Source organism: Schistocerca cancellata, chromosome 6 (genome assembly GCF_023864275.1).
Source record: "Schistocerca cancellata isolate TAMUIC-IGC-003103 chromosome 6, iqSchCanc2.1, whole genome shotgun sequence".
Taxonomy (NCBI): domain Eukaryota; kingdom Metazoa; phylum Arthropoda; class Insecta; order Orthoptera; family Acrididae; genus Schistocerca; species Schistocerca cancellata.
Window position 1 is genome coordinate 27,755,602 of NC_064631.1, and position 144,179 is coordinate 27,899,780.

Below are 144,179 nucleotides of genomic sequence, written 5' to 3' on the forward strand. Positions count from 1 at the left end.
TAGATAAACTGATTCACAAGGAAGATTTGTGTACGTCAATACATATCGCAAAAAGTCGTCCTGCCGTAGATATTAGTGCTACCAGTGTCACGCCGTGCCGAGTCGCTAGTGTGATGTAAACGACGAATTTTACAGAATACTTACGTAAAACATCAAAATCGCGTAAATGAAAACTCCGCCCCCAAGCCCTGGAGGGCCAACCGCCCTGTCTTCCTCTGCTAATGGCATCATAGGACCCTGTACGGACTGTCGTGGGGTCACAGCAAACCCCTCTCCCGGACGTTGTCAGTTTTTTCGTCACCTAGACCAGCTACTACTCAGTCAAGTGGCTGCTCAGTTGTCATCATAAGGGCGAGTGCACCGTGTACCAGTCCTCCCGTCAAAGAAAAACCCATAGCGCTACTTGGAAACGAACCCCGTTTCACCACACGGCAATCAGACATGCTAACCAGTGAGCTACGGAGGTGTACAAATAAAACGTAAAGGTAACACAATTATTCTTACTGTCAACGTAGAATCCTGTTTTAATACTTCCTCCTGCTCAGTATTCTTCTTCTTCTGCACTTCAGAGATTAAGCACCTGACTGTTCCGGCCTTCAACTCCGTCCACCTTCTGTGCGGTCTGCTTACATTCAAGTTCCCCACAGGATTCCTCTGTATTACCTGTTCAAATACTCGAGTGCCATCTATTGGCTCAACATGTCTTTCCGCATTTCTCTATATTTTGCTGCAATTTATAGCTCCAAGAGTGTGTACTTAGCTCTTGTCTTGAGTTTTCACTCGTCAGTATACATAGAAGGTTTCAGAAGGAACTGGAAATGTTTTATACAGTAGTTGTACAGACTAATTCTAATAAAACTTTCCACTCAACAGGTATCCTAGTTCTATTCATTACAGAAATACAGCTGTTAGAACGTAGCCCAAACAAATACTTACAGAGGGAGTTAGGTATAGGCGGCTGATTAAGTTCAAATATAATTTCCATAAATTTCATCTCAGACTTCAGCGCACTTGCAAATTCAGTTGACACGTGGAGATCTTTTGATATCGTCTTAGCGTTCTTTTGTGGAGCTAGCGCTATCGTTAATACAAACTATCACTTCATCTCTTTTGTTTACATTTTCCTTGTATACTCGCTTTTCAACCATCTCTATGCAAAATCTAAGGTCTGGGGATCTTGATGGCAAGATCCATCTTCTAGGGAATGTTAGGTTTAGATGACGTGTCATCTAACGACTAGAATGTGCGGGGACCCTGGAAGGACATCCTCATTCCTGAAGCCAAAGGAACCTCTTTCAGTAATGCTGGGAGCTCGTTTTCAAGACTGTCTGGGTAACTGAGCCCCGTAAGAAGGCGCTGTAACACAACAGGCTTATCGATTGACTGTCTATCATAACCAAAGAAAGGATTTTCAGATGCAGCACCTTCACAAAAATAAGCTACTTTCACACAGACTGGTCAATATACGTATTTAAGGACAAGAAATGAAACAAAATAAGCACAGTTTGTTGCACCCTGTTGCACCTTTTAGTGTGACTACTACATTTAACTTCTATTCCACGCGCAAGTCTCTTTCTCCCATTTCAATCGGCGTGTTTAACAGATTAGGCTGCAGTGTTGGCGATTCATGTTTACCCGATGTGCATTTCAAATGTTGTAACTCTTGATCGTCATGATAGTCATCAACTGCAGTGATATTGTCATATACCCCGTTGTAATAACGTACTCGTGATGAACTCTGCTATGGCATAATACAAATTACTGACTGAATTAGATCAGTTACCAAATTTTAACAGCATAACGCCTTAGTTTTATGACCTTTATGATTGGCTATGAACACTGTATAGTTATGTAAAAAAAAAAAGATTTTAACCATTTGTTGAGCCGTCAAGATAATTACACAAATCAAGAATGTTTTTATGATCTGAAGATGACACGCGCGTAGCTGAAATTAGTAATCAAATAAAAAAAAGTATTTACGATCTTGACTTCGAGGATTTTCAACCTGTATTATAAAAATTGCGAGATGTCGCATTGTCTCCAACGTTAACAATTTCAACAAGCATGATTCCCATTAAGTTCTCCAGTATCTCTGTTAGACTTGGCTATGCTACCTGTTACGATCCTGACAGCGCGTCCACAAATTTTTCCGATGACTGTTGTCACGCGTACATAACAAGGACTATAACCGCTGGAACAATAGTCTAGAACTGGCCACATTAGCGTCTCGTGTGGGATTTTCTTTACAAATGAACTGCCTCTTACCCAGAACTCTTCGTCTTCCGTTCACCTTTTCTTATACCGGTTTTTGTTATACATAATAACCCCATTTCGCATTGCTTGCCAGTACTGCATCTTAACACCTACACAGGTTCAGCGACACGGTTGTCGTCTTATGTCAGAAAGCCTGATGCAGTTCTCCACGCTGTTCTATCCTGTGCAAGCCTATTCATCTCTGCATAGCGACTGCAAGCCGATGCACTTGAAACTGCTAACTATATTCAAGCCTCGATCTCCCTCTACAATATTTACAGCCCTCACTTCCATTACCAGATTCATGATACATTGATGCTACAGGACGTGTCCTACCAATCGATCCCCTCTTTTAGTCATGTTGTAACATGAAGCAATTGTCCTCGATTTCGATCTTCATTAGTTACTCGTTCTATCTACATAAACTTCAGTGTTGTTCAATAGCACGACATCCCGGTTTTGTCTGCGCTGTTTATCGTTCACGTTTCGCTTCCTGACATTTAAATTTACAATCTACATGAACAAATTTGACTCTTTCCTTACTACTGGTAGGTTACATTTTATACTCTGTCGACTTCGGCCACCACCATTCAGTTTGCTGCCCAGACAACAAACCCGAACTAATTTTTAGCGTCTCACATCCTAGTCTGCCGTGGAACACTGCTACTAGTCAAGCACAAACTACAGAGTTTCCTTACGAATACTGTGAGGGTTTTATGGCGTAAAAGATAGCACCGAGGGGGAGTTGTGCGACATAAATAGGTAGGCATGTTTCTACATCTGAGAGATGATGTCTATTCAAATGAAGCACCAGTCGCATAAGAGTGGCGCACCTAGCGCCACTCTCGGGATGCAAATTAGTTTTATTTTATACACACGCTTTAACGATCGTGGGCGTTAGTTACGTCTGATCTCGGACGTCGTGAGTTGATGTTGGTCAAAAATGCGTTGAAGGGGACAGAGTCGCCATTATCAACATCTCAATGAATCTGAATGATGTAGTGTAAAATTGCTGCGAGAAACTGGGTGTTCCTTCATCGATGGTGCAGAAAAATTTGCCAGGAATGTAGCCACTGAACATGATAGCTGGCAGCGGCAGTCACGACAATGTACGGTCGCAAGAAGACCGGTTTCTGGACGGGCACGTGGCACTACGGAGAGGTTGGTTGGTTTGGGGAAGGAGACCAGACAGCGTGGTCATCGGTGTCATCGGATTAGGGAAGGATTGGGAAGGAAGGCGGCCGTGCCCTTTCAGAGGAACCATCCCGGCATTTGCCTAGAGTGATTTAGGGAAATCACGGAAAACCTAAATCAGGATGGCCGGACGTGGGATTGAACCGTCGTCCTCCCGAATGCGAGTCCAGTGTCTAACCACTGCGCCACCCCGCTCGGTACTACGGAGAGGGAAGACCATCGTGTTCGACGTATGCCAGTGGCGCATCTCACTGCATCTGCAGCAGCAATTTGAGCAGCAGTTGGCACCACGGCGACACAACGAATTGCCACAAATCGGTTACTTCAAGGACGCCTCCGGGCCAGACGCCCTGTCGTGTGCCCTCACAGACATCAAAGCACCCCCACTTAACGATTTCAGTGGTGTCAAGCGAGAGTTCATAGGAAGGCAGGCTGGAGGTCTGTCGTGTTTCCTGACGAAAGCACGTTCTGCCTTGGAGCCAGTTGGTTATAAGGAGACCAAATGAGAGCCTGCAACAAATTTGTCGGCGTGCTACACACGCTGGATCTCGACCTGAAATTACGGTGTGGGGTACGATTTCGTATGACAGCAGAAGCGCTCCCGCGGCTATCTCACGCACCCTAAGTTGTACACCAATCTGGCTATTCGACGTGTGGTGCTGCCATTTGGTTCAAATGGCTCTAAGCACTATGAGACTCAACATTTGAGGTCATCAGCCCCTAGACTTAGAACTACTTAAGCGTAACTAACCTAAGGACATCACACACATCCATACCCCAGGCAGGATTCGAACCTGCGACCGAAGCAACAGCGTGGTTCCGGACTGAAGCGCTTAGAACCGCTCGACCAAAGCGGCTGGAGGTGTTGTCATTCATGAACAGCATTGCAGGGGGTGTTTTCCAACAGGATAAAGATCGTCCACATAGCGGTGTTGTACCCCAACATACTCTACAGAGTTTCGACACGTTGCGTCGGCGCCGGCCGTTGTGGCCGAGCTGTTCTAGGCGCTTCAGTTCGGAACCGCGCTACTGCTACGGTCGCAGGTTCGAATCCTGCCTCGAGCATGGATGTGTGTGATGTCCTTACGTTAGTTAGGTTTCAGTAGTTCTGAGTCTAGGGGACTGATGACCTCAGCCGGCCGCAGTGGCCGTGCGGTTATAGGCGCTACAGTCTGGAGCCGCGTGACCGCTACTGTCGCAAGTTCGAATCCTGCCTCGGGCTTGGATGTGTGTGATGTCCTTAGGTTAGTTAGCTTTAAGTAGTTCTAAGTTCTAGGGGACTGATGACCACAGTAGTTAAGTCCCATAGTGCTCAGAGCCATTTGCACCATTTTGATGACCTCAGATGTTAAGTCCCATAGTGTTTAGAGCCATTTTGGTGCCTCGGCCTATTCGATCACCAGATCTGTTTCCAGTCGAGCACATACTGGACATCGTCGGACGGCAACTCCAGCGTCATCCACAAACAGCATTAACGGTCCCTGTATTGACTAACCAAGTGCGACAGCCGTGGAACTCCATACAAAAACTGACGTCCGGCTTGTGTACAAGACAATGTGTGCACGTTTGGATGCTTGCAGCCAACATGATAGCGCTTACATTGGTTATTAATGTCTCATATTTGGAATGGCTTTTCTCGCGCTTATATTAGCCTGTGATCTTGCAATGTTAACGACTAGATATGTTACCTTACCATTACCTTCCATTACCAAAGAAAATGCCAGCAAAATCGTGTGCACAATACAGAACCCTCAGCCTAACATCACATGCATCAAAAATTTTGACGACCATCCTCCTCAGAAGAATTGAAGGGAACGTGGAATGCATGCTCACAGAAGACCAGTTTGGCTTTAGAAGAGGGAGAGGTACGCGAGAAGCCATTATGGCCCTAAGGCTCATAATAGAAAAAAGAATGGAAAAAGGAAAGGACACCTACATAGCATTTATTGACCTCGAAAAAGCATTTGATAAGGTTGAATGGAAAAAGCTATTCCAGATATTGAGGGAAACTGGAGCTAAGTATAAGGACAGCAGAACGATATGGAACATATACAAAGAAGAGTGAGATGTGAGATGTGGGGAACATCAACAACAAGCAAAAATTAAACAGGGTGTGAGACAGGGATGTGCACTCTCCCCTGTCCTCTTTAATATGTACATACAGAAAGCAATGGACGAGGTCAGAGAAAAGTTAGGACAAGCTAATGGAATCAGGATCCAGGGAAAAATAGTTGATATGCTGCGTTTTGCGGATGACATTGCTGTCCTAGCGGAAAATGAGGAAGAATTACAAGTAGTGTTGGAGGAAATGGAAAACACTCTTGCTACACGGTACAACATGAAAATTAATAAGTCAAAAACAAAAATCTTAGTTGCAAGCAAACAAAATAATCAAGCAATTACGAATATAAGGCTGAATGGAGAGAAGCTGAAAGAAATACAAGACTTTGTCTACTTGGAAAGCAGAATAACATCAGATGGTCGTAGTAGGAAAGATGTAATAAGTAGAATAAATCCGGCAAAGATTGCATTCTATAAAAGGAAAGGACTCCTCACATCAAATATGATAAGTCTGTCGTTAAGGAAGCGGTTAATAAAGACCTTTGTTGGGAGTGTGCTTCTCTACGGCAGCGAAACCTGGACACTTGGAGAGGACGAAAGAAGAAGGATTGAAGGATTCGAAATGTGGTGTCTGCGAAGGATGTTAAAAATTCCATGGACGGCCAGGATGACAAATGAAGAAGTCCTGCAGAGAGCGGAGGAAGTTCCAGTTCTTTGGAAGACGGTCAAGAAGACGGGAGATATATGGATGGGACACATTCTGAGACATGAAAGTCTTCTCCACACTATAACGGGAGGCCTTGTGGAGGGCAAAAGGGCAAGAGGCAGACCTAGAAGAAAGTACATAAGCCAGATAATGCAGGACCTAGGATGCGGAAGTTTCACGGAATTGAAGAGGCTGGCCGACAATCGCACTGAATGGAGAGCTGCTGCAAATCAATCTTAGGATTGGCAACTTAATAAGAGAAGAAGATGTTACCTAGACAAATATATTCCCAAACTTTCGTTAATCTGCTCTAATTACTAGGGTTGGAACTTAAATAGTGGCGACTATTTATTCACAACCGATACTAAGGAGTTAGATGTCTGCCCGTGTTATTGTCCTTCAAAGTAGTCACCAGCATTGCGTAGAATCCGTTGCAAGCGATGTGGGGGGCGTAGTATACCGTCAGCAGAGCCGGTTCTGTTGATGGTGCGAATGGAGCGGTCCACTGCCTGCCGAATCTCTGGAACAGTTATGAAGCGAATGCCACGAAGTTGTTCCTTCATCTTCGGAATCAAATCAAAGACACAAGTCCGGGTAGGATGGTACAGTACTTCCCAGTTCCCTCGAGCGAACAGAACAGCCACTGCTTGCGCTGTTTTCCCCCACGCATTGTCGTGTATATGGAAATTTGTTGTAACGACTATGGGACCAAACTACTGAGGTCATCGGTCCCTAGGCTTACGTACTACTTAACCTAACTTAAACTAACTTACGCTATGGACAACACACACACCCATGCCCGAGAAAGAACTCGAACCTCCGACGGGGGGAGACGCCCTAGACCGCACGGCTACCCAGCGCGGCATTATCGTGCAAAAAAAAAAAAAAAAAAAAAAAAAAAAAGGGTGGGTTGTGCAGAAAGCGTCGCTGCTTCTTTCGCAAAGCTGATCGCAGGTGATGCTCCAAAAACGAACAGTAATACTGTGCATTAGCGGTGTGCCGTGGAGGAACGTAATGCGTTAGGATAACACCATCACACTCGTACACGAGAATCACCGTAACTTTAGACCGCTCCCTTTGCAGCTTCAACAGAAGAGGCTCTACTAACGGTATACTACGCCTTCCACATCGCTGGCAACGGATTCTACAGAACGCTGGTGACTATTTTGAAGGACAGTAACAGGTGCAAACATGTAACTCTTTTGTATCGGTTGTGAATAAATAGTTGCCACTATTTAAGTTCGAACCTTCGTATATTTTTGGTGCTGCGATTTTTTTCCGTCAGTGTGATGATGATGATGTTTGGTTTGTGGGGCGCTCAACAGCGTGGTTATCAGCGCCCGTACAATTACCCAATCTTTGCTCAGTCCAATTGCGCCACTTTCCTGGATGATGATGAAATGATGAGGACAACACAAACACCCAGTCATCTCGAGGCAGGTGAAAATCCCTGACCCCGCCGGGAATCGAACCCGGGACCCCGTGCTCGGGAAGCGAGAACGCCACCGCGAGACCACGAGCGGCGGACTTCCGTCAGTGTAATTGTATCAGCTTCGTCTGATCTAATTTGACAACATTGCATTACTCGTGTTGTATTCTTGTTGATATTCATCTTGTACCCTGTTTTCAACACACTATTCATTCCGTTCAATTGCTCCTTCTCTGACAGACTCTGACAGAATTACCTGTCCCAGGCCAACATTACAGTTTTATCTCTTCTCACTGAAATTCGTTTCCGGTTTGAAATTTCTTTTTGCCTCCCTTTAACGATTGCTAAATGTTCAGACTCTCAACCGTCGCCGATCCTGTACTCTTATAAATGCAGTCTGTGGCCTATATTCTGTACAAATTGCAGACAACACTTCGGTCCCTGTGTTTTATCCCTGCTACTTTCAGAATCTGAAGTAGTGTAGTCCAGTCGAAATTCTCGAAAACTTCCCCTAAATCTATAAATGCTGCAAATGTATGTTTGCCATGCTTCAGTCCACCTTCTAAGATACACTACTGGCCATTAAAATGGCTACACCACGAAGATGACGTGCTACATACATGAAATTTAACTGACAGGAAGAAGATGCTGTGATATGCAAACGATTAGCTTACCAGAGCATTCACACAAGGTTGGCGCCGGTGACGACACCTACAACGTGCTGACTTAAGGAAAGGTTCCAGACGATTTCTCATACACAAACAGCAGTTGATCGGCGTTGCCTGGTGAAACGTTGTTGTGATGCCTCGTGTAAGGAGAAGAAATGCGTACCATCACGTTTCCCACTTTGATAAAGGTCGGATTGTAGCCTATCGCGATTGCGGTTTATCGTATCGCGGCATTGCTGCTCGCGTAGGTCGAGATTCAATGACAATTAGCGCAAAAAATTCAATCGGTGGGTTCAGGAGGGTAATACGGAACGCCGGGCTTGATCCCAACGTCATCGTATCACTAGCAGTCGAGATGACAGACATCTTATCCGCATGGGTGTAACGGATCGTGCAGCCACGTCTCGATCCCTGAGTGGGGCACGTTTCCAAGACAACAAGCATCTGCACGAACTGTTCGACGACGTTTGCAGCAGCATGGACTATCAGCTCGGAGACCGTGGCTGCGGTTACCCTCGACGCTGCATCACAGACACGAGCACCTGCGATGGTGTACTCGACGACGAACCTGGGTGCACGAATGGCAAAACGTCATTTTTTCGGATGAATGCAGGTTCTGTTTACAGCATCATGATGATCGCTTCCGTGTTTGGTGACATCGCGGTGAACGCACATTGGAAGCGTGTATTCGTCATCGCCATACTGGCGTATTACCCGGCGTGATGGTATGGGGTGCCATTGGTTACACGTCTCGGTCACCTCTTGTTCGCATTGACGGCACTTTGAACAGTGGACGTTACATTTCAGATGTGTTACGACCCGTGGCTCTACCCTTCATTCGATCCCTGCGAAACCCTACATTTGAGCAGGACCGCATGTTGCAGCTCGTGTATGGGCCTTTCTGGATACAGAAAATATTCGACTGCTGCCCTGGCCAGCACATTCTCCAGATCTCTCATCAACTGAAAACGTCTGCTTAATGGTGGCTCGTCACAATACGCCAGTCACTACTCTTGATGAACTGTGGTATCGTGTTGAAGCTGCATGTGCAGCTGTACCTGTACACGCCATCCAAGCTCTGTCTGACTCAATGTCCAGGCGTATCAAGGCCGTTATTACGGCCAGAGGTGGTTGTTCTGGGTACTGATTTCTCAGGATCTATGCACCCATATTGCGTGAAAATGTAATCACATGTCAGTTCTAGTATAATATATTTGTCCAATGAATACCCGTTTATCATCTGCATTTCGTCATGGTGTAGCAATTTTAATGGCCACTAGTGTAAATCGCAGTGTCAGTATTGCTTCGCTTGTTCCAGTACCCTGGATCATCTCGCGAGGTCAGCTTCTAGCAGTTTTTCAATTCTGTATATAGTTCGTGTCAGCATTTTGTGTAACCACAGTTCGGCAGTATTCACACGTTTCAGCTTCTGCTGCGTCTTCGGAATAGGAAATATTACACTGTTGTTGACGTCCAAGTGTACTCGAATGAGGAGGACCGTCGCGTCTGAACACCTGTGAACAATCTGGCTGTGAATAGACGTAGTCGTAGGTCTGGCTCGGACAGAGAGTTTCGCCGCACGGTGCCGCAGTTCGCAGGCCAGATTAACGGCCGAGGGAGGAGAGGCTGGGTTGCTTGCGGCGCCGCGCCGCTGCAGGGAGTCTGGGGGGAGGCGCGAGCCGGGGGCAGGGAGAACACCTTGTGGCAGGCGGCGGGCAGCGGGCGCGATCGATGCGCCTCCAGCCTGCCGCAACATGGCTGCCCGTGGCCAGGTCCGAGTTCCAGGCGCCGCTCCCTGTCCGGGGCGCCGCGCACGCCGCTCCAGGCAGAGCCGTCTTTGTATCTGCGCCACTTTTAAGTCCAACTTGCTTCAAGACGCTGTGGAAATCGAGTTCTTGAAATATGGCCCAACTGTGCTGTGAAAAATGCTGTCATGCTTCTTCAATAAACTTGTGAGGCATTTTACCATTTCAGAATAAATCCCGTTTACAACGAAGTAAACATAGATATTGTAATAAATATACAGGGTGAAAAGTACGAGGTGCATTCAAGTTCTAAGGCCTCCGGTTTTTTTTTTCTCTGGACTGGAAAGAGATAGAAACATGCGCATTGTTTCAAAATGAGGCCGCGTTCATTGTCAATACGACCCAGAGATGGCAGCACCGTACAGCAGATGGAATTTTACCGCCAGCGGCGAGAATGAGAACTGATTTAAATACTTAAAATGGCGACGTTTTCCTTACTTGAACAGCGTGCAATCATTCGTTTTCTGAATTTGCGTGGTGTGAAAACAATTGAAATTCATCGACAGTTGAAGGAGACATGTGGTGATGGAGTTATAGATGTGTCGAAAGTGCGTTCGTGGGTGCCACAGTTTAATGAAGGCAGAACATTGTGTGACAACAAACCGAAACAACCTCGGGCTTGCACAAGCCGGTCTGACAACATGATCGAGAAAAGTGGAGAGAATTGTTTTGGGGGATCGCCGAATGACTGTTGAACAGATCGCCTTCGGAGTTGGCATTTCTGTGGGTTCTGTGCACACAATCCTGCATGACGACCTGAAAATGCGAAAAGTGGCAGCCAGGTGGGTGCCACGAATGCTGACGGACGACCACACAGCTGCCCGTGTGGCATGTTGTCGAGCAATGTTGACGCGCAACGACAACATGAATGGTACTTTCTTTTCGTCGGTTGTGACAATGGATGAGACGTAGATGCCATTTTTCAATCCAGAAACAAAGCGCCAGTCAGTTCAATGGAAGCACACAGATTCACCACCATCAAAAAAATTTCGGGTAACCGCCAGTGCTGAAAAAATGATGGTGTCCGTGTTCTGGGACAGCGAGGGCGTAATCCTTACCCATTGCGTTCCAAAGGGCACTACGGTAACAGGTGCATCCAACGAAAATGTTTTGAAGAAGAAATTCCTTCCTCCACTGCAACAAAAACGTCCGGGAAGGGCTGCGTGTGTGCTGTTTCACCAAGACAATGCACCCGCACATCGAGCTAACGTTACGCAACAGTTTCTTCGTGATAACAACTTTGAAGTGATTCCTCATGCTCCCTACTCACCTGACCTGGCTCCTAGTGACTTTTGGCTTTTTCCAACAATGAAAGACACTCTCCGTGGCCGCACATTCACCAGCCGTGCTGCTATTGCCTCAGCGATTTTCCAGTGGTCAAAACAGACTCCTAAAGAAGCCTTCGCCACTGCCATGGAATCATGGCGTCAGCGTTGTGAAAAATGTGTACGTCTGACGGGCGATTACGTCGAGAAGTAACGCCAGTTTCATCGATTTCGAGTGAGTAGTTAATTAGAAAAAAAATCGGAGGCCTTAGAACTTGAATGCACCTCGTATTTAAACCGACAAACTCTGGGAGGTTGTAGGGGACATCAAAACAAACATTTTTCCCTAATGTCAATTTTTCCTATGAGGATTATTTAAACCGGTAGGGGCCGTATTACGATCTTCAGTTGTTAAAGGGCGTATTACGCTCTTCTGTTGTAGGCAACTATTGTCCACCAGTGTAGTAGTGCATTGTCTCTGTTTACTAATGAAGCGATACACCTGGAGTGAGTACAGTGCACAGCGGGTTTATCAGCAACAATATCCTAATCGCCGTATCCACCATCATACGACCTATGCTGCTGTGTACCAACGTCTGCGTGAGACCGGGTCGTTTGGCAGATTACCTGGACAGCGACGCCGTCGCACGGTAATAACGCTGCAATTTGAGGAATCTGCCTTGCAGCATGTGGAGAGGAATCCTTCAATCAGCACTCGTGAAATTGCACGTAACATGGGGACGAATCAGACGAATGTAAGAACAGTCCTTCGAGAACAATTGTTACGTCCATTTCACATACAGCGTGTCCGCAACCTGGAACCAGTTGATTATCCACCCAGAACACAGTTTTCGGAGTGGTACCTGGAACAGTGTGAAATGCATCCTACATTTCCATCATCTGTGTTGTTTACCGACGAAGCAACGTTCGGGCGTGATGGAGTCTTCAACATGCACAATTCGCATGTTTGGAGTGAGAATTACCCACATGCCACAGTTACTAGCGCTCATCGAGTGCGGTTCTTCGTTAATGTGTGGGTCGGTGTTGTTGGGGACTGTTTAATTGGGCCGTATCTGCTACCTAGGCCATTAAATGGCAGACACTATCACAATTGTCTCGCCAGAGCATTGCCAGAATTGCTGGAAGACGTCCCGCTCCCTACAAGACAACGCATGTGGTTCCAACATGACGTGGCGCCGGCACATTTCAGTCGTCGTATGCGTCGATTCCTGGGCCGACGGTTCCCAGAAACGTGGATTGGCAGAGGTGGTCCCGTACCATGGCCTGCTCGATCCTCAGATATGTCCTCTCTGGACTTTTTTGTGTGGAGAGAGATGCCCAACCTTGTTTAAGCAACTCCTGTTGCGTCAGAAGAGGATCTGATTGCCCAGATAGTAACAGCAGCAGGAACAATTCAGGATACTCCTGGAGTTTTTGCCCGTGTCAGAACATGATCCGACAGTGTAACATTTGTTTGCGTGTCAGTGGAGGCGTTTTTGAAAATCTACTGTAATTGAAATTTGGTCCTGTTAATGTGTTGTCTCTTGGCCATAAAAAAATGGAAGCGTGTTTGTTGGTTTAATTAATTTGTCACCAGAGAAGTCTTCCTCTACCGGTTTAAATACTCCTCATAAGAAAAAAACGACATTAGGGAAAAATATTTGTTTTAATGTCCCCTACAACCTCCCAGAGATTGTCGGTTTAAATACATTTCACCCTGTAGAGGCATCGATCAAGCAGCCCGACAGAAAGCTTCTACGGTTGGATTTTGAAAAACATAATCGAACTACAAATCGGAGACATCGAAAAACAGAGTGGATTTAGAACCTGAAGATCATGTACTGATAATACATTCTTCCTTTATATGGATGTCCATCTTATTGCATGGAGAGGGACTTCCGCTGATGGTATATATGAGAAAAAGTACCACCATGGCTGTATCTTGAGAATGTCTTTATTCTATCACACGACTAGCTTCGGCCGCACTTTAGCGTCATCCTCAGGTCAAACCACTACCAAAAGAGTACATGATTTCCTTGCATTGGAGGCAATACGGTGTCGCGTATAGACTCCTGATGAAAGATAGCTCATGTGTGCTAGTAACGAGGATCTCACAGTAAACGCGCCAAGGAAATCAAAGACTCTTTCGCCAGTGGTGGGGCCTGAGGATGGCGGTAATGTGCCGCCAAAACTACTTGTGTGATAGAATAAATCTCAGGACACAGATGTGGTGGTACTTTTTCTCATATATTACCATTACTTCAGTTGACAGGAAAAAGAAAAAAAATTCGAAATTCGTGGTACATTCTATGGGACCAAACTACTAAGGTCATCGCTCCCTTACACTCTGCTTAATCTGACTTAAACTAACTTACGCCAACGACAACACACACACCCATGCCCAGGGCCCAGGGGGGGACACAAACCTCCGACGGGGGAGCCGCGCGAACTATGGCAGGACGCCTCAGACCGCACGACTACCCCGCGCGACAGCAGGAAAAAGATCTGAAAGAAAGTTGGAAACATTTTTAGTATTCATAGATCTCTAAAAATCATGTCATACCCTCCCACTAACAAAGCTGTTCGAAGCACTGGAACTATATGGCACTGATATTATATTGCGAGGTGCCGGGGCTAGCTGTGTATTTAACACTAAATTCTTCTAGAATCTACATATGTAAATGATGCTCTAAGCCCCCCCCTATTCTAACTCCGACTTTTTCTGTTGCACAAGGATTAAAAAAAATACGCGAACTGACTGTAATCAACCCTGCCAGTGGAGTAGAAGAGAGTTTGGCACCTGCAATAATTTAATTTGATAAATAAGTTAAATAAACGAAGGTTTCATTAACATAGTGAGGAATGATGGGTTGCTCTACCGATTAACAGAATGAAAGTTCTGTCCAAAATAACAATATGATTTATTAAGACTAAACACAAAATAATAAACAAAAACACATGACACATTTACAATACATCAAATTGGCTCAAATTGGATACTCAGACAAACGCTGTGAATGTGAAGTTGTCCCTAAACTAGATTGTGAGGATTATGACGAAGTGGTATGTGGAGCCAATTCCTTGCAACTCAAATCTTAAGAGAAAACACATAGCCAACCCAACATTAATTGCTGCTACCCAAGACAGAACAAAGTTAGAAAAAGACGAACAGGCGCGCTCTGCTGAGCTCTGATTATCACCTAGAAAAATCCCTGTCTGCCGGTGCTGCGGACATACCTTACCAATCTGTCTTCTTAACAGCAAGAACACGATTTGGCGTACAGGAGGCGATGGCTGGTTGCTTCGACGTCCTCGACCGATAGGCGAGAGCCGACTACCCCGAGCACCCGTACAGGCCGAACACACAACATTCCCGCCCCCACGACAATGGCCGTGGTTAAACGTTCCAATCAGCAACTCGAAAACTGGCGGAAAATTCCACTCTATTGCCGGAGCACTACCATTCCACCAATGGAGATTCTTGGCGCCAATTTCTGCGCTGATTTTGCTACGTCACGGAGCTATGCCCAGAGCAAGCCAATCACAGTTACTATTTTGCAGAAAGCGCGGGAATTTTCCCGCCACAACTGCCTGGGTACACAAGTCCTTCCCACGCCTCGCTGGTATCCCGCCAGGAAGTGTTTTCGCTAAGTTTCTGCGAAGTAACGGAACCTCTAACCCAGCCGCTATTTCAGACCCCTCCCGGCATGTCTTTTGACAATGTCGGCGTCTGCAAAGCATTCACTCGGCTTCCTCACACCCGTCGGCTTAACGCTTTCCAGATCAGCAGAGCCCGCCTGTCACCGGACCACCCGGGTGACGAGAGACGCTGCGTGGGAAGTCCGCGTGTGAAGGAATAGCGACTTTTCACTGCATGCAATTAGAGAGGAAAATCGTAAGATAGAAAATGAGAGGGGGCTCATGCCACCTCTCAATATAAAAAGTATATATAACATGTATGGAAGTGTATATGTATAAAAGTATATACACACATCACAAAAAGGTTTGCGTCACCTCGGCTCCGAGAGTTCCGGAACCTGTACAGAATATTGGAATAGAGATCAACATAAACATCATTTCCGCCCTATTTATTGCTCATGAAGACCACACATCGCATGCTGTACCACCGTACAGCGAGACCTTCAGAGGTGGTGGTCCAGATTACTGTACACACCAGTACCTGCAATACCCAGGAGAAGGTCCTCTTGCATTGATGCATACCTGTATTCGTCGTGACGTACTATCCACAAATTCATCAAGGCACTGTTGGTTCAGATTGACCCACTCCTCAACGGCGATTCGGCGTAGATCCCTCAGAGTGGTTCATGGGTCACGTCGTGCATAAACAGTACTTTTCAATCTATCCAAGGCGTGATCGATAGGGTTCATGTATGGAGAACATGCTGGCCACTAGTCGAGCGATGTCGTTATCCTGAGGGAAGTCATTCAGAAGATGTGCGCGATGGGGCCGCGAATTGTCGTTCGTGAAGACGAATGCCTCGCCAATATCCTTCCGCTATGGTTGCACTATCGATCGGAGGATGGCATTAATGTCTCATACAACCGTTACGGCGCCTTCCATGACCACCAGCGGCGTACGTCGACCCACATAATGCCACCCTAAAATAGCAGGGAACCTTCACCTTACTGCACTCGCTGAACAGTGTGTCTAAGGCGTTCAGCCTGACCAGGTTGCCTCCAAACACGTCTCCGACGATTGTCTGGTTGAAGGCATATGCGACACTCATCGGTGATGCCAATCCTGAGCGGTCGATTCGGCATGTTGTTGGGTCCGTCTGTACCGCGCTCCATGGTGTGGTTGCAAAGACGGACCCCGCCATGGACGTCGGGAGTGTAGTTGCCCATCATGCAGCCTATTGCGCACAGTTTGAGTCGTAAAAAGACGTCCTGTGGCTGCACGAAAAGCATTATTCAAAATGGTGGCGTTGGTGTCAGGGTTTCTCCGAGCCATAATCCGTAGGTAGCGATCATCCACTGCAGTAGCATCCCGTGGGCGGCCTGAGCGAGGCATGGCATCTACAGTTCCTGTCTCTCTCTATGTTCTCCATGTCCGATCAACATCGCTTTGGTTCACTCCGAGAAGCCTGAACACCTCCCTTGTTGAGAGCCCTTCCTGGCACGAAGTAACAATCCAGATGTGATCGAACAGCGATACTGACCGTCTAGGCATGATTGAACTACAGACAACACGAGACGTGTACCTCCTTCCTGGTGGAGTGACTGGAACAGATCGGCTGTCGGACCCCCTCCGTCTAATAGGTGCTGCTCATGCATCATTGTTTATATCTTTGGTTGTGTTTAGTGACATTTCTGAACAGTCAAACGGACAATATCCATAGTCAACGTCTACCTCCAGGGGTTCTGGGAACTGGGGTGATGCAAAACTTTTTTTTGATGTATATATAACATCTGCGTGGAAGAATAAGTGCAGGATCTATTATATCTTACTCGTTTAAAGGAAATAAACGAATCAAACAAGGCAGTTGTGTTTCTGCAACATTATTCAAAATGTAGCCTTACAGAGCTGGACAAATAAACGCAGTAGAATGAGAATCCAGTATTATGATAACAATGTGTATGTGGAGATGATCAGTTGGTTGTTACGATGGACGAAGAAGATATCTCTTATTTTATGAGAAAAATCATAGAACAATCAATATATGGAAACAATTGTCGTCGTGTTGCAGAAGCACGGTGGAAGGCGCTGCACTCGCTCCACAGGCGGCCGCCAACCGAAGGTGAACATCCGCAGTGTTTACACGCTGTGCTTCCAGGGAAGCCACGGCGTTCAACATTGTTCTTGATGATCAAACTCCATGTTGTTCGTTCACGTAATGAGAACAGTTGTCAAAATGGACTGTACTGTGCAGGAATTACACTTCTAGTGATTGTCGTGCCACCTTAGGTTAAGCCGAAAGTATTACAAATTCGCAGTTGTAATGATAACTCAAATGGCGCTCCATGAATTGTGGGAAAAATAAAACGTAAATCAGTATGGGGTACTCCTCGTATCTAATGACATTTGGAAGGTTGTTCGTAAGCAACCCAAATCATAGATGTTGTGTCTAGACAAGACAGCCTAGACACAATGAGAGGAAGCCGAAAGGAACGCGCTTAAACTCACGCAGGCTGGCGTGAGGTCTGAAACAGGATACGTAATGAATGCTATAAAGAAAAGTACGTAGCTTCTGGAATACTTAACTTTAATCCACATTTGTAGAACATCGCTCTTGATGATACATTAATAGAATCTCAATATCAATTGAATACGGCGCCTTGCTAGGTCGTAGCAAATGTAGCTGAAGGCTATGCTAACTATCGTCTCGGCAAATGAGAGCGTAATTCTCAGTGAACCATGGCTAGTAACGTCGGCTGTACAACTGGGGCGAGTGCTAGTACGTCTCTCTAGACCTGCCGTGTGGTGGCGCTCGGTCTGCAATTACTGACAGTGGCGACACGCGGGTCCGACGTATACTAGCGGACCGCGGCCGATTTCAAAGGTACCACCTAGCAAGTGTGGTGTCTGGCGGTGACACCACAATGGAGGTGTTGGAAATGAATGTTGATTGTAGCTTTGAGACATGAAGTTGTGAAAGAAATCATTTGTCAAAATATATCGTATTCGAGGAAATATTTTCAAAAAACGAGAAACGAGAGTCTTGTTAACAACAGTAGCGACGAATTATTTACACATGGAGTTGTGTGTAGATGTGTCTTTTCCTTAGAAGTTCTCTTCTGAATGTTTATTCGTCTGTGCCACTTGCAATAAAAACCGTATTTTTCCATCGGATGAAATTCTATGACTGCAGACCTCACAAGAGCTTGAAAATAAAGCAAGCAATAGCCTTGAAGGTAAGTTGCGTTTAAAGCAGCGCTGTGGAGCGGCGTTTATATCTGTTTCTCCCTTCTTAGTTCCTCAACAGAGTAATCTAATCTCATAATGTATGATTGCCTCTAGTGATATCACATCCTGAAAGCTCACAGCAGCAGGCGCGTCGGTGCAGTCCCGTTAGCATAGAAGACTCTCAAATGGCAACAGACCGAGTGTAGTTTAGGTGTGAAGTGGCTGTAATACAACCTAACGTCGTTTGTTCTTTTTGAAACATACCACCAGTTTCGACACCACATAGTGTCATCTTCAGACCTCTGCATATGGAAACATACATATCATCACAGAACAGTATGAGAGCAACATAAATTATGACTAAGAAGAGTTGAATCACATCATGAAATTACATTATAAAAATATGGTATTGTTATCTACACAAAACAGAATTAGTATCTTACTTACATTGAAATTTTTTTATATGCCAATGAGTCATGGACTTGAGAGGTACCCACATGTACAAAGAGTTACATCAGCAAAGCGATCCCAGTAACATATATCCCTAACAGCGACCGCGAACATGTACCCATAGGGGTAAAAATAGCATATATGATATATTGTGTGGGGCCGTCCGAAGTGGCCGTGCGGTTAAAGACGCTGCAGTCTGGAACCGCAAGACCGCTACGGTCGCAGGTTCGAATCCTGCCTCGGGCATGGATGTGTGTGATGTCCTTAGGTTAGGTTTAACTAGTTCTAAGTTCTAGGGGACTAATGACCTCAGAAGTTGAGTCCCATAGTGCTCAGAGCCGTTTTATATTGTGTGGGACGTGAAATTGAAGCGTCCCCCATCCACCAGTGTCAGCCCAGTTTGCAGGTAAATATAAGTTTAATTTAGTTTTGTTTATGTATTTTTGTAATATTTGTAATGGTTGTGAATTGTCTAAGGTTTTTGTATTTATTTTTTATGTTCCATGTACGGAGAGGGCGGCGCAACGAACGGAGACAGCATCTTCGCTGCCGCGACCAGAGAGAAAATTGCTGGCCACTATACGTCGCGGGTCGACAGCCAAAGAGCAACAGAAGATCCTGGAACCGAGTTGTTGCGTCGTGCTTCTAAAAAATGAAAAAAAATATGAATTTGTAATGTTTGTACAACAATGACGTCATAGAAAGTTTAATCTTGTTGTAAATGTTCAGTCCTGTCTTGTCAAGGCTCAGGTTCACGTCTATATGTAGGAAGATAATAAACTAGTGGATGCTACAAAAGTTTAAATACGTGTTCCGAGGATTTATTTATGAAGAATTATGTGAATGAATTAATAATATATTTGACAAGATTATTAAATTTTGACAACGTTCATCGCGAGTTTGAATCTCGAAAGTTTATTCAATGTGGTTCTAATATTTATTAAATCAGATAACGTGCATTAATATAATTTCTGAGGAGAAACAAACGACATCTAAATTAAAAAAGTTTGCGCAAACCAATTGGACTGAGTGACATAATTCTGCGCATACGACTCAAATGATGTTTTACAGTTTCGTTCAAGAACCATTTAGAGACAATTTAAAAAGAACTTAAATAATTTTGAAGTGTGTTGTAACTGACGTAGGTGACGAAGTCTGCACATGGTCATATATCAAAAGAAAACCATTTGTACAAAACTTACGTCGTTACACTACACCGTGGCGACCTTAGAAACAGGACTTGTGTGCAACTAAGACACACAGGTACGAAACAATTAAAACGTCAAGAGTCCTTCGGAAGTCAACGAGAGTCTTCGTGGAGCCTTCACCAGCCAGCGGCGACTTCGCCGGTGTGGGCAGCTGACGGAGCGCAGCCAAGCAGTACGGTCACGCAGTTATTCCACGAGAAGGCGCATCTGTTGGGCAGCAGCTGAACTCTGCAAACCCCGACAACCTTTTTCTCCTGAACTAACAGGCCCAGTACGTCAGCTGCGGGGCGTTCCTCCGGCTGGTATTAGAGGTGTTGCTGAGGCCTTCGCCTGCCTACGGTGGGGCCGGGCCTGGTTGCAGCCCGTGACGTCTTCGGTGTTCAACTCAGCGTCGTGCCGGTTGCGGAAGCGGGGTCGCAGCATCTCAGCGGCTGCATCGATGGCTGTTACATTTGCAGCCCATAGCAGCACACTGATCATCGAGAACTACAATTATGTCGACGAACTACTGCCGAGATACATCTCATGTGGCAGAGCCACTATTTACATGAACAATAGGCTATAATGAGTAACCTAGAGAAAGTCAATCAGTAAAATCAGTAGCCACATGTGTAGTTTTGGACCACACACAAACGCCCATATGGAAACCCAGCAGAATAAAACCAAGAACATATAAGTATTAACAGACAAGAACAACGCAAATAACTCTGAAGATTCCATAATAACGGGAACCCAGGTAATAACTTACGCAAACGTGACAAACGTCGAGCGCATCCATATAAATCCCGACGAAACACGTAATTCATCTCTTGTACCTCTGCACACCTAAACTGGACTTTGGTAGCGGCACATCAGTGTAACCAAACTGTGCGCCCAAGACGTCCTTCGTGCAGAGAAATCAACACTGAGTCCACTCCCACTTACTAATGAACCAGACACAACGATACATTCAAAACAAAAATGAAAGTGGTAGTTGAAGTCATTCATAAAAACCTGAAGTGTTCGTTAAGCAGCCAGACCAACCGGTCCACACAACCATTCCAGGGCCACGCGCTGGAAAATTTGCAAGTACCACCCCCAGTAACCATACAACTGACCTCAGTAGCCACTTGGTAGTAACCATAAACAGAGTACATATGTTGCCCACCAAAAAGAACCTATTTAGATAGGCAGCACAGAAGCCCTAAAAACAAAAACATTAAAAACTATAAAACGAAATAGAAATTCGCACCGAGAATGGCAAGTCATTGGAAACACATACACGTACTAAAATCGTAGAACGACCAAACATTTGTATACCTGCACCGTAAGGAAGAGCACACATACAGTCACACAGAGCAACAGCACAATCGAACATGCGGAAAATATAGTGACACCACCTAGTGCGACGAACTACTCACAACACGATACTTCGTGACTCACCAGCAGTACCACCATCAGCCTAGAAGCGTTCGGAAATAAGAGGCCAGCAGGATGTTCCACGAACAGTTCCATGCAACAAAACAGGAAGCCACATGTGCCACACACACACATCTTCTAAGACTCAGGAAACACCAAGCTGCCTCAAGCAAAAACATATTACTCACCACTATTGGGACAACTGTAAAACACAGTAGAAGCGACAGCCATGAACGTACGGATAAACTGTGCAAAGTTAGTAAAGAGTTCTTTTGGTAGGGTGTTCCATTCCTCCAGCAGCGCGGTTGGAAAATAGTGAATGATCGCTGTTTGGTATGGACGTGCTGCAATGTCTCCCCAACGCGCCGCACACGTGCCCGAAGGGATTTAAGTCGGGGGAACGGGCGGGACAGTCCATTCGCCGAATCTCCTCTCGCTACAACCTGCGCTGTTCGATACGGTCGCGCATTGTCATCTATAAAAATGAAGTCACCCAGAATGCATCCCTGAGAAGACACGCTTGACGAAGCAGAACAGTGAAACGCCCTGCTAAACCCGCAGGACAGGACAGGAGCCAAAATAAGCGGCTGTCAGTTACACATGCAAACTTTTATTTGACCAAACACTACAATAGCCAAGAAAATTTAAAAAAAAGAACAACTTTAGTTTTGGATCTTAATTAGCGGCTGAATGCGCCGTACAACCTCATGCCTTAAGAACGGGACCACCTTAATTTAAAAATGGCTGAAAGCCAATAACTTAAAGCTCCACCAAAATCAGAAATCTAAAAGGCAAAGCCTTATCTTAAGACAGTTCCTTAATTACGCCGAAGGCCCAAAGAATCCGACACTTTAAGAGCAAACAACTTAAGTTCAAAATCGGCAGAAGGCCCAACATTTAAGACTCAATAACATTAATTTTAAAAATGCCAAAGGCTTTACGTAAAGCAGTTCTTAAATTAGGCTGAAGGCCCAAATCATCTGACGCCTTAAGGGCAAACAACCTTAATCTAAAAATGGGCTACAAGCCATACAAGTACAAACAATAATAACAGGCAAGCAAAGACAGAACACCCAACGGCGCTCAGAAGTTTCGAGGGTCGGCCTGGAATTCGAACACTAACGCTCGCTTAGATGAGACAGGCAGTTGGCCCAACCATTGTTGATCCGACTACAACCCAACGGGCAGAAAGTCAGTGGACCCACCGACAAGATAACCTCCGCTTCACCCGATCAGCACACAACAGGGAGTTCAATGGAACAACGTACAACGTATTGGTGCCCACAGCTAATTATACTTTGAGCTGTGAAACTACACACTGTGCTGGACAGCGACAACACGATGAGGAAAATACACTGCCCGAAATTACGTCAACAGCCAGGGCAGGTAATCGGAACGTTAACGGCCACAAGGCAAAAGATTCCGCTGGTGCACTTCAATTCAAATAACCAAGTACAGTTAATCTCCACCGGAGTGGGACTAAAATTTGCGAACTTGAAAACACACATTGTTGCTCGTGGAAGTATACCAACAGCCGACAACGAACGCCAAACGGCTCAATGTGAACAGTAGTGACTTGCTGGTAGATTAAGTCAAGACTCAACTTTCATGTCCAGGATCGGTGAGCCACGAACCTCGTAGCAATGGGAACAGCACCACATGCTCCAATAGCGCATAGAGGCCGCCATGGAGCCCGGCAAACGGCGCGCCGCAGGGATTTCCTCGCTGCTCCACGCCAACCGACCAACGGCCCGCGCACAGCCCGGCCGGAAACTATAAGCGTCAGGCCAAAGATAGTCCAAGGTGCGAATATCGATACACATAACTGCAGGAGACTAAACACAGAATAGCAACCAAGGTTTAATCCAAAGCATAGCATGAGCCAGCCACGGCTCATACAGTGTCACAATAACGTTGATCGGTGAGCGTTCTTTGTTCAAAGATATGGAGGTCAGTACGCCCATGCAACATTATGTCTTCCCTCATCCTTACACCTGGTTCACGTCCGACAATATTCCTGGGTGCATTACATGGTGATAGGTGGGAACATGTGTACTTACAAATACAGGGTTATTACAAATGATTGAAGCGATTTCACAGCTCTACAATAACTTTATTATTTGAGATATTTTCACAATCTTTGCACACACATACAAAAACTCAACAAGTTTTTTTAGGCATTCACAAATGTTCGATATGTGCCCCTTTAGTGATTCGGCAGACATCAAGCCGATAATCAAGTTCCTCCCACACTCGGCGCAGCATGTCCCCACCAATGAGTTCGAAAGCATCGTTGATGCGAGCTCGCAGTTCTGGCACGTTCCTTGGTAGAGGAGGTTTAAACACTGAATCTTTCACATAACCCCACAGAAAGAAATCGCATGGGGTTAAGTCGGGAGAGCGTGGAGGCCCTGACATGAATTGCTGATCATGATCTCCACCACGACCGATCCATCGGGTTTCCAATCTCCTGTTTAAGAAATGCCGAACATCATGATGGAAGTGCGGTGGAGCACCATCCTGTTGAAAGATGAAGTCGGCGCTGTCGGTCTCCAGTTCTGGCATGAGCCAATTTTCCGCGGGCTACGCGTGAAACTTGCCCGCACGCGTTCAACCATTTCTTCGCTCACTGCAGGCCGAGCCGTTGATTTCCCCTTACAGAGGCATCCAGAAGCCTTAAACTGCGCATACCATCGCCGAATGGAGTTAGGAGTTGGTGGATCTTTGTTGAACTTCGTCCTGAAGTGTCGTTGCACTGTTATGACTGACTGATGTGAGTGCATTTCAAGCACGACATACGCTTTCTCGGCTCCTATCGCCATTTTGTCTCACTGCGCTCTCGAGAGCTCTGACAGCAGAAACCTGAAGTGCGGCTTCAGCCGAACAAAACTTTATGAGTTTTTCTACGTATCTGTAGTGTGTTGTGACCATATGTCAATGAATGGAGCTACAGTGAATGTATGAAATCGCTTCAATCATTTGTAATAGCCCTGTACATCAAACTATATTTAGAAGGCTTTCCTTTATACTCTATATCCCATTTTTTTCTCATTAAGATTTTTTTGTAGTTAACACTTTTTGCTCATTGAAAAAACTTTCACTTAAACATGTTTATCTATTTACGTTCTTGTTTACTTATACTGTACGTAAAACATAAATACCTTCCTGCTTTCAGATATTTCTTCCGTCTCGCGGGAGAAGGCCAATGGCAAAATTTCCAGGCCCTATAGAAACCTTCGCAATGTGTCACGAAGTAAATAAAAAGGTTGCATCCTCCACTGGGCCAAACGGATGGAGGTGAAGGGGCGAGAAGCGGGCTGCAGGGAGGACGAGGGAGGACAGTCCGGTGAAGTTCTGTGAGCTCCTCTCGGGTGCGCAGATTTGCGTGACACCTCGTGTTGTCACGAGGGAGAAGTACGTTTGCATTTTTGTGGCGGCGGACACGCTGAACTCGTTTCTTCAGTTTCGTGAGGGTAGCATAGTACACTTCAGAGCTTATAGCAGGACCATGAGACAGGACATGAAACTGAGTACCCCTTTGAGAGTTCCAGAACACCGTCGCCATGACTTTACCGGCTGAAGTTGGGGCTCTGAACGTTTCTTTCATGGCCTGTGACGATGTTTGGTCGTCACGATCAGCCTCGTAACGCGCAAGCAATTCCGCACAGACGGTCCTTCGTTGCTGTTTATGGTCTTCCGTTAGACGGCGAGGTACCCAACGGGCAAACGTTTTTGAGTGTTGCGTAATACCTTAACAACTAGCTCCTAATATCACACCTTTTTATTTTTTTCTCGTTATTAATTTATATGAAAGTTTTCTTTTCCTCATTAGTAATAAGAAATTGCCGGAGGAGGCGGCAAAGATAGGCTTTTCAAATTATCTTTGTAACGGAAGAGCAATGGCGGGAGAATATTCAGTTTTTTTAACAACTTTTGTTTCAGTTTCGCTTGAGAGTACTTATGTTTAACATCTGACATAAGAAGAACGTATAATTTTCACTCGTGCGTTAACAATATGTGTAGTAAACGCTATGTGTGTATAAAAATGCAAGAAAATATATGTATTAAAAGTTATTATAGACGCAAGAATATTTTTATTTGTTGCTCCAGTATTCGTTCACAAGCATGACTTCTACCTGCAATCATAAGAAGAGGCTGTAATTTCTTCCATCCTGCAAGACATCTTAAAATATACATGTGCTAATCATCAAGATTTAGTGGATGGACTGTACGATCAGCAACCACAGAAAATTAGTGGTAAATTAATAGTAAACGTAACTTCTATTCAATATATTTATGTGAAAGAAATAAACTGACTTTTTGTCAAGTACCAAGTTTACTGCAAAATCAGACGGTCTAAAAATCTACGTCGACAAATTAAGAAAAATTGTCCTAGATACATTATTCATTTTTACGCCTTCAGTATTTGTACGTTGCATTGTATTTCTCTTACGTTGCTACGAAGACTGTTGATGGCACCAATTTAGTTTCAACACGAATCCACGCTTTAACTCCAGCACTGCAACTAGTAGTCACCCCTCATTACGTAAATTTCATGCCGATTCATACTCTTTGTGTTATCTGTTACGCTGCCCCCCAGCACAGTTATTCCAAAATCGATCAACAGGCTAACACACTATCCCAACTCGTCGACGAACGTGTCAGCTCAAACAACAGAGACGTCCAAGTTCAAAAGCGAGGTGCCTGTTTGTGATCTGTCGATCACCTTGAATGAGGTTTCCATACGTTCCAACATGGAGGAGTCGCAGCTGTGTGCGGCTGGTCGGCAAGCGGGAGATCGGTCACGTTTTCTCGACCTTGTTACGATGATGACAGACGGTTCGCCCAACGACCCATCGTTTTTCGCTGCCAAGTCTCCACAGACACTCTGCAAGTCCCTATGAATATCTGCGATGCTCTGGTTTTCCGCTAGAAGAAAATGACAGCTCTCTGATTGGAACGCACTTCCGGTACAAACATCATTTTGAAGTCAACGTATAGCGACGTCACCTATAGAACGTTCATAACACTACAGGGAATGAAGTGGAAACATTCCACAATGTCCCACAGCAAATTCTACGTACTTCAACCGGAAACGGCAGAGAAAAAAAAAGTGTTACATTACTTATTGACTGCTGGCCGGAGTGGCCGAGAGGTTCAGCCTGGAACCGCGCGACCGTTACGATCGCAGGTTGGAATCCTGCCTCGGTCATGGATGTGTGTGATGTCCTTAGGTTACTTAGGTTTAAGTAGTTCTAAGTTCTAGGAGACTGATAACCTCAGCAGTTAAGTCCCATAGTGCTCAGAGTCATTTGAACTTATTGACCGTCTCTAGTAGGGATTCTCTCCTTATGCTAATCCGAAATACAAGTATCTTGGTGTTAAGAGCTTGATCGGATCCTTACCCACACGGAACACTGTGTGTGTACAGAAACAAAGGTATACACTCGGTATAACACAATAAGGAAACCGACAAACAGCACATGAGAACCATAACCCACAATCCTTTGTAAGTCTACTTTATATTTCTTTGCCGTGGAGTATTTGACCCCTGTCGGGCGAAACTATTCGTGCAAACCCAGCAGATGTAACCCTGAACGGGACAGGACGAGCCGGCCACTGTGACCGAGTGGTTCTAGGTGCTTCAATCCGGAACCGCGCTGCTGCTGCGGTCGCACGTTCGAATCCTGATTCGGGCATGGATGTGTGTGATGTCCTTAGGTTAGTTAGGTTTATGTAGTTCTAAGTTTAGGGGACTGATTACCTCAGATGTTAACTTCCATAGAGCTTAGAGCCATTCGAACCATTTGAGACACGACGTATTATTATAGAATGTATTCACCCTACCCTCGTAAACCACATGTATCAGCTTACGGTCATGGCTTTCCCACAAGTAAGAAGAAAACGACTGCAGAGTTTGACAAACAAAAGCAAGGAACAGGTCCCAGAAACCCCGTGTGTGCACATACTCCTCAACCTGTGAGATGTACACCGAGAAAGACTTTACAGTTGACGAAAGCAACCCCATTATCAGCTAATGAATGCCGAGTAGAAGTTTAGCGGAACTCGTATCTGATAGGCCCATGAAACAACCAAAAGGAGGAAATTCCATGTGGGTTTCGAACTCACTAATACGACTTGGAAAGCTCTGTATCACTTATGGACGGTTGTATCTCCATGTAAGGAAAATCTGAAGAAATGGGGCTTTATTAGTAGTGACGAACACTGTGAATATGGCGAACTACAAGATGCACTCCACATGCTAACCAGCAGAAGGTTGGAAGAACCGCGCATCTTAGACACTTAATACATAAGAAGGTTGTTCAGGCTGTTATTGTCTGCACCATCATAGGAATTTGAACATCTGGAAACCTTAGTAGAGACCATTATCATTACCAAATGTTGTTATATAACATTACTCAATATATTTTTAATGTGTTGAGTCGGTTGTGCTAAGTAACTTTCTTTTAATCCGTATACTACAATTGTAATCAATAATTTTATTGTTCACATTGTCTGATGCCTCGGACAAGGATAGCGTGCCACAGGAACTACTGGGAGTGATCAACTGTTGAGGGTTTGTGTTAGGATTACTTCTTAATCAAATGTAATTAAATTAATAAGAGGAATAAATAAACCAAACCGGCCCCTGTAGCCCAGATAGTTAGTTAGTTATGTCATATTCCGTAGATCATTTTCCCGATTATTTTATCGACATGATGTGGAACAAGTCAGATTACAAGATATATAAACACACATGAATAGTGCTAATATTAATATTACTGAAATTTTTAGTTCTACACATGCAACTACAATTATATGTACTTTTTTTTACCATTTCTGAGACAGAATCTCGTGTATAGAGTAGAAGGAGTTGTCCAAAATAAATGATTTTAAGCTAGATTTAAAACTTGATCTGGTACCTGCCAGACACTTTATGTTGTTGGGCAAATGATCAAAGATTTTTGTTGCTGATTAATGTACTCCTTTTTGAGCAACTGACAGCTTCAATAACGGATGGGAAAGGTCATTTTTCCCTCTAGTGTCGTACGCATGAACATCACTGTTCTTCGCGAACTGAGATGGGTTATTTGTAACAAATTTCTTTAGCGACTATATGTACTCTGATGATGCAGTTAAAATACCCAACTTCTTGAAAAGGTGCCTACATGACGTCCTTGGGTGAACACCACAAACTATTCTTATTCTCTCTTTTGTGCAATCAATTCTTTGTGTCTAAGTGGTGGGTTACCCCAGAAAACTATTCCGTAAGACATTATTGAATGGAAATATGCAAAGTACGTTAGGAGGCTGATCTGTTTCTTACCAAGAGTAGTGATTATACGAAGAGCGAAAGAAGCTGAACTTAGTTGTTTGAGAAGCTCAGTAATATGCTTCTTCCAGTGTCATCAGTGAACAGCCAAAAATTTGGAGAAATCTACCCTGTTAACTGAGTCCTGTTCATATGCTACGTCAATTGTCGGTATGATTCTATTCGTTGTACAGAACAGGATATAGTGAGGCACGCCTCCGTGGTCGCATCTGGCTAGGAGGTAAACCATTTCGAATCCTGGTGGTGGATGAAATTTTCACAGTCAGTATTTGGCCAGCAAGGGGAGTGTCTCATAAAGTGAGACACTGTCGATGTTGATCTGGCGGACTGATTGGGACATTAAGCTCGGCGGCCCATTTGGTGCTTTTCGAGAGGAGTAGGCTGTGTGCTGGCACTGGGTTTCACCTTCTGCCTCCCCTTCATCCATCACGACACAAACCCAACACTACACTGTACAAGCACTCTGTAAGGGATCCGTAGGCCCTTACTATAAGTTTGCACTCGGCACAGGTGGATAGGGCTAACGATCGATTGTGTCGTGTTGAGAGAGCGAGTGTGAGTTGAGTGGGAGTCCCATGTTGCGGGCCGAGTTGTGTGGAGGCCAGTTGTTGTAATGCAAGGCTTTACCGACAAAGTGAGTGGCCATCGCCGCGGTTTAACCCCTTTGTGCTAGAATAATACTGGGAAGGTGAAGAAGTACAATTACGAGAGTGATCAGTGATATTTCTGTGCCGATATTTTGGTTTCGCGTCTACCGCGCCGGCATCATTTTGGATTGCAGTGTTGGATTGCAGTATTGGATTGCAGTGATTGGATTAGCGTGTGACGATAATGAATAACGAAGAAGCCTGTGCTGAGATTAGTCGTAATTAGATGTGTATGACGAAGGCAGTGGCTGTCTCTTTCTTTTTGTGTTTTTGAGACGAATATAGGTCCTTGATTAGTGATACTGTGTTGGTGTTTCTTCTTGTTACCAGACATTTCATTATTACAACATTTGAGAAGGACAAACTGGAAAGTAACAACTCCGTAGCAGTCAATTCCGATTGCCAGCCCCATTAGGTACACGGTCACATTAATTAATAATTATTGGGCTGCTATTCGGACAGATCAGATCAGGTCGAATATAATAATCGGAGGTGTTACAACTCGTCACAGTCACCCACACGACATAGACACACACCTGACACTTCATAACGGGTCTGAGAAAGACGATGACAAACAGTTTGCAGTAAGACTTCGACATGGGCGGCGGTACAAGATTCCTGTATCTGCATCCCCTACGCTCATTCCCTGAATATGGAACTGTTTACTGTATATAAGCAATCCAGAGCACATACAGAATAAACAATGACCAAATAACTCGGTGCTAAGAATGACAATATAAAATTATTAACAATTATAAACAAAGCAGAGCAAATTCAGAATGAGCCACGACCAAAGAACTCAGCGCTCAGAAAAACAAAATATACACTAAGACAAAACAGACGTCACACAACGTAGGAATTATCTGAATGGGAGGGAAATTGATATATGTGATATACATGCACAGACAAAGAAAATGATTAGATTTTCAAAAATTTGAATGATTTATTGAAGAGAAAGATCTTCTCCAAATGGTTCAAATGGCCCAGAGCACATCCCAAGCAGGATTCGAACCTGCGACCGTAGCAGTCTCGCGCTTCCGGACTGATGCGCCTAGAATCGCTCGGCCACCGCGGCCGGCGATCTTCTCCAACTGAACAAGTAAATAATGCGTCGGTCCGCCTGTGGCCCATATGCAAGCAGTTATTCGGCGTGCCATTGATTGACAGAGCTGTGGGATGTTCTCCTGAGGCATATCGTGACACATTCTGTCGAACTGGCGCGTTAGATCTTCGAAATCCTGGGCACGTTGGAGGGCCCCGCCTATAATGCTCCCAGATTTCTGAACTGGGGGAGATCCGGCGACGTTATTGGCCAAGGTAGGGCTTACAGAGCACGAAGACAAGTAGCAGAAACTCTCGTTGTGTACAGGTGGGCGTTATCTGCTGAAATGTAAGTCCTGGATGACTTGTCATGAAGCGCAACAAAATAGGACGTACAATGTCGTTCACATACCGCTGTGCTTTAAGAGTAACGCGGATGACTACCAGAGGGGTCTTGCTGTGGGATGAAACGGCACTCCAGACCACCACTCCTGGTTGTCGGGCTGTACGGCGGGCGTCAGTCAGGTTGGTATCCCTGAACTGTCTGGGGCATCTGTGGTGTCACCGCCAGACACCACACTTGCTAGGTGGTAGCTTAAATCGGCCGCGGTCCATTAGTACATGTCGGACCCGCGTGTCGCCACTGTCAGTACTTGCAGACCTAGCGCCACCACATGGCAGGTCTAGAGGCGGACTAGCACTCGCCCCAGTTGTACGACGACATTGCTAGCGACTACACTGACGAAGCATCGCTCATTAGCCGAGCAGATAGTTAGAATAGCCTTCAGCTAAGTCCATGGCTACGACCTAGCAAGGCGCCATTAGCCTTACATAGCAATTGATAATTATCGTCCAAAGCCTGTCTCAACAAGAACGATGTATACCACAAGGATAATAAAGTTAAGTAAACAGACATTACGTTCTTTTCTTATTAGCATTCATTGAGCGTCCTGTTTCAGACTTCACGCCCGTCTGCATTAGTTAGCGTGCCTTTCGGCTACCTCAGAGTGGCGTGGCTATCTTGCTACGCCACAACAGCATCTCCAGACAAGTCTTCGCTGGCCGTCGGGACTCTGTTCGAACTGATAACAATTCTGCTCCGATCAATGAGATTCCAAGCCAATGGTTACCAACCTGACTCTCGCCTATCATGCTGGTTGACCGTCAGGAGTGATGGTTTGGGGTGCCATTTCCTTTCATAGCCGGCGGAGTGGCTGTGCGGTTTTAGGTGCTACAGTTTGGAGCCGAGCGACCGCTACGGTCGCAGGTTCGAATCCTGCCTCGGGCATGGATTGTGTGATGTCCTTAGGTTAGTTAGGTTTAATTAGTTCTAGGTTCTAGGCGACTGATGACCTCAGAAGTTAAGTCGGATAGTGCTCAGAGTCATTTAAACCATCTTTTTCCTTTCATAACAAGACCCTTTTGGTTGTCATCAGCGGCGACGTTACAGTACAGCGGTACGTCGGCGATATTCTACGCCCCGTTTTGTTACTCTTCATGACAAGCCATCCTGAGCTTATATTACTGCAGATAATGTCTACCCGCATCGGGAGAGAGTTTTTACTGCTGGTCAAACCGTGCGTTGCCGAGCATAGTCGCCGGATGTCTCCCCATTAAGAATGTTAGAAGCATTATCGATAGAGCCCTCCAACCAGCTCCGGATTTCGACGATCTAACCCCCCAGCTGGACGGAATTCGGCATAATATCTATCAGGAACACATCCTATAATAACAGGAATCTGACAAAACCAGGAGACAATGGCGTCGACAGTAAATCACCGAAAACCACACAAAGACAACAAGAGCGATCGATGGACAACAAAGACAACATGGTTGAACGACGAGTCCGTAGTCTAAACCAAATGGAGAGCCTAGAAGTAGCAATGTCAGGAACAAAACAACGGTAAGTACGACAAATGAGAACGCAATGGGAACAAGACTGAGATCGGGGCCGCTGTGCTGCTAGCCTTATAGCGTGGCTGCGAGTCCCGATGGGCTGGCGTGGGTGGCTTGACCTGCGCATTAGTGAAACTGAACAGCTCAAATTTCCACGTTCAGGATCTTGTTCAAAGACTGAATACTGAAATTTTTACTATTCGAACGGTATCAGAAGTGAGTCATACTTCGACACGAAAATTAGTCTACCTTGCTTATTTTCATTCTCTATTGTCGTATGGTATTATATTTTGGGGTACCTCTTCTGATTCTAAAAGGATATTTTTGGCTCAGAAACGGGCGGTTCGGGCAATAAGTGGTGTGAGTTCACGAACCTCTTGTCGATCTCTGTTCACAAGTCTGGGTATTTTGACATTGGCCTCTCAATGTGTATATTCCTTATTGTCGTTTCTTGTTACCAATATTAGTTTATTTCGAAGAATAAGCAGCTTTCACTCGGTTAACACTCGGCAGAAATCAAACCCGCATTTGGATCGCACTTCCTTAACTCTTGTGCAAAAAGGTGTGCAGTATACTGCTGCATCCATTTTCAATAAGCTGCCACTCGAATTAAAAAATGTTAGCAGTAACCCACGCGCTTTCAAATCGAAACTGAAGAGTTTCCTCATGGGTCACTCCTTCTATTCTGTCGAGGAGTTCCTTGAAAAAATTAAGCTGATTTTTATTGTATTGCTGATAGCGTTTACTTAAACTTATGGACAGACTTTTTTAAGGTTCATGAACATTTATTTTTATCTGTTATTACGTTTATGTTGTAACCTCATGTACTGACACGTTCCATGACCTTGGAAATTTGCTCCTCAATTTGGTCCTACGGAACTTGACGTGTAAATACACTCCTGGAAATGGAAAAAAGAACACATTGACACCGGTGTGTCATACCCACCATACTTGCTCCGGACACTGCTAGAGGGCTGTACAAGCAATGATCACACGCACGGCACAGCGGACACACCAGGAACCGCGGTGTTGGCCGTCGAATGGCGCTAGCTGCGCAGCATTTGTGCACCGCCGCCGTCAGTGTCAGCCAGTTTGCCGTGGCATACGGAGCTCCATCGCAGTCTTTAACACTGGTAGCATGCCGCGACAGCGTGGACGTGAACCGTATGTGCAGTTGACGGACTTTGAGCGAGGGCGTATAGTGGGCATGCGGGAGGCCGGGTGGACGTACCGCCGAATTGCTCAACACGTGGGGCGTGAGGTCTCCACAGTACATCGATGTTGTCGCCAGTGGTCGGCGGAAGGTGCACGTGCCCGTCGACCTGGGACCGGACCGCAGCGACGCACGGATGCACGCCAAGACCGTAGGATCCTACGCAGTGCCGTAGGGGACCGCACCGCCACTTCCCAGCAAATTAGGGACACTGTTGCTCCTGGGGTATCGGCGAGGACCATTCGCAACCGTCTCCATGAAGCTGGGCTACGGTCCCGCACACCGTTAGGCCGTCTTCCGCTCACGCCCCAACATCGTGCAGCCCGCCTCCAGTGGTGTCGCGACAGGCGTGAATGGAGGGACGAATGGAGACGTGTCGTCTTCAGCGATGAGAGTCGCTTCTGCCTTGGTGCCAATGATGGTCGTATGCGTGTTTGGCGCCGTGCAGGTGAGCGCCACAATCAGGACTGCATACGACCGAGGCACACAGGGCCAACACCCGGCATCATGGTGTGGGGAGCGATCTCCTACACTGGCCGTACACCACTGGTGATCGTCGAGGGGACACTGAATAGTGCACGGTACATCCAAACCGTCATCGAACCCATCGTTCTACCATTCCTAGACCGGCAATGGAACTTGCTGTTCCAACAGGACAATGCACGTCCGCATGTATCCCGTGCCACCCAACGTGCTCTAGAAGGTGTAAGTCAACTACCCTGGCCAGCAAGATCTCCGGATCTGTCCCCCATTGAGCATGTTTGGGACTGGATGAAGCGTCGTCTCACGCGGTCTGCACGTCCAGCACGAACGCTGGTCCAACTGAGGCGCCAGGTGGAAATGGCATGGCAAGCCGTTCCACAGGACTACATCCAGCATCTCTACGACCGTCTCCATGGGAGAATAGCAGCCTGCATTGCTGCGAAAGGTGGATATACACTGTACTAGTGCCGACATTGTGCATGCTCTGTTGCCTGTGTCTATGTGCCTGTGGTTCTGTCAGTGTGATCATGTGATGTATCTGACCCCAGGAATGTGTCAATAAAGTTTCCCCTTCCTGGGACAATGAATTCACGGTGTTCTTATTTCAATTTCCAGGAGTGTATATGCAGTACAGCCAGCACTTGCCACAGCAGACACACACTCCTCTAATTGCTGTGCCTAAAAACACGCCGCAGCAACCAAAACCGGCTCTTTACTCCCAGCTGCACTGCATTCCCAGCACCATCCAATGCTCCATCTGGAACAACGCCCCATGACGACAGCAAACGCCCACCAGCCTCGGCCATCCATACACCTGGCTTCCTCACTGCTCTGTCACACATTTGTTGCTTATTCTCTCCAGGAAGCGATCCCTGCACTCGGAACTGCTAGTAGAGTTCCATTATCTGCCCAGGTCCAATCTGCTTGCGCTCTGCTGTGGCTGCTTGTAGAGACAGTGATAGGAGCGGACCATTCTCCATTCCATGGAACCACACTGACATGTGCATATACTGGGGCAGCCCCAATGATATCAAAACAAGCTCTGGCGTTGCGCCAATCCATGGCCCCTGGTGAAGCCCCATAGCTCATTTCCACTGCGACCTGGCAATTTTTCCCTTAAGATGTGATCAATTCTTTCTGGCCGTCAGACTGCCGCATAGCCATAGCTAACCTGAGTGCTGGATCTGCCAAATCTGCCAGTATGCGTGCTGACCGATGCTGCTGGAGTGCATGAGCCATTCTGGCACAAACAGCTGGGCAAGTTGGGTATTTAACTGTGGTGCGAATTACTAATCCACGCCACAATAAATAAATGTGGAAGTCAGTAGCCCTTAACCCTCGAACCGTCGCGCCTTTCTTGTAACGTGAGGCATCGCGTGGGGTCATGAGAGACCCCAAAAGGATCTTATAGCTGTTATAACATATATTTTGGGTATTATTCTGTAGGATTTAGTTACGTAATAGGACCGTAATGAAATAAAGACGTAATTCTAAGTTAATTATATATTTACATTATGTAAACATTGTCTTTTTCGAACAAGTTTATCACGATATTTGTTTCCTTATGAGAACCAAGCAATTTCTTTAAAACTTAAAATTATTTAAGTCCAACATAGACAGAAAACTAATAAAAACTATAAAGTAACATGAACTTTCACACATCTAATTGGGTCAAGTTTCTGTTCCGGATACAGCCTGTGCATACTGCTTCGGTATGAGCTGGGCATATACTACCCTTCGAAAGTCCGCCTTCTTAGCTAGGTGGTAAGGCTCGGGTTCGATTCCCAGCCGGGTTGCAGATTTTCTCCGCATATGGACTGAGTGTTGTGTTGTCCTCATCATCATTTCATCCTCATCACCGGCGCGCAAGTCGCTCTGTGTGGTGTCAAATGAAATAAGACTCGCACTTGGGGGCCGAACTTCACCGGATGGGGCCTCCCGGTCAACGATGCCATACGCTCATTTACATTTTTCTTACCCTTGCCAAACTGACAAATAGATCTGAATTTTTTATCTTGTTGTGTCGGCAGATTAGCCAACACAACGCACACTAATTGAGAGAGGAGGCCGAAATGCACGCGTCAACTCACGCAGGCTGGCGTTAGGTCTGAAACAGGATACGTAATGAATGCTATAAAGAAAAGTACGTAGCTGCTGGAATACTTAACTTTAATCCATCATTTGTATACAGCGTTCTTGGTGATACAAGTGAGACTCTCTCTAGAAATGGTTAATGGCGCCTTGCTAGGTCGTAACCATGGACTTAGCTGAAGGCTATTCTAACTATCTCTCGGCAAATGAGAGAAAGGCTTCGTCAGTGTAGTCGCTAGCAAAGTCGTCCGTACAACTGGGGCGAGTGCTAGTAAGTCTCTCTAGACCTGCCGTGTGGTCGCGCTCGGTCTGCGATCACTGACAGTGGCGACACGCGGGTCCGACATGTACTAATGGACCGCGGCCGATTTAAAGCTACCACCTAGCAAGTGTGGTGTCTGGTGGTGACGCCACATATCTGCTCTTGGACAGTGAATGCAACGCATTATCCTTGGCACGAACTCGTTATCATCAGGTGTTACATCCTGAACAGTAGGTATGAATCGCGTTATACACTGTCTCAACTCACGAGGCAACGTCGTTATAGTTGCTCGTAAACGCAGTTGACACAGTTCAGATTCTAATGTTTTGAAGAAAACATTACGTTCCATTTTGTGTGCCTGATTGACTGTGACCAGTATTATGTGAGCATTCAGTGCACCAACGTCCAGAAAAATAAAAAGCAGCCGCATTGGCCATCGGTGGCAAACTCACGCAACAAAGTAGCTGCGGATAAGTTGGTCCACTACATCAACGCCCCCTTCTGTTTTGCCGGCCGGGTGGCCGAGTGGTTCTAGGCGCTACAGTCTGGAACCGCGCAACCGCTACAGTCGCAGGTTCGAATCCTGCCTCGGGCATGGATGTGTGTGATGTCCTTAGGTTAGTTAGGTTAAAGCAGTTCTAAGTTCTAGGGGACTGATGACCTTAGAAGTTAAGTCCCATAGTGCTCAGAGCCATCTGAACCATCTGAAACCCTTTTGTTTTATTGTAAAACTTACAATTTCAGGAAATTTTTTATAGGCACTATCATCTATGACGCCAGTGTGATTCTTTGATGAAAGAAGGATTCCTGTTTTGTTCTTCTTTGGGCAATAAGACATCAAAGATTGTTGGTTGATAGCCAAAAAATTGTTGAACGTTCTTGCATACCCTTCTGCTTGAATTCACTTGGAATTTCTGGTTTATTGTTTTGAAGTGTGCCCACCACAGTCAATCTGTGATCTCTTAATAGTTCTTCTGCCAAAGAAACGCTTGTGAACCAATTGTCCATTGTCACATTTCGTCCAGTACCTTATATGGGAGTTATTAACCGTTTGACAAGTGCGTTGGTGGAACTGTCTTAATATAAAGGTCCTTCCGGCTGTTTACTAACATGAATTCTAATTTTGTGGTGTAAAATATAACAGCATCTACTAAAGAAAAATCTTGATTTCATATTTTGCAGGTTTTCAGGGCGTGTATTGACGAAATCGGCACGATCCTCTGAAATTCTCTAGCATCTCATCCACTGGAACGTACTCATTGTTTCTATAATGTTTCTCGCAATTGTTGACAAAGACTTTGTATAACCGCCTGATCGGTGCCAATTTGTTTATTAGAGTTTGCTCTCCACGTGTGTAATTGTCTGGTACCGCGTGACCGCTACGGTCGCAGATTCGAATCCTACCTCGGGCATGGATGTGTGTGATGTCCTTTGGTTAGTTAGGTTTAAGTAGTTCTAAGTTCTAGGAGACTGATGACCACAGATGCTCAGAGCCATTTGAACCATTTTTTCGTGTGTAATTGTCATCAAATCTAAGAGCTCTAAGTAAAAACTGAAATCGTTGTTTAGACATAACAGCACGACAGAAATCAAGGCCAGTTCCATCCGTAATCCAAATGTCATCAATCGAAGTATGCGAAATCTTATATAGCCCTGTTATGTACATAGCGCCAAACAAAGCTTTCAACTCAGTCAAGTTTGTGAGCCCACAGTCTCGTTCTCTGTCATAATTTATCCGCATAGTGTTATTTTTATATTTCTGCAATCTACTGTGTGCTGCAACATTTCTAAATCAATAAACAATAACCAAAATTCTAAAGGAGTACTTACCTCACGGGCTGTGCCTTGGGGACCTGGTTGTTCTGTGAAAACATTATGAAGTCGTCTTCTAACAGCCTGTTGGTAGGGAGTTTTTTTTCCATTTCCGTCTCTTTGTCTTTTTTGACAGAATAGAAATTATGTGACGATAAATTCGGTAATGAAATGTCATCTTCGTCACTATTTGAGGATTCTGGCGGTTGTACATATTCTTGAGGATTGTCATCTTCGCAGCCTTGCTCTGTGTGTCACGATCACTAACTTCCTCCGGAAAATCGACATTCTCTTCTTCATCTTCCTTACCACCAATAATTTCGTCGTTTTCCTCTTCCAGCCATCTCAGAATTCGTTCACGCTGTCGTTAGTCCATGTTTATTTTATTTGAACTGCTCTACAACAAAACGAATCATTAATATAAACAATGTAACAAAAGAAACATAAAAAAAATCAAAAACCAAATAAAGGAACCTGTAGAATTTCATTTAAGCCAGTCGTCGCGTGGGGTCCCTCGAAGTCTTCTGCAGAAACACACGTCTGTACCTAACGGCGCACACGCGCAGACTGATTGTTGCCATCGCGGTCGTTAAGAAGTGTCCCTCTTAGGAAGCTGCCAAGGGTAGCAGACCGCCAGGCTTCTGAAGACCCCACGCGACGGGTCGAGTGTTAAGTCAGCAAAGCAGGCCCCATTCAGAAGGATTACGGGAAGACTGGTTTGTCATCTGACGCTGGACAAAACACCCCCTAGACCCTGTGTACTAGAAACTGGCTCTGGTGGCCACAGCAGCCGAGAGGAGGGACCCTCGGACGATGCCATGAAAGGAAATTTACAAACCATTATTGCGTTTACCTTAAAATATTTAGGGAAACCTCATTAAACAATCTGGGTAAGTGCGAACAGTATGGGCGCTGTGGGTTCCATATGAACTTATTTATGCAGATAGATAGTTCATCAATCCCAGGAATCAAGAATCCCGACGATTTATGCCTGTTATCGCTATCGATACATGCAAGATATACCTCTACCCATTCCTGAGAAAAAGAGATCATATCAGAAAGAGGATAGACAGTCGGAGAACGAATGAAAAAAAAAGTCTTTTTTCATGTTAAATAATAAGATACTAACAATTTTCGGATCTTTTCCCCTTACTTTTACTGTGACACTTTGCTCCTTGTCAAATTTGTTGATTCTAGAGCAACGGGAAGTACCCTACGGGTTTTGATGGGTAAGTTAGCGAGTATCGAAATATGTGACATAAGTAGCCGTATCGTTTAACTCCATTGACTTAGAAGGTTAAATTTCTTCGAACGTCAAGAGGCAATAGAGCTCAGCATGCGACATAAATTTCAATAAGATAAGTCTACCCCGTTCCTGAGTAACAAGGATCCTACCTGTCGAATAGAGAGACAGCTTGATGACAAATGATAAAAGAATATGTTTTTCGTTTCATATAAATACAAATTAACAATTTTCAGGTTTTTCCATTACTTGTTCTTTGAAACCTTGCTACTTGCCAAATTTCTCGATTCTAGGTCGTCGAGAAGTATCCTGTACGTTTTGATGAGTGAATTTGCAAGATCGAAATATGTCACATAAATGGCCGTATCTTTTGATTGCACTGACCTAAAAGGTTGGATATTTTACACGGCCAAGGGGGCATGTACTCTAATTGCGACACAAATTTCAAGTTGGTACGTTTATTCGTTCCTGAGAAAAAGGTTTTTTTAACAGTCGGACATACAGACAGACAGACAAACAGACAAACAGATGGGCAACAAAGTAATCCTTATAGGGGCCCGCCCGGTTAGCCATGCGGTCTAACGCACCGCTTTCCGGGCGGGAAGGCGTGCCCGTCCCCGGCACGAATCCGCCCGGCGGTTTAGTGACGAGGTCCGGTGAGCCGGCCAGTCTGTGGATCGTTTTCAGGCGGTTTTCCATCTGCCTTGGCGAATGCGGGCTGGTTCCCTTTATTCCGCCTCACTTACACCATGTCGGTGACTGCTGCGCAAACACTTTCTCCATGTACACGTACACCAGCATTACTCTACCACGCAAACATCTGGGGTTACACTCGTCTGGTGTGAGACGTTCCTGGAGGGGTCCACTGGGGGCCGAACAGCACAATAACCCTGGGTTCGATGTGGGGCGGCGGTGGTGTGAGTGGACTGCTGTAACCTGTTGTGGAGCTGTGTACCACTGCGGGATACAGCGGGGACGAAGCCTCTCCGTCTTTTGTAGGTCCCCGGTTCCATACAACACAATCCTTACAGGATTTAGTTTTTACCGATTGAGCTACGGCACCCTATAATTACATCTTGTTGTCCAGGCAATGATCTGAATCAGGGTCGTCTAGCACGTGGGTTCAGAGTTTTAACTATGAATCTGAGGATATCCAGAGTACAATACAGAAACTATCCCAGTGAATACCTGACACCAAAATATAAAACATGTCCGTCTGCACATATCCTAAACAACGCCTTCGTCTTCTAGGTGTTATTGAAGCAATATTTACAGTGTTCTCAAGCCAAAAACTGATAAAAAATGTTCAAAATGCTCTCCGCTTCTTTCTGTGTTCGCGTGCACTCGTGAAGTTGGGAACAGTTGCTCCCTTTCAAACACTCCCGCACGGCGTCGATCGTTTCAAAGGCTTCCGTCGGAACTTGATAAAGCACCTATGTGACAGAAATGTATGCTTCATAAGCCAATTGTTTTACGCCATTACTGATGCAACGAGCCAAATAATTCACATGAGGGAAGCGTGTAAATCATGGATCGAACCCTGCCCGAACTATCCATGTGTTAGTGTGGATATTATCCTGTACATCTTGCATAATTTGCTTGAGCCTCATGTTCATACATAAAATTTTCTTTTGTTTGAGGTGGCACATCCTGAAGAAATTCTGTAGGACTTTCTAGGAGGACGTGTAGACCTACCATACGACCAGCAGTCACATATAATTTCAGTTCATACATTAGCCTTAGTCTCTTGTTGGTGTCTAGATCGAATTACGCTATGAGGATCTTCATTTGTTCTAAACTATCTGTTTTGTATGTTTGCTATCCCATCTATTCAATGTTGCCTCATCGGTGATAAGACAAAAGACAGATACAACGCATTGGTAGTCTGTGCAACCACCGTATTGCTATGGTCTGTGACTGCCAGGTGACGGATCTTATGCACTTTGGAGACGATATGGATAAGTGAAACTCAGCACCTATGAGATGCGTCACATGCTAAAATTCCGTGTCGTATGAAGATACTCGGATCTCCTTCAAAGGGGCGCACAGTGTAGTCTTTATGGGTAGATGTGCAAGCTAATCTTCACTGCCTTTATACAGTGTTTGTGCAATTGCGTTTTCACATAGCCATGCAGCGTTGCATCCAACGTAATTCGTGCAGGTGTTCCTAGAACCACATTTGACTGTTCACGCATTGTCTATCATGACATAGTTAAGCATCTCTTCTCATTGAGGAATCGGGCTCGCAAGCTGGGTGACCATTTTAGCCATTTAGTAGTATACATACATAACAGTTACGAAATAATGCACCTGTATTGCACACCGGAAACGTTCAAGATGGAGAAACCTGAAGTGTACAAAAATCTCAAATGTAAACATGAATATTGAGAATACAACTGTTGGTTCAGCAGAATGAATTGCGCCGACAATATCCCTCAGTTATGCAACAAAATGTGTGTTAATTTTTGATTGCAAGCTTCATATGGCAACTTTTCTCTCACCGAGATATGCTAGTCTTCCCACTCTCATTGATTTTTACGGACTATGCTCAGTACACTAGTGGCTCAGAGGAAGTTTCGCTTAAGAAGGACTACCTTCAGCCGTAAAGCTGCCAGATGCTGACATAAGTTGAAACACGTTGCACCAGATAAAGTACGCTGATAACAGATTTCTGTGGAATAAAAAAAAATTACTTCATAAGAAATATCCAACTCTCATTTCGTTAGTCGCTACCTCAAAGAGTTCCTTGTCGTATCCGTTGTGTTCTGCAACATAGTTGGAATGAAAATGAACAAATATGTGGCTTTGCCCAAGGATGTGAGCAAACTTCCATACAAATAACGTAAACTGATTATGGAACATGACATTTATTAGCCATTGCCTGTACCCAGGTGTCCATAAAAGTTAAAAAACCAGCTACGATATTTTACACACAACACACAAGTCTCCAAATCACAATCCCTTCAAACATTTTAGTGAGACCTCACACTAATAGACAAAGCGTAACCCAGCACTGATGTAATTGGCAGGTTATGTCTGTTCGCGTGTTTCCAACCCACACTTACTCCAAACTGTGCGTAATCATTCGCACATTTTCGTGTACGCTCAAGGATAATGTAAATATTTCAAATATAATTAGTTTTCGTTAATAGTAAAGTAATAATGCTTGCATGTGACTGTGGAATTCTCAATAAGTAGAGTTACCCTGAGATGTCTGCCTTTGATATTTACTAGCTTTAGTTAACAATTAGCATAAAGTTTTGGCGATTTGGTGCCGACGCCAGTAGCACTTTCTCCTGTACCACTGCCAACGTTCATTCCCACGCTTCCACCTGAAGCTCACTCTATCGGCTTAGGTTTAACGCTTCTCACGCTACTGACAAGGGGACCGCGAATACTCATCATCAACTATATCGTCCAACTTCGTGGGGTGTATGCAGGGCTTGGCCAGAAGTGTAAGTGACAGGAGTGAGATCTCCCGATAGAAAAGGGTTGAGAAAAAAAAATAGCATTTCTGGCGAGAGCTGTGCGAGTTATGAACCATTTACAGTGGAGCGACAAAAGTCAAGGGATAGCGATATGCACGTCTACAATTGGCGTCTAAAGATAGCTTTCACAAGGTATAAAAAGGCAGTGCTTTGACGGGGCCGTCATTTGTACTCAGGTGATTCATGTGAAAAGGTTTCCGGCGTGATTATGGCCGGGCTACGGGAATTAACAAACTAGGACGCGGAATGGTTGTTGCAGCTACACGCGTTTGACACACAGTTTCGGATATTGTTAGCGAATTCTATATTCCGCGATCCACAGTGTCAAGAGTGTGCTGAGAATACTGAATTTCGTGCATTACGTCTCGCCGTGCACCACTCAGTGGCGAACGGTCTTCACTTAACGACCGAGAGCAGCGGTATGAGCTGTAACACCCCACCCGTCACTTAGCTGGTTTTGGCGTGTGTTCACCCCAACTAATTGACTAACAGATCAACAGAGAGTGCAAAACTGCCGCAATATCGGATAACGCAAAAAAGTAATATGGCCCTGTGACTCCTGATTGAACTGCGGTGGCAGTGTTGACATTAATTTATTCAGAATTGATCAGTTTTAATTAAAAAGGGGTGCACATTGATGTAATATTCAGCTATTGAACACCAGATGCAAATCTTGAACATCAAATTAATTAAGAAAGTGACTTGGGATTTCAACTACTTGATTGAAAACAGATACAGTCGATTAGCACAAATTTATTTTAACTCCCGACCTTCAATCATCACATTACAAGACTCTCCTATCAGGCAGTGGTAATAAGTTGCGTTTGCGTGGAGTAAAGCGCGATAACTCAAAAGTAATTCCTATCGGCTGACCCAGATGTAATGCGAAGTGCGAGAAGAATTCTACAATACACGGCCCATGAAACCCTCATGGAAACTTTGCCGACATGATCAGACAAATTAATCAGTGGCTGGAGCGGGAGCAATATCACCGAATACAATGTGGCGGAGCGGCGTCGTTGTGTGGACGTCGGTCGACCTCGTGGTGCTGCAAGGCTGCACTCGTCTATTCACTCCTAGCTACATACATAGCTGTACATAGCTGAACCAAAACTTCCTATCTCCAAGCTCAATCGTTCCCTTTGCTAAGTCCTAAACTGCAGAGATGCTCACTCTTTCTCAGGCAAGCTGAGTCAAGAACGCCACGTCCGCACTAGGCAAGCTGGGAATGGAAGACCTCTACCAAGACTTCTCACAGTCCGCTCTTCGCCTCGGTTTCCCCTCCAGCAAAATCACTTACGCCAATTGCAGTGCAAGTCGCGTTAATTATGCGTCGCTTCCCAGCACCGACCAATGCCTGCTCTGGGAAGTGAACAAATTTCCACAAAATTTCTCTTCCTCTCAACTTCTGTAATTTAGCTCCTCCCAGGCCACCAATCAAGGTTAGCGTCTGCACAGACACCAAGTTTTCCGGAATTCTGACTCCCAGGAGAGTACTTCAAATTTCTTGGTCCTACGTTCCCATCGGAGGCTGGCGTATTTCATTCTGTCGCTCTTCACCTGATTTGCTTCAGACTCTGCGGACCGTGAATTCAGCGTGAAGTTGCTATAGCCACGAACACCTCTGTTGACCGCTACACCGTAGCTTTGCGCGGCTTTCTCACATGTTTCACAGAAAAGGGGCCGACGGACATTTATCGACAGGTGTACAAGGTCTCCGTCTGTTTCCCGGTACACCAGCATGGAGTCGGGGTCAACCACCCACTCACTGTCACTCATCTTAATGCGACTGGAGGCCGTGCACCGTTACCGCTTTCTCAGAGCTTGAGCCGCCCTAAGCTGCCTATTGTCGCTTCCCTTAGCCGCTCCCCCAGCGGCCACGGTCAACTCTGAGTACTTCCCTGGGGTAAACTAGCCTCCAGTAAATCGACATGTTTCCACAAAGTTTTCATGTCGTGTGAATTACTTTGAAACCATCACCCGACATTAATTATTCCAATACATCCATACTACACCCTCTACAAGATGCATTGTGCCTTGTCAGTCATTTTTGTTCAGCCCTACTGTTCGCTCAACGTGAGTTAGGTGATCTTTAATGACTTCATGTAAGGGGCATAGTTCTTGCCATCTTACACAGCGTAGAGTTCTCAGTGCTAACATACAAGCATCACTGCACGAAATAACTGCAGGAAACAATGTCGCGTCTGTCGGCCGTCGTAATTTAATATATTATTATTATTATTATTAATTTGATTGTTGCTGACTTACGTGGTGGGCCTTAATAAAAATGATATTTCATTCAATTTTGATTTACGATTAAATGCTTTTGTGAAGTTCTCCCTTTTAACAATATTAATCTTAAATTATTTGTTACATTAATGAATGTTACACTAGCTGAATCTTAAGACATGAGCATATAAGTTGAACAATGGAATAAACTATTCGTATTAATTTCCTCGGCTAGTCAGTTCACTTTAAAGCAAAATATCTTTAGTTATTAATTACAATTGCGGCCCACACACGCGCGAGAGTATTTTTTCTTACCTCCGGTAACCATTGCATTGTAGTTGAAGTCCTGGCTCTGGCTCTCGGCTGTGGTACTGAAAATAAGAACCTTAAAGCTACGTATTTCTGCAACGTCGGGCGGCTGTGGGGAAAAATGTATATTATGTTAATGGCGGGCGAGTTTTTCGCTCCCGCTAATTTTTATAAGTTAATATCGCCACGTAATGGCGTCGTTGGCTGCATCGGCCGCTGCGATTGTTGAACTGTAAATTAATTGAATGTAGGTTAATTCAAGGAAGGCGGACATGAAATCCGGATCTCCTCTTACAAGTTAAAAGTGCACAATAATATTAAATCAATATATTATCTGCTTAATTCATACAAATATGCTTACATTTGCCAGCACTCGCAAGATGTCCGTCTACACGCAATCAAAACAAGAGAAGAAGTGAAGACGACTAAAAAATTAACAAAAGAGCGTATCTTGTAATCTCTTTAGATCATTTTGCTATATTTCTTTGCACTCGAAACTTACACAGAGAAATTATTATAATATGGAGAAAAATGTATGTTCGCCCGAGCGGCTAGTGTCCACTTATTATTCAAATTTTAAATGTCTCTTCTTTATAAATACTGTTTTTTAAGTCTTTTATTATTATTATTTCGCTGGGGACGCTATACAATCTATACAATGTGGGACGAACGACGAACGAATGCGATGGGAAAGTGCGGAAAAATGTGGCGTAAATAGACTATAGCAGCAGTAGACGACGAAATTCGAAATTTGTGGTAAGGTCTTATGGGGCCAAACTGCTGAGGTCATCGGTCCCTAAGCCTACACACTAGTTAAGCTAACGTAACCCTTTAGTGACCAGTGGGAACTATAGTTCCCACTTATTTGTTTTCGCTGTAAGTTCAGTGGTAATCCATGTTCCCACTTCTAACTTGTGCTACCATCTCTGTTAGAGTGTGCTAACTATGTGTAGATTGTCAACAGTTAGGTGAAAGCTGTTGTATTTCTACCTTGTGAGTCAATCAATGCAGAAGCGCAGTTCTCGCGTGAAAACTAGCCACTGTTTCGACCGCTACACCGTTTTTTGGATAGTGTGCTTTCCTTTTGCGTGTGAAGTGACTTGCGTTGTATTTATCTACTTTTATATTTATGAGGGAGACAGTATTCGTGTATATTTGCTGGATTTGACTGAAAATTACAAAAAAATTACAAGGTAAGTTAGTGGAAGCAGAAGTGAAGTATTCTGCCCATTGGCTGTGGCACAGTGTAATAAAATAATGGGAGGCGTGGATAGTTGTGATCAGCTGTGTGAACTGTATGCTGTAGGCCGTCATTCATGGAAGTGGTGGCACAAACTGTTTTTCTTTCTTGTGGATTTGGCAGTCGTCAATTCATACGTTATTTGGAAGCTACAGAAGACAGAAGCAGACCAGCTAACATTTAGATTGTTCTTGGCAAGGCAGCTTATCTCTGACTTCTCAAGTCGTAAGAGAAGAGGAAGGCCTGTTCATTTCCAAACACCAAAAAGAGTTGTGTCTCTAGTACCAGATGAAGTTTGTCTGAAGAAAGTTGGAACTCATTTCCCTACAAAAGGTACAACAAACAGAAGATGCCGCCAATGTAGCACCAAGAACAAAGAAAAGAGAACAAAGATAATGTGTAGCTACTGTCGTGTACCTTTGTGTGTAGCACCATGCTTCTCTAAGTTCCATAGTACATCACCTTAGTGAACTCAAAGGACAGTATGAACTAATACAAATATAAATGTAATGTTTAACATGTTTTTGTACTAAAAAATAAAGGAAATATATTTTTTAAATTATCAAGTGAAGTTACTCCAGAGTTCGGTGGGAACAATAGTTCCCACTAATTTTTTTATACTCGTAGGCTAAACTCTCACTTTCAAGATTTAAACTACGATCTTATGAACGGTTTCCTAGCCCAATAAAGTGTTCATAAAATGTCTACAACTTCCGGAAATAATTTGGTCACTAAAGGGTTAAGCTAACACACACCCATGCCCGAGGGAGGACTCGGACCTGCGGCGAGGGGAGCAGCACGGACCGGGACAAGGCGCCTGAAGTCGACGACGCGAGTGCCTTTGTTAACAGCACGAAGTCGCCTGTAGCGCCTCTCCTGGGCTGGTGACCATGTCGGTTGGGCTCTAGACGACTGGGATCCAGTGGCCTGGTTGGGTGATAAAAGATGATGGAAGGGGTCGAGTGTGGTGCAGACCCCCACCCCCCCCTCCCCCCGATCCAAGTTGTGCAAGCTGGTGGTGGCTCCATAATAGTGTGGACTCCGTTTAGTTAAAATGGAACGAGTGCTCTGATGCAACCGATCTACTTGGAGACTATTTGCAGCTTCTTATGAACTTCATGTTCCCAAAAAATGATGAAATTTGTGTGGATGACAATGTGCCATGGTACTGTTCCACAGTAGTTCGCGATTGGTTTGAGGAACATTCTGGACAATTCGAGCAAATGGTTTGGCCACCCTGGTCGCCCCACATGAATCCCATCGAACATCTATGGGACATAATCGAGAACTCAGTTCGCGCACAAAATCGTGCACCGGCAACAATTTCGCAGCTATGGACGGATATAGGGGCAGCGTGGCTCATTAGTTCTGCAGGGGAGTGCCAGCGACTTATGGAGACCATGCCTCGTCGTGTTGCTGGACTATGCCGGGCATAAGGAGGTCCGCATTGGCATTAGGAGGGGTCCCCTGACTTTTGTCCCGTCAGTGTACGTTAGCGTACTTTCCTCCCAGCGACTGGCGCAGTGGAAAGAGTACAGAATGGCAGAATGGGATGCGATGTCTAGTCCCTATATGGAAACTTGTTTTTATTTTTAGTTTTCGGCTTGCTTACACTGTAAATAAGCCGAAATAGTGCTCAACATACTGCAATTCTTAATATTATCATAAAGTACATGAAAAGACAAAGGGAAATTTGGGGTTTCAAATAAATTTCCAGGAAGGGACGGTAAGGCGTACGCCAAAAGTTTGTACGTTAAATTAGATACTCAAATTATTATTTTACAGTTGACGATTTATACATGCTGGCGACATTCATCGTAAAAATAGGAGACGCAGCAATTTTCTCGGCATCTTGCACGTGTTACAAACGCCTGATTGTTACACTTACATGGTTCTTTTATAGTTTCCGTAGGAAAGTAGAGCCGGCCGGAGTGGCCGTGCGGTTCTAGGCGCTGCAATCTGGAACCGAGTGACAGATACGGTCGCAGGTTCGAATCCTGCCTCGGGCATGGATGTGCGTGATGTCCTTAGGTTAGTTAGGTTTAAGTACTTCTAAGTTCTAGGTGACTGATGACCTCAGAAGTTAAGTCGCATAGTGCTCAGAGCCATTTGATTCTTTTTTTTTTTTCTAGGAAAGTAGCTTGATTTGGATTCATAAAAGGTTCTCTCTCACCGCTCAGTTTGGCTGCAAACAACGCGTAACGCATAATTTGGCCAAACGTTGGCGAGGATAGTCGGTAATGTACAGTGGCAGGTATGTTCATGCAGTCTTCTCGGGATGTGGTGTCCGTTTCTAGACTTTTGATAAAGTTTCTTGCCTGGCTGTAAAAATAGCACTAGCGGGGGGAATTGGGGTGGACATCTCTATAATACTGCACGATGGCAATCCTTCTTCGCCTTGAAACATCTCGTCGTGTAACTGTCAGACTATTTCTCTCACCCACGAGTCAGTTAACACAAGAAATCTTTTCTGCTGCTCGAAGGGCTTCACCTCATCAGTCTAAGATTTTTTATGTTAGACTGTTTATAAGCTTCCCAGATTTTGACGAAGTAATGACGACATTCACATATTTTTCTGCGCATTCATCCATCCTTTTCTTTTTTTCCTTTTTTTCTCTTTTTTTTAATCTCCGGTCCAAAAGAACCACAAAGCTCTCCTAGTAATAACTTTAGAGTTAAAGCATATTGCCCTCTATACAAGTGGGTTACTGTGATCATATTTCGGTTTATTTCCAGTACAAACAATGTAAAAATTTAAAATAAAAAAGTAAAAGATATTCCGCATTCGAACTCGGTCTCACCTCTCCACTGCTCCAACCGCTGCCTGAACACTACGCTAGCTAAAATGGCTCATATCTCGCCCGAATCTGAACAAAATTCCAACTTATGATAAACGCTTTTGTACCTCAAGCTACCACTTTCATTTCCTGCCTAGCCCTGCATATAACACAAAATTTTGACGAAATTGGTGATAAGGAGTAGGTACGCCACCATTGTCAGCCGAAATTTCTCCTCTCGTTTTCGAACAGGAGGAGTCATTCTTTTAAAAAAGCCATCCAGGCCAGGTTCAGTCATTTTCTTTAATTACTCTTTATATAGCGAGATTCTTGCGACCTTTTTTTAATATAGATATCTCAACCTGTTAAATTTTACTTTGAAAAGTGTGAAATATGGCATTCATTAATATGTAAAAAAACAAACGATTTCCAGGAATTATAATGACACGAATTCCTTTCTTGTTTTAGTGTCATGAATAGTTCCTTAAATTTTGTGAAAGTATCTCCGATACACTACATGTAAGCAAGTACTATATGTCAACAATACAGAAGTGCTCCCTGTGAGTAGGACAGAAGCAGAACCGAACTGAGTGATCCAGAATGAAGTAATCACTCTGCAGTAGAGTGTGCGCTGACATGAAACATCCTGGTAGATTAAAACTGTGTGCCTGACCGAGACTCGAACTTGGGACCTTTGCCTGTCGCAGGCAAGGGACCTACCGACTCAGCTACCCAAGCACGACTCAGGACTCATCCGCACAACTTTACATCCGCCAGTACCTCGTCTCCTTCCTTCCAAACTTCACAGAAGCTCTCCTGCGAACCTTCCAGAAGTAGCAGTCCTGGAAGAAAGGATATTGCGGAGACATGGCTTAGCCATAGCCTGGGGCATGTTTCCAGAAGGAAATTTTCACTCTACCGCGGAGTGTGTACTGATATAACTTCCTGGCAGATTAAAACTGTGTGCCGGACCAAGACTAGAACTCGGGACCTTTGATTTCGCGGGCAAGTGCGCTACCGACTGAGGAGAGCTTCTATGAAGTTTGGAAGGCAGGAGAAGAGGTACTGGAGGAATTAAAGCTGTGAGGACGGGGCGTGAGTCGTGCTTGGGTAGCTCAGTCGGTAAATGAGAGATAGGGCCCATCCACGCCCGCACCAACGTGGTGACCAAAGCAAAAGTTCTACTGTCACCTCCGTCAACATGTTAGTTGCCTAATCAGTGGATCACAGGATGCTGGGCTATGATGATATCCGTGTGTCTGGGTAAGATTACGCATTAACACGGTCCATCAGGTGATAGATTGTGGACGAAACGCGAATGAGGGTAGCGATTTGAAGAACAGAGGGGAAAAAGTGCTAAGGCTCGTGCCGAGGGAAAAAACCTCTGCCACAGTGGGATGGGTAGTAAGAGCAGTAGTGGCTTACTAGCTGCGATAGTTCATGCAAGGTTGGATTTGTTAGTGTGGGTATCATGCATCAATACCGTGGCAGGCGACGGCGATGTATCCTGGTCTGCCGCAGCCGCTGCATTCCTGGAACAGTCAGAGATCGGTCATAGATCATCTCACTGTGTGGGTGGTGGCTATAGCTTGTCTGCATGTAGTCTACGGTACGGCTTCCCTGCGTGGTGCCGTTTTATCGGCAGGTGTATTCCAACTGGGTATCCAGTAATGGTGGCTGATAGTGGCTCACCTGTACCGTTGTGTTTGCGTGTACTTGGCCACAGATGTTAAGTCCTTTCAAGTACGTTTTTTGGTCTATTATGTTTCCATCTATGCTTGTGGTCGTAGTTCCCCAGATTCGGGGTTCTGCGAATGTCTGGAGTTTTTGTATAGTCTTGTAGTGAGTTTGTGGGTTACCTCCGTGAGAGTCTCAAGTCGGTATTCCCGGTGAAGATCCGCGATGCGTGTGTATCGTGGAACATTGCTTATGATTTTGAGTACATTGTTTGTATGACCTGCAGATGGCGCAGGCGTGTGGGCGCAGCGTATCCCCAGACAGGGGCTGCGTGCGTCATCAGGGGTCGAATAAGTGTCATGTACATGGACCTCGACACCCGTCTGTTCAGCGTGCTATGCCTGTTGAACATAGGGTAGCGATGTTTGAGCCTCGCGCTTGCTCTGTTGGTCAAGTGTTGTGTGTGGTTCCCCCCCCCCCCCCCCCCCCCGCAGAGTAATTTCCGGTCCAGCCAGACACCAAGGTATTTGACATTCTCACAGAAACGTATTGGGCGTGCATGTAGTGTTGCTGGTGTGCAGTCTCGGTGTTTGCGCAGGTCTTCGAGTGAACAGAACGGCTTCGCACTTGTCGACGTTTACTCTAACACGCCATTTCTCAACCCAAGGCTCAGCCACTCTGAGTGCGGTCTGTAATCGTGACGTAATGTTTGATGGCTTCCAATCTTGTGCGAGGAGGCGGTGTCATCAGCGTAGATTGCCATCGTTGTGTGTGGTTGGGAGATCGTTAATGTAGAGGTTAAATAGTAGTGGCCCTAGGATGCTTCGTGCAAAAGGCAAACGTCCTGACTTCGAGTTTCGGTCCAGCACACAGTTTTAATCTGCCACTAAGTTTCAGAACTGAGGGAGTTCGAATATACGTGCGTGGAACTGTCCGCACGTTCAGGAATTCCAGCAGAGAGATTTTTCGTGAATTACGAGAACCCACGTTCACTGTTATCTATGTTATTATGAACTAAAGTAGACAGGGCAGAAATCATTAAATCGCATCATTGCTTAGGCATGTCTCAGAAATCGACAGACAGCATACATAACAAAATTAAACTTATTGGATTACGACTTTCAGGCCCTCCAGGGTTTCAGAAGAACAAATATTTTTTTGTGACAATTAAGTGATGGTAGCTTCTGCACTGTAAATAATAGTAACAGTCGAGACAAAAGTGAAAGCACGATCTGAAACTGATTTGCAAATATTTAGACATCTTAAATAATAATAATCACTAGTGCTAATGCTATTATTACCACTACCACAGATAATAACAGCGACAGAAGAAGACGCTAATTCAGTCATAAGTAAGGGTACAACAGTGAGATGTTACAATATAGAGTTTGAAAAGCGAGAATGTCAGGTAGAATGTCTCAGATAGAGGCCTGGTGGTACGGGAAAGGTCTGATGAGAATGCAGGAGATAATGAAGTGAATGGGGTACCCAAAAACAAGAACTGGCATTACTGCTAATTTGGAAGATAGGTTCACGTCTCTCTTTTTAAACGTAGAGATGCGATGTTTTTCTCCAACATTGTCAAGATCAATTCGGACTCAGGTTCGTGCCACAGAAAAAGATTTGTAGAAGTCGACACGGTGATGGCGTGGGATAGAAAGGATTTTGCAATTAGGGGAACGAGTATTTCTGCTGTGTTATTCAGACAATAGTGTTAAAGTTTTGTAAGATGACCATCAAAGAAATTCATTGCGACAGTAAACATTTAAAACTGAACGCTTGTAACTCCAAAAACAGAAAATTTCAGAGGACGGAAAGCTATAGCGCGACGACTCGACGCCGAGTCGCCGCTTCAAATGAATAAATAAATAAATAAATATTCGATGATGCTTGCAGAAATGGGTGAACCATAGCCGAACACAACAGTGAGATGTTACAATATAGAGTTTGAAAAGCGAGAATGTCAGGTAGAATGTCTCAAGTAGAGGCTTGGTGGTACGGGAAAGGTCTGATGAGAATGCAGGAGATAATGAAGTGAATTGGGTACCCAAAAACAAGAACTGGCATTACTGTTAATTTGGAAGATAGGTTCACGTCTCTCTTTTCAAACGTAGAGATGCGATGTTTTTCTCCAACATCGTCAAGATCAATTCGGAGTCAGGTTCCTGCCACAGAAAAAGATTTGTAGAAGTCGACACGGTGATGGCGTGGGATAGAAAGGATTTTGCAATTAGGGGAACGAGTATTTCTGCTGTGTTATTCAGACAATAGTGATAAAGTTTTGTAAAATGACCATCAAAGAAATTCATTGCGACAGTAAACATTTAAAACTGAACGCTTGTAACTCCAAAAACAGAAAATTTCAGAGGACGGAAAGCTATAGCGCGACGACTCGACGCCGAGTCGCCGCTTCAAATGAATAAATAAATAAATAAATATTCGATGATGCTTGCAGAAATGGGTGAACCATAGCCGAACACAACGTCAAGAAGGGAGCAGCTGACGACCTGGAGAAACGACAGAACTTGAGAACCAAGCAGTCGTCAGAGAGGCACTTAGAGCCCAGAATTCATCACTATCATCGATCTAACGTACAATTGGTGCTTCAGTGACCACAGGGACCACCAATCGGCGGCTTACAGGAAGGGGGCTGAGGTCACAGCAAACCTTGCACCCTCTATCATTGACCTTTGTGCACCAACACGTCTGTTTCCACATACGACATGGAATCTCGTTGACCCTAGCAGTATTGTCTTCAGTGACTATTTGCGCTCCAAACTGAGCCCTGTGACCTGCCAGGAATATTTAGAGACGGGGGGGGGGGGGGGGGGGTCAACGTGATATACCAACCTGATTGTCGCCCGTCATACAGGCCAACAACCAGGAGTGACGGTTTGGAGTGCCATTTCATAGCAGGACCCCTTTGGATGCCATCCGCGGCGCCCTTACAGCAGAGCAGTACGTCGACGATATTCTATGCCCCATTCTGCTGTCCTCCATGGCAAGATATCCTGGGCTTACATTTCAACAGATAATGCCCCCCCCCCCGAACACGACGAGAGTTTCTACTACTTATCTTCATGCTTGCCAAATCGAACCTTGGCTAATAAGGTCCCCGGATCTCTCTACAACTGAGGCAGTTTGGAGCATTATAGGCAGGGCCCTCCAACCATCTCGGGATTTTGACGCTGTAACTCTCCAATTGGACAGAATTTGGAATGATATGCCTTAGGAGAACGTCCAAAAACGCTGTCAGTGCCAATCCGAATATCTGCTTCCATATGTGCCAGGGATGGACCAAAGCATTACTGATTTGCTCAATCTGTGAAGCTCTTTCTCTTGAGTAAGCAATCCAATTTTTCTGGAATTGTAAACATTAGTTTGTCTGTACATGACATACCATCTGCCGATTTCCGTCCGATTCAGATAACTCCATCGTGGTGCCTCACTTTTTTTTTGTTTCTTTTTGTCTTCGGTTATATAATCGTGATAAAAATATAAAATACCAGTCTTAGATAAAACTGTGATTAGCGTCTGAAAACGCTCTTCGTGTGACATCACACAGTGAATCCTGGAATATCAAGGATATAAGTTATACTGTTTTTGCTGACCATGAGGAACACATGTTTTGTATATAAACTACTGGGTTGCAGTAAGTGAGTTTAGGTTCACTGGGACTATACATGATCCATTATATTGGTGGAACAGTTAATGTCTATGATTTCATGAATATTTTATCTTCCTTTTGTCCAAAGGATTACTTAACACGTTAGTGGAAAGGTGACATAGCGGTTTATGTACCAGTGGAAGAAAACTGGATGTGCAACCAGCTGTGCCATACTAATAACATGAAACGGGCCAGTAACCCAAACTAAAGGCTACAAAAGGTATTGTAACCGAAAATAAAGAATTATTGGTTTGCTCAAGGATAATGTACACCCTTACTTGCATAAAATGGTTGCTTTATTTAGTATGTTTCCTGATGCACACAACATGCAATGGTTCCACGTCTTCACCAAATGCAACAAACAGGGCAGAAAGTCACACAAATTATACAGTAGTACAGTAGCCTGAACAACAAGAAAACTCCAGAAGAGCTACTGCAAGAACTGGATCGGCTATAAAGAAAATGAATTGAGTGAGTCTCAGACCGTGCCTCTGCCCATATGGTTCATTATGAGCACAAAACAAGGGGGTACTCCATAAAAAATTCCCCAAGAAAAAAAACGATACTTTTAAATGTAATACAAAAATGGCTTACTAGAAACAAGAAATAGACCCAATGTGGATATGATAAATATAATAGGTAAATATTCTGTGTCACAATGAGATAAGTGGATGCGTGATTGCTTTTAACAAACGAACGTCACAGAAATGAAAAGTGGACTAACAAGCATCGAAAAGTAAAGTGAACAGAAAATGATTTTTGCTTGAAAGTATACTGAGGCACACCATGTGTAACTCTGTATCATATCACAAGCGATACAAGTGACATTGCCCAAGCGACATTCAAAAACAACAAACTGTCAACAGTTGGCTCACAAATATGCGATCAAGAATGCGAATAAATTCGAAGAAACGAGGAGTATGACATGTAGGTGATGGACCAAGCGGGATAAACACTGAGCTTGGTAGATGCATACCTCTCTCTGGCCCCAGCGAAACTTCGAACAGCGTGGCTTTTGGTTAGCTAAAAGTTTTTCGTGGTCCCAGTTAATAGCGATTTTACTAGTCGTTGGCAGACAGCGATGTTAAAAAAAAGGCAGACCTCTTTTAATGGTTTCTTGAATATTACTGCTCCCTCTGGGACTTTTACTAAGTGGGATTGATAGAGGAATGAAAAAGATCTAAGGAGGGGCAGTACATTTTGTGTCAGTTTCATTTACACTGCTGGTCATTAAAATTGCTACACCAAGAAGAAATGCAGATGATAAACGGGTATTCATTGGACAAATATATTACACTAGAACTGACATGTGATTACACTTTCAGGCAATTTGGGTGCATAGATCCTGAGAAATCAGTACCCAAAACAACCACCTCTGGCCGTAATAACGCCCTTGATACGCCTGGGCATTGAGCCAAACAGATATTGGATGGAGTGTACAGGTACAGCTGTCCATGCAGCTTCAACACGCTACCATAGTTCATCAAGAGTAGTGACTGGCGTATTGTGACGAGCCAGTTGCTCGGCCATGATTGACCAGACGTTCTGGAGAACGTGCTGGCCAGGGCAGCAGTCGAACATTTTCTGTATCCAGAATGGCCCGTACAGGACCTGCAACATGCGGTCGTGAATTATCCTGCTGAAATGTAGGGTTTTGCAGGGATCGAATGAAGGGTAGAGCCAGGGGTCGTAACCCATCTGAAATGTAGCGTCCACTGTTCAAAGTGCCGTCAATGCGAATAAGAGGTGACCGAGACGTGTAACCAATGGCACCCCATACCATAAAGCCAGGTGATACGCCAGTATGGCGATGACGAATACACGCTTCGAATGTGCGTTCATCGCGATGTCGCCAAACACGGATGCAATCATCATAATGCTGTAAACAGAACTTGGATTCATCCGAAAAAATGGTTTTGCCATTCGTGCACCCAGGTTCGTCATTGAGTACACCATCGCAGGCGCTCCTGTCTGTGATGCAGCGTCAAGGGTAACCGCAGCCATGGTCTCCGATCTGATAGTCCATGCTGCTGCAAACGTCGTCGAACTGTTCGTGCAGATGGTTGTTGTCTTGCAAACGTCCCCATCTGTTGACTCAGGGATCAAGACGTGGTTGGACGATCCATTACAGCCATCCGGATAAGATGCCTGTCATCTCGACTGCTAGTGATGCAAGGCCGTTGGGATCCAGCACGGCGTTCCGATTACCCTCCTGAACCCACCGATTCCATATTCTGCTAACAGTCATTGGATCTCGACCAACGCGAGCAGCAATGTCGTGGTACGATAAACCGCACTCGCGATAGGCTACAATCCGACCTTTATCAAAGTCGGAAACGCGATGGTACGCATTTCTCCTTCTTACACGAGGCATCACAACAACGTTTCACCAGGAAACGCCCGTCAACTGCTGTTTGTGTATGAGAAATCAGTTGGAAACTTTCCTCATGTCAGCACGTTGTACATGTCACCACCGGCGCCAACCTTGTGTGAATGCTCTGAAAAGCTAATCATTTGCATATCACAGCATCTTCTTCATGTCGGTTAAATTTCGCGCCTGTAGCACGTCATCTTCGTGGTGTAGCAGTTTTAATGGCCAGTAGTGTAGTAAGTATATAAGCATCAGGGAGATGGTCATCCAACTCCAGTAGCTGATGTTACAAGAGAGGTCACGAAGTGGTTTACTACTAAAACTCTTTACTAGGACAGTCAACCAATTGCTAGCCCCTACATATATTTAGCAATAAGACCATGGAGCCAAAATTAGAGTAATTCCAGTTCACTTGGAGGTTCACCAACAGTCATTCTTTTCTGGCATTATTTGCCAACGGCACAGGAAATAGAGGTGACGGATGTATGAGAAGAATCCTCTACCACGTCCCGTAGTGTGAATTCCAGAGTATAGATGTGTCATGGCACAGGGAGTGAGGGATAGAAATTAGAAAAATTTTATTAAATCTCGTTCACAAGGGCCACAGGCAATCTCAGGTCATGCCAAACACAGAGACAGAAGCAGGAAGTGAGTCAGTATGTCGAAAGTGGCGCAGGTCATTGACACCTTAGGATGTCGTCCGCTGAGTGAGGATACACATTCATCAGAAAGGAGACAGATAGAAATCTAAAGGAAGCGACCAACCATATTCATTAACTTGTAAGGCATGCTGGAAGAAACTCTATTTCACAAGAGCACATCACGAGGAACTGACACAGCAGTTAACAGTCTGTTAAGTGAATATAGCAGAAAAAGGCCAGATGAGGTCGTTATGAACTGAGCCTTGCATCATAGCCTCACATTAGCTTCCTTACAACACCCCAGCCCTCCAGCACTCGTCACGAGTTGCTCATTGGTATCAATGGCATTCACAACAATAGCACTCGACTCCATGATAACAATACTGTAGTGAATCTTTGTGCTAGATGCTCCAGCAGTATACGGATTACCCAAACCTGTCTTGTAATATGGCCTTCAGATGATGAACCTCTAGTTGGTCACTACGTACCATCTACTGACAGAGAAACTGACTGTCTTCCAACAACACAACATCGCAAGGTGTTGCCAACATGGATCTCCAGTGTGGAAGCCAGCAACAGGACCTCTTGGTAGCCATGCTCCTGTTCAACATCGAAGTGCCTCCAGTGCCCAACCAGCCACATGGCTACTGACACTAGGTACATTGTGGATAGGTCATTGAGAGTCATTGTAAATTTGGAGTGGGACTAAGTTGAGGACCAATTTGATGAAAATCAGTGTGGGGTTAGGCCTCTTAGAGGTTGTCAGGACCAGATCTTTAGCTTACGGCAAATAATGGAGAAGTGTTATGAGTGGAACAGGGAATTGTATCTATGCTTTATAGATCTTGAAAAGGCATATGACCGGGTTCCTAGGAGGAAGTTATTCTCTGTTATACAAGATTATGGAATAGGAGGCAAACTTTTGCAAGCAATTAAAGGTCTTTACATGGATAGTCAGGCAGCAGTTAGAGTTGACGGTAATTTGAGTTCATGGTTCAGAGTAGTTTCAGGGGTAAGACAAGGCTGCAACCTGTCTCCACTGTTGTTCATATTATTTATGGATCATATGTTGAAAACAATAGACTGGCTGGGTGAGATTAAGATATGTGAACACAAAATAAGCAGTCTTGCATATGCGGATGACTTAGTTGTGATGGCAGATTCGATTGAAAGTTTGCAAAGTAATATTTCAGAGCTAGATCAGAAACGTAAGGACTATGGTATGAAGATTAGCATCTCCAAAACGAAAGTAATGTCAGTGGGAAAGAAATATAAACCGATTGAGTGACAAATAGGAGAAACAAAGCTAGAACAGGTGGACGGTTTCAAGTACTTAGGATGCATATTCTCACAGGATGGCAACTTAGCGAAAGAACTGGAAGCGAGGTGTAGCAAAGCTAATGCAGTGAGCGCTCAGCTACGATCTACTCTCTTCTGCAAGAAGGAAGTCAGTACCAAGACTAAGTTATCTGTGCACCGTTCAATCTTTCGACCAACTTTGTTGTACGGGAGCGAAAGCTGGGTGGATTCAGGTTACCTTATCAACAAGGTTGAGGTTACGGATGTGAAAGTAGCTAGGATGATTGCAGGTACTAGTAGATGGGAACAATGGCAGGAGGGTGCCCACAACGAGGAAATCAAAGAAAAACTGGGAATGAACTCTATAGATGTAGCAGTCAGGGCGAACAGGCTTAGATGGTGGGGTCATGTTACACGCATGGGAGAAGCAAGGTTACCCAAGAGACTCATGGATTCAGCAGTAGAGGGTAGGAGGAGTCGGGGCAGACCGAGGAGAAGGTACCTGGATTCGGTTAAGAATGATTTTGAAGTAATAGGTTTAACATCAGAAGAGGCACCAATGTTAGCACTGAATAGGGGATCATGGAGGAACTGTATAAGGGGGGCTATGCTCCAGACTGAACGCTGAAAGGCATAATCAGTCTTAAATGATGATGGTGATGATGATGATGATGACTAAGTACACTCCAGCAGCTAGCCTTAGACCACTTTGCACTAGGCAATGGCCATACTCGACAGCTGACAATCTCCTACTTCGCCACGGTGGTTGACATCTTCTCCAAGTTATGCAAACACTGATGTGGCTTCATGGGAATCAGCTGGAATCCACTCAATGAGCAGCAGCCAAGACTGGTGCTCAAGAATGACGATTCGTCAACATTGTGAATAAATGACTGAACTTTAATAATATTTTACTAGCCTCACTGACATTTCGCAGATTCCCAACAGCTACTTTGCTTTCAGGCAGAGTTGTCTCCACTCAGCCCTATATATATGTACAAGAAGAGAATAACAGGATTCAGTGCGTGTATGAAGGCCCTAACGCGCACTCTAGTGCGCGCACGTGTGTGTATGTGTGTGTGTGTGTGTGTGTGTGTGTGTGTGTGTGTACTATGTATCCAGCTTTCGACTGGTGGTCGCCTTTATGATGAGAGAATTCGCAATGGACTCAGTTTATTTATAGGTTGTGCTCTGCCTGGTTTTATGTCACTCTGGATACTTGGCTTTTGAACAGGATACGGATATGATTTGGACTTCTTGTACTGGTGGTCACTGTACAAATAAATTGTATTATATCCACAAAAGACAGTTGGTACTGAGTATTATCATGATGAATGCAGCCTGCCAGTCTACACTACTCAGCAAAATAGTGGAGTGGAGTGCCGTACGTATCGCTATGAGCCCCCTTGAAGGGATAAGCAGTCTTGAATCCTACGTATTGAGGCCACTGACAACAGTAATATTATTGAATTTGCAACAGCTTTTCCTTTGCGTAACTCAACTTGTCAATTTCAGCTGTACCATGCTCATTCACTAGCAGCAAGGTATGCGCAGGTCTTCTTCATTGAATGCCAATAGGTCTACCATTGTTTCCTTACCCTGCAGGTTTAATTTGAATGCCGACCAGCGATCACATCTGGGATACAGCTGCTCAACAAGTTGTTATTCATGGCAGTGCAACAACAACCACAGTTGATGCTTTGTGAACTCATACATCTTCATCTGTATTCTGTACTCCACAGGCCGTCTCATAGCGTGGTGGCGGGTACTTTGCGAACGACATTCAGCTCCACCTTTCCGTTCCATTTGCGGAAGGTACGATTATTGACAAGCCTCTGTATGAGCTCTAATCTCTCTAAATTTACGTCGATAATCTTTTAACGAGATATGCAGTTTGAACCAGTACTCCACTTCCTCTTTAAGAAATGATAGTATGGACCAAAAACGAAAAAATATATCGTAAACATGAGCTCTAAAATTCATATCTTAAGACCTATGAAGACTTGTTCATCTGCGAGACACATCCCTTCCACTGAACAAGTGCTCATAGCTCTTAAGATATGAATTTTAGAGCTCATGTTTACGATATATTTTTTCATGTTTTGGCTCATTCTACCTCATCTCAAAATACGGAAAGCATAGAGCTTGCAGCAGAAAAGATGGTTTTACTCCACCGAAGATAAACAACTGCTTGTAGCACTGAATGAATACATTTTAGAGCCCTGGTTTTGATTTGATTGTAACAGGAGAGCTAAAACAGCTTTGGTCTAACCCGCCACTGCCCGCACCGAAACTAGGTTTATTGTGCGGTATCGCTCCCTGTATATCTAGTAATCCAACCAGTGCCCTTGAATAATGCAAGGAGTCCCCCTACCAGTTTTTTGTTATACACTGTTTCTTCATGTCTAGTTGTCCCGAAGCTTCTGTATCTTTAAACCTCGAATGCCATGCATTCAAAGATTAGGTGTGATGCAGTTTCTTCACCCTCATCACAGATCCTACATGTAGGGTCCTCCTCCATTATACCCATTGTGTGTAGGTGTTTTTTGAAGTTCCCATGGCCGGTCATCAGTCCAGTCATGAGTTTGATCTCTTTCCTGTTGAATCCCAGGATTACAGAGCTTCTTTTAAAACTTTGCTTGGGCATCATTACCTTACCATGTTTTTGTTTGTGGACCTTGGTCCAATATCGTATGTGCTGTATCCTAAGCCAATTCCATAGTTCTAATCTGATCATAGCCTTGGTGATTGTCAAGACACGTTCCGGTCCAATAAATGGAGTTGTTGCTCCCATCCTAGCCAATCTATCGGCTTGTTCATTGCCACAGATCCCTGAGTGGCCAGGGACCCACACTAGGTACACCCTATTGCTTCCCCCTAGCTCCACCAGAGCCCTGTGGCAATCTGCAACAATCTTAGATCTTGTTGCAGGAGCTGCCAATGATTTCAGGGCTGCTTGGCTGTCTGAATAGATGTAGATGCTACGATCATTGTAGCATTCTCCTCCACACATGCCCTGATTGCAGTAATTTCGGCTTGGAACACAGAAGCCAGTTTCCCTAGAGACATGCTGCTCTCCAGTCTTGGCTGAACCCCGTACAACCCTGCCCCAACGCCTTGATCTGTTTTCGACCTATCGGTGAACCAAACGATGTCCCCCGTATGGTGTCGAACTGTTTTCTCCCACTGCTGCCTACTTGCAATTACTATGTTGTAAGGCTTGTCCAAGCAGTTAGGAGTTACGAGGGTCGGTCAAAAAGTAATGCCTCCCATTTTTTTTCTACTTAAAGAAATTAAGTTAAGTGAAAAATCTGAATTTGGCGCCATTCCTCAAACCTTCTTCTGCAATCCACTGCAGTAGTAACTTTCTGTGTCAACAGGTGGCAGCACAGCAGAAGTTTGTAAGATGGCCGACATCGATGTTCGTTTGAGACAGCGTTGTGTGATTGAATTCTTGAATGCAGAAGGTGAAACGCCCATACGCATTCATGAAAGACTGAAGAAGGTGTATGGTGTTGTGACAGTGGATGTCAGCACTGTTAGACGATGGGTTCGTCGTTGTAAGGAAGCTGAAGGGCAAACACCGTTGACTGACGAAAAGCGGAGCGGCAGGCCGGTGAGTGCAGTGACTCCACACAACATTCAGCAAGTTGATGACATCATTCGTGGTGACCGTCGGGTGACTGCAGATGAAGTGTGTCGCATTATTTCTCTTAGTAAAGGCAGTGTGATCACGATTATTAAACAATTGGGGTACTCAAAAGTTTGTGCACGGTGGGTTCCAAGAATGTTAACCGATCAGAATAAAGAGGCAAGGAAAACAATAGCCTCCCAACACTTGCAGCGCTTCCGTTTGGAGGGAGATGAGTTTCTGAAAAAAATTGTGACCGGGGACGAAACATGGGTGCATTTTTTTGAACCCGAATCAAAGAGGCAGTCAATGGAGTGGCGTCACACAAGCTCGCCGAGGAAGAAAAAATTCAAAACTGTGCGATCGGCAGGGAAAGTTATGGCAACAGTTTTCTGGGATACAGAGGGTGTGATTCTGGTTGATTTTTTGGAGCAGGGATGCACAATAAATTCTGTTCAATACGTCACAACCCTCAAGAAACTTAAAGCACGTCTTCAGCGAGTTCGCCCAACAAAATCAATGGCAGATGTTCTTCTTTTGCATGACAATGCAAGACCACACACCAGTCGTCACACCTCTGACGAGATTGTCAAAATTGGATGGGAAGTTTTGCCTCATCCCCCATACAGCCCTGACCTGGCACCATCAGACTTCCATCTGTTCGGGCCACTAAAAGAAGCTCATCGTGGGATTCATTTTGAAGATGAGGAGGCCGTCAAAACATCCGTGCGTCAATGGCTTAGGAAGCAGAGCTGTGATTTTTACCGTGCTGGGATACATGCCCTTGTTCAAAGATGGACCAAAACTGTAGAGATGGGCGGAGATTACATTGAAAAATGACAAAATGATCCTCAATGTTGTGGTTTTCAACCTATGTAATTGCATTTAAATTTCCTGACAATTAAACGTAGAAAAAAAAATAGGAGGCATTACTTTTTGACTGACCCTCGTATTATATAGTCAGTGGGCATTTCCCCAGCCATACCTATATTTACCTCACTCACTATGTTAGTGTGTGATTCTGGATATACAAAAATGAGACCCAGTTTTGGCCAGTTTTAAGTCAGTATGCCCCAGCTGCTGCCTCCATCTTAACCCAAAGGTGAAGTGGAAGCATGTCCAGCATGGCTTCCATTCCAGCGGTTGGTGTGCTGCTAATTCCGCCCGTTATGGCTAAGCAGGCCAATCTCTGCACCTTAGCAAGCTCTTTAGCAGCAACCCACTGTTCTACCATCTTCCACCACACTACCGCCCCATAGGAAATCCTAGGTCTAACCACTGTGGTGTATATCCAGTGCACACCCCTGGGGCTTAGGACCCAGTTTTTGCCACAAATCCTCCTAGTACTCACTAAAGTGCGTTTTTCCTTGCAGCAGATACTCTTAATATGAGGGGTCCAAGTTAGCTTCTCATCCAAGGTTACCCCTAGGTATTTCACTGTCCCCTTCACAGCTAGAGTTTCATCGAAGAGCTTTAGATTCCAACTTGCATGCTGAATATGTCTCTTTGTAAATGGCACCGCAACAGTCTTCTTAGGATTAACTCTCAGATCCTGTTTAATGCACCATTTTTGCACAATGTCCAACCCTCCTTATGCCATTTGACTGTGTCAGTGAATTTGCCAAGTATTACTATGACAAGGTCATCTGCGTATCCTCGGCAGAAGCACAGTCTGGAATTTAGTTCCTCAATGAGTTCGTTCACCACTAGATACCACAATAGAAGAGACAAAACCCCTCCTTGTGGGCAGCCTCTAGTGGTGTTAATCTTTTCATTGATCATGGTAGCCTCTACCTTCCTTCCACTAAGCATGGCTCTGGTCCACCTACATATAGTGGTCCCCAGATCATGCACCTGTGCTGCCCTTACCACGGACTCGAAGGTCGTGTTACTGAAGGCCCCCTCGATATCCAGGAAGATGCAGAGGGCTATTGCTTGGAAGTGAAGTGCTTTTTTCACCTTCCTGACGAGTTGGTGGAGAGCGAGCCCAGGTTTACAGGACACATTTTTCTTGTTTGGTCCACACTACCATCTCTGAATGTTTGTCGTTGGAGTTCTTGTTCACCTAGCATACTTAGGACAAAGCTGTGTGTCGAGTGACTTTTCTAAGAATGTACACTCTCAGAATACGTGTGAAGAAATGTGCTGCACTTCTTTGGACCCATAAACATGTCCAGTTCTTCTCTGATGCCATACTGCGATACTGACAAGCTTTGATTGCAGCATATTGGAAATTCCAAGTATGCTAAATTATCCAAGAACAATTCTGCAATCCCCAACGTTTGTATATTGTCATCTATCTTATCTGTGGTGTACAATTCGTTTCATAACCTGTACCTTTGTTGATAATACACTGTTTAGAGTGCGAAAGCACGCAACATTCTGACAAGTAACTTAGTCGTCTTCTTAAAGTGCTCTTTTCACTAACGTTATTAAAAAGTAGTTTCAATACACAAGTAAAAATTACTCTTATGCACAAGGAGAAAAGCTTTGAACTAGTAACTGCGGAAAAATAGCTGTAAATATTAACAACATAATTATTTACTTACTTGTCCAATGGACGCTACTTTTTATGCGCTGGAAGTAGTCGATCGGCGTTTATTTGCGTTTACTCAAATCTCTCTCTCTCTCTGTTTCACCATGTATGTGTGTGTGTGAGTGTGTGTGTGTGTGTGTGTGTGTGTGTGTGTGTGTGTGTGTGTGTGTGCGTGCGTGCACGCCAGTAAGTAAAAAAACTGTAAATTTGTGGTAAGATCTTGTGGGACTAAACAGCTTAGGTCATCGGTCCCAAAGCTTGCACACTGCTTAGTGTAACTCAAACTAACTTACGCTATGGACAACGCACACACTCATGTCCGAGTAAGGACTCGAAACTCCGACGGTTGGAGCCGCGCGGATCCGCACTCGTGTCTGCGTGTCGAAAGGGCGATGAAGAAGAGCGCCCTTGCTATAATAGTGATTTACGATCTTAGGGAAAGGTTACGCAGAAGATATATTAAAAAAGGGGGAGGGGACATATTCGTGATATCAGTTCCTTACGAATTGCAATGAGAGCTATCATCGTGAAATTAGAAGGGTTCTTTCATCATAAAACGAGCAGACTTACAGTTGGATTCATACTGCATTCAGGTCCGAAACACGAAGATTGTGTCGAAAACTGTGAAAGAATGTCCTGTGAATTCATTCTACTGATAAATAGGACACGATGGCAGAAAATTATTTGTGTTGAGTCTCACAAAACATTTTCTTGCTGTCCATAGCTCTCCGTTACCGGATAGAAAAACAGGAAATAATAGAGGAATGCTAATTTATGTTGCAGAAATACATTCTTGGTGAAACACTGTTATCATTACACAACAAAACACACTGTTTTGTTATTCTTTCTCAACTTTTTATTCTAAACGACTTTTGTTCCAAGTTGTATGCCCAATTTCTAGTTTGTGTTTCGAAGATGTCAGTCATGTCATGTTGTAGGACTACTATGGAACAGCGAATCACAACAGCACAAAAAAATTATGTGGTCACTCGAAGTAGAGCGAAGTCTTAATATATATAGCAAATCAATTAATTACAAGAGAAGCTGATGGTGTAATATTTAAATTTGATTACAGGTTCTATATCTAATTCCTCGCTACACCATATTGTAAGAGCTGTGCAGTGACTCAGAAACAATAAAAGAGTGCTCTGTATGTACAAAATTAGCCATAAAATTTATTGTGCTGTATGGCAGTAATTAAACAGGCAGTAACCCACCTCGGTCATAGCTAGCCACCACAGGGCCTTAAAACATGTGAAATTATATATGCTAGCACACATCAAACACAAATTAGTCCTAAACACATTTATACTTACACTGAGCAGCCAGAACACTATGACCATCTGCCTAATATCTGATATGTCCACCTTTGACACGGATAACAGGGATGACACGTCATGGCATGGAACCAACGAGGCCTAGGTAGGTCGCTGGAGGAAGTTGGCACGACATCTGCACACACATCTCACCTAATACCCGTAAATTTCGGGGAGATGATCTCTGACGCCACGTCCAATCACATCCCACATGTATATGATCAGATTCATGTATGGCGAGTTGGGGGACCAGCACATGAATTAGAACTCGCCACTGTGTTCCTTGAACCACTCCATCACACTCCTGCCTTGTGACATGGCGCAATATCTTGTTGAAAAATGCCACTACCATCAGGAAACATGACTGTCATGAAGGTGTGTACATGCTCTCCAACTAGTGTACGATACTCCTTGGCCATCACGGCGCCTTGCACGAGCCCCACTGGACCTATGGATGCCCACGTGGATGTTGCCCAGAGAGTAATGGAGCCGCCGCCGCTTGTCTTTGTCCTGCAGTACAGGTGTCTAGGAGCTGTTCCCCTGGAAGACGGCGGATTCGTGCCCTCCCATCGGCATGATGGAGAAGGTATCGGGATTCATCAGACCATGCAACGCTCTGCAACTGCGGCAACGTCCAGTGTCGATGGTCACGTGCCCATTTCAGTAGTAGCTGCCGATGTCGTGGTGTTAATATTGGCACATGTATGAGTTGTCAGCTGCACTGTGAGTTCAGACGCGCTTGTACTTTGTCCAGCACTAAAGTGTGATGTCAGTCGCACCATAGTTCGCTGCCTGTCCTGTTTTGCCAGCGTGCCCAACCTCCGTAATGAAGGGTGGCCACCCAACCCCATGGCGTCTGGATGTGGTTTTAGGTTGGTCTCGCCAGGTACTGAAGACAGTCACCACAACACAAGTCGAACACCCGACAAGCTACGCCGTTACTGAAATGTTCCTACCGAGTCTCCAGGTCATCATAATCGGCCCTCGGTCAAACTCAAATACACTCCTGGAAATTGAAATAAGAACACCGTGAATTCATTGTCCCAGGAAGGGGAAACTTTATTGACACATTCCTGGGGTCAGATACATCACCTGATCACACTGACAGAACGACAGGCACATAGACAAAGGCAACAGAGCATGCACAATGTCGGCACTAGTACAGTGTATATCCACCTTTCGCAGCAATGCAGGCTGCTATTCTCCCATGGAGACGATCGTAGAGATGCTGGATGTAGTCCTGTGGAACGGCTTGCCATGCCATTTCCACCTGGCGCCTCAGTTGGACCAGCGTTCGTGCTGGACGTGCAGACCGCGTGAGACGACGCTCCATCCAGTCCCAAACATGCTCAATGGGGGACAGATCCGGAGATCTTGCTGGCCAGGGTAGTTGACTTACACCTTCTAGAGCACGTTGGGTGGCACGGGATACATGCGGACGTGCATTGTCCTGTCGGAACAGCAAGTTCCCTTGCCGGTCTAGGAATGGTAGAACGATGGGTTCGATGACGGTTTGGATGTACCGTGCACTATTCAGTGTCCCCTCGACGATCACCAGTGGTGTACGGCCAGTGTAGGAGATCGCTCCCCACACCATGATGCCGGGTGTTGGCCCTGTGTGCCTCGGTCGTATGCAGTTCTGATTGTGGCGCTCACCTGCACGGCGCCAAACACGCATGCGACCATCATTGGCACCAAGGCAGAAGCGACTCTCATCGCTGAAGATGATACGTCTCCATTCGTCCCTCCGTTCACGCCTGTCGCGACACCACTGGAGGCGGGCTGCACGATGTTGGGGCGTCAGCGGAAGACGGCCTAACGGTGTGCGGGACCGTAGCCCAGCTTCATGGAGACGGTTGCGAATGGTCCTCGCCGATACCCCAGGAGCAACAGTGTCCCTAATTTGCTGGGAAGTGGCGGTGCGGTCCCCTACGGCACTGCGTAGGATCCTACGGTCTTGGCGTGCATCCGTGCGTCGCTGCGGTCCGGTCCCAGGTCGACGGGCACGTGCACCTTCCGCCGACCACTGGCGACAACATCGATGTACTGTGGAGACCTCACGCCCCACGTGTTGATCAATTCGGCGGTACGTCCACCCGGCCTCCCGCATGCCCACTATACGCCCTCGCTCAAAGTCCGTCAACTGCACATACGGTTCACGTCCACGCTGTCGCGGCATGCTACCAGTGTTAAAGACTGCGATGGAGCTCCGTATGCCACGGCAAACTGGCTGACACTGACGGCGGCGGTGCACAAATGCTGCGCAGCTAGCGCCATTCGACGGCCAACACCGCGGTTCCTGGTGTGTCCGCTGTGCCGTGCGTGTGATCATTGCTTGTACAGCCCTCTCGCAGTGTCCGGAGCAAGTATGGTGGGTCTGACACACCGGTGTCAATGTGTTCTTTTTTCCATTTCCAGGAGTGTATATGATCAGATTCATGTATGGCGAGTTGGGGGACCAGCACATGAATTAGAACTCGCCACTGTGTTCCTTGAACCACTCTATCACACTCCTGCCTTGTGACATGGCGCAATATCTTGTTGAAAAATGCCACTACCATCAGGAAACATGACTGTCATGAAGGTGTGTACATGCTCTCCAACTAGTGTACGATACTCCTTGGCCATCACGGCGCCTTGCACGAGCCCCACTGGACCTATGGATGCCCACGTGGATGTTGCCCAGAGAGTAATGGAGCCGCCGCCGCCGCTTGTCTTTGTCCTGCAGTACAGGTGTCAAGGAGCTGTTCCCCTGGAAGAGGGCGGATTCGTGCCCTCCCATCGGCATGATGGAGAAGGTATCGGGATTCATCAGACCATGCAACGCTCTGCAACTGCGGCAACGTCCAGTGCCGATGGTCACGTGCCCATTTCAGTAGTAGCTGCCGATGTCGTGGTGTTAATATTGGCACATGTGTGAGTTGTCAGCTGCACTGTGAGTTCAGACGCGCTTGTACTTTGTCCAGCATTAAAGTGTGATGTCAGTCGCACCATAGTTCGCTGCCTGTCCTGTTTTACCAGTGTGCCCAACCTCCGTAATGAAGGGTGGCCACCCAACCCCATGGCGACCTGGATGTGGTTTTAGGTTGGTCTCGCCAGGTACCGAAGACAGTCACCACAGCACAAGTCGAACACCCGACAAGCTACGCCGTTTCTGAAATGTTCCTACCGAGTCTCCAGGTCATCATAATCTGCCATCAGTCAAACTCAAACAGATTATGCGCCTCCCTCATTGTACACAGGGACAGCACTCTCGCTGTTACTACATGAACTGTGTGTGTGGCTGACTAGTAGTCATTGCCGGTCAGGTGACGCTGCTATCGCTTGGACGGGTTTGTATCGATAACAGGTCGGTGGTGGTAGTGTTCCGGCTGATCGTTGTATTTACAAGTTGAGTCACAACCATTAAAAATACGGCCACTGCATGTGACGAAAAAGAACCTCGTTTTACAATAACAGTGATATAAAACCTTCATTTGCACAGCATTATGATACAAGAAACTGCAATAATACTACAGGCATGGCTCCAGTGCCGCCTCTTAGATGGATTCTGAACATACTGTTTCAGTGGCATACACGCACACAGCCAGCCGGGGTGGCCGAGCGGTTCTAGGCGCTACAGTCTGGAACTGCGCGACCGCTACGCCGCAGGTTCGAATCCTGCCTCGGGCATGGATGTGAGTGCTGTCCTTAGGTTAGTTAGGTTTAAGTAGTTCTAAGTTCTAGGGGACTGATGGCCTCAGAAGTTAAGTCCCATACTGCTCAGAGCCATTTGAACCATTTTACACACACACACACACACACACACACACACACAAAATACACTCCTGGAAATGGAAAAAAGAACACATTGACACCGTTGTGTCAGACCCACCATACTTGCTCCGGACACTGCGAGAGGGTTGTACAAGCAATGATCACACGCACGGTACAGCGGACACACCAGGAACCGCGGTGTTGGCCGTCGAATGGCGCTAGCTGCGCAGCATTTGTGCACCGCCGCCGTCAGTGTCAGCCAGTTTGCCGTGGCATACGGAGCTCCATCGCAGTCTTTAACACTGGTAGCATGCCGCGACAGCGTGGACGTGAACCGTATGTGCAGTTGACGGACTTTGAGCGAGGGCGTATAGTGGGCATGCGGGAGGCCGGGTGGACGTACCGCCGAATTGATCAACACGTGGGGCGTGAGGTCTCCACAGTACATCGATGTTGTCGCCAGTGGTCGGCGGAAGGTGCACGTGCCCGTCGACCTGGGACCGGACCGCAGCGACGCACGGATGCACGCCAAGACCGTAGGATCCTACGCAGTGCCGTAGGGGACCGCACCGCCACTTCCCAGCAAATTAGGGACACTGTTGCTCCTGGGGTATCGGCGAGGACCATTCGCAACCGTCTCCATGAAGCTGGGCTACGGTCCCGCACACCGTTAGGCCGTCTTCCGCTCACGCCCCAACATCGTGCAGCCCGTCTCCAGTGGTGTCGCGACAGGCGTGAATGGAGGGACGCATGGAGACGTGTCGTCTTCAGCGATGAGAGTCGCTTCTGCCTTGGTGCCAATGATGGTCGTATGCGTGTTTGGCGCCGTGCAGGTGAGCGCCACAATCAGGACTGCATACGACCGAGGCACACAGGGCCAACACCCGGCATCATGGTGTGGGGAGCGATCTCCTACACTGGCCGTACACCACTGGTGATCGTCGAGGGGACACTGAATAGTGCACGGTACATCCAAACCGTCATCGAACCCATCGTTCTACCATTCCTAGACCGGCAAGGGAACTTGCTGTTCCAACAGGACAATGCACGTCCGCATGTATCCCGTGCCACCCAACGTGCTCTAGAAGGTGTAAGTCAACTACCCTGGCCAGCAAGATCTCCGGATCTGTCCCCCATTGAGCATGTTTGGGACTGGATGAAGCGTCGTCTCACGCGGTCTGCACGTCCAGCACGAACGCTGGTCCAACTGAGGCGCCAGGTGGAAATGGCATGGCAAGCCGTTCCACAGGACTACATCCAGCATCTCTACGATCGTCTCCATGGGAGAATAGCAGCCTGCATTGCTGCGAAAGGTGGATATACACTGTACTAGTGCCGACATTGTGCATGCTCTGTTGCCTGTGTCTATGTGCCTGTGGTTCTGTCAGTGTGATCATATGATGTATCTGACCCCAGGAATGTGTCAATAAAGTTTCCCCTTCCTGGGACAATGAATTCACGGTGTTCTTATTTCAATTTCCAGGAGTGTACTTAGTGACTCGTTCCTAACAAAGCCAAGGCACGCACGTCAGTGGGAATAGCAGCCATGGGCCAATTACAGATTGAAAGAAGTGCTGTCTTGTAATGGAAGTTCTCGGAATATGAGAAAATGTGACATTCAAGACACTAGTTTCTACTCCTAGACTGCTCATATGCTGTATAGGTGTCGTTGTCAAGCAGACATGATAGCATTTACAGATGGTCTATTAACATCTTGAGATGTAAACTCACCAAAATGAAAGTGTAACAGAGATGGGATGAGAACTCAGATGAGAAAGATGAAACGTCTGTAGCCCTTTATACTGCTACCAGAAAATATAGCTTTATGTAGGCATGTCTTTCGTTATAAGCTTGTAGTGACACAGACACGAACACACCAATTCAGAGCATTTTAAGAAGACTAGGTCGTCTGTCAGAATACTGAGAGCTATTGCATACCGTACAGTATGTCATGGATTAGACAACACCTTGACAGATTGAAAGTGAGTGAAACGTTCAGAACCGTTAGGCCATTCTACACCTGCCTTGAGTGAAATACACTCCTGGAAATGGAAAAAAGAACACATTGACACCGGTGTGTCAGACCCACCATACTTGCTCCGGACACTGCGAGAGGGCTGTACAAGCAATGATCACACGCACGGCACTGCGGACACACCAGGAACCGCGGTGTTGGCCGTCGAATGGCGCTAGCTGCGCAGCATTTGTGCACCGCCGCCGTCAGTGTCAGCCAGTTTGCCGTGGCATACGGAGCTCCATCGCAGTCTTTAACACTGGTAGCATGCCGCGACAGCGTGGACGTGAACCGTATGTGCAGTTGGCGGACTTTGAGCGAGGGCGTATAGTGGGCATGCGGGAGGCCGGGTGGACGTACCGCCGAATTGCTCAACACGTGGGGCGTGAGGTCTCCACAGTACATCGATGTTGTCGCCAGTGGTCGGCGGAAGGTGCACGTGCCCGTCGACCTGGGACCGGACCGCAGCGACGCACGGATGCACGCCAAGACCGTAGGATCCTACGCAGTGCCGTAGGGGACCGCACCGCCACTTCCCAGCAAATTAGGGACACTGTTGCTCCTGGGGTATCGGCGAGGACCATTCGCAACCGTCTCCATGAAGCTGGGCTACGGTCCCGCACACCATTAGGCCGTCTTCCGCTCACGCCCCAACATCGTGCAGCCCGCCTCCAGTGGTGTCGCGACAGGCGTGAATGGAGGGACGAATGGAGACGTGTAGTCTTCAGCGATGAGAGTCGCTTCTGCCTTGGTGCCAATGATGGTCGTATGCGTGTTTGGCGCCGTGCAGGTGAGCGCCACAATCAGGACTGCATACGACCGAGGCACACAGGGCCAACACCCGGCATCATGGTGTGGGGAGCGATCTCCTACACTGGCCGTACACCACTGGTGATCGTCGAGGGGACACTGAATAGTGCACGGTACATCCAAACCGTCATCGAACCCATCGTTCTACCATTCCTAGGCCGGCAAGGGAAGTTGCTGTTCCAACAGGACAATGCACGTCCGTATGCATCCCGTGCCACCCAACGTGCTCTAGAAGGTGTAAGTCAACTACCCTGGCCCGCAAGATCTCCGGATCTGTCCCACATTGAGCATGTTTGGGACTGGATGAAGCGTCGTCTCACGCGGTCTGCACGTCCAGCACGAACGCTGGTCCATCTGAGGCGCCAGGTGGAAATGGCATGGCAAGCCGTTCCACAGGACTACATCCAGCATCTCTACGATCGTCTCCATGGGAGAATAGCAGCCTGCATTGCTGCGAAAGGTGGATATACACTGTACTAGTGCCGACATTGTGCATGCTCTGTTGCCTGTGTCTATGTGCCTGTGGTTCTGTCAGTGTGATCATGTGATGTATCTGACCCCAGGAATGTGTCAATAAAGTTTCCCCTTCCTGGGACAATGAATTCACGGTGTTCTTATTTCAATTTCCAGGAGTGTATATCCAGATGAAAACGTTTCCTGTTGGATCCCATCTACTCATATGCATACAGGACCAAAATTAACTCACAGTGCTGATTTGGCAGTGATTTAATGCTGTCCGGCATTTCTTAATTCTGTATTTTAAAGTAAAATCAGAAGAGCTATACTGCACTGATCTGCATCAGAAGTTTCCTTTACAACATACAGGAAGCCTACTTAACAGATATCGCTTAAGGTATGGAAACACATAATCGTTGTCACATCCTTCATTTGTGAGAGGAACATATGATGGCTTTTACAGTAATTACATATATATGTCATTTTGAAACAGAAACTTTCAGTCACACATGTAGGACACTCTCACTGCTTACAGAGGTCTCATGGCGAATTCACTATTTGGAAAATCCGTGGTTAGCAGAACGAAAACTGAGAGCGAAAGATTCGAGGTGAAGATATGCAAGCAATAGGATACAGATCAACTGAAATAAAGACAGAAAACAATCCAAAGCAACAGAAAAAGAAATTGATGTAGACACTAAAGTACATTATGCAGTAAATTATTCAATTTTGCATCGAAATCAGAGAATTTTATTGCAATCAGCGAATTTTATGTCAAGAAGAGCTCGTATATAAGACTCCAAGAGAGAAGTGCTTGGATTGCAAGGCAGTTGCATTGATCTACATGACATGCATCTATAAGTCAGGTATAAACATCTGATGTTGCCACAGCACACCTGGATCGTTCCAGATGAATACACGTGTGGTTCATCAACAAGGTTGTTTGTCTGGTAAGTCTTTCGTTCAGCAAGGTTGCAAATACCAACGATAGTGAAGTTCTGCTGTTATATTTACAGTGCACACCACAAGATAGATTCTTCCTCGTTTTCACAGGTATCTGCGGTATGTGTTTACACAATTCCCATAAATTGCAGAAACATAGCTGATGTCCAGTAGTATACCTGATGCTTTCAGATAAGTCCAATCCAGTAGTATACCTGATGCATTCAGATAAGCCGAATTTGGTGGCTAAGACATCAACCTGAGTGCCCTCAAACAACTTAGCATGATTGAGTATTATACCACAGTTAATTATAAGGATGCTAGTGTGGTCGATGTGATGCAGCTGCTAAAGTAACAGTGGTTGTAGGAGTACGTTCATTCGATTGATTCAAAAAGTAGGTCCCATGGCGAATTCAGTAAGGTAGTAGCAGCAGATTCATAACAGAGATTCAGATAGGTTCCCTACTACCTGCAATAGTAATAATTCACATTATAAACTCTCAACTTCTTGTGCCGCATCGACCACACAATTTTTATACATGGCAGTACTAGTCTGCGAATAATTCTGCTGTTTAGTGTGATGGAAGTTTGATATAGATGTACCCAAAATGATAAAGTATTGAAATCATCTTCTCTATAAACAGAAAGTGATCTAATGTCGAGGCTAACACTGTACTTTTAATTGTTTTTTAGGTGGTTCCTCACACAAATAGTGTTTTACGTTATATATAACATATGTAGTACTTCCAGTGGGCTTCTAAATGGTGACAGCTGAGGAGTCTGAAGATGTGAGTGGTATGTGAAACACGTTCATAATCGATCTGAGGCGGGGGGAGGGGGGGGGGCGGGTCACTGAGACTTGTGTTTGCAAGCAACTGTTTCTACAGGAGTTGTAAATTATCTTCCAATGAAAGCCTGTACGATTCCTTCAACAAGGGCGCTTTTTTAGGAGATCTTGGCTGGGCATGATAGCTGGTGTCAGGAGATGTGAGAAACAACTGTGCATGCAGACATACAAAAAGTATACAAGTCTGTTAGATTTTAGTACAATAAGATATGTTTATCTATAATGAAATATAGTGAGTATTTTCTATGATTTGGGAATATGGTGGGGAACTGGGACAGTTTGTACACAGTACAGTGGAGACTACATAAGACTTCATCCCATATATCTACACGATTCAGCAAAATTTATAACAAAATACCACACAAAATACAGCACATTGCCCTAAAACTGTATGAAAATACTCGCACCCGGTAACATATAGCCCCAAAACTATAACAATTTGCCTCAAAACTGTAACAAGGTGACGGACCATAGCATACTTGTATGGTGAGCACTGGCACAGTCTGCATGCTAAGTTAGATTTCAAGATAAGGATCAATTTTGGCGGTCCATGATGTCAGAAACCAAGGTGTCGATCAAAGATGATAGACCTGGGCACATGAGTACATCATACAACCTTGCCAGTCCAAAATACTCTTTCCAATTTCAGTAGCATACCAGGCATCTATCCCCAAACCACATCCTCAGCATCCAGGCTTGCTGGGTAGATCTGCCAGTTGTGCTCTGTACACCACAGTGAAACATTGATCATCATCATTAAGCAATATCAAAAATCTACCACCTCCAGTTTGATGTAAGCAATAACCAGTTTAATATTGTTTAATATTATTATTCATAACATATGTAAATGTATGTGAGTTTTACATGATTTTCTTTTATTTCTTCCTCAGCGCAACTGCTCCATCACATAGACAATCCAGTGCCTGATATATTCAACCAGCAGCAGAAATCAAGCCAGAACACTGATACATTTTCTGATGTAGTTCACAACACACTGGAGTGGAAATCAAGTCAGCATGCAGAACTGTTGTCAAACTTTGAGTTTTCACTATATACATCACCTGGACCACTAAGTTAGCACACAGATAAGCTGATGCTGCATCTGACACATTGGAGCAGGACATAAATTGTTTCCAGACGTAGACTTTCCACTATACCCAATGTCTGCATCGCTTACTAAGCCTCAGCTAAGTCGTTTCAGAATACTGTTGTTCAGCACATCTTATCAAACAACCAGTAACAAATTAAAGCAAGTTAATTAGCACCTGACAGCGATTTGGAAGCGACAGTAGAAATACAGAATGTCCAGCAGGGTACAAAGATGCAGTTAAGTGATATGGTGTGGGATCAACTGTGCTGGAAGTACATCGAGGACTGCATAACAGTCGACCACAATCCATTCCTTTGATGTATTACTATCTTTGTCAACAACAGTGCATCAATTGCCAATGTGTTCAGGGATGATACAATGAACGTAATATCTCAAAACCCAGCACAGTGCGTATGTTTAAGGTGTCCAAGTGTAGTGAACCTGTATGGCTTGTACACTCCAATATGCATTGCTATGGAGAGACTCAGTGTGTGGCAAACACAACACTGCTCTTCAGTGATGTTGTCAAGTATGTATACGAACATAAAACTCACGATTAGGATGGGGTTTTACACAATTATATAAGTGCTTGTATGTGTCTTACAACTAACTCAGCTGGTATTACTCCTATTAACAAAAATTTCATTCAAGTTGGGTTTACAAGTGGCCTAACAAAGTCTATTAGTACTCCAGTTGGTTTACATACAATAGAAGCTGAATTTAAAGCATATAAAAACAGTAATTTACAAAATATTGCAGAGTGATGAACAGGGTTCATGTATAAAAAGAGAATGAGGATTTTTAACGTTTATGATCTATTTTCCACAGTTCACAAAGTAGAAAATAGTATATTAACAATGTATAATGGTTGTACTAAAATAAATATAATAATAAATAATATTTTTAGAAGCTGCAATATATTTTATTCTATAAAACATACATCGTATGAGATTTATCAGTTCAACTGTTGGAGAGAATCTTAGTTGTTCATTAATTTGGAAAGTAAGAGAGACTTTGCAGCCCAATTATTACTACATTTTTAAGTGAGATGAAATGTAATGATTCAACTGTTACAATGTCAGGGAGTGATACATAGCAGTGCATATGTAATTCAGTTGTCGTTGATCAGTTCATATCAGATAAGACAAAATGAGAATAATGAAATTAAACATCTAACATGTGAAAAATATTCATTGATACTGATTTTATAATGACAAAGAAAGCTCTTACTCTAGCTAAAACAGGATTCTGAGACACAGCATGTGATGAAATGGAAGGTATGATTTTAACACAAAAACCAGTGCATCTGCATGGAGAGAATAGCACTTTCATCTCTTCAAGGAAACAAATTTTTGGACATAGATGAGCCTTATAGTCCTATTCTATTTAGATGACAACGCACTTGATGTTTAAAGGACAAACAACCAATGCACCGTCAGGAAATCTAGAGTTACTTGCATCCCGCATTGTGATTAATATGTCCTTGTTCTGAAATACAGTACCCATAACAATTTTTTCATCACATTTCCTCCACCTATGACCTCTGTGACATTCATCCACCACATGACAAAATTTTACACAGGTCTTCGACACATCTATGAAAATAACTACGATTATGAGCCACCTGTTCCCATGTAGCAGGATATGTAAAATCCAATGTAACTATTCTGTCAACTGATTCCTTTTTCTGCAATCTGTACTCTCTTATATTATTACTAGTAGTATTATTATTACACACTAAAAGATGTTTATTCGTGGTTTAAGGCTTGTAACGTGTACTACAAAATCCAAGATATAACATTTCCTATGGCTGATGGTTGATCCTATACACAAACACAGGTCATAAGACCTATACCACGTGACAAGAAAAATCACAGTCATGCATAACTGGAATTATATATCGAACGGTTTAGAATTAAACAGGCGAACCACACAATGTGTCTCTGTAAGGAAGAGATACTGCCCCCTTGAGAGCTTTACCCGTAAGTAGGGGATAGTGCAGCACACAAAGCAGATGGCGTAGTATAGTCCTGAATCTTAATGTGATACCCAAAGAGTATACCTCAGTGTATTAGCCAGACAATGTAGTATGACATTGTATCCCAACACTACAGTGCAATTATGTGGCATGGGATAGAGTGGAATTCATGAGAGGCAGTCTCTGCTGGATATCATTCACTCAAGAAAGGTGTATAATGGCCTACCAGTTGTAAAAATCATATGTTTCACTCGCTGTTAATCTATCAAGGGCTTTTATAATCCATGTTACGCTGTTTTCTGTGTGGAAGCTGCCAAATATTTCATTAAATGGCTTAGTTATCTTCTTAAAGTGAACTTTCGTTGCAAACAAATTAACAATCCTTTATGTCACTGTACATGTTTTAGATTAACACTGGAGTCATAGCAACTGTACAGACTTAGATAACCATAGAGACTAATAAATATCAGTGTCTCCTAGCAGACATAAATGTGTGCATACACAATAACACATATGTGTACAGAGAGATCGACAGGGGTAGCCGATTGGGTCAGCATGAGACTGTTACATGAGCTATCAGAATTTGGTGGGCAGCACCACACAGTAGCTACGAACTTACCTGATCCACTGATGAAAGTACCTCTGGAATGTTTAGGAATGAATCCTGTACCATTGTGTGTGTGTGTGTGTGTGTGTGTGTGTGTGTGTGTGTGTGTGTGTGTGTCACTAGACCAGTGAGTTCAGTATCCATCCGAGAGGCAGAATGAAGTTTTGCCCGTAGCATAGCACATGCTGGTTCTCAAGCACTACCTTCATACATGTTATTCCATAAGATGCAGTTGCCGCATTTTTGATGGTTGTAATTCTACTTGTAAATAAGTACTAATGTGGTTAGCTGTATATATACACCTAGTGTATATATACTTTCAGATACTTCATAGCCCTATAGTGCCTGGCTATGAACAAGGTAGGTTACTGCCTGCTTTATTACTGCCATCTATACTATACAAAAGATAAAAATAGTAGCGAATTTGATCAAAATAGAACCTTTTTTTGTCTCCCAGGAGGAATTTTCGTTTGAGACATTTGAAATAACATGGTCCTGCTTGATAACTGTGTAGGCTATTGTTCATTCTGAATTTCCCATCATTTTTCCATTTGTATTAAAGCATGTCATTCTTGGAGTTTCATATTTCCCCACCCTATAACTGCAGTGGCATCGCAAACAGTATATTAGGGGCATAAATTGGATCTACTATTCTGCACTTCATGTCAAGCATTCAAGTTGGCGATGTACTTTCTCATATAAACATATGTGGCTAAAATGTAAAATGCTAAACAGTCAGCTGACATTACAGGTTTGGCCTATAAGAGTAATATAGTAAAACTAATCTGATGAGGCTCATAACAGTGGAAAATACATGTTGGCTAAAATATTACGCTAGGCAGAAAAATCCACATACATTTAGGCAGTCAGAACTACTGTCAGCTACTGGAAGAATGTAATTAATTCTATTACTTAGGCATACTCTTGATTTAAGGTACAATGCACTATCAGTTTAAATATTTCCACATCAAAATTTTTCTATGCTCGTTTTCAAGAGTTAAAGTCATATCTTAACATCTAAAATACGTAAGGAGTGCTGTCATTTCAATCTGAGGATGTGTTATTGCTGCTTTATAGAACTTAGAGCATGAGTTTACATGTTTTTACAAGTTTTTCAGTAATACTTCATGTCAGCAACACTCAGTTTATGGCGAACAGGATAATGTATCATGTTCTACACTCGAAAAATATATTGACTAGTTTTGTTCCAAACAATTCAAGTATACTAGAGGTTGAGAACAATTTCTTGGAAACTGCTTTCATGGAAACTGTGTTTCCTATAATCAGTTACTAAATACCACCAAAAGCTAATCATAATAAATGATGTGAAAACACATATTTGTACACAAAATATATCCAAAACAAATTAACTGACAAAACTTGCTTATTGGATGGAAGGAAGAAGGTGTTTTGATGAGATTTTATTTTATTGGAATACAGCACTTAAACCACCTATTTTCGTAACGCACAATGAGAGCATCGTCTATATCAACACAAAACATAGTCAAAGAATGAGGGAAGAAGACAGAGATAAAGCATCAGCAAAGAAGATGTTGCAACACAGAGATGGGCGTTCGCTATCTTGAAAATAAAATTCAAACTTGGTAGCAAAATAAAATTTTATTATTTCACAGGTATGAAGGTTTTGGGCATGAAACACACTTTTCAAACACTGGACCCTCAAACTAAATATATCTACATCTAAATTGTTTGTATTACTTATTGAAATACACACAGCTTGCATCTTGACACCACTGATAAAAACTTATAAATTAAGCATTGCATATTAAGGACCAAAGTTCAAGTGATGTACCACATTCTGCAAGCGCACTGGACTCCAAAACTAAATATTTACACATTTCAGTTGTCTGTTTAACTTACTGAAATATATGCAGCTTATTGGCACTACTTAAATAAATTAAAGCTTAGTAGAAAACCACAGTTGGAACTTTGTACCATGTATGAAATTCATTTGAATACTTAAAAATTGGTTCTCAAACATTTCAAAGCACACATGGACAGTACTGCACTCGCCGGAGATAATTAGCAAAGTAAGTAATGGTATTCCCACATCAAAATCTTGTCTGACATCATAGTCAGTCGAATATTGGAGTGACCCACATTCAGACATTAACTTCAGCTTGCAGTTCAAAACGTTGTAAAAACTACATGAGACGTTGATACAATAGCATACTGAACCATAGTAACACATAGACATATACATAAGAAATGAAGGTTGCTATGGCTTCTGAGTCTCCCAAACATTATAGAAACTCCATGCAGATGTCAGGAACGTTCAGCATAAGTTAGCATTATGAGCAGTAAACAATGAAAACAGGTTATTAGATTTACACCAACAAAAGTAAAATGACGATAACAGAAAGCAGTCGAAATAATTAGATGATGCTGAGTAAAGTAGATTAGGAAATGACATGCTATATGTAGTAATTGAGTTCTGTTCATTTTTTTGGAGGGGGCAGTAAAGAGACTTATAATGGCCAAAGCAGTACAATTAAAATGGAGACTGCCGATATTAAGGAAAACATTTCTGAAAAAGAGAAACTTGTTAAAATCAAATATGAAATTAAGTATCAGAAAATCTTTTCATCTTTTCTGAAAACATTTGCCTGCAGTATAGTCTTGTATGGAAGTGAAATGTGGGTGGTAAATAGTTCAGATATGAAGAGAACAGAAGCTTTCAACATGTGGTGATATTGCAGATTAGATTTGCTGTGTGTACTGATTGACATAAGTGGTGTCTTCTGACAGAATTATCATATATTACATAGTGCAGCGTTCACTGTTATATTCTCATGCATATATCAATGATGTGCCTGGTAAGCAAGTAAAAGAGACACAAGCATATTTTAGTATATATTTTTATCAGTAACAGCATTAACTAAAATGATGAAATATGACGCTATTAAACTGTACATTATGACAGAAACATTAACTTGAGCATGTCAGTACCAAATGTAATACAAAATATGAAAAGCTAAATAAGTGTGAAAGACATCTACCAGATCTTAAAAGACAAATAAACTGGACTATACTTGGTCTGTATTAAATGTGATATTAAAGGTTCTTAAAATATTACTTCTGACAACTCTATGTGCATGGAGATAGGAAAGAAGTTCTGTGAAAGCTGTTTTTCATCCAGTCTGTGCTGTTGTATATCACCAAATACAATGTATCAGTGGACTACTCTCAAAGTACTATCATGGGATATAACTGGATGTATATGGTCATCGAGATTGCCTTTGTCACACCCTAACAGACCTTCTTCACTTAATTCTGTTTATGGAAAGTGTGTATGATGAAATAGAACTTGAAAGCAGCCACTGACCACTAACAGACAGGTTACAGAGAAAATGTTATATTATTAAAAGATATTGTAACATAACCATCTTTCATTTATTCTAGGAGTATGCGATACATGGTCTGTAGTATATCACTCAATAAACTGTATTATTATATTAGCATTTAATAATGATTGTGTTAATTCCTTTCATATTTGTTACTCATTATCCAATACTATTTTAACAAACTGAATTGAATTGACTATTTCATTAACAAAATTGTAAAGCTGGATAATCCTGAAAGATAATAACTCAGTTATATAACAGTTCTGTACTAAAATTGGAAAAATTTACAAATAGGAAGTTCTACAAAGACAGTTTCTAAATCTGTAAATTAATTGACAAGCAATTATCTTTAATGTAATTTACAATACAATTGGTTGTAATGAATAATGTAACTTACAGCTGAAGCCAACTTAAATATTAGTGGTCAAAATGATTAAGTAATTTAGTTGAAATCTGCACCTTTTAAAAGTAATTGCTTAAGTTCATACTTTATGACACCAAGGAGAGGAAAAAAAGAGAAGAAAGAATGGGTAACACCACATATGATAACCAAGATGGATGAGCACAGGAAATGGAAAACTGTAAACACAGAAGAAGTAAAGCACAACTACAGGATGTTAAATAATGAATTAATAAGAGAGACAGAAAAAGCAAAGGAGAAATGGCTGACAGAAAAGTGTGACAACATAGAGAAATTAGAGAAAGAATGAAAATATGATTTGATGTTCAAAGAAGCAATGGATTTGACATTCAGGGATAAGAGAAACAACAATGGACTAAAGGAAGTAGAGGCAGCAAACTGTAAAATGGTGAGTGAACCCCAACAAATAATGAGAAGATGGGAAGAATATATAGAATGGCTATACACTGCAGACAGCTGACCAAGTGAAGAAGACCTTTGGATAGAAAAATAACATAAAGTTGCAGATGATGACAAAGGAAATGCAATACTATCTAGTGAGATTGAAGAATCTATTAAGGAGATGAAAAATGGAAAGGCAATGGTAGCTGACGAGATTCCTATGGAACTGTTAAAGTCATTGGAGAAAGAAGGGAAAAGGGAGTTGATTGAATTGTGTAATCAAATATACATGACGGGAAAATGGCCAAAGGACTTTACAGAAAGTATCTTAATACTTATAGAAAAGAAAAAAAACAGCAAAAACTTTGAGGGACATAGAACAGTGAGCCTGATATCGAATGCAGCCAAAGTCTTGCTGAGTTCGCTCAACAGTGTATGTTGTATTCATTGATCTTGAGAACGCTTTTGACTGTGTCAGATGCTTCAATGAAAATTCCGCACTGGCTGCATGAATGACTTTTACTAAATCTGCGACTAGTTTTGCACCACTTATCGGTGCATCCTCAGGCAATATACGCTATTTATAACACAGTAACGTTGAACATTGCCCTGTAGCCACTCCCCACCATTCACATCCAATATACCATCATCTGGTGAAAGCGGTAGTTAAAATTTAAAAATCTTTTTTAAAAAATTTTTAAATGATGGGAGCGGCAATGACCGTGCATGTGGAGAGGAGCCGCGTGGCAGCAGACATGGCCTGACTGACTGCTGATAAGTGGTGTGAAACCGGTCACAGGTTTAATAAAAATCATTCATACAGCCAGTGCGGAAATTTCTTTGAAAAATGTCGAGGTTTGGCTGTGGTTGCCCGCCATACAAAACAACATGTGTCAGATGGGACAAAGTGGTGGAAATTCTAAGGATACATGGAGTTGACTGGAAGGATAGATGGCTAATTAGAAATTTATATTTGAACCAGAGGGCAAGAGTAAGAATAGGAGGAGTGATGAGGGAAGAAATTAAACTGGGAAGAGGTGGAAGACAAGGTTGTTGTTTATCACCAACACTGTTCAATGTACATCTGGTGGAAATTATTAGTGAAAGTTTTGATGGAAGGAGAGAAATTTGTATAGGGAGTCAGAGAGTGAAGTGTATAAGATTCTGCAGAGAACATGGTTGTGATGGCAGAGAGTGCAAGAGAGATGGAACAAATGTTAGATGGTCTAAACACAAAATTAGAAGAATATGGAATGAAGATTAACAAGAAGAAAACGAAAAGCATGGTAATTGGAGGAAAGGGGAGAAAATGCCATATGAAAATAGGGGGAGAGGAAATAGAGCAAGTGAGTAACTTCAATTACTTGGGAAGTGTAATACTGAATGATATCTATTGCGGAACAGAAATCAGAAAAAGAATTGCAATGGCTAAAGAAGGATTCAGGAGGAAACAGAAATTACTTTGTGGACCACTAAACAAAGATCTGAGAAAAAGACTTGCCAGATGTTACATCTGGAGCGTTGCACTATGCAGTGTGGAGACCTGGACGTTGAGGAAGGAAGAAGAAAGAAGATTGGAGGCACTAGAGATGTGGATATGGGGAAGAATCGAAAAAGTAAAATGGGAAAACTGAGTAAAGAATGAAGAAGTATTAAAAAGAGTTGGAGAAGAAAGAAACACGCTGAAAGTCATCAGAAAGAGAAAACGGCACTGGATTGGACATTGTTTGCAGAAGGACTGTTTATTGAAGGAAGGAATAGAAGGAATGGTGGCGGGAAAAAGCGGAAGAGAAAAAAGAAGATCTCAAATGCTGGGTAATATCAAAGGAGACTAACATTCAGAAATGAAAAGACTGGCTACACACAGACAAAAGTGGAAGAGGCTTAACCCATGACAAGACCTGCTGTAAGGCAGAATACCATACTACTACTACTTATGAAATCTATATAATATATAAAAGGCAATGTCCTGACTGTCAGATGCATTATTGTCCAGCTCAAACTGTGAAGGATAGAAACATGAAATTTGGAGAGGCTGTTGATCTTAGACTGTAGGCAATATATAAAAAGGGAGTTTTCGAAATTCCACCCTTAAGAGGGTGAAATAGGGGATGAAATATTTTGAAAAATATGTCTCTATCAAGACAATTTTTAAAGAAGAACTACGAAAATTGCTATTGCGTTTCTCAGTCAGACATAAAGAAATAAAAGGTTCAGCATTTTTAGAAGCTCAATTGCTAACGGCATAAAATGCTGAGTCAAAGTTTTTTTGAAAGTCAGACATTATTAATGTACTATTAAAGCATTTTTAAAGCTATATCTATGAATGAATGAATTTAAATTCTCAGTTGGAAATAAAAATCAAAATATGAATCCTTGAAAATTTGTTTTTGCCATATCTCTAAGGGGAAGATACAGGGCCTGACTGGTTCACTTTGCCAGCCCAAACTCCTAAGGACAAAAACTTGAAATTTAAAGGGGGTGTTAATTTCATATTTCAGGCATCATTTAAGAAGGGTTTGTCCAAAATTCTCCACTCCTAGGGAAGCAGGAATAGGAGATGACAATCATTTTGAAAATCTGTCATTATTAAGGCAATGTTGAAGCTAGAACTATGAGAACTGGTATTTGCTTTCTCAGTCAGAGTTTTAAAAAAATGCACATTACAGAATTTTTGGAAATTCAACTATATGAAAATTGGTATTTGACTTCTCAGTTAGTCTTCGAAATTCAACCCCCAAAGGGAATAAAATATGTGATTAAAACAAAGTGTTTCACTCTTTCTGGAAATTCAGCCTCTCTAGGAGTGAAATAAGGGGTGAAAGTTTTTATGGAAATATTTTATTATGAAAGCTTTTTTGAAGCTAAATATATGAAAATTTGTATTGGCTTTTCTATTAGGAATAAAAAAATACTTTTATTGGAAATTCAGCTCCTAGTGGGTGAAGTAAGGGATGAGAATATTTAAGAAAGTATTTAGTTATATTTAACAAAATTTAAAGCTAAATCAATGAAAATTGGCATTTCGCCTCTAGATAGAGGGATAAATATATGTTAATGGGATGAAATTTTCTGTTAAAATGTCACCACAAAAACGCAAACGGCCTGATAACAAAAACCTAGGACTCAAGCTACCAGCAACATGTCATGGTCAGAAGTGCATTTGGAATAGACCATCCTGTGGGCTTGGTTATGAGGAAAAGTTTAGAAGGTATTGCAATTTGAGAATAACATAAAAATTCGATTAAAGAAAAACAAAAAACAAATATGAGCAGACCATGCAATCCGTGTGATCGAAGCAGTAGGTGCAACGGTAGTTTAGTACGAAAAAGAAATTGTATAACGAAAGAAACTGTTAAAATTTTACTTCATTAATGTAAAACTTATGGTTATATTGAAGTTTATATGAGTAAGTACTTTTTCATTACAATTCTCCAAAAGTATGTTAATTACAGTCAGTATGGGGTTAGTTACTGATAATTGTTGTTGTTAAAGCGTGGTGTATTGTGAGAAAGAGGTGTGCTGTGTACGACGGGCGCGATTCTCTGCCAAAGATGAGATGGACAGGTGCTCAGAAGAAGAACCTGGGCAGGGTACTGTAACTTCATTACTACTTCTTTACTAATCTGTACTGCTTGGGCTCCATCACGTAAGTGGTCGAAATTGGCTGTCGGCATGATGAATCTTTAATTATTCCAACCAACTCATATAGTCATTAGTTTCCATCTTCATGTAATATTCTGGCATAGTAGGGGCAGGCAAGATACGAGTATGACAGAGTTCAGTTGACGCACGCAGTTTGTGATAATCGCCTAAGCAGGTGTCTCCAGTATTCTGGCGACGTGCTGACGGTGGTGGGTAAGCACCTCTCATGGCTTCCTGCAGCGGATGAGACTGGTGAGGTTCGCTGGCGTTGCAGAAAGTCGCCATGTCATTGCAACATGGAGATGGCAGCGGCGGGAGTTGAAATCTTGACCGATGCTGAACGGCAGCGGAAGGTGGCTGGTGCAGTGCTGGCTGCCCAGGTTGGGCAGACAGGCAAAGGTCCGTGGTTCATGAACTGGCTGCAGCAGTGGTGGCGGCAGTTGTCAGAGACTGGGCGTCTCATATTGCCCGCCTGGTCGAATGCTGATGGGCTGATTCAGGCAGGCTTAAATGCTGCTACAGGTTGCTGACTTTGAGGGAGGTCTGGTGTTAGTGTGTCATGCCAAATTATCTGGAAATAAGGCAGTGACTGGATGTCGTAATCAGCAGCGTGTCGAGTTTTAGATCTTTCTGGTGACTGGCTGGTTTCGTCTCACAGACGCCTGTGGCACGAAAGTAGTTTGTAGGTCGCTGACCTGTGCCTGACAGCCTCCAATATGTGACCTACTTGCTGTCCTGGCAGTGTAGCTTCAAGTTCGTTTAATTTTATCGTTTTCAGTGGAGAAGTCAGTATGTAATATGCTATGTAATATGCTAGTTTGAAAAAAAAATGTGTTAATTTGTACGAATAAGACGTACAAGGGAAACTCCCCGTCGCACCCCCTCCAGTTTATTGGTAAGACGGCCCTAGTGGACAGCCCGTCAAAAGCTGAACACAAGTCAAGCATGAAAACAGAGAGAAGGTGTACTCGACCGTGAAAAAAAAAAAAGCAAAGTAACCAGTGAACTGTTCAAGAAAAAGAAGTGAAAGATAGAGTAGCCGGGAAGAGAAATGGCATGGTGGTTAAGAGGTTACGGTGTCTGACTAAAAAGCGGGAGAGCCGTGTTCAAACTTCCCTCGTACCAATTTGTAACAGCAAAATGTAGGGTAGGGACCTATAATGGAAGTTGATTCTGCACAACTACTCCTTTACCAGAAGAAAGAAAGTGGCTTTCAAATGGGAACCTCAAATGTTTGATGACAAGGCGACAAGTCAACCAAATCCTCCAGCGGAAAACACGCGGGGTTGTCATACACGGCATTAGTGACAGTATGTGTGTCATATGGTAGGAATGTCTTATTGACGCATCGAACTTATACGCCTGGTGAGTGAGTGAGATATGACTCCTTGCCCGATATAGGTGTTCTCGTGAATACGAATGTGATCACTCCCAATGAAACGATGAATAATTTGACATAAGCTGCAACGAATGAACGCAATAGTTTCACAATCGCACAGTTTCTCTGTGCCCTGTCGAAACAGACGTTTTTAACGATTTTTAGTTGCTTACCGTTTTGGAAGTCAAGACTCCTGAATTCCTTTGTTATAGCATACACTATGTGATCAAAAGTATCCGGACACCCCCAAAACATGCGTTTTTCATATTATGTGCATTGTGCTGCCACCTACTGCCAGGTACTCTATACCAGCGACCTCAGTAGTCATTAGTCACCGTGAGAGAGTAGAAAGGGGTACTCTGTAAAACTTACGGACTTCGAACGTGGTCAGGTGATTGGGTATCACTTGCGTCATTTGTCTGTACGCGACATTTCCACACTCCTAAAGATCCCTGGATCCACTGTTTCCGATGTGATAGTGAAGTCGGAACGTGAAGGGACACGTTCAGTACAAACGCGTACAGGACGACCGACAGAGAGCGACGGCAGTTGAAGAGGGTCGTAATGTGTAATGTGAACAGTGGAAAAATGTTGTATGGAGTGACGAATCACGGTACACAATGTGGCGACCCGATGGCAGGGTGTGGGTATGGCGTATGCCCGGTGAACGTCATCTGCCAGCGTGTGTAGTGTCAACAGTAAAATTCTGAGGCGGAGGTGTTATGGTGTGGTCGTGTTTTTCATGGAGGGGGTTTGCATCCCTTGTTGTTTTACGTGGCACTATCACAGCAAGGGCCGACACTGATGTTGTAAGCACCTTCTTGCTTCCCACTGTTGAAGAGCAATTCGTGGATGGCGACCGCATGTTTCAACACGATCGAGCACCTGTACATAATGCACGGCCTGTGGCGGAGTGGTTACACGACAATAACATCCCTGTAATTGACTCGCTTGTATAGAGTCCTGCCCTGAATCCTGTAGAATACCTTTGGGATGTTCTGGAAGGCCGACATCGTGCCAGGCCTCACCGACCGACATCGATACCTCTCCTCAGTCACAGACAAAGATATCTTACTCTGTGCCTCAGTGCAGCACTCCATGAAGAATGGGCTGCCATTCCCCCACCAACCTTCCAGCACCTGATGGAACGTATGCTTGCGAGAGTGGAAGCTGGCATCAAGACTAAGGATGGGCCAACACTATATTGAATTCCTGCATTACCGATGGAGGGTGCCACGAACTTGTAAGTCATTTTCAGCCAGGTGTCCGGATACTTTTGATCACATAGTGTAGTTCACTTCCATTTATTTGTTTTTTTTTTCATTTCTGTGAGACGTCGATGTGGTATCTCGCTTGCTTGCACTATTCATCACATTTTACCTGCAACGATAACGGTTTCTTACCACATGACTCATATTCTATAGCCAATGTATAGTATGACAAGTGTCACGTCTACAGAAAGAGAACAAACATTACAATGACCGCAGAGGCAGTTCATAATATATATATATATATATATATATATATATATATATATATATATATATATATATATACAGGGTGTTTCAAAAATGATCGGTATATTACAGTAGTTACAATTTTCAACAACAGATGGCGCTGCGGTCTGGGAAACTCTATAGTACGATATTTTCCACATATCCACCATGCGTAGCAATAATATGGCGTAGTCTCTGAATGAAATTACCCGAAACCTTTGACAATGTGTCTGGCGGAATGGCTTCACATGCAGATGAGATGTACTGCTTCAGCTGTTCAATTGTTTCTGGATTCTGGCGGTACACCTGGTCTTTCAAGTGTCCCCACAGAAAGAAGTCACAGGGGTTCATGTCTGGCGAATAGGGAGGCCAATCCACGCCGCCTCCTGTATGTTTCGGATAGCCCAAAGCAATCACACTATCATCGAAATATTCATTCAGGAAATTAAAGACGTCGGCCGTGCGATGTGGCCGGGCACCATCTTGCATAAACCACGAGGTGTTCGCAGTGTCGTCTAAGGCAGTTTGTACCACCACAAATTCACGAAGAATGTCCAGATAGCGTGATGCAGTAATCGTTTCGGATCTGAAAAATGGGCCAATGATTCCTTTGGACGAAATGGCGGCCCAGACCAGTAGTTTTTGAGGATGCAGGGACGATGGGACTGCAACATTGGGCTTTTCGGTTCCCCATATGCGCCAGTTCTGTTTATTGACGAAGCCGTCCAGGTAAAAATAAGCTTCGTCAGTAAACCAAATGCTGCCCACATGCATATCGCCATCACGTCATCAATCCTGTGCACTATATCGTTAGCGAATGTCTCTGATGCAGCAATGGTAGCGGCGCTGAGGGGTTGCCGCGTTTGAATTTTGTATGGATAGAGGTGTAAACTCTAGCGCATGAGACGATAAGTGGACGTTGGCGTCATTTGGACCGCAGCTGCAACACAGCGAACGGAAACCCGAGGCCGCTGTCGGATCACCTCCTGCACTAGCTGCGCGTTGCTCTCTGTGGTTGCCGTACGCGGTCGCCCTACCTTTCCAGCACGTTCATCCGTCACGTTCCCAGTCCGTTGAAATTTTTCAAACAGATCCTATATTGTATCGCTTTTCGGTCCTTTGGTTACATTAAACCTCCGCTGAAAACTTCGTCTTGTTGCAACAACACTGTGTTCTAGGCGGTGGAATTCCAACACCAGAAAAATCCTCTGTTCTAAGGAATAAACTATGTTGTCTACAGCACACTTGCACGTTATGAACAGCACACGCTTGCAGCAGAAAGACGACGTACAGAATGGCGCACCCACAGACTGCGTTGTCTTCTATATCTTACACATCACTTGCAGCGCCATCTGTTGTTGAAAATTGTAACTACTGTAATTTTGAAAGTTTGTCCGCCTGAAAATGTACTGTTGTCCCAAGCATATTGCAACAAACGGTGTATTTCTATCGCTGCTCGTTTAGTTTTTATTGCCGTTTCAAATATACCGGTCATTTTTGAAACACCCTGTACATCGGCTGTGGGAACTCCGAGGCTATCTTGCGGACACAGAGCGGAGGTCTCTCGGAAGCTGCTGAACGCCACACATTGCCATGTTAAACAGTTCGCGGAAGTGCTTGTCATGACGCCTGGCGACCGCTGCGGTCGCTGTGGAACCATAGCGGCTCTGGGAGCCCCGACACTATTTTTCAAATCCAGAATGGTGGTGTGTCGGCGGCTACCAAGTGGTACTTTCCTGTGGACAGTAATATCTGTCACTTCCAGGTGTCTGTAACACTGGTAAATTCGTCTGGGAGGATCAGGAAAGGCAGTAGGGGTAGCAGGGAACAGGGTGACCAATGACAGTTCGTCATTGAAGTCCTTTATGAGACAACAAATCAAAATAGGTTTGAAGCCAAGATCTGTTTATCGGGGTACAGGAGTGAAAAGAGTAAGGGGGGCAGCGATTGTCGGTGTGGACTCGGGGCCAGTAGTGTAAATGTGAAGTGGTTCCAAACCAACCAAAAATGGTTCAAATGGCTCTGAGCACTATGGGACTCAACTGCTGAGGTCATAAGTCCCCTAGAACTTAGAACTACTTAAACCTAACTAACCTAAGGACAACACACACATCCATGCTCGAGGCAGGATTCGAACCTGCGACCGTAGCGGTCGCGCGGTTCCAGACTGTAGCGCCTAGAAACGCTCGGCCACCAGCGGCCGGCTGTGAAGTGGTGACAGCGGCGGAAGCAGCTGGAAGCAGCCTGGAGGACAACGGTGGCAGTTCAGCGGGGACCGGTGGAGTGCGGAGAGGCACAGAACTCACTGTCGACAGTAAAGCGCCGTAGTACACTTTGTGTAGTTTCCTTTAAGGTTGGCAGCAAGTGATTCTGATCTGTCTCCTGGGTTTTACTAGCTGCCAGGTAGGACTGGAAATGTCCAAGGCTGGTTTAAAACTTACCTTAAATAAATTCACAGTTTCGAATGTGGAGAACCATCAGCTGTATAATGGAATGAAGACAATGAAAATTCGTGCCAGACCTGGACGCGCACCCTGCGAGCAGTCACCTAACCATTAGGCTATCCGCGCACGACTCAGGGCCAGACACAAACTTCGATATGTCGTCAACCGTGTGTTTACGACCGGCACTCGTACATTCATATGTGTATTCAGTACAGGTGGAGACATTTCAATTGACAGTCGCATGCCCGATGCCGGTGGGTAAATACGATATTGCATGCATGCATGTTCGAAGGAACATTGCTTTGTATTTCTGAATAACACAGACACTGCAATCTCGTAAACATTACTTGTCATAGTGTAACCTCCCCCTCACTTATCGACCTTAATGACAGTGAAAAATGAAACCGCGTGTACCTAATGGAAATTTGGGAAAAGCAATCGTCACCGAAGTTAATCTGTCGGTAAAGAGGGAGGAAAGGGTTACATCTAAATGAAAGGAAAAGTGCTAATGAAACTGGTGGAAATTAAATTTGAAAAGGGGTAAAGTTAATAAAGAAAGTAAATGTGCAGCCGTTACGTTAACAATTAACTAGCGGTAATTAGGTATTTGAGATTGGGGGGAAATCACAGTCGCCAGTCCTAAGGACAATTACTATAGTAACTGAAAAAGAAAGGTTATTACACTTATAATTAGCACTAGAAGCGTGGCAACTGAAGGTTGACACGTGTAGTGTGAAAGTTTGTCAGAAGTAATAAATTTCGCTACACCCTGACTTAATTTAGCAAAAGAATTAATAAAACCGGAAAATCGAAAGTTAATTTAGTGACTGAAGTTAATAGTGAGCTTTCTTTCTGAAGCACATCGAAATTCAGTAAAATACGGTTAGTCTTGGACTACCTCAACAATCATTTCAAAAGCTACTTGAATCTACGCAATTTAGAAATAAGGGATTTAACTTTGAACTTGAATTAAATGATTCTGAACAATTGACAATAGTAAAATTTAGTACGTACCAAGCTAAGCTGCAATCACATGTAAGCTAAAATACGGTAACAAAACTCGCACTCTTAATTTGTGCTTGTGTAATCTGAATATTGTAGCCAGCTATGAATACTTTAACTGAACTTTGAAATTAAAGCAGTGAAATAGAATTAGCTATATTACTTTAATGCTGGCGTTTGAATTTCAACGACACTCGGGTTCATTTCGGAAAAGGAAGGGACCCTGCTTGGTAATGCAACTGGGACAATGAGCAACAAAGGTTCATGCTACGTTGCTGTAATTTTGGGATTTGAACAGTTTTAAAAGCTGAGGTCTGCCATACAGTTCTAAAACTTTATGTGCGTCCAGTCATCCTTGTTGGTTGATTGAAGGTTTGAAACCGTCGATCGAGGAGGTTGCGACAGTCACTCATTGTCGGCCGTCGCTGTTGCAGAAGCTGGATGTTGGCGCGCCTTCTTCTCGACACGGTCACCAGACGAAACGGGCTCTTGATGTGCGCTAGTTAATGTTTCCCGTCCGCGACACCATGTCAGAAACTATCATGGCAAGTCGAGCGCAATTACATGCTGCCAAACCCCGAAAGCGCGGCAACTCGCGGGAGCGTCACACAACACACCTGCTCCACTCGCTACTCCAGCCACACTCCCTCTCTGCTCAGCCCGCGCTCCACGCGGCAGAGTTAACACTACCAAAGATCCTAAACACTTTCGTTCTTCACACGACCTATCGATGTAATCGTTCGATATCAGTTTTCCCTAGGCAAGACCCAGCGCAAAAATACAAATAATATTTACGAAACAAACCAATTAATAATCGACATAAATGCATAAATATATATATACAAATAGTAAAACAATTACAATATACGAAGATACAGAAATGTTATATATTCAGATAACAAAATTAAGGAAAACAAATTTATAGTACAATAGATGGAAATAGGAGGATATGCATTTCCGGCGTTACAATAGTGTAAAGAAGGGGCGTTTATTAGGCTCTACAAATACAGAGATTAGATAAGACGGTGCTAGGCGCTTCAGTCCGGAACCACGCGCCTGCTACGGTCGCAGGTTCGAATCCGGCCTCGGGCATGGGTGTGTGTGATGTCCTTAGGTTAGTCAGGTTTAAGTAGTTCTAAGTCTAGGGGACTGATGACCTCAGATGTTAAGTCCCATAGTGCTCAGAGACATTTCAATTTTTTCGCCTGCAGCGCCTCTCCTGGAAACGTGACCACATCGGTTGGGCTCTAGACGACTAGAGAACCGAGGCGTGGTCAAAAGAATCCCGATTGGAGTTGGTTAGGGCTGACGGTAAGGTTCGAGTGTGGCGACGAAGGCACGAACCCAAGTTTTCAACAAGGCGCTGTGCAACTTGTTGGTGGCTCCATAATGGTGTGGGCTGTGTTTACACAGAACGGCCTGAATCCTGGTTATGTTCGGCTACTTGGACACCATTTGCAGTCATTCGTGAAGTTCAAAGTGCCAAAGGACGATGGAATGTTTATGAATGACAACGTTCCATGTCACTGGTTTGAAGAACATTCTAGACTGTTAGAGGAGATGATTTGGCTTCCAAGATCGCCCGATATGAATCACATCGAACATCTATGGGACATAATTTGGAAGTCAGCTCATGCACAAAATCCTGCACCTGCAACACTTTCTCAATTAAGGACGGCTGTAGATTAAGCGTGGCCCAATATTTCTGCAGGGGACTTGCAACGACTTGTTGAGTCCATGCCACGTCGAGTTACTTCTGTACGCTGGGAAAAAGGTGGTTCGACACGATATTAGGCGTCTCGTCACATATGTTTAGTATTTGTGACGAATCGAGTCAGTACAGTGTCGGTAAAAGGGATCAATATTTTTCAGTTAATTTATTGCTGTTATTAATTTCTTTTCCTTTTACATTATGAGGGCAGTTCAATAAGTAATGCAACACATTTTTTTTCTCGGTCAATTTTGGTTGAAAAAACCGGAAATTTCTTGTGAAATATTTTCAAACATTCCCACTTCGTCTCGTATAGTTTCATTGACTTCCGACAGGTGGCAGCGCTGTACGGAGCTGCTAAAATGACGTCTGTAACGGATGTGCGTTGCAAACAACGGGCAGTGATCGAGTTTCTTTTGGCGGAAAACCAGGGAATCTCAGATATTCATAGGCGCTTGCAGAATGTCTACGGTGATCTGGCAGTGGACAAAAGCACGGTGAGTCGTTGGGCAAAGCGTGTGTCATCATCGCCGCAAGGTCAAGCAAGACTGTGTGATCTCCCGCGTGCGGGCCGGCCGTGCACAGCTGTGACTCCTGCAATGGCGGAGCGTGCGAACACACTCGTTCGAGATGATCGACGGATCACCATCAAACAACTCAGTGCTCAACTTGACATCTCTGTTGGTAGTGCTGTCACAATTGTTCACCAGTTGGGATATTCAAAGGTTTGTTCCCGCTGGGTCCCTCGTTGTCTAACCGAACACCATAAAGAGCAAAGGAGAACCATCTGTGCGGAATTGCTTGCTCGTCATGTGGCTGAGGGTGACAATTTCTTGTCAAAGATTATTACAGGCGATGAAACATGGGTTCATCACTTCGAACCTGAAACAAAACGGCAATCAATGGAGTCGCGCCGCACACACTCCCCTACCAAGAAAAAGTTTAAAGCCATACCCTCAGCCGGTAAAGTCATGGTTACAGTCTTCTGGGACGCTGAAGGGGTTGTTCTGTTCGATGTCCTTCCCCATGGTCAAACGATCAACTCTGAACTGTATTGTGCTACTCTTCAGAAATTGAAGAAGTGACTTCAGCGTGTTCGTAGGCACAAAAATATGAACGAACTTATCCTTCTTCATGACAACGCAAGACCTCACAAAAGTCTTCGCACCCGAGAGGAGCTCACAAAACTTCAGTGGACTGTTCTTCCTCAAGCACCCTACAGCCCCGATCTCGCACCGTCGGATTTCCATATGTTTGGCCCAATGAAGGACGCAATCCGTGGGAGGCACTACGTGGATGATGAAAAAGTTATTGATGCAGTACGACGTTGGCTCCGACATCGACCAGTGGAATGGTACCGTGCAGGCATACAGGCCCTCATTTCAAGGTGGCGTGAGGCCGTAGCATTGAATGGAGATTACGTTGAAAAATAGTGTTGTGTAGCTAAAAGATTGGGGAATAACCTGGCGTATTTCAATGCTGAATAAAACAACCCCTGTTGCAGAAAAAAATGTGTTGCATTACTTATTGAACTGCCCTCGTACTTTGTATGCGTTTTCTAGGAACGAGAATGTCATCCAAATGCCATACCGTGAGAGCAGATGGTTCAAATGGCTCTGAGCACTATGGGACTCAACATCTGAGGTCATCAGTCCCCTAGAACTTAGAACTACTTAAACCTAACTAACCTAAGGACATCACACACATCCATGCCAGGGTCAGGATTCGACCCTGCGACGGTAGCGGTCACGCGGTTCCAGACTGAAGCGCCTAGAACCGCTCGGCCACCCGGCCGGCTGTGAGAACAGAATTCATCGATAAACAGCGGAATTGTTTGGGGTGCTGCTTTCTTTTCTACAAAGATGACTGAAAAGTGGAAAAGATTCTCCAGTAAAAGCAAATAGTGGTGAAAAAAATATTTAGTAATGAGCAAGAAAGATCAAAGCACAAACAAGACTACAAAACTCACATTTAACCAAAGGAGTCTATACCAAAACCTTGAACCAGTAAATAGAAAGCACTAAAGCACTACTTCTTACATCCCCAAGAATTGCAAATGAAACAAAAAAAACCTGTTTGGAAATGAAATACACTCCTGGAAATTGAAATAAGAACACCGTGAATTCATTGTCCCAGGAAGGGGAAACTTTATTGACACATTCCTGGGGTCAGATACATCACATGGTCACACTGACAGAACCACAGGCACGTAGACACAGGCAACAGAGCATGCACAATGTCGGCACTAGTACAGTGTATATCCACCTTTCGCAGCAATGCAGGCTGCTATTCTCCCATGGAGACGATCGTAGAGATGCTGGATGTAGTCCTGTGGAACGGCTTGCCATGCCATTTCCACCTGGCGCCTCAGTTGGACCAGCGTTCGTGCTGGACGTGCAGACCGCGTGAGACGACGCTTCATCCAGTCCCAAACATGCTCAATGGGGGACAGATCCGGAGATCTTGCTGGCCAGGGTAGTTGACTTACACCTTCTAGAGCACGTTGGGTGGCACGGGCTACATGCGGACGTGCATTGTCCTGTTGGAACAGCAAGTTCCCTTGCCGGTCTAGGAATGGTAGAACGATGGGTTAGATGGCGGTTTGGATGTACCGTGCACTATTCAGTGTCCCCTCGACGATCACCAGTGGTGTATGGCCAGTGTAGGAGATCGCTCCCCACACCATGATGCCGGGTGTTGGCCCTGTGTGCCTCGGTCGTATGCAGTCCTGATTGTGGCGCTCACCTGCACGGCGCCAAACACGCATACGACCATCATTGGCACCAAGGCAGAAGCGACTCTCATCGCTGAAGACGACACGTCTCCATTCGTCCCTCCATTCACGCCTGTCGCGACACCACTGGAGGCGGGCTGCACGATGTTGGGGCGTGAGCGGAAGACGGCCTAACGGTGTGCGGGACCGTAGCCCAGCTTCATGGAGACGGTTGCGAATGGTCCTCGCCGATACCCCAGGAGCAACAGTGTCCCTAACTTGCTGGGAAGTGGCGGTGCGGTCCCCTACGGCACTGCGTAGGATCTTACGGTCTTGGCGTGCATCCGTGCGTCGCTGCGGTCCGGTCCCAGGTCGACGGGCACGTGCACCTTCCGCCGACCACTGGCGACAACATCGATGTACTGTGGAGACCTCACGCCCCACGTGTTGAGCAATTCGGCGGTACGTCCACCCGGCCTCCCGCATGCCCACTATACGCTCTCGCTCAAAGTCCGTCAACTGCACATACGGTTCACGTCCACGCTGTCGCGGCATGCTACCAGTGTTAAAGACTGCGATGGAGCTCCGTATGCCACGGCAAACTGGCTGACACTGACGGCGGCGGTGCACAAATGCTGCGCAGCTAGCGCCATTCGACGGCCAACACCGCGGTTCCTGGTGTGTCCGCTGTGCCGTGCGTGTGATCATTGCTTGTACAGCCCTCTCGCAGTGTCCGGAGCAAGTATGGTGGGTCTGACACACCGGTGTCAATGTGTTCTTTTTTCCATTTCCAGGAGTGTAAATAAGTCTTCTCAGCGAGACCGCCTGAAGAAGTGACAGGTTAAGAAAGAATCATCAAAGTCAGCTTCATCAAAATCTTCCGAAGAAACAGATGACGATAACGAAGCATCTTTGAATTCTGCGATATTACATTCGGTGACACATATTCGGTGAAACTGAGCGACTGGATTGAGCGTTAAGAACAACGGAAGGGAGTTGTAGCATGAGAACTGTGTTGTTGTAGTGCAGAAGAAGGGGTTTATTTGAGGAAAATGTGTTGTTATTTTAACTTTATACATTTTTGCACTGACCCTATCCGCCAAACGTATGGTCCAGATCGTCTAACTCAACGAATAAGTCCTTGCAGAATATTCTTGAGATTCATTTTGTGAAACTATGAACAACATATTAGAATTTGTAGGCGAAAGGACGTAGTTCTTAAATGCAGGGTGATTCAAAAAGAATACCACAACTTTAAAAATGTGTATTTAATGAAAGAAACATAATATAATCTTATGTTATACATCATTACAAAGAGTATTTAAAAAGGTTTTTTTTTCACTCAAAAACAAGTTCAGAGATGTTCAATATGGCCCCCTCCAGACACTCGAGCAATATCAACCCGATACTCCAACTCGTTCCACACTCTCTGTAGCATATCAGGCGTAATAGTTTGGATAGCTGCTGTTATTTCTCGTTTCAAATCATCAATGGTGGCTGGGAGAGGTGGCCGAAACACCATATCCTTAACATACCCCCATAAGAAAAAATCGCAGGGGGTAAGATCAGGGCTTCTTGGAGGCCAGTGATGAAGTGCTCTGTCACGGGCTGCCTGGCAGCCGATCCATCGCCTCGGGTAGTTGTCTGTTTATACCAACGTTTAATACACCACCTATCAGGAGGTTTAACACCATACGTCATTCGAAATGAACGCTGAACAACTGTCGTCGATTAACTTCTGCCGTACTCAATAACACAAAAAGCTTTTTTGTTGAGCGGTCGCCATCTTAGCATCAATTGACGCTGACGCCTAGTCAACGGCTCCTCAAGCGAACAAACGTACAACTAAATGAAATTTTATAGCTCCCTTAATTGGCCGACAGATAGTGCTTAGCTCTGCCTTTTGTCGTTGCAGAGTTTTAAATTCCTAAAGTTGTGGTATTCTTTTTGAGTCACCCTGTATTTACAACGAAAATCTGTCCAGCGAAAATATGTGTTCAACAGGGTGGGGCAAATAAAAGTGGTCCGAACGAGTGGGCACGATTTGACGTGAATGTATGCATGCAAACCATACCCCGTGACGCGCGCACCAAATGTACGCCAGTCACGTGATCTACACTGATTCAGAGCGTAGTAAGGACTGTCAGTGTGAGTGGAGCAGTGCAAGCGGTACGATTATACAGTGGAGCGGTGGGTGTCTGTTGTGCAAAGTTACGTGACAAGTCCCGGAAACGGTGTGGTCAGTTGTTTGCTGAAGAGTTTGTTGGTGTCAAAGTGCCAACAGAGACGCCCATGGAACGCCTAGTCCGAAAATAGCGTCATACAGGATCTGTTTTGAACAATTCAAAAGACATTACGAAACTTGCCCATACATGAGAAAATGTGGCTGCAGTTCATCATAAAATGCTTCAGAATCCTATCAAATCAACCTGGCGCCTGTTGCAAGAGAACAGCATATCACGTCCGTCATGTAGGCGAATACTCCACTTGGTCCTCCACATTCATCCCTACCGACTGTTTGTTACTAGCTGTTCACTGAGATAACAATGAGTGGCGTGGACATTGGATCTGTTGTTTAAGTCTGATGAAGCCGGGTTCCAACTGAGAGGTTATGTCAACCCACAGAATCACAGGTTCTTGGCAGCAGAGAATCCACATAACCTCGCGAAACATCATTGCACGGCCAGAAGGTTGAGGTCTGGTGTGCAGTGTCTCCACGCCGCATTATTGATCCCATCTTCTTTCATCAGACTCTGACTTCGGCACGTTAGGTTGCCAACATTTTGAAACAATTTGTGGCAGCATTATCGGAGGAAAAAAGACCTGCAGTTACTTCCATCAGGATGGAGCAACTGCCCACACAGCCGGCAGAACCATGCAGCACAGAGTTGGCAGCAGACGTCAGTCTGATCTGCCGGTGTGCGATTACTTTGCGTGGTGCGCCCTCAGGTCTAAGGTGTACCGCAACAACCCTCATAGCCTTTAAGGGGCTCCGGAACGCCCTATACTTGCAATGTTAAAATAACGCTTATAAATTACATCTTTCCTCACAAAGTATTTGAGGTAGGAAGTTGAACTTTTTACAGATTATTTATTGGAATATGGGCTACAACTTAACACAGGGATTTTACAAAATTTTAGTTCAGTTATTAAAGATGATTTTTTTTCAATTGTAATGAAAATTCACAACATTTTTTTTGCAATTTTTTATTTATATATTCAAAAATATACAGTTTTTTGGAAAAAGGCTGTGTTAAATTATGCAGAAGGTACTGTGTAACATTTACTGAAAGTTTGAAACAAATATGTTTGGAAGATCCTTAGAAAACATGTAATTAGTATGAGAAAATAAAAGTTTTGGGAATCGAGCGACAAAGATTGGATTAACTTTTTAGTGCATTCCAGGTCCATAGGATGGATTATCTTCATCCTCTGCAAACTCCTCCTCCAGCTTCCTCTTGTTCCTCCTCCTGTTTACTCTTGCTTGTATTTCTAGACTCTTTACAGCCCTGTCTGCAGCCCGAAGGCGTTCCTTGTCTAAAGCAAGCGTCGCTCGTACCATGTTAGAACCTATCTTCATTCCCATATTTCTAAATACCTTGCACCTTACAATGTTGCCATCATTGAAAGTCGCAACAGCAACTTTACTTTTACTCATTATTATACTTCAACAAAACAGAGACTCAAGAAACAGAATTAATTACGAATATTTTCGAGATAACGACAGAGTAAATAAACATGAAACAATCGACAATCACACCAGCGATATATATTGAACCATCACAGGTTAGCCACAACGCATACTTTATCTCACATCACTAAAATGTACCTGATGAACACGGACGTTAATAATAACACCATTTGACAGCAGTTTAACAGCGCTACAGTGGGTCACGCCCATGTAGAACACATTTCAAAAAAAATTTAAAAATAGTTGTAGTCTTCGGAATTGAATAAATTATATATCTATTAAAAGGTAATAGTCTGCAGATTCAGAAAACGCAAAAAAGTAAAAATTGAACTTTTCATGATTTTGAGCCTTTCCGGAGCCCCTTAAGACGCGCAGCAGAACATTTCCAACAAGACTGCAGCAATTCCAGCAGTCCAGCTTCGATCCGTCTTCAACGCCTCCCTGACCAGGGCCCAAAAGTGCTAAGAGATGAATTGGTCACTTTCAACATCTGCTGTAGTCAGTTTGTTACAGTATTTCCTTTCCTCTGCTGTGTTTCTTTGCACCCTGGAACTCTGTTCTCCTGGCCACTTCTATTTGCCCACCCTGTACTATGGCACTCACATTAACGATACAATGAGTACAGTATCAAGTATCATCCAATTAACGCCTCTGTCAGGGTTGCCAGTGTTATCCAACATCCATCCTCCTCATATCCAAAGCACTGCTAAGAGATCGGAAGAGATGTCGCAGTAATCCTCAACTGCCCTTACAGCAGGATCGGACTCTCCAGAAAGTAGAGAAACTGTAATACAGGAACCTATCATGGGAGATTGTTGAGACATTCATCAAACCTTTGCATCCACACTATAGACAACAGTTTTATAAGTTAAAATGACGTGTTTGTATCCATTTCACATCATCGGCAGCACTGGGTACATCTTTTATAATTGCTTCCTGGACACTTCTTCACTCCTTAGCTACATATGAACCACGTGTTGTGTGGCACATTGTCAAAGCCGCAGGTGGCGCTGCAGCTTTTCATCACTTGTGGAGAGACGATTTACATCTTCCATTATAGGTCCTACGCTTGTTTAAAGATGGGCATTCTTTGTAAATTGAAATCAGGCGGAGCTCTGTATGGATTGTCGATTATACTTAGGTGGACAGGATTTGAAGAGATCCATTCTTCATGGTAGGTCTGATTAGCATCGAAATATACACACTGATCTTCCAGAACATTATGACCACCTACCTGATAGCCAGTATTTCCACGTTTGGCACCGATAACAGTGGCGACGCGTTGTTGCACAGAAGTAATTAGGCCCTGGAATGTCGCTGGAGGGAGTTGGCATCCCGTCTGCACACACAAGTCACCGAAATTCCGTAAATTCCGGGGAGGGGGGGGGGCGATGAGCTCTGACACCGCGTTCAATCACATACGGGATGTGTTCAATCGGTTTCAGATCTGGCGGCTTGAGGGGCCAGAACATCAACTGGAACTATCCACTGAGTTCGTACAACCATTCCCTCACACACCTCGCCTTGTGACATGGCGCATTATTTTGCTGAAAAACGCCACTGCCACCGTGAAACATGACCATCATGAAGGGGTTTACGTTGTGTGCAACCAGTGTACGAGGCTCCTTGGCCATCGTGGTGCCTTGCACGAGCTCCGCCGGACCCATGGGTGCCCACATGAATGTTCCCCAGAGCATAACGGAGCCAGCGCCAGCTTGCCTCCGTCCCAGAATACAGGCGTCAAGAAGCTGTTCTCCCGCAAGACGACGGATTTTCGCCCTTCCATCGGCATGAGGAAGAACGTATTGTGATACATCAGACCATGTAACGCTCTGCCACTGCGCCAACGTCCTGTGCCGACGGTCATGTACCAGTTTCAGTCGTAGTTGCCGATGTCGTGGTGTTAACATTTGCACACACACGAGTCACCGGCTGCAGAGGCCCGTCATTAGGAGTGTTCGGTGGACTGTGTGTTGACACACACTTGCACTCTGCCCAGCATTAAAGTCCGATGTTAGTTCCGCCACAGTCCGCAGCCTGTCCTGTTTTGCCAATCTTCCCAGTCTACATCGTCCGACACTTGTAAAGAGGAATTAGAATTACATTAATACGTTCAGCTAATGACGGGCGTTGATATATACGAGGGAAGTTCAATAAGTAATGCAACACATTTTTTTTCTCGGCCAATTTTGGTTGAAAAAACCGGAAATTTCTTGTGGAATATTTTCAAACATTCCCGCTTCGTCTCGTATAGTTTCATTGACTTCCGACAGGTGGCAGCGCTGTACGGAGCTGTTAAAATGGCGTCTGTAACGGATGTGCGTTGCAAACAACGGGCAGTGATCGAGTTTCTTTTGCCGGAAAACTAGGGCATCTCAGATATTCATAGGCGCTTGCAGAATGTCTACGGTGATCTGGCAGTGGACAAAAGCACGGAGAGTCGTTGGGCAAAGCGTGTGTCATCATCGCCGCAAGGTCAAGCAAGACTGTCTGATCTCCCGCGTGCGGGCCGGCCTTGCACAGTTGTGACTCCTGCAATGGCGGAGCGTGCGAACACACTCGTTCGAGATGATCGACGGATCACCATCAAACAACTCAGTGCTCAACTTGACATCTCTGTTGGTAGTGCTGTCACAATTGCTCACCAGTTGGGATATTCAAAGGTTTGTTCCCGCTGGGTTCCTCGTTGTCTAACCGAACACCATAAAGAGCAAAGGAGAACCATCTGTGTGGAATTGCTTGCTCGTCATGTGGCTGAGGGTGACAATTTCTTGTGAAAGAATGTTACAGGCAATGAAACATGGGTTCATCACTTCGAACCTGAAACAAAACGGCAATCAATGGAGTGGCGCCACACCCACTCCCCTACCAAGAAAAAGTTTAAAGCCATACCCTCAGCCGGTAAAGTCATGGTTACAGTCTTCTGGGACGCTGAAGGGGTTATTCTGTTCGATGTCCTTCCCCATGGTCAAACGATCAACTCTGAAGTGTATTGTGCTACTCTTCAGAAATTGAAGAAACGACTTCAGCGTGTTCGTAGGCACAAAAATCTGAACGAACTTCTTCTTCATGACAACGCAAGACCTCACACAAGTCTTCGCACCCGAGACGAGCTCACAAAACTTCAGTGGACTGTTCTTCCTCATGCACCCTACAGCCCCGATCTCGCACCGTCGGATTTCCACATGTTTGGCCCAATGAAGGACGCAATCCGTGGGAGGCACTACGCGGATGATGAAGAAGTTATTGATGCAGTACGACGTTGGCTCCGACACCGACCAGTGGAATGGTACCGTGCAGGCATACAGGCCCTCATTTCAAGGTGGCGTGAGGCCGTAGCATTGAATGGAGATTACGTTGAAAAATAGTGTTGTGTAGCTAAAAGATTGGGGAATAACCTGGTGTATTTCAATGCTGAATAAAACAACCCCTGTTTCAGAACAAAATGTGTTGCATTACTTATTGAACTGCCCTCGTATCAACAGGTACAGGTGAAAATGCGTGCCCCGACCGGGACTCGAACCCGGGATCTCCTGCTTACATGGTAGACGCTCTATCCATCTGAGCCACCGAGGGCACAGAGGATGGTGCGACTGCAGGGACTATCTCGCGCACGCCTCCCGCGAGACCCACATTCTCACCTTGTATGTTCACACACTACATTCGTAGTGTCCCACCCCAACACAGTCACTACTCGTGGAAGAAAGATCGGCAGAATGAGGACAGGCAAAAGTTAGTAGAGATTCGTGCTGCTGTAAAAGGAGCGATGCGCGAAGCATACAACCAGTACCGCCGTCATACCTTAGCCAAAGATCTTGCTGAAAACCCAAGGAAATTCTGGTCTTACGTAAAATCAGCAAGCGGGTCGAAGGCTTCCATCCAGTCACTCACTGACCAGTCTGGCCTGGCAACGGAAGACAGCAAAACGAAAGCTGAAATTTTAATTCAGTATTTGAGAAATCTTTCACGCAGGAGGATCGTACAAACATACTGCCGTTCGAGTCTCGTACAGATTCCCGTATGTAGGACATAGTGATAGACATCCCTGGGGCTGTGAAGCAGCTGAATGGGTTGAAAATAAATAAATCGCCAGGTCCTGATGGGATGCCAGTTCGGTTTTACAGAGAGTACTCTACTGCATTGGCTCCTTACTTAGCTTGCATTTATCGCGAATTTCTTGCCCAACGTAAAGACCTGAGCGACTGGAAAAAAGGGCAGGTGACGCCTGTATATAAGAAGGGTATAAGGACGGATCCTCAAAATTACAGACCTTTATACTTAACATCGGTTTGTTGCAGGATTCTCGAACATATTGTCAGTTCGAATATAATGAATTTCCTTGAGACAGAGAAGTTGATGTCCATGCATCAGCACGGCTTTAGAAAGCATCGCTCCTGCGAAACGCAACTCGCCCTTTTTTCACATGATATCTTGCGAACCGTGGATGAAGGGTATCAGACGGATGCCATATTCCTATATTTCCGGAAAGCGTTTGACTCGGTGCCCCACTGCAGACTCCTAACTAAGGTAGGAGCATATGGGATAGGTTCCCAAATATGTGAGTGGCTCGAAGACTTCTTAAGTAATAGAACCGAGTACGTTGTCCTCGATGGTGAGTGTTCATCGGAGGCAAGGGTATAATCTGCAGTGCCCCAGGGAAGTGTGGTAGGTCCGCTGCTGTTTTCTATCTACATAAATGAACTTTTGGATAGGGTGGATAGCAATGTGCGGCTGTTTGCTGATATGCCGTGGTGTACGGGAAGGTGTCGTCGTTGAGTGACTGTAGGAGGATACAAGATGACTTGGACAGGATTTGTGATTGGTGTAAAGAATAGCAGCTAACTCTAAATATAGATAAATGTAAATTAATGCAGATGAATAGGAAAAAGAACCCTGTAATGTTTGAATACTCCATTAGTAGTGTAGCGCTTGACACAGTCACGTCGATTAAATATTTGGACGTAACATTACAGAGCGATACGAAGTAGGACAAGCATGTAATGGCAGTTGTGAGGAAGGCGGATAGTCGTCTTCGGTTCATTGGTAGAATTTTGGGAAAATGTGGTTCATCTGTAAAGGAGACCGCTTATAAAACACTAATACGACCTATTCTTGAGTACTGCTCGAGTGTTTGGGATCCCTATCAGGAAGCAATTCAGAGGCGGGCTGCTAGATTTGTTATTGGTAGGTTTGATCATCACGCGAGTGTTACGGAAATGCTTCAGGAACTCGGGTAGGAGTCTCTAGAGGAAAGGAGGCGTTCTTTTCGTGAATCGCTACTCAGGAAATTTAGAGAACCAGCATTTGAGGCTGACTTCTGTACAATTTTACTGCCGCCAACTTATATTTCGCTGAAAGACCACAAAGATAAGAGAGATTAGGGTTCGTACAGAGGCATGTAGGCAGTCGTTTTTCCCTCGTTCTGTTTGGGAGTGGAACAGGGAGAGAAGATGCTAGTTATGGTACGAGGTACCCTCCGCCACGCATCGTATTTTCCGAAAGAACAGTCACCATATCCTTATAATTACTTGTAATGAAGAGTGGCCTCCCAACCCCACGAGCCCTGGACGGTGTAGCCGAGCGGTTCTAGGCGGTTCACTATGGAACCGTGCGACCGCTACGGTCGCAGGTTCGAATCCTGCCTCGGGTATTGATGTGTGTGGTGTCCTTAGTTAGGTTTAAGTAGTTCTAAGTTCTAGGGGACTGATGACCTGAGTGTGCTCAGAGCCATTTGAACCAATCTTAAATTTGCATATGTCCTTCACCGACTGCTTGAAATTTTGACGCAGCTTTGCATTCAAACACGCGTGTGTTTCTATATACTTATTTAAACTTTTACGCAATGAGCATTTGGATGGAAATGCGCTACACATTTTTGATACATGCAATGTATTACTATATATAATATTTAAATACGTATAATATATAATAGGGAAAGGTTGTTAGCAAACAGGAAAGTTGTATTTGTGGCTTATCGGCCTATGATTAGAAATCTGCTACAGAATCTGTATATACAGTAATGGTGAACAAGGCTCAAGAAGAAGAGGAGATGGACAAAGGAGTGGTAGGGAATGGGATAGAAAGTGGAAAGGAATAAAGGGACATGTAAAGGTGGCAGGAGAAAATAGAGAGACACAAGAGAGAGAGAAGGAGATAGAGATAGAGAGGACATAGGAGAGGGAGAGAGAGGTGGCAGGAGATGAAGTAAGAGGAGGGAGGGGAAGATCCACAGAGAATGGGGGGATTTGAAAGAGAATGGGGGAGAGAGAGGGCCAGAAGGATATGGAGAGAGGTGGCAGAAGATAGGCAGAGAGTGGGAGGGGTGATGGACAAAGAGAGGGGGCGAGGTGATGGGCAGGAATAGGGGAGAGAAGGAGATCAGGACGTACATCAAGTACTGTACATTTAGAAACGTGGGCTTCCTCTTTTCTTTCTTTTCCGTTTAACCAGACGGAGCCACAGTGATGCATGCCTGGGAACACGTACGTAACATATTTTGACCCGATTCAGCCGACATTACCTCACCGGTTCGGAAAATAAGCTCGTAAAGGGATGAAATTTTAACCGAGACACACATTTCCGTCAGTTTATTTTACAATCACTGAGCATGTATCCGCGAATAACCGCATCCCCGCAGACGTCTACGCCAGGAGGCCGTGATGTCGAGGTGTGCCTACTGACCAATAGGGTTGTTTGCGCGGTGCGCCCCCGCCGGCGCTCACGTACCCGGATTTCCCCTGCCAGTGGCTGCCGCGGCACCGTGCACTGCGTAGCCAGCGGTCACTCCGTCCCACTGCCGGCCCCGGTAGCCGAACTTCCGAAAGCGTCGGCGTTGCTTCCAGGAGCTGCCTATTATGAGTACACCACCGCCGCCGCCTCAGCAGCAGCAGCAGGGTGAGTAACGGCTGCTCTTGCGTCGACTACCGTTAGTCGTCTCGGCAGTGATAAGGGGACAGCTCCACAACGGTGCGTGCCGTGTCGGTGGACGGACTATGTTTGTCTCACAGTTGCGCGGTCCTTGTCGTCAGCTAAGAAAGGAAAGTTAGACGGCGACTCGCCAAGTGCTCTGCCCCGATTAGAGCTCGTCTGCAACACTCACACCATTAGGAACATCGTGCCGATTGTGATAGAAGAAAGTGAGGAATTGTCGCTTACGATGGCATTTCGTTTTGTGTCTGAACACTATGCCTGCGAGGTGCTTGTGAGTGCTCGGGTATGTAGGTGTGTGTGTGTGTGTGTGTGTGTGTGAGAGAGAGAGAGAGAGAGAGAGAGAGAGAGAGAGAGAAACAGAAATAGACCATAGAAGGAGAGAGAGAGAAAGACAAATAGAGAGAGAGAGAGAGAGAAATATAGAGAGGGAGAGAGAATGAGTGTGAGAGAGAGAAGGAGAGAGAAAGAGAGCGGGATGCAGGCAGAGAAGAGAGGGCGTAGTGAGGAAGCAGAAAAAGAAAGTGAGCGGAGGACATAGAGAGAGCGAGAGAGACAGGAGAGATGTAACGAAACAACGGAAATTTACTCCAGCACGGCTGAAACGATACAGTGAGCCGGCCGCTGGTGGCCGAGCGGTTCTAGGCGCTTCAGTCTGGAACCGCGCGACCGCTACGGTCGCAGGTTCGAATCCTGCCTCGGGCATGGATGTGTGTGTTGTCCTTAGGTTAGTTAGGTTTAAGTAGTTCTAAGTTCTAGGGGACTGATGACCTGAAATGTTAAGTCCCATAGTGCTCAGAGCCATTTGAACCATTTGATACAGTGAAGACTTGTTTTCTGCTATCGCCGGCGAAACTCCGTGATTTTCCTTTCAACACAATACGTGTTGAATAAAATGGTAACAGTTTTGCCCGTGCGTTATTCGTTTCTATTTGCCGTTCCCTAAGCACTTTCGATCTAGTCTCGCTTATCTTCGCAAGGAGATGTTCGCCTGAAACGCCCCTATATCGTCACAGCGCTTGTGAAACGAAACCTTCAGCGCTAAGCACCAAAATCTGTTCCATGCTCAAAATCCGTAACCAGTTCATTCACGTTGCATGAATTCACCTTATTTCGCTTAGCCTGTATATGTTTTTGTATGCCTGTAGTGGTCATGAAACGGTGGCCGGGAAAGAAAGGGGCGGAGAGCGATGTTAGTACGTATGGACGAATAAGGAGATGATGTTTCGGATACGTATATCTACGTATTTCAGCCACGCAGCGCGACTCCAAAAATCAGTAGATCGCTAGAAACATCTTCCTTCCGGACTTGTTATTTAAAAAGTCAGTCATACGTAGTATGGTTGCAGAGGTGTCAGAGAAGCCAACTGCGATGAAGAAACGAAGGACCAAGTATGAATCAAATCTGAAACCTTTAAATGTCTAATAACACGTCGCCGTGCTTCTTATATGCCAGAGAATATCGTAAACAGCAGGTGATATTCTGGCAGCGTATTCTATCATGCCATCAGGTGCTACTAATCAGAAGAGACTGCCGTAAGTTTGACTCTTTACACCGAGTGTATCATAATTAGTAGCGAAAACTGGCACAAGTACTCGATAATGGAAGGAAAAATGCTGCTGTTAAATTGCGTCCGCGTTCTGCAAAAGTGAGGTTACGAACAGCCACAGACTTCAGTGTGAATTATCGTCTCAGTTAGTACAAATTATTTGAAATGTAAACTGTGCAAATCCCCTGACTATATGGGCTCAAATTACAGCCTTGACACTTGATTAACTAATGTAGTAGACGCATGATAAGGCACTGGCTCATTTTTCTGCTCATATTAGACAAGACCTAACGCGCCAGTATGGTTCTTGGTTCTAGGTGCATAGAGCTTCGGCTCTAAAACAATCTGACCTCCATCATCCGGTTTTCCCTGTCTTGACTCGTCTGAGAAATGAGGTGTACAGCAGTCCCGTTCATTCGGTCCGAGAACTGGGGCAGCGAATGGTACAGTATTGTTAAGATTTACGAGAAGATCCTGGCGTGTTTGAATGAATTTTTATCTTACTGCGGGGACGAGCGCAGCACTACATCGAAATAAGAGGACTATACGTGGAATACCTGCCTTAACAAGTATGAGTGCACAGTAAACTGAATCGTCGTGAAACAGTGATTTTTCTTGCTATGACAAGTCAAGGATTAAATCTGAGCCCAGTTACATGAAGACTTGGTAGAAAAATTTAACCATACATTCGCAAAAATCTCGAAAAGGCTCGTCTGCTGACCCATGTTTATAGGGAACTTTTTGCTTCTAATACCAATTATTTTCACATGTGTCAGTTTTTGCTATTAGTTATGATACAACCCGTATAAGTTACAGTTACTGTGTCCCACTGCTTGGACTTACTCATTGTCTTGAGCAGCCCACCGTTTTGCCCCAAGTGCGGCGGCCAGACTGGCTGGAAAAGTAAGCCCATATACGAACTACCCCTAATGACCACGTGATATGCTGTCTAAGGATCCTGAATACCGTGTGCCAATTGGAAATCTGGGATTGTTGCTGCGCCAAGAAAGCTGTAGATTAGACACCTTGGAGAACGTGTTCGCTGCTGCGGTAGATAAAAGACAGCACCAGTGACTTTCAAGTAAATACACGTGTTGACAAAAGTGAATTTAATTCAGTTTTAGTTGTATATCAAAGAAAATTTCTTGCAGTGTAAGCGCTAGTTGCGTCAGAATACGAGCTAAGTATAGGAAACCTGGTTAATTATCAAGGAGGGCACTCTACGGGAAACGCTTACGGAAAGAGAAGACACGTCCATTGTGCATCGATGATTAATCAATGCAGTAAAGAACAAACCTTGCATGGGGAAAAAAGATTAACAGTGGGTCAGATGGCTCTGAGCACTATGGGATTTAACATCTGAAGTCATCAGTCCCCTAGAATTTAGAACTACTTAAACCTAAATAACCTAAGGACATCACACACACCCATGCCCGAGGCAGAGTTCGTACCTGCGAGCGTAGTGGTCGCGCGGTTCCAGACTGAAGCGCCTAGACCCGCTAGGTCACACCGGCCGGCGATTAATAGTGGTCACAGCAGTTATGGGTACATGGATATACAAGATGTGCAACTGTATACTGCCGTAAATTGGGTAATAAATACGTCAAGACTCGATCGACTTCTGCAGGGATAATAACACGTAGAAAATGGTGAGCATCGGGTCACGCCGGTACCAAACCCATCGTTGCCTGCTCTATCCTCGTAAAGTACGTTATTCTTCCGAAAATGCTGCAACCGTGAAAGAAAAGGTACTGAAACTTTCCACTTTATAACAAGCTGGTTGACGTACACTGCTCGACAAAAGAAGTGAAGTACGCAGAAGACGCGATTCAACCTCAGCTTAACTTTGTACACGTACATACTCTTTTCAGTTGTTTAAATCGTTAGAGGTGCAGTGTTCTGTGCCAGGTAAAGCGGCGAAGTGTGTTAGCATTGTTAGTGCTTTGCATTGTTGCCAGAGGGCATTGCCACTGTTCCTCTTTACTGTTGTGTTTAGAGTACGTAAGGGACGTGGACAGCGTCAGATGTTGAGTGATCACTGTGGAGTACACGGAGTCGCTGCGTACGCGTGTGAGACAGCGTTATCAGCACCAGACAGATATTGAATGGGCCCTCACTGTGCGTCTGCACTTGACCGGCTAGCTGAATCGTGAAGTTTCCAGACTCGTTCACTTTTCGATGTGTCGGTGTGAGAAACCGAGGGCAGGCATACTCGTCTGGATTCCGTGCGACCACACCTGGCCACCACAAGGCAGGATCGCCGTACTGCGCACCAACCACATCGTCACTCCTTCACGTTTGCATCTGCTATTCCGGAACAAGCAGTGCACTCCTGGCAGTATACTATCACGCCATCCCGCACCATTGGTCGGACACTAGCAGCAGTCGGACAGGGGATTTCGCGTCGCAAGCACAGGCTGCCGTTAACACCCCAACACAGACGGCTGCCTCTCGAGCAGTGCTGTGACTGGGAAGCACGGACCGCTGATGAACGGCCTCGCACTGTGTCCAGCGATGAATCACGGTGCTCCGTTACCCTGGATGATCATCGTCGGCGAGTACGGTGGTCACCCGAGGAGAGGCCACGATTCCTCCAATGTTTTGACGAGGAACAGCGCTGTTACTCCCGGAGTCATGGTGCGGGCAGCTATCGGGTATGACTTCAGCTAACGGTTGGTGGTGACTGATGGAACTCTGGTGGTACAACGGTGCGTCACGGGCGTCCTGCATCCTCATGCGTTACCCTTCGTGCAGCGGTATTGAGGTGACATTTTTCAATAGAACAATGCTCGTCAATACACGGCGCGTATGTCTATGAAGAGTCAGCGTGATGTTCCGGTACTTCCATTGCCATTATCTAGGATATCAAGGACCAGTCACAAAGATTGTGGGCCAGCTTGCCTCAGGAGAGAATACAAAGACTTTGAAATCCGACGCGACCGAATCAGTGAACACATCCAGGCCACAGGGTGTCGAACGTCATGCTGATAGGTGGGCTCACATTGCCACGTTCTTTGTAAATTTCACTCGATTTTATAATCACTGCAGTAAAAGCACATACCCTCTCGATAAGTTTCATTTTATTCCTTCTCCCTTTATGTGTGGTTCATCGTTTTTTACGCCTTTTGCATGCCGAAATCATGGTACCTATTCACCTCGAACACTTTTAACTTCAAAAAAATATAGTTGTCCCTCCGCTGACAACAAGGTAAACCTTACCCTGTAACGTTACTGCAAATCACGCAAGACTCTGTGTTTGGTTATACACTGAAGCGCTAAAGAAACTGGTATAGGCATGCATATTCAACTACGGAGATATGTAAACAGGCAGAAAACGGTACCTATTCACCTCCAACACTTTTAACTTAAAAAAAAATAGTTGTCCCTCCGCTGACAACAAGGTAAACCTTACCCTGTAACGTTACTGCAAATCACGCAAGACTCTGTGGTTGGTTATACACTGAAGCGCTAAAGAAACTGGTATAGGCATGCATATTCAACTACGGAGATATGTAAACAGGCAGAAAACGGTACCTATTCACCTCCAACACTTTTAACTTAAAAAAAAAATAGTTGTCCCTCCGCTGACAACAAGGTAAACCTTACCCTGTAACGTTACTGCAAATCACGCAAGACTCTGTGTTTGGTTATACACTGAAGCGCTAAAGAAACTGGTATAGGCATGCATATTCAACTACGGAGATATGTAAACAGGCAGAAAACGGTACCTATTCACCTCCAACACTTTTAACTTAAAAAAAAATAGTTGTCCCTCTGCTGACAACAAGGTAAACCTTACCCTGTAACGTTACTGCAAATCACGCAAGACTCTGTGTTTGGTTATACACTGAAGCGCTAAAGAAACGTATAGGCATGCATATTCAACTACGGAGATATGTAAACAGGCAGAAAACGGCGCTGCGATTGGCGACGCCTATATAAGACAACAAGTGTCTGGCGCAGTTGTTAGATCTGTTACTGCAGCTGCAGTGGCAGGTTATCGAGATGTGAGTTTCAACGTGGTTATAGTAGATGCACGAGCGATGGGACGCAGCATTTTCAAGGTAGCGATGAAGTGGTGATTTTCCCATACGACCATTTCACGAGTGTACCGTGCATATAAGGAATCCAATAAAACATCAAATCTCTGAAATAGCTGCGGCCGCAAAAAGATCTTGCAAGAACGGGACCGACGACGACTGATGAGAATCGTTCAACGTTACAGAAGTGCAACCCTTCCGCAAATTGCTGCAGATTTCAATGCTGGGCCATCAACAAGAGTCGGCGTGCAAACCATTCAACGAAATATAATCGATATGGGCTTTCGGAGCTGTAGACCCACTCGTGTAACCTTGATATCTGCTCGATACAAAGCTTTACGCCTCGACTGGGCGCGTCAGCACCGACATTGTACTGTTGATGACTGGAAACATTTCGCTTGGTCGGACAAGTCTCGTTTCAAATTGTATCGAACATATTGACGTGTACAGGTATGGAGACAAGCTCACGAATCCATGGAGCCTGCATGTCAGTAGGGGACTGTAGAAGCTGGTGGAGGCTCTGTAATGGTGTGTGGCGTGTGCAGTTGGAGTGATATGGGATCCCTGATATGTCTAGATACGACTCTGACAGGTGACACGTACGTAAGCATCCTGTCTGATCAGCTGTATCCATTCATGTCCACTGTGCATTGGAAATTCCAGTAGGACAATGCGACACCGCACATGTCCAGAATTGCTACAGAATGGCTCCAGAAACATTCTTCTGAATTTAAGCACTTCTGGTAGCCACCAGACTGCTCAGACATCAACATTTCTCAGTATATCTTGGATGCCTTGCTACGTGCTGTTCAGAAGATATCTCCACCCCCTCGTACTCTTACGGATTTATGGACAGCCGTGCAGTATTCATGGTACCACTTCCCTCCAGCATTACTTCAGTCATTTGTCGAGTCCATACCACGTTGTGGCACTTCTGCGTGCTCGTGTGGGCCCTTCACGACATTAGGCAGATTTACCAATTTCTTTCGCTCTTCAGTGTTCATAGTACCAATCACACAAAAATAAGAAAGAAAATAATCTACATCTACATCTATACTCCGCGAGCCACCTTACGGTGTGTGGCGGAGGGTACTTATTGTACCACTATCTGATCCCCCCTTCCCTGTTCCATTCACGAATTGTGCGTGGGAAGAACGACTGCTTGTAAGTCTCCGTATTTGCTCTAATTTCTCGGATCTTTTCGTTGTGATCATTACGCGAGATATATGTGGGCGGTAGTAATATGTTGCCCATCTCTTCCCGGAATGTGCTCTCTCGTAATTTCGATAATAAACCTCTCCGTATTGCGTAACGCCTTTCTTGAAGTGTCCGCCACTGGAGCTTGTTCAGCATCTCCGTAACGCTCTCGCGCTGACTAAATGTCCCCATGACGAATCGCGCTGCTTTTCGCTGGATCATGTCTATCTCTTCTATTAATCCAACCTGGTAAGGGTCCCATACTGATGAGCAATACTCAACAATCGGACGAACAAGCGTTTTGTAAGCTACTTCTTTCGTCGATGAGTCACATTTTCTTAGAATTCTTCCTATGAATCTCAACCTGGCGCCTGCTTTTCCCACTATTTGTTTTATGTGATCATTCCACTTCAGATCGCTCCGGATAGTAACTCCTAAGTATTTTACGGTCGTTACCGCTTCCAATGATTTACCACCTATGGCATAATCGTACTGGAATGGATTTCTGCCCCTATGTATGCGCATTATATTACATTTATCTACGTTTAGGGAAAGCTGCCAGCTGTCGCACCATGCATTAATCCTCTGCAGGTCTTCCTGGAGTACGTACGAGTCTTCTGATGTTGCTACTTTCTTGTAGACAACCGTGTCATCTGCAAATAGCCTCACGGAGCTACCGATGTTGTCAACTAAGTCATTTATGTATATTGTAAACAATAAAGGTCCTATCACGCTTCCTTGCGGTACTCCCGAAATTACCTCTACATCTGCAGATTTTGAACCGTTAAGAATGACATGTTGAGTTCTTTCTTCTAGGAAATCCTGAATCCAATCACAAACCTGGTCCGATATTCCGTAAGCTCGTATTTTTTTCATTAAACGTAAGTGCGGAACCGTATCAAATGCCTTCCTGAAGTCCAGGAATACGGCATCAATCTGCTCGCCAGTGTCTACGGCACTGTGAATTTCTTGGGCAAATAGGGCGAGCTGAGTTTCACATGATCTCTGTTTGCGGAATCCATGTTGGTTATGATGAAGGAGATTTGTATTATCTAAGAACGTCATAATACGAGAACACAAAACATGTTCCATTATTCTACAACAGATTGACGTAAGCGAAATAGGCCTATAATTATTCGCATCTGATTTATGACCCTTCTTGAAAATGGGAACGACCTGCGCTTTCTTCCAGTCGCTAGGTACTTTACGTTCTTCCAGCGATCTACGATAAATTGCTGATAGAAAGGGGGCAAGTTCTTTAGCATAATCACTGTAGAATCTTAAGGGTATCTCGTCTGGTCCGGATGCTTTTCCGCTACTAAGTGATAGCAGTTGTTTTTCAATTCCGATATCGTTTATTTCAATATTTTTCATTTTGGCGTCCGTGCGACGGCTGAAGTCAGGGGAATCTACGTAAGCTTTCATCTACGTAGGTAACGCTCCTCTGCTTAGGAATGCTGAGAAAGAAACTAACTCGATTGTGGTTTCTTTGTGAAACATTGCAAATAACTACGCAAAAAACATACTTTTGACTATGTTTCACAATAATACGCGACATAGTCTTAATTTCTACGAACATTTTCTAGTGTTGCCGTACAACGATGTTATTCGAGCCTTCTGGTGCGCTATGGAACAATGAATGTATAACTTACCACACAAATTAAGTAATAGTTAGAAACAGAAATAAGAAACAATAAAAAAAACTGACACCACGAAACACTGATGACATTATATGTTAAATACAATGTTTCTCATTACACAAGTTTGATAAATGGTTAAATAAATTATACATTAAGCACAAAGTTCTAATGCTAGGACACTATTTTCTACCCACTACATTACAAAGGATCACACATGATTAAGTAATTTTCGTAATATTTAAGGAATTCTCTGTACAAATTACGGGGGGAGGCACCAACTCCGATTCGTTGTACTTATTCTGGCACTATCCAGAAGTCGCGGGAAAGTGAAATGGGGTTGGTGCATAAGTAGCAGTTCTGGGTGGCTCTTCCGACGGTTCGTAACTTGGTTGGTTGGTTGTTTGATTTGGGACAGGGACCAAACAGCGACATCACCGGTCCCATCGGATGGTTGCGGAAGTAAGTCGACCGTGCCCTTTCAAAAGACCATCCCGACATTTGCCTGAAGTGGTTTAGGGAAATGACGCAAAAGCTTAATCAGGGTGACTGGAAGCGGGTTTGAACCGTCATCTTATAGAATTCGAGTCCCGTGTGCTAACAACTGCGCCACCTCGCTCGGTGCTTCGTAACTTGTGATATTTCTTGAGCAAAGTAAAGTTCAGCCCACGGAGGTATGTGTGTGTGTGTGTGTGTGTGTGTGTGTGTGTGATGCAAAGAGGGAAATTAGTTTATACTTGACACTGCTGGTTGATCTCTGTGAAAATAAGTTAGATGTGAGGAAATGCAGCAAACAGCCACTTTTTATACAGCCTTATTTATGCCAAAACATCTTTCGATTTTCACCCATCTTCAGTTATCGTAATAGGTTCATCATTGCTATGTTTGTATCGACTGCATTTCCAACACTGCAACTACGACTATAAGTCGTATATTGTCCTATTTAATTTATCGCTAGATGCATTTACTTTTATTTTGGACCTCGTAAGCAATTTTTTTCGGATTTACGTACATGTCAGACACACTTATATATTTACTAGTATATTCAAATAAAATAGTTTTCTGCGTCAGTTCAAAAATGGCTCTGAGCACTATGGGACTTGACATATATGGTCATCAGTCCCCTAGAACGTAGAACTACTTAAACCTAACTAACCTAAAGACATCACAAAACACCCAGTTATCACGTCTGCGTCAGTTCTTTATTTATTTTGCCACTACACGTTTCGATGCTTCGCACCGTAATCTTCAGGTGGATACTTATTTATTTACATAGCTGGGCGTTGGTGAAGCGCACAGACTCCTTTTCTCAGTATCCGCCCAAAGGGCAATATAGATTATGCTGCGTCTTGTATCGGGGTCCCATGCGTCTTATCCAGCGTTGAGCTACCTTCAAATGCTGCAGAAATGACTTTCTTCACAACTTCATGAGGGCTCTGATGACTTCATTTTCCAACAGGATGGAAATTCACCACACCGGCACAACAAGGTATGTCAGTTTCTCAATGACACAGTGCCTCGAGGCTGGATAGAAGGGCAAGGGATGCCAAGACACTGCTCTGCATTCTTCGTCTCCAAGGTCACCAGACATGACCCCACGCGGTTTTTACTTAATAGGATGTGCGGAGGAAAGTGTGTTCGTCTTGTCTTTACTTCGTGACATAGAAGAAGTGAAAAACAGAATAACAGCCGCCATAACTTCTGTAAAAGCAGATACAATGTGTAAAGTTAACGAGAAATTTAGTTATCGCCTAGATGTTGCTCGTGCTGCTGCTGGTGGACACACAGAGCATTTGTCATAGCATAGCATAGATTTTGTGAGTACTTTGCAATCGATCCCATCTTTGTAATATGTTTTTATCAAAAAATATGGAATTTTGAAATATCGTGTATATATTCAGAATTTTTAAGGCAGGCGTGAAATGGTTATCTAACTAATGGAACAGTAACTATTTGGTTAGCACCATCAAAATTATAGCTGTTTTTCATATAAGACTACAATATATCGAAGGCAGCATGTTGATGTTTACGTATACTAATATAGCAATGACAACTCGGTTAGACCGAGAGCGCAACAATCCAATGGCAAGAACGTCGCTCAGCTTTATCAGCACGTTAGTACATATACAGGGGGATTTTTTGCATTGTGTAGAAACTCTAGGGATTGATCGATGAGAGGATACGGGACAGAAAAGGTCTAATGAACTCATGTCCGGAAATGCATGGTTTCCATGTTATTCTATCACACATCGCTACAGAGACTGCGGTCTAATAGGCGCTGTACCATGCACCCACGAAAATGGTTCAAATGGCTCTGAGCACTACGGGACTTAACTTCTGAGGTCATCAGTTCCCTACAACTTACAACTACTTAAACCTAACTAACCTAAGGACATCACACACATCTATGCCCGAGGCAGGATTCGAACCTGCGACCGTAGCGGTCACGCGGTTCCAGACCGTAGGGCCTAGAACAGCTCGGCCACCCCGGCCGGCCCATGCAGCCACAGTTACAGTACGTGTTGAAAATGGTTTCCATGTGCTTCAACGCATGCGTGTACGAGCCGTAACATATTCTGTCTCACAAGTTCACATCGACCAGGTTGCATCCGAACAAAGACAGCATGAATACCCTGCTCCATAGTCTCTGGAATGGACTCTGCATGCAGGATACTTTGCCCCATAACCAGAAATAGCGAAGGTTGAGACCCGGTGAACAAGCAGGCAACGCAACTGAACACCCTCGTCCGATCCGTCCACCAGGGAAGACACGACTGAAATGCGTCCGGACGTTAAGGGCGTAGTGGCCTGGAGCTCAATCATGTAGAAGCCACATAACCCTTCGAATCATCAATGACACTTCTTCCAGCAGGGGAGACAAAATCACCCGCAAGAAACGCCAGTAGTTCCAGTCTGTTAGGCAAAGTGGAAGACTGGTCCCAAAATACAGAAGCCAAATATCCCGGCCCACACACTCCGTGGTCCCTATCACCATACCGCGGGGGTTCTGCACACTACACTACACATGACTGATATGGAAGTTGAGGATACCACTCCGCACAAAGGTGGCCTCCTCTGTGAGTAGGACGGGTGACACAAATCCAGGAATCGTGGTCGCCTGGTGAAGAAACCAGTGACAAAACTGTGCGAGGTGCCGTGGCAAGCAGTGTATTTAACACTAAATTCTTCTAGAATCTCCATATGTAAATGATGCTCTAAGCCCCCCCCTATTCTAACTCCGACTTTTGCTGTTGCACATGGATTAAAAATATACGCGAACTGACTGTAATCAACCCTGCAAGTGGAGTAGAAAAGAGTTTGGCACCTGCAATAATTTAATTTGATAAATAAGTTAAATAAAGGAAGGTTTCATTAACGTAGTGAGAAATGATGGGTTGCTCTACCGATTAACAGAATGAAAGTTCTGTCCAAAATAACAATACGATTTATTAAGACTAAACACAAAATAATAAACAAAAACACATGAAACATTTATGATACATCAAATTGGCTCAAATTGGATACTCAAACAAATGCTATGAAGGTGAAGTTGTCCCTGAACTAGATTGTGAGGTTTAAGACGAAGTGGTATGTGGAGCCAATTCCTTGCCCCTCAAATCTTAAGAGAGACACACAGCTAACCCAACATTAATTTCTGCTACTCAAGACAGAACAAAGTTAGAAAAAGACGAACAGGCGCGCTCTGCTGAGCTCTGATTATCACCTAGGAAAATCCCTATCTGCCAGTGCTGCGGACAAACATTACCAAACTGTCTTCTTAACTGCCAGAACACGATCTGGCGTACCGGAGGCGATGGCTGGTTGCTTCGACGTCCTCGACCGAAAGGCGAGAGCTGACTACTTAGAGCACCCGTACAGGCCAAACACACTACATTCCCGCCCCCACAACAGTGGCCGTGGTTAAACGTCCAATCAGCAACTCGAAAACCGGCGGAAAATTCCACTCTATTGCCGGAGCACTACCATTCCACCAATGGAGATTCTTGGCGCCAATTTCTGCGCTGATTTTGCTACGTCACGGAGCTATGCCCTGAGCAAGCCAATCACAGTTACTATTTTGCAGAAAGCGCGGGAATTTTCCCGCCACAACTGCCTGGGTACACAAGTCATTCCCACGCCTCGCTGGTAGCCCGCCAGAAAGTGTTTTCGCTAAGTTTCTGCGAAGTAACGGAACCTCTAGCCCAGCCGCTACTTCAGACCCCTCCGGGCGTGTCTTTTGACAATATCGGCGTCTGCAAAGCATTCACTCGACTTCCTCACACCCGTCGGCTTAACACTTTCCAGATCAGCAGAGCCCGCCTGTCACCGGACCACCCGGGTGACGAGAGACGCTGCGTGGGAAGTCCGCGTGTGAAGGAGTAGCGACTTTTTCACTGCATGCAATTAGAGAGGAAAATCGTAAGATAGAAATATGAGAGGGGGCTCATGCCACCTCTCAACTGCTCCCGGTGTGGAAAGTCTGTCGCTAGCAAGACCTGCAGACGTTGTAAGTAATAAGTGTAGTAACAACCGTCATGCAGTGCATTTTCAACTTCTCGCGGCGTAATGAATAATCCATTAAATTTCGGGCATCCAGCCGCGGGAAATTTTATTTGCGCGGCTGCATGCCCGAAATTTAATGGAACCGTCATGGAGGATATTCCACACGGTCGTCTGGCTTACCCTGCACTGGAGGGCCAACTCCCTGGTACTGGCACGGCGGCAGCCTTCCACAGTGCTCGTCACAATTTTTCTCTGAGTTTGGTGTCCGAACATTACGGGACGTCCTTCATGGTTTCCTGCTTCCTGAAATGGACCTGTCTCAGACAGACGGCGAAACACCGTTGCAAACATTGAATGCTGCGGTTGTTGTCGTTAGGGATAGGTCTCCCAGTACAACGTGGCTGCCCACCGCACGCTGCCGTTTGCCCGTTAGCCTTTCCGTGAGTAAGCAATCTGTCGGCAAGCTCTCGATTCGAGTACAGAACCGTTGTGTACAACGCTGTACATATCCGCTACAAGGTGGGTCACTAAGATAAGTGAATCGGACACAACATTACCAATTGTACTGAGGTGCCAGAGAAACCCGTATAAGCATGCGTATTCAAATACAGAGATATGTAAACAGGCAGAATAAGTAGCTGGGGTCGGCAACGCCTGTATAAGACGACAAGTGTCTGGTGCAGTTGCTAGATCGGTTAGTGTTGCTACAATGGCAGGTTATCAGGATTTAAGTGAGTTTGAACGTGGTTATAGTTGACACACGAGCGATGGGACGCAGCATCTCCGAGGCAGCGATGAAGTGGGGACTTTCCCGAACGAAATTTCACTTGTGTTCCGTGAATATCAGAAATTCGGTAAAACATCAAATCTCCGACACCGACGCGGCCGGAAAAAGATCCTGGAAGAACGGGACCAACGGCGACTGCAAAGAATCGTTCATCGTGACAGAAGTGCAACCTTCCGCAGATTTCAATGCTGGGCCATCAACGACCGCCAGCCATTCAACGAAACGCCATCGACATGGGCTTTCGGAGCCGAAGTCTCAGTCATGTATCCTTGATGACTGCACGACACGAAGCTTTACGCCCCGCCTGGGCCCGTCAACACCGACATTGGACTGTTGATGGATGGAAAGATTTTGTCTGATCGAACGAGCCACGTTTCAAATTGTTTCGAGTGGATGGACGTGTACGGTTATGAAGACAAGCTCATGAATCAATGAACCGTGCACGTCAACAGGGGACTGTTCCCGCTGATCGAGGCTGTGTAATGGTGTGGGGCGTGTGCAGCTGGAGTGATACGGGACCCTTGATACGTCTAGATACGACTCTCACGGCTGACACATATATAAGCATCCTGTCTAATTACCTGCATCCATTCATGTCCATTGAGCATTGCGACGGACTTGGGTAATTCCAGCAGGACCATGCGACACGCCACATGTCCGGAATTGCTACAGAGTGGCTCCAAGAAGACTCTTCTGAGTTTAAACAGTTCCACTGGCACACCAAACTTCGCAGGCATTAAAATTATTGAGCATATCTGAGATGCCTTGCAACGTGCTGTTCAGGAGAGATCTCCCCCCCCCCCCCCCCACCCGTCGTACTCTTACGGATTTATGGACAGCGCTACTTCAGACATTAGTCGAGTCCATACCACGTCGTACTGCTGAAATTCTGCGTGTTCTTGAAGGTCCTACACTATATTACGCAGGTGTACCAGTTTCTTTGGCTCTTCAGTGTACTGTAGCAGGAGAAGGCGCTAGGGTATTACGTATGAGGAACGCTACCGCCCTCTAGGAGGAAACCATGCATATTGTAACTGCGGCTGTATGGTACAGCGCACATTAGCCTGCAGGCTCTGTAACAAAGTGTGATCGTATAAATGGTCTCTAAGATGGAAATCATGCATTTCGGGACAAAGTTCATTAGAACGTTTTTGTTCCGTATCCTCTCATTGATCAATTCCTAGAATTCGTACACGATGGGAAAAAAATTACGCTGTAGAAGCGTGTGCGACGAGTACTTACGACGGCTTGCTAACAAGTAATACCTCGAAATTTTTTATATGAAACTTCTGACAGCTTTCTAAATAAAACAAAATTATTAAAATTCTACACCTTCTTTCTTCATGTCTACATATTTGCAGCCTTCTGCCTCTATAGGGCCACGAATTGCTGCATGTAACATGGAGTTATGTAACGTAATTACGTCGGTGCGTGGGAAATAGCGTGTTGTAACCGAGTTACGAATTCTAAGGGTTCGACCACATGTGGAACGCTCTCTCCTTCAGCATGACAATCGCAGACCACTGGCCCCATTCGATTTTCATCTGTCTCAAAACCTTAAACGACACCTTCGAGGACTTCACGTTGATAATGATGAAGCGGTGCAATCAGAGACGTGGTTGTAACTCCGCCAACAAAGTCAGACATTCTACAGTGACGGTACCAACAAACTGGTCTCTCATTCGGAGAAACGACTCCGTCACCGGGCTGACTATATAAAGAAATAAACACGTAGACGTGGAGAATAAAGATGTAGAGTGTAAACAACGTGTGTTTTATTCCAAGACCTTTAAGAGTATTCACAAATAAATTCAACACGCCCTAGTAAGTACGAAAGATGGAATTACAAGGTACACAAAGAAGCAAGTGCATCTTGCTGTAAATTAAATGTAAATACACTCCTGGAAATGGAAAAAAGAACACATTGACACCGGTGTGTCAGACCCACCATACTTGCTCCGGACACTGCGAGAGGGCTGTACAAGCAATGATCACACGCACGGCACAGCGGACACACCAGGAACCGCGGTGTTGGCCGTCGAATGGCGCTAGCTGCGCAGCATTTGTGCACCGCCGCCGTCAGTGTCAGCCAGTTTGCCGTGGCATACGGACCTCCATCGCAGTCTTTAACACTGGTAGCATGCCGCGACAGCGTGGACGTGATCCGTATGTGCAGTTGACGGACTTTGAGCGAGGGCGTATAGTGGGCATGCGTACCGCCGAATTGCTCAACACGTGGGGCGTGAGGTCTCCACAGTACATCGATGTTGTCGCCAGTGGTCGGCGGAAGGTGCACGTGCCCGTCGACCTGGGACCGGACCGCAGCGACGCACGGATGCACGCCAAGACCGTAGGATCCTACGCAGTGCCGTAGGGGACCGCACCGCCACTTCCCAGCAAATTAGGGACACTGTTGCTCCTGGGGTATCGGCGAGGACCATTCGCAACCGTCTCCATGAAGCTGGGCTACGGTCCCGCACACCGTTAGGCCGTCTTCCGCTCACGCCCCAACATCGTGCAGCCCGCCTCCAGTGGTGTCGCGACAGGCGTGAATGGAGGGACGAATGGAGACGTGTCGTCTTCAGCGATGACAGTCGCTTCTGCCTTGGTGCCAATGATGGTCGTATGCGTGTTTGGCGCCGTGCAGGTGAGCGCCACAATCATGACTGCATACGACCGAGGCACACAGGGCCAACACCCGGCATCATGGTGTGGGGAGCGATCTCCTACACTGGCCGTACACCACTGGTGATCGTCGAGGGGACACTGAATAGTGCACGGTACATCCAAACCGTCATCGAACCCATCGTTCTACCATTCCTAGACCGGCAAGGGAACTTGCTGTTCCAACAGGACAATGCACGTCCGCATGTATCCCGTGCCACCCAACGTGCTCTAGAAGGTGTAAGTCAACTACCCTGGCCAGCAAGATCTCCGGATCTGTCCCCCATTGAGCATGTTTGGGACTGGATGAAGCGTCGTCTCACGCGGTCTGCACGTCCAGCACGAACGCTGGTCCAACTGAGGCGCTAGGTGGAAATGGCATGGCAAGCCGTTCCACAGGACTACATCCAGCATCTCTACGATCGTCTCTATGGGAGAATAGCAGCCTGCATTGCTGCGAAAGGTGGATATACACTGTACTAGTGCCGACATTGTGCCTGCTCTGTTGCCTGTGTCTATGTGCCTGTGGTTCTGTCAGTGTGATCATGTGATGTATCTGACCCCAGGAATGTGTCAATAAAGTTTCCCCTTCCTGGGACAATGAATTCACGGTGTTCTTATTTCAATTTCCAGGAGTGTATAAGACTTAGAAAACGCTGGATCTGTGGTAGTTGCTATTTTGCACACGGCAGCTGTATCATTCAATAGATCTCCACATAAACAAAGTTATGACAAAGATATAGCTGTTTTATGCCACCCGACGATGGGTCAGAAGCGTATTTCCGCCTTCGCACAAATAAACGTAAACAGAAAGCGGCTGTTTTCGTCCACTACCGAAAACGGCGTGAAATGATTCAAAAGCGTAGAACGTCTCATTAGCCAGTACGCTCTTTGTGCGCTAGGTCAAAATGGGTATGTGACTTACACTACAAGAATAACTTAGTTTTATAAAGAAGAAGTAAACTAGAGAGATGTTGGCGTCTCCATTGCAACAGCCGCTTCACAACCGCAGTTCCCTCCTCCTCTCGGCGTTTGTTTCTGTCTGCAGTGAGGTCATTAGAGGAGCAGCGCCGTTTCTGATTGGAGGAGCGCCGCGGAAAACACGCTGAGGCGGCCTTGGCTACAGCCTATTACCTCCACCCGCCTCGGGAGATTTAGGGAGCTGTGGACATCCTAATTGGGTGCACCCGATCCGGGATTTACCCTTGTTTCGTTACAAATATGACAACAGTACATTGGTAGACCTATATTATTCATGCACTGATTTAAACACTGATTAAAGATAAACCGTCGTTTTATTTAGTACTTGACCTATCCGTTTCTATCAAAATCGAAGACTGAATAAGAAAATCATACGATGGGCGTTTCATAAGTGATGCAACACATTTTATTTTCTGAAAACAGATTGTAATGTTGATGCATTAATTTGTTCTGAAAGCGGTGCTGATATTCAAGACAATAAAAGAGGGTTAAAATCTGTGAGCTATCTGGGGAAGTTAACCTTGCATTACTGAGCAACTGGGCAACTGTTTCACCAGGTATCCACTCTAGCTTACCAAATTCCCAACCAGACTAACATTAATTATAATCTTTTAGTAGTCATCTTACGATAACCGGTGATATATATATATATATATAAAGACAATTTGAATAAAAAGAAATGAGTCAGTTTATATTTGGACATGTATTTTAACATTGATCATTGTTCCGTTAAAATTTCAGCATATTAAACTTGATTCATAACTAAACTGGTGCCTTATTTAGGATTATGAAAATGTGAGTTTGTAATCTTACGGAACACATCAAACATGGAGCCAAGATTGGGAGACTGCATACAACACTGCATTCATAAAATAACACACGAACAACGTTGAAACATATGCAACAGGAAATTAACCACAACCAACCGATTCAATTTTCACCCAAAGAAGTTACGTTTGTAGCGCAATCCTGTCGGTCATGAAATTACCCCACACTGGTATACTAAATTGATACTAACTGTCTGTGAAATCATCCCGAAAAGAAAAGCTGAGGGCTACTTTGATGATTACACTACATGCTTCACGTGGTCAACTTGGTTTACACAAAGAGTGTAGCTCAACAATTTTGATAATTAAAATAAATTACATCGAAACACAAATTACAAATGTAAAACCTCGAACCGGTTACTGTCGTATTACTATTAACCTGATGGATCAAACAATTGTATAAGCACGTGGTACTGGTCTCACAAAGTACAACCCACGTGGGTTGAACATAAAGAAAGGTTGCTATATTGAAAAATATTGTCAAGACGAGACGTTATAATCTCACGCACATTCGCATTTAAGATTGATGATCTTAGTTAGAGTTACTGATCAACACGTGGTTCCACTTTACTCACAAAGCAACTACTGGAAGATATTCTGAACTTCACACTCGAATTACACTGCGTTGCAATTTAAGATTGTGGTGTCACCGCCAGACACCACACTTGCTAGGTGGTAGCTTTAAATCGGCCGCGGTCCATTAGTACATGTCGGACCCGCGTGTCGCCACTGTCAGTAATTGCAGACCGAGCGCCACCACACGGCAGGTCTAGAGAGACGTACTAGCACTCGCCCCAGTTGTACGACGACGTTGCTAGCGACTACATTGACGAAGCCTTTCTCTCATTTGCCGAGAGACAGTTAGAATAGCCTTCAGCTAAGTCCATGGCTACGACCTAGCAAGGCGCCATTAACCATTTCTAGAGAGAGCCTCACTTGTATCATCCAGAATGCTGTATACAAATGATGGATTAAAGTTAAGTATTACAGAAGCTACGTACTTTTCTTTATAGCATTCATTACGTATCCTGTTTCAGACTCAGCAAGCCTCCTTGAATTTAACGCGTGCATTTCGGCTACTTCCGAGTGGCGTGGCTGTCTTGTTACGCCACAACAAAGATAACATTAGATATTTTAGAGCTAAACCTGAAACAAAGGTGATTAAATTTTCAGTTAGGCTGAACTTAAGAAATCCATTGTCCCACGGACTTAGCAGACACGCGCTTAGCCGGAGATCTTACCACTTCAGACGCTCGCCGCGGACAGACTGACCTGGGCTCCTACCAAGGGTGCTTCCCTACACAAAACGGAAGTGACCAGAGAGGCAGATTCCTATACCAACATGACAAGGGACGGACAGGGCCATACTAAGAATAGAAACCTGTTTGCTTTTAGAAAGCGTAGCTACCTGTTCCGACGTTGGTCCTACTGTTCTCTAGCAGACAGGCTTGTCTGCTACCATCCAGCATGCAACTGGAAATACATTTGCTCATTCGCTCTTTCACACAGAAGGGAAGGGGGATGACAGTATCTTATCATATAGAGTATATAAAAGAAAGCAGATGTAGGTTCCGTATGAGACAGTGTGACATGAATTACATATAAACTGTGTTTTAAAGTGTAGTAGTGTGACAGATCGTTTTTGATTATGTGTAAAAGTAACACGTTCCACTGCCCAGTCTCCTCCCAGATAGTCAGAAACACCACAGTAAATTTAGAAATGGAATGTATGCCGTAAATGACAACAGTTTTAAAAAATTAACATGAAAGGAATGCAACAGAGACCTTTCAAGATTCCAGTACTGCACATTATTCCCCGTTCATCTGGCTACAATCGCTATTTGTCCGTTCAATACGATAGCGTGGCACCACCTTATTGCGACGGCTTGTATGCCAACATGGTAACCAGTCTACTGGTCGACGTCGGAGACAACGACTCGCTGCATCAATAAGTTCCCCGTCATCCACGTACTGTTTGCTGCAGAGTGCATCCTTCATTGGGTCAAACGGTGCGAGTTGCGCGCTGTAGAGAGGATGAGGGGGAGCAGTTTACTGGAGCTTTGCAAGCTCGTCTCGGGCTCTCGTACTTGTGTGAAGCCTTGCACTATCATGGAGAGGGAGAGTTCCGATTGCATTTGTGTGTCTACGAGCAATCCTTTAATTTCCTGAGGATAGCACAATACTGAACGGAATGGACAGTGTCTTGAAAGGAGGATATCAGATGAAAATCAACAAAAGCAAAACGAGGATAATGGAATGTAGTCGAATTAAGTCGGATGATGCTGAGGGAATTAGATTAGGAAATGAGACACTTAAAGTAGTAAAGGAGTTTTGCTATTTGGGGAGCAAAATAACTGATGATGTAGACTGGCAATGGCAAGCGTTTCTGAAAAAGAGAAATTTGTTAACATCTAGTACAGATTTAAGTGTCAGGAAGTCGTTTCTGAAAGTATTTGTATGGAGTGTAGCCATGTATGGAAGTGAAACGTGGACGATAAGTAGTTTAGACAAGAAGAGAATAGAAGCTTTCGAAATGTGGTGCTACAGAAGAATGCTGAAGATTAGATGGGTAGATCGCAAAACTAATGAGGAGGTATTGAATAGGATTGGTGAGAAGAGAAGTTTGTGGCACAACTTGAATAGAAGAAGGCATTGGTTGGTAGGACATGTTCTGAGGCATCAAGGGATCACCAATTTAGTATTGGAGGGCAGAGTGGAGGGTAAAAGTCGTAGAGGGAGACCAAGAGATGAATACACTAAGCAGAGTCAGAAGGATGTAGGCTGCAATACGTACTCGGAGATGAAGAAGCTTGCACAGGATAGATTAGCAGGGAGAGCTGCATCAAACCAGTCTCCGGACTGAAGACCACAACAACAACAGCACAATACTCTTCGTAGTTCATAATGAGGATATAAAACAGAATAAGCCCTTCAGGCTCCCAGAACACTGCTGTCATGACTTTAACGGCTTAAGGTGCCGGTCTAAACTTTTTGTTGCGGGGAGAGATGGTGTGGGGGCACTCTATGGATTGACATTTCGTTTCCGGTCCGGTCCGAAGTGATCGCGGTCGGCCAGTGTGGCCGAGCGGTTCTAGGCGCTACAGTCTGGAACCGCGCGACCGCTATGGTCGCAGGTTCGAATCCTGCCTCGGGCATGGATGTGTGTGATGTACTTAGGTTAGGTAGGTTGAAGTAGTTCCAAGTTCTAGGGGACTGATGACCTCAGAAGTTTAGTCCCATAGTGCTCAGAGCCATTTTTTGACGTGATCGCCTGCGACGATGTTCTGCAAAAAATTGTCATGATCATCCTCGTATCGGGCAAGCAGTTCCGCACAAACTGTCGTTGCTCCTTATGGTCTTCTGTTAGGCGAAGAGAAACGCAGCGGGCACGCACCTTTGAGCACCGCCATGGGTGGACGAATGTGTCAGCAGTGCCAACAGAGACGTCCAGTTGAGGAGCTTGATTGTGATCCATCGTTCACTTCGAATCACAGTGTCCGCATGTTCGAACATTGCAAGAATCGCAGCTGTGTGCGTCTGGCCGGCACTCTGGAGATCGCAGCAATGTTGCGTTGATACAAAAGGCCCTCCCAACGACTCACCGTGCTTTTGTTCACTCACAGATCACCGTATACGTTCTGCAAGCGCCTGCGAGTATCTCCGGTGCTCCAGTTTTCCGTCGAAGGAAACTCAGTGACAGCTCTTTCCTTGGGACGCACCTCCGTAACAGACGTCATTTTAAACGCTCCGTAATGCGCCGCCACCTGTCGGAAGTTCATGAACCTATAGGGGCTGAAGCGAGAATATTCCACGATACCCCACAACAAATTCCGCACTTTTACAACCGAAACTGGCCGAGAGGAAAATGTTTTCTATTACTTATTGAACGCCTCTCTTGTATTTCCTTGCACGGGTACGTGAAAACACGCAAGCAACCACAAATAGAATTTAAAAGGTGCTTACTTTGCACCATGTACTACATCAACCCAGGGTGCAGTCAAAGATATCTGTGGGCGCTCAGCAGTTAATTAAAAGTATGAACATGCTTGTAGGCAGTGGACATTGCGAAAAATGCTATTACAGTGACGTTATCAGACATATCAGGCTGAAAGAGAAGAGCATAATCAGCATTTGTTAAGTACTGCTGGAAATGATTTCAAATTTTGTATTTACCTATAAATGTACATCCTTACAAACACGACCATTTGTTTCGAGCACATTGTACACCAAGAACTTAAGTGGTCAGCAGACTCCTCAGTTTCTGTAACAGGCACTGTAACTTTCACAGTACACGACAAATTTGAACGTTTTCTGAATGTGAAATGGATGAAAATCAACCCTAATTCAGAGATTTATAGGCTTAAATTTCAGTTTAAATGAGGAAATTGCGGCGGAAACGTTCTTATTTGAAATACTATGAATAAATATATGAATGGTACCAGGTGAGAGTTTCGTTCTCCATATGTAGAAGAGCAACTACCTGTAATACTTCCACTTCGCCCAACCCACGATTCTTCCCAGAATCTAGCTCCCACGTATACAATTATTCCAAATGTTGATCACCTTAGAAATTTTTGATATTTACTTTAAACATTTCCTTAAAGGCTCCATATCTCCTGTACTAGGAGTCGTACAATGATGTAATTTTGCAGGTACATTCAGTAGCGTTACTGTCCGCAAAATGTGTTGCGAGTAGAATTAGCAGTAAGGAAGTAATAAAGCAGGACATGAACACACAAATCAGTCGCAGTCTCATTGGCTTTTTATTATTCTTGCATTTCGAGATTTTAGATATAAACAGCTGTCTTCAGTGCTAAAATAAAAGTAAATTACAGAATCGGAATTGATTTACATAAAATATTAAGTAAAACACCACGTAACCCAGTAGCAATGACACATTCCAGTCAACATATCATTTGAGTGAGTTACAATCTAACAAACTCGCAGCAGTGCACGTCACCATACGTCTTTACTGGTCTATAGGCAGAAGGAAACTTAGGTTGTTGTTTACAAACATAGCGGCCTCAGTTAGTGTCACGTAGTATAAGTAATGCCCTCCGTAATACAAAAATTCCAATATGATATTTTAAAACCCTTTTTTACTAAAAAAATCGGAAAGTCTATTTCTATATCACTTTTAATTACAACAGGAAATGCCGATTTACAGTGCATTTGTTAATATATTAATAGTGAAGCGACTCACAAAATCCCACGCAAAACATTATTAAAATGTTCGTACAACTGTTCTATACAGAACTGTTACATCGCATTAGAAATAAAAATTCGTCTAAAAATACAGTTACATACAGATTTGAAATTCGCCAAAAGCCAAAAACTAGCGTAGTCGCTCGTGTCACAGTGTTTACGTGGTGCACTAAATAACTCATATAAAAGTTTATGTACCCTGTCTTTATGAAAATACGTAAACATCACAGTAAAATACTGCAGATCAACAGAAAAAGGCTAATTTAACTAGGAACATTAAAAAACTGGTATGTCTTTATTTATTAAAAATTATTTATTAAAAGATGACTTTCAAAATAGTGTATTGAGCTCAAACTGGGTTAGTTATTTTTGTATTCTAGACAGCATTAGTTACACTACTTGAAGCAAACTGAGGCTACTGTACCTGTGAACAATAACATCAGTTTCCCTCTGCCTATAGATCGGTTAAGGCGTACATACTGCTGCGAATTTATTGAATTGTAACTCACTCAAATGGTATGTTGACTAGAATGGATCTTCGCTTTTCGATAACGTGGTATTTCTCTAAAAGTGTTATGTAAATTAATTCTGATTTTATAATGTCCTTGTATTTTAGCATTGAAGATGGCTGTTTATAGCTGAAATTTGGATACGCAAGAAAAATAAAAAATCAATGGGACCGTGACTCATTGATGTGTTCCTATCTTTCCTTGTAATAGTCTACAGTCGCTATGCACAACTGTCCTTACGGAATCAAAGTAGGTAGAGCTGTGATTATTAAAACGCCAGGCCTGGTGCTGAGGTCTTACTGCATAAAAAAAACTGTAATGAGAGATAACCTTCTTTTATTTCATTATTCTGTGGTGGATGCCAGCGAGAAAAAGTATCCAAAATCTTTGAAATTATGTGTAAAGTTTGTTGAAAGATGATAAGTACTCTCAATCTCTCTGGATGAGTACATTGTGGTTAATTTGTGCGCCTTCGGATACACTGCCTCAAGATATACACTGTTTCTAACTCTGTTACATGTATTGTGGGAACTCTTTAACTGACATTATACCTCTTAATAAGCAGAATATGATCAGTAGTTACATGAAATAATATCAACCCCGTAAGGCATTAGAAAGGCAACTTGCCACTAGGATTGAGTCACTGTGTGATCTTAGACATGTGAAGTAACGCAAACTGTTTTTCAGTTGTTTAAATACTGAAGGTGTAGCCATGAAAATACTTTTTGTGTTATTGTTGTTGACACATGACATGAAAACTGTGTATTTCATGTAAGGCAGTGTGAATGAAGTTACAGAATTTTTATCTACAGCACATTAATTAAAATAGCGACGAGTTCAAAAGGCTTACTGTTGTCATGTTAATAATGAAAAAAAATTAAAGGTTCAAAGTTAATTGTCCTCAAGAAAAAGTGAGAGACAGTAGCCTATAAAGCTGCTTCTCGCTGTCGCTCTGAGACACAACTTCTTGAAGGCAGAAACCAAATTCCAGAAATCGTTTTTCGTTGCAGTGTGTGCATGCTAAGTCATAAAGCTGTTTTACGAGCCCTGTTAAGTGTCGCTTTTCTGATCGTTAGCAGCTTCTGATTTACTCAGGACGCCGGCCGGGATGGCCGAGCGGTTCTAGGCACTACAGTCTGGAACCGCGTGACCGCTACGGTCGCAGGTTCGAATCTTGCCTTGGGCATGGATATGTGTGATGTCTTTAGGTTAGTTAGGTTTAAGTAGTTCTAAGTTCTAGGGGACTGATGACCACAGATGTTAAGTCCCATAGTGCTCAGAGGCATTTGCTCAGGACGGTGGTTGTTTTTCTTCGGTTAAATATCGGTGATGGAAAACTTCATGCTCAGTCTAATATTTCTACTTCTCCTCTACCGCACAAAAACAACGTCGTCCAGATTAGCCGAAATCCAAGCGTGTTTTAAAAGCGGCTGTGCGTTTTCATGGGAGCGAAAATATGTAGTGAAAGAGGAAATAGAAATGGGAATAGAACCGCATTTCCAGAATCGATATTGGAGAGTTTACATGACCAACCAGAAGGGGTTTTGAGAAATCGGATTAGAAAATCTAATTTCGGAAGCCCCATGAAATCGTGGTAGACGCTGTTCTCTTCTTTCTTCTCCTCTTTGCATGCGCATGTAGATAATTACTGTACACTGTATGGTTCTTTGACTTTGTTATAGACATTATCTTGGATTTATCCACAGTTTAAGGACACTATCAATTCGCACACCAAGCAGAAATACTTCTTTTAAGTTCATCCAGAGGCGATGCTTTCCGGTAGACAATAGCAGCGGTAGAAGAGAGTGCCATCGACCCTTAACACCAAACTTTCTACACTACTGGCCATTTCAATTGCTACACCAAGAAGAAATACAGATGATAAACAGGTATTCATTGGACAGATATATTATACTAGAACTGACATGTGATTACATTTTCACTCTATTTGGGTGCATAGATCCTGAGAAATCAGTACCCAGAACAACCACCTCTGGCCGGAATAACGGCCTTGATACGCCTGGGCATTGAGTCAAACAGAGCTTGGATGACGTGTACATGTACAGCTGCCCATGCAGCTTCAACACGATACCACAGTTCATCAAGAGTAGTGACTGGCATATTGTGACGAACCAGTTACTCGGCCACCATTGACCAGACGTTTTGAATTGGTGAGAGATCTGGAGAATGTGCTGGCCAGGGCAGCAGTCGAACATTTTCTGTATCCAGAAAGGCCCGTACAGGACCTGCAACATGCGGTCGTGCATTGTCCTGCTGAAATGCAGGGTTTCGCAGGGATCGAATAAAGGGTAGAGGCACGGGTCGTAACACATCTGAAATGTAACGTCCACTGTTCAAAGTGCCGTCAATGCGAACAAGAGGTGACGGAGACGCGTCACCAATGGCGCCGGGTTATACGCCAGTATGGCATGGCGAATACACGCTTCCAATGTGCGTTCACCGCGATGTCGCCAAACACGGATGCGACCATCATGATGCTGTAAACAGAACCTGCATTCATCCGAAAAAATGACGTTTTGCCATTCTTGCACCCAGGCTCGTCGTTGAGTACACCATTGCTGGTGCGCCTGTCAGTGATTCAGCGTCAAGGGTAACCGCAGCCAAGGTCTCCGAGCTAATAGTTCATGCTGCTGCAAAAGTCGTCGAACTGTTCGTGCAGATGGTTGTTGTCTTGCAATCGTCCCCATCTGTTGACTCAGGGATCGAAACGTGGCTGCACGATCCGTTACAGCCATGCGGATAAGATTGCTGTCATCCCGACTGCTAGTTATACGAGGCGGTTGGGATCCAGCACGGCGTTCCGTATTACGCTCCTGAACCCACCGATTCCATATTCTGCTACCAGTCATTGGATCTCGATCAACGCGAGCAGCAATGTCGCGATACGATAAACAGCAATCGCGATAGCAACAATCCGACCTTTATCAAAGTCGGAAACGTGATGGTACGCATTTCTCCTCCTTACACGAGGCATCACAACAACGTTTCACCAGGCAACGCCGGTCAACTGCTGTTTGTGTATGAGAAATCGGTTGGAAACTTTCCTCATGTCAGCACGTTGTAGGTGTCGCCACCGGCGCCAGCCTTGTATGAATGCTCTGAAAAGCTAATCATTTGCATATCACAGCGTCTTCTTCCTGTCGCTTAAATTTCGCAGCACGTCATCTTCGTGGTGTAGCAATTTTAATGGCCAGTAGTGTATGTCTGTTGATAACACTAACAGTGGTCTTACGCTTACTTGTGGCCTACGCGATTTTAGTTACCCGCATCTCGCAGTGAACCTTCTCAAAGCGCAAAGTACATTTTCCGTAGATTTAACAACGCTTCAAGTAGAATATTCCGTAATGATGACTGTAATGCAGTACTTTTCGGACATCTACGAACAGAGTTCCGAAGGAATGCATACTCAGACGGTCAAATTAAGCGGGCACCGCAGTCAAAATCAAGAACGCGCGAGAAAGAGGTTGACACCAACTCAGAGAAAGAAAAGCCAAGAATCGTTTATTTATCTTATACTGGCTCAACACCCGGAAAGATCGGTGCGTTCCAGCGAAAATACGGCATCCAGCGTATTTCGGTCCCGCCAAGAAATATAAAGTGTCCTCATTGTAATGTTAAAGAGCATCTCGGTCTCTGTGGGACAAGGTGTACGGTGGAGGACAGATGCGAGGAGCATCAGCTACAGCCCGTCTAAAACAACCAAGCAATTCTGCTGTCGCAGAGCACAGCGTCGAATGTAATCGTGAAATGGAATACGGTGAAACTAGTATAGTGGTGCGTAACCTAAGGTTCTGGGACAAGGTAATTATGGAATCTGTTGATACAAAGATGTAGGAAAGCCTAATAAAATGGATCAGAGGTTTCAATTTATCGCAGGATCGAATCCTGCGTCGGGCATGGATGTGTGTGATTTCCTTAGGTTAGTTAGGTTTGAGTAGTTCTAAGTTCTAGGGGACTGATGACCACAGATGTTAAGTCCCATAGTGCTCAGAGCCATTTGAACCTTTTTTTCTTTTTTTTTTTTTGGAAACGACAGCTCGGCTGAACACCATTAGTCTTGAGGATCGTGGCCACCAGTTTAAACTGCAGAAAATAAGAAGTTTAGCTTCAAATCTGTCGTTTCGACGTTTCCGTGGTTAAATTCGATACCTGGATCAAATTGTAACGATATGGTAATTTAGAAAATATTAAGCGTCCGTAACTGCACAACAGTGCGTAGGTAAGCTTGTGGGTTCTTGCCCACTCGTTGCTTACAGGGTGCCTAAGGGATGCAGCGTTCTCGGAATGCTATACAACAATTCAAACAAGTAACATAAGTAGTTTTATTTCTATAAAGCAAATTGATAATACTTAGTAGACTTATAAGTATTAGTCGCGAGCAAGGGGCGACATGAAAACAGAAAAGTTCTTGCTATACACAAAAGTCCTAGTAAGCACTTGATACGGATCACGACAATCTGATAGCGTAGCGCCGACGCCCGCTCCAGACTCGGGCCGATCTGAGCTGCCGAGGCTGGCAGCAGCGGTGCTTTTATCCACTTCTTCCAGGTGTCTCTCTGGGCGCGGCGCGGTCCAATTCCGCGTACCATTGGCCGACATTTCCTCGCCGCCCACTCTATTCTTGCGTTCCGCATCTTCGTTCCGGCGCTTGTGGTTACGGCAGAACATTAACAATCTGCACATACCAGTTACATTTACTAGAGACCGATGGCGTAATCATTCGCCTCCAGCTTGCAATAAAAACGGATGTCTTCCTGCTCTTAGTTACGTTAGGAGATTGGTTAATAACCACAATACTCCGCTATTAATGCTCTCACCTCACCTGGATCCCTCATCTCCGCTCCATCCAATCAAAAGCCCACAACTGCCTCCGACTCCTCAAACTCCTCTCTAGCCGGACATGGGGGTTGCACCCCTCTACCATCCTCCACACCTACAAATCCTTAATCCGTCCCATCCTCTGTTATGCCAGTCCTGCCTGGATGTCTGCCTCCCCCCCCCCCCCAAATTCTATAAGTCCCTCCAGATCCTTGAGCGTCATGCACTCCGCCTCGCCTTCCGTATACGCCTACCGTCCCCCACGCAGATCCTCTATGACCTCATTCCTTTCCCCCATCTGCTCCTATTCCTCGAACATATCCGCATCCTCTACACCTCCTGCCACCTTGAACCCCTCACCCCCTGGTTGCTCCTCTCCTCTCCCATCCCCGCCCCCTGCCACGTCTTTACTCTTGTGTCCCCCCTACCCTCCATCTCTACACCCAACATCTCCTTTCCCAAGGTGGCTTCCATCAACTCCCCCTCCCAGATGATGCCCTCTCTCCCTCCATTTATCCCTCCTATCAACTCTGATCCCCACTCCCCCTCCTTTCCTCTGTCCTTTTCCCAGGCTCCCTCTCCCCCCCCCTTCCATCCTCTTTCTTCCCCACCTCCCCTCTCTTTGCCCCCTTCTCTCCCCCGAGTCCTTTTACATTTCCCTCCTCTGCCTCCTCTCCCTCTCGCGTCTGCCCTTCTCGACCCTTTATTAGTCCTCTCCGTCCTTGGTTCTCCTCCCCCTTTTTCGTTTTTTTCCTTCCTCCCTCCTTGTTCTTCCCCCTCCTCCAGGTCCCCCCCCCCATCTGACTTTGGCTCGGGAGTGTCATCTTTGTGCCGCCACTTTCGTGCAGTGTTCTACATTGAGTGTTCTACAGTGAGTGTTCCGTGTTGTGTTTTTTGGGAAGTGTTGCGAACGGCCATCATAATGTCGCTGGGTGTGCCTTTTATCTCTTGCGAACAGAAACCAGACTGTCGCCGTGTTTTTTTTTAATTGTGTGTGTACTATGTTACTTGTCTGATTCCTGTGTCTTTTATTAACGTTGCCAACCCCTTTTGCTTTCTGTTTCAACTTTCCGCATTTTTCCGCCATTTTACACTTGACCTCACCGTTTTATCGCCCGTTTTTCTTGTTTCTTTTCTTCTTCTGTTTCTTAAAATAAAAGTCTGTAGGCTGTAGAGCAGCGTACTAAGCTGCTGCCAGCCCGCCACCTTCGGGGGGAATTGAAAATCAATAAAGGAAAAAAAAACTATTAATGCTCCTATTTTTTAGGAAAGGAGGGGGAGGGCGGGGTGAAGGAAGAGCGTTTTCCATCTTCTGAATTGTTCTACGTGACGCGCCACGACTTACTCTCCCGTGCCTATCTCTCCATCGCCCGAGGAGAACACGGCAAGTGCCATAACCCGATTTACCAGAAACTTCGCTCAGTAGAAGATGTATCAGCGGTCAAACTTTTCGAAGTAGTTTCGAGGTACTTTATGTGGCTCTTACCGCACGAAAACCTCAGATGAAATGGTGGTTCAAATGGCTCAAATGGATCTGAGCACTATGGGACTTAACTGCTGTGGTCATCAGTCCCCTAGAACTTAGAAGTACTTAAACCTAACTAACCTAAGGACATCACACACACCCATGCCCGAGGCAGGATTCGAACCTGCGACCGTAGCGGTCACGCGGTTCCAGACCGTAGCGCCTAGAACCGCACCGCCACTCCGGCCGGCTGAAATGGTGTCTCAGTGGTTAGAGTCACGGCCTTTTTTCTATTTTTTACTTCACGAATGTTTCCCAGTGTAAATTGATATAAAATTGTCCCTATTCGTCTACTGATTGTGTATCAGATCAATGAAGTAAAAAATATCCGTTATGCACGGTCTGCCGCGAAATTATTGCCAACGCGTGAAATCTTCACCAATGTTAATGGCGTTTCTTTCTCGAATGAGCGTTTCTTTCATACGAAATGATGTCACTCTAGCAAACCTGCCTTCGCGCAATCCTCGTCGTGTTCGGAATATCTGTGTTTCGAATATTGCTAAGATCGGTATCATCCAGGGGAAGGCACCAAATCTTTCTGATAAATAAACATATAAATAAAATACAAAAATTAATATAGGAATTGATACAAAAATGAAATATCACAGTGTGAGAATTTAAAGAGATTGTAAACCCTCAACATGACATACACAAATGTAGGGTGTTCATTTCAGCTGAAGACATTGAAATATCTCGAAAACTACACATCGGATCAAAAAAAAGGTATAATTCCAATTTGTTTGTCCTGGGAGGGGAACAACTAACGACACCACACTCCACCCGCCACCCCTCAACGTGCGTGGGTGGGTGGGGGCAACTTTGAAATCTTCAATGGGCACCCCACTTTTTATTGCAGATTTCGATTCTGCGGCAAAATTTACAAATGTTTAGTCTGAAGCATTTTCTTCGTTTCGCCACGGATGGCGCTGTAATCAGAGGAATAGAAATGGATACACAGTCGTAATTTACGATATGCTACTCAGTGGTCCCTGAATATTGTAATAGGACACCCCTCCTCTGACATTATCTTTTTTTTATATAGTAGTAGCATATACCAGGATTAATACCGAATCTGGTATAAGTGAACATTCTCGGCTGTTTAATTTTGTATATTTCAGACTAAAATGTATAAAAAAAGAAATTAATTTGTTACATTCTGCATGCCGGCCGCAGTGGCCGAGCTGTTCTAGGCGCTTCAGTGTGGAACCGCGCGACCACTACGGTCGCAGGGTCGAATCCTGCCTCGGGCATGGATGTGTGTGATGTCCTTAGGTTAGTTAGGTTTAAGTAGTTCTACGTTCTAGGGGACTGATGACCTCATATGTTAAGTCCCATAGTGCTCAGAGCCATTTGAACCAAAATCAGTAATCGGGTTTCGAACATGGGGTGCAAAGTTAAGAAATCGCGACATTATTTCATCAGAGACTGTCGCGCGATAAAAGGCGTATAAAATGCGTCGAAAACTCTGACCGTCGTTTATTCAGAAACACTCGAGTTTCTACTGGTGAGTCGAGACACGTGTTAGCTTTTTTGACCACTCTCTCGCTGACCGAAGTTCGAGGGAATTTGGATGATGGCACTTACCATGTTCTCCTCGTCAGAATAGCACTTACACACAACTCAGAGAAGTATGATTTCTTGAACGTGTTTCCAACTCTCTTTCCCTACAATGGTAGCCCTCTTACCATGAAAGCTATTTCTAGATGTCTTTCATGTATTATCATACTGTCCCTTTTCTGGATAATATTTTCCAGATAGTATTTTCCTCACCCATTCTTCAGAGGCCTTCCTCAGTTCTTATTTTATCATTGCATTTAAATTTTATTATATTTCTGTAGCAATGCATCTCAACCGCTTCGATTCTCTTGTTTTCCGGTTTTCCCACACTCCACCATTCACTCCACTGCTCCACGCATACTTTCTCAGAAATTTCTTCTCCAGTTTAAAGCCAGTGTATGATACTAGAATATTTAATATGGCTGTGCAAGGGTGCTTCTTACTTCCGGGGGAGCAGGATTTCTTCACTTCATTTTCTTTGTAGTCTCCAATTTTGATGTTAAGTTCATCACTAATCTTGTTTCTGCTACGTCTCAACACTTTCGTTTTTATTTGTTTTGCTCTCAGTGCAAATTCTGTGCTCAGTAGAATATCCAATTCATTTAACACGTCCTTTAATTCCTCCTCACTTTCCAGTCGGAGGAGGTGTGTGCTTGGCTTTCTCGTAATGTTGTTCATCCAAGCAGTTGCAGGAAAAACATTGAATTGAATGTGGGTTCAGAACTTTGGTATACTTTGCCGTTTCTTTCAAGGAGCAGGCGTGGCACTCACATTAAGTGTAATATGAAATCTACACGACAAACCGAAAGTGTGGGTTACGAATCTTTGACTTAACCAAATGAACCGTTAGGCTACACGGCTGCTAGCAAGAAACATCACAAAAATACAGGCAACTCAGAAATGAAGATCAAAATTACAACACTGTTCAGAAATATTTGTTGTAGGAAATAATGAAGACACTAATTTGTTTCTAGTTTGCTGAGTATAATAATTTGGAAAATTTTACCGTCAGTAACCAGAAGCTATCATCGAGGGATATATACGATAGTCATATTTACTGTCAGGTGTCAAGAATACGTGCACCACTACAAGCCACAACACGTAAAGGGAAATTTCGGCACTGCCGTTGCCGCAGCGGTAAACATGTTTCTCTTGGCAAGTGAAATCCGGGACTGACCTTGGGGACAGTGAAAGGACTTAAGCGACGCTCGTGAAGAACTATACGGGGCGTAGGCTATGGGTTGCGGTGTAAGCTTCAAAGTGATCCATGACTACGGTGCATCTAAGGCCCGGTATGATTAGACTCATTCATTGGAGTTTTCCATGACGTTTCGCGTTATCACATGAAACGCGCATGAATCAGTTTTCCAGATCCAGTCAAAATATCTTCTCCTGGAAGTGAGCGCCAGTTATGAAGCGTCTTGCTCGCTATCACCAAGGATATATTACGATGGGCCTATACCATATCTAAACTATATAAGAACTTTGACTGTATTGTCATTCATGACCCAAATCGTTGAATATTGTTTATACAGAACTGATAAAGTGTAATTATAATGTAACTTTACCCTCAGTTTCTATCGGAGAACTTGATATTGAGATGTTGTGGATGTCAGAAACTAATGAGATGACATTTTCAGCTTTTTAGCAGAGTATACGCTGCCACGAACATTTTTTTTAAAAAAAACGTAGGAGTGTACCACACCGTGATGCGAACCCGATTTCCTGCCTTTCGTCGGCAACACACCAGCATTTATGCTATTACGCGCATCTCGTGGTCTCACTGAAAGTCGCACTCTGTTAATTTTTTCTGTGCATAAGAACAGTGCAACTGACAATTCGTACACTGTTTCCGACATACCGCTAAAACCTGCTCCGTGATTCGGCACACGTAGTCGTTGTAGGTATTATGTGAACAGTGAAATAGCGATATGAAGAGATGACAAAAAAGTAGCCTTGAAGATTTGTACACTAGTCTTAAACAAGTAAAGTAGGATAGAAGACCTTTGGGCTAAAGATCAACATAAAAGATTAAAAAATTATTGACTAATGCAGGCACCTCAGCGTTAATGGAAATGGAGTAGAAGTAGTAAAATTCTTACTCATCCTTGGGAGAGTTGTTCCAAAAACCAGAATCTTCGTAAGCATAGAACCAGGTGCAGACGTTTAATAATGCAAACGCTGAACTTAGTGTGTTACGAGAAAGCAAGAACATCGCAAGAAAATCGAGGATCAGAAGATCCGATACCAATGGGAAATTTCTTTTCAACCGTGTGAAAAGAGGTAGCTGATCAAACACATCATTCATCAGACCGAGGCGTTTATGAAACATTAAATTCACATGGTCAGATGCGATATGAGATGCAGACTTATGGGAGATAATCAGTAAATACAAGTAAGTACAGGAATGGAGAAGAGAAAACGGAAGTCGTTACAGTGTAAACTAAGAAAATCATGATCGCTGAGGAGAAGGAAGGAAGATTAATTTCACTGTAAATTGTCCTGTAATTTGTGGCACACTCCCTCTAGCAAGGGTAATTCCAGTTTTGTCCACAGTTTCAAACCTGTGCGTTGATACAGTTCGTCTGTATTACTGGAACATTGGTTGCGACTAGGTCCTTTCCTTAATTTTATATGTTAGGTTGTAGCTTACAGTCAGCTTGTTGATAACAAGTAATGTATGAATGTTACAAGCCATAAGTATTAGGGTGGACATTATTACACGCGTACACAAGAGCTGCATCCTGTTGGTATTGCATGTTGTTGTCTGCAGCGACAGTAGCTTTGTAAGATTCGTCTAACTCGCTAGGATATGTGATCCGGCGTGTGCTAACAGAACCGCTACACTGAATGTCACCGAATGACCAAGCTTGACAAGTTCGAGTAAGACGACTACCGAAATTTTAAATTGTTTGAAAAGCCTAAGGAAAAGATCCTCTGCATTCTCCTCCTGACAAGAACTGAGGGGATGTGCAGAACGTGCAGGTGTCTGCGAAGATGCAGATCGTTGTTATGTTACTAAAGTACGTCCACCGTTTCGCTGACGTGGATGAGACGCGTGTGACTTAAATGAAGATAGTACGATTTTGCAGTCGCGTTTGTTCTAGAATACCTTTTTATAGCATTAAACACGATAATATATTTGGCCATATCCATATATATTAAATTTATTTTCTCGTTTCGTTGCCTAGTATGGCCTGAGATACGATCCATTCTAGAGCCTAGATATTGCCAGCAGAATACCAGGCTAGTTGGAAGCCGTACAGAAACAATTCTATTTGGTAAAATGTGGGATGGATTTTCCTGCTGATGTATCTGCCTCACAAACAAGGCATCTCGAAATCCTAGGATGGAAACGGTGGCTTGGAGATAATTTTAATTTACTTCTGGGGCATTACGTCCCAGGTAAGAAAAAGAGGATCCAGTGTATGTTTAAGTAACCGTTTATGTGTGTAAGTGAACAAAGGCGATGATTTGCTCAAAAAGTGCTGTCTGCCTATCTAACACACATATTTCTTTTTTTTTATGTTTCATTCTCAGCCTGGAAGTTGTTGTCTTCAGTCCTGAGACTGGTTTGATGCAGCTCTCCATACTACTCTATCCTGTGCAAGCTTCTTCATCTCCCAGTACCTACTGCAGCCAACATCCTTCTGAATCTGCTTAGTGTATTCATCTATTGCTCTCCCTCTACGATTATTACCCTCCACGCTGCCCTCCAATGCTAAATTTGTGATCTCTTGCTGCCTCATAACATGTACCACCAACCGGTCCCTTCTTCTGGTCAAGTTGTGCCACAAACTCCTCTTCTCCCCAATTCTATTCAATACCTCCTCATTATTTACGTGATCTATCCATTTAATCTTCAGCATTCTTCTGTAGCACCACTTTTCAAAAGCTTCTATTCTCTTCTTGTCCAAACTATTTACCGTCCATGTTTCACTTCCATACATGGCTACACTCCACACAAATACTTTCAGAACGAGTTCCTGACACTTAAATCTATACTCGATGTTAACAAATTTCTCTTCTTCGGAAACGCGTTCCTTGCCATTGTCAGTCTACATTTTATATCCTCTCTACTTCGACCATCATCAGTTTTTTGCTCCCCAAATAGCAAAACTCCTTTACTACTTTAAGTGTCTCATTTCCTAATCTAATTCCCTCAGCATCACCCGACTTA

General features: G+C 44.5%; 1 non-coding gene across 1 annotated transcript; it reads right to left on the reverse strand.

Moving 5' to 3' along the window:
- Window positions 1–104,753: 104,753 nt before the first annotated feature.
- Trnat-ugu (transfer RNA threonine (anticodon UGU)) lies at window positions 104,754–104,828 on the reverse strand. Its single transcript has one exon. It is a non-coding gene; the product is annotated as a tRNA-Thr (tRNA).
- Window positions 104,829–144,179: the final 39,351 nt, after the last annotated feature.